The 144,179-nt window shown below is 25.7% G+C and overlaps 5 protein-coding genes across 5 annotated transcripts; 3 read left to right on the plus strand and 2 right to left on the minus strand.

Annotated features, from left to right (window-relative positions):
• Positions 1-32,897: 32,897 nt before the first annotated feature.
• LOC129618840 (UDP-glucosyltransferase 2) lies at positions 32,898-76,474 on the plus strand. The gene is made up of 7 exons (XM_055533893.1): positions 32,898-33,004; positions 68,778-68,915; positions 69,685-69,868; positions 74,768-75,064; positions 75,149-75,816; positions 75,875-75,997; positions 76,067-76,474. The coding sequence occupies exons 2-7, from the start codon at positions 68,779-68,781 to the stop codon at positions 76,200-76,202; spliced, it is 1,545 nt and encodes a 514-aa protein (XP_055389868.1). The 5' UTR covers positions 32,898-33,004; position 68,778; the 3' UTR covers positions 76,203-76,474.
• Positions 76,475-79,059: 2,585 nt separating this feature from the next.
• Positions 79,060-94,065, minus strand: LOC129605145 (sensory neuron membrane protein 1-like). Its single transcript, XM_055518695.1, has 8 exons — positions 93,919-94,065; positions 93,689-93,846; positions 92,681-92,828; positions 92,353-92,607; positions 91,669-91,968; positions 82,795-82,998; positions 81,069-81,244; positions 79,060-79,438 (listed from the first exon to the last, which is right to left on the minus strand). Exons 1-8 carry the CDS (start codon positions 94,057-94,059, stop codon positions 79,174-79,176), a joined length of 1,647 nt encoding a protein of 548 aa, XP_055374670.1. The 5' UTR covers positions 94,060-94,065; the 3' UTR covers positions 79,060-79,173.
• Positions 94,066-102,126: 8,061 nt separating this feature from the next.
• LOC129618943 (sensory neuron membrane protein 1-like) lies at positions 102,127-107,781 on the minus strand. Its single transcript, XM_055533979.1, has 9 exons — positions 107,773-107,781; positions 105,223-105,315; positions 104,915-105,072; positions 103,935-104,082; positions 103,461-103,718; positions 103,053-103,349; positions 102,732-102,938; positions 102,495-102,670; positions 102,127-102,424 (listed from the first exon to the last, which is right to left on the minus strand). The coding sequence occupies exons 1-9, from the start codon at positions 107,779-107,781 to the stop codon at positions 102,127-102,129; spliced, it is 1,644 nt and encodes a 547-aa protein (XP_055389954.1).
• Positions 107,782-124,206: 16,425 nt separating this feature from the next.
• On the plus strand, positions 124,207-125,025 carry LOC129618951 (uncharacterized). Its single transcript, XM_055533992.1, has 2 exons — positions 124,207-124,221; positions 124,300-125,025. The coding sequence occupies exons 1-2, from the start codon at positions 124,207-124,209 to the stop codon at positions 125,023-125,025; spliced, it is 741 nt and encodes a 246-aa protein (XP_055389967.1).
• A 3,001-nt stretch (positions 125,026-128,026) lies between these two features.
• Positions 128,027-128,965, plus strand: LOC129618960 (uncharacterized). The gene is made up of 2 exons (XM_055534003.1): positions 128,027-128,133; positions 128,461-128,965. Exons 1-2 carry the CDS (start codon positions 128,027-128,029, stop codon positions 128,963-128,965), a joined length of 612 nt encoding a protein of 203 aa, XP_055389978.1.
• Positions 128,966-144,179: the final 15,214 nt, after the last annotated feature.

The following is a 144,179-nucleotide window of genomic DNA, read 5'->3' on the forward strand; positions in this document are numbered from 1 at the left end:
CTCAACTAGAGTTTTGAAATATCTCATTGATGATCATCATAAATTATTTTGCGATGAATTTAAAAAAAGTTTGACCCCAAAACAACATTTTATGGTTCATTACCCTCGAATAATGAACACTTCAGGACCCTTAGTTCAATTTTGGAGTATGCGTTTCGAATCTAATCATAGAAAATTTACTGCAATCGCCAAATCTATTACTTCTCGTAGGGATGTATGTTTTTCTATGGCTAAAAGATATCTTCTGTCGGAATGTGTTCCTAATAAAAAATACTTCCAAACGAAAATTTTAAGGGGTAAGCAATATTTTCCTGATTCCTCAAAGTTAAAAGATATTTTGTCTGCTTATAATTTAGATTTTTTTGATTGCAAATTTTATAAATGGATATCCCTTGGTAACGATAATAACAAAATTAAAATCCATTCCGTTTTACATTTGCTTGAGAAAAATTCACTTCCAGAATTTGGTTTGGTATTAGAAATTTTTTCGACAGAAGATAAAAACTATATTGTAGTTGAAAATTTAAATATTGAATACTTCAGTGTTCATCAATATTGCCATGTTGTAAATAAAACAAATAACAAGCAACTTATTTTAGTTGATATAGATTACTTTTCCAAGGTTTTACAACTTATTCATTATAATAATGAACTCTACATTGTTTAAATTATTTTTTACTTTTTTTTTAAATTAATGAAATAAATAATAAAAATATGTGCACATAATTTAATGCATATGTGCATTTAATTTAAACTTACAAACTAAGTTTTTAAGAAATACATATGTTGTATTTAGATTATTTTTGCTTAATTTCTATAATCAATGTAATGATTTTTATAATTAAAAAAACTATTAAATTTCATATTATAATTAAGTAGTTTGAAAACTTTTTTATTTGTTCAATATAAAAATATTTACTTTTAAGAATAATAAATCATTTTATGTAATTAGGTCGTAAGTATTTAAAAATATGAAATAAATTTCTTTATTTTTAAAATCATATATATTTGATATTTTAATTTTAGCATATGTTCCTATATAAAACCAGAGAAATTTCCTATAATAATAAGAAAGATTACAGAATACTCATAGGAAAACTTCCTGACATTTAAGAATTTTTCTTTAATTTTTAGTAAATATAATTAATCAGCTAGGAAAAATTATTGCAATTGCACCAGTGATTCTTATGTTCATACTCAATTTTTCCTACTTTTTTCGGTTGGAAATGCAACCTGTCTAGGAATCATTACTATGTTTTTAATAAAATTTCTCATATTGATTTTCACCTTTTCTCATTTTTTTGATCAGTATTACTATATTTTTGGGGAAGTATTGCCACAATTAAGAGAATTTTTTCCTTTTAGTGTTCAGCTTTTCTTATTCTTTTCAGGTAACAATGCCATTTTTGTAGGAATCATTACTTTTGTTTTAGTAACATTTCTTATGTTAACATCAAATTTGTCTCATTTTAATCAGTCAATGTTACAAATTTTTTAAGAAACATTGCTACAATAAAGGGAACTTTTTCCATTTTAGTACTCAATTTTCCTAATTTTTTGCAACTAATAATCCCATTTTTTCAGGAACAATCGCTATTGTTTCAGTAATATTTCCTATTTTAACGTAAACCCGGTCTCATTCTTTTTAGTAAATTTCGCAAACGCTTTAGGAAACATTCGTATAATTAGGAGAAATTTTCTAGTTTAACACTAAGTTTTCCTAATTTTTTAGCTAGTTATCCATTTTTTTTTTGGAATTGTTGCTATTGTTGTAGTAATATTCCTCATGTTGGCATTAAAATTTTCTCATTTTTTTAAGAAAAGTTGTTATAATTATGGCAATCTTTCTTACATTGACACTGTGTTGCTCCTACTTGTGTTAGTAAATATTGTTCATTTTTTAACAAGCGTTACTTCAATCAAAACGATATGTCCCTATTTATTAGCCTATTTTCAAATTTTTTGGGCAATTTGTTGTATATTTTTTTAGAACTACTCTTGAATTTTTGTATCTAATTCCCATATTTTCAAAATTTTTAGTGTAAACTCATATAATTTTATGAAATATTCTTAAAAAAATTGTTCTTATCATCATTAGCATGAGAATTGTTATAAAAAAATATTAAGTGTTTGTTAAACAAACGGGTCTAAATTTCCAAAAAAAAATAGGAATAATTCTAAAAAATCTCCACTATACCGCTTATTCTCATAAAAATAGGACTAATGTTTCAAAAAACGGGCAATCGCTCCTATTTCTTTTTTCAGTGTAAGTTGGTCTGTAGCAGGTACTCTTGTGTATTGATTACGCAATTTGAGTACAGCAATTTTTTTCATTAACATATTCGCTGCAGTCTCATCGCTGAATGCGTATAATTGTTTACAAATTATGTGAATTGAATACTGAGTTTCAAAATAAATGTGAATAAATTGTCAGCTTTCTTCAGCTTTGAGTTTATTTATGATGATTTGCTCTAATAGTCAGAGTATATGAATTTCAAATAACACAAATTAATGCAGAGTATGACAATTCATTTAACATATAAATATTTCTTAAGTTTTATCTATAAAGCAAAAACATTTGATTTTATTTTAACTATTCCTTAGCACATTACAATTTTTCACATAATATTTAAAAGTCCAAGTGCACATAGGATTTAAGTTTTGTATTCATACGGCAAATTAATTTCTAATGATTTGACTACATTAAATTTTTTTATTGTTATAGAGAAACAATTATTTTAATTACAAAAATAAAAATAAAATTTTCTATTAGGGACTCTTTTCAATATTCTTATTTAAACGTTTTAATCCTTGATTAAAAAAAATACCAAAAATTTTTTTTAGAAATCAAAATAATTGAATGGAAAATTAAATTTTTACCTTAATTTACAAAAATAAACCTACAAACAAATTTGTGGCTAAATTGAATACCACTATAAAATTTTATATTAAATTTGTTTAAGGTAAAAAAACAATATTTTCTCACACTGTGTTTGTGACTCATGCCAAAAATTTCACTTTTTTCCCTCTATAATTTTAAAATAAAAAAAAATAAAAAACAAAATTAAAATTTGAATTTTCTATTAATTTCTCTATAATGTTTTTTACAAAAATACTTAAAATGTCGTCATCGCTCATATTTTAAAATTTTCCGCGTGTCACATTTGCGATACAACGAACTCATAATGCGATAACCACTTGCCGTATTCCCTTAGATATGCCGTTTACGTGATCATACAAATGGTTTGAAATTACAAAAAATAACTTTAAAGTAGTCAAGTGTAGGAGACTAAAATCATGAAATTTGCAATCAATCAAATTATTTCCTAAAACGTATTCTATAACATTACCCTAATTACGGTTTTATTCAGAGCAAATTTCAAGGTGGCAGCTATATTAGAAAAGTTGTAAAAATTTTCTACCTTGAGGGGTGCCATTTATTTAAACATTGAAAAAATTTGTTAAAATGGTTTATTTTTGTTTTCTTAACAAATATGTTCAAATTAAAATCTGTACAGTTTTTTTACAAATATGTAGTTCTATTGAATTGAAATTTCATACATTATTGTGTTTTAACAAAACCCCATATGGTTAAAGAATTTTAGCATAATTTCAAAATATTCAAAATGAAATTTTATTGTATTTATAAAGCTTCTTATGTTATTTAAATTTAAGATATTTTATAATATAATTTATTGTTGTTGTGTATACTATATAACAGTATTTAATAGCAGATTTAAGTATATTATAGCAGTATTACACTCAAAAAAAAATAATTGTAATTTTTACTAAGTATTTGGTAAAAAACGCTGTACAATCATTTTTTGGTAATATTTACAATTTTTTTGTCAAATTTACCAAATTTTTTCACAATTTTGGTTATATTAACAAAAAAATTTGGTAAAAAAGGTAAAAAAACATGGTAAAAATATAATTTACGATTAGCTTAGTAAATTATGCAAAAAAAATTGGTAAAAATAAAATTTTTTTTGGTAAATGAAACAAATTTCTTAGTATAAACAACAAAAATTATTGGTAACGTCCATACAAACGAATTTGTTAATTTCACAAAGTAATTTAGTAAAATATTACCATGTTTTTTTATTAGAGGAACAAAACTTTTGGTAAAATTTACAAATGAAATTGGTAGAAATTACTTACAAAATAATTTTTACCATATTTGCTTTTGTAAATTCCACTAATTTTATAAGTTTTACCATGTCTTTAAGTAGATTTTACAAAAGCTTGGTAAGTATTACAAAACAATTTCCTAATAACTTTGGGTAAAGTAACGGCTTGTTGTATCACGTCATTTCGTTGTTTGTTCTTCAAAGAGAAAGAAGTGTTTTACAACTTCATTATAAAAGTTTTAACTACAATAAAATTAAATAATTTTTAGTTATAATAAAATTAAAAAAAATTAAACAAAGTGAAATTAATTGCCTTATTTATTTACCAATAAGTCTACAAATAAAATTTGAGAAATTATAATAATGTGTGGCAACAAATAAATGTAAGGTTATTGTTTGAATATATTTGGTGATGGTATCAATTAAATATAATTTTAGGGACTGTATTTAACTTAAAAAAACACCGTGTTAATATTTGTGCTCAGATTTAGTTTAAAAATTTTAATGTGTTGTACGTAATCTAGAGTATTTAAAATGTTTGCAGTAGTGGACGAAGTCACAAAGCGAAATAGTAAAATGACATATAGCTTAGCCGCTAAAATTGCTAAAGAAATTCATGAAGTATTTCCTCTAAAACGTGAGGTTAGTAAAACTTTAAAATGCAATTAGATTTTTTATTTGATATTTTAATTTCCGCAGTCAACCTATTTTCATAAGACATTTTCATATAAAAGGACATCAACCAGGTGGAAAAATTTTTTATAAATTTTTTAATCAAAAAAGATCTTTACATAGTTTAGGACTTGAGAGGAACCCTGAAAATAATGAAATTTCCACAAAGAAATGCAATTTTTTAGGTAAAGTTAAAACAATTTACTTTAGTTTTTAAATTTAAGATTTTTGCAATGTACCTATGTTTTTTTTAATAGAAACGGATGGAGAAATCTCTGAATATTTAAAAATTTTAAAAGGTCCATCATTAACTCACACAGAGCTTGAAGAAATTTGGAAAAAAACTAGCAATTATAGGTTGACACAAATATCCGCCATGACCTCAACTAATGACATTTTGAAAGAATGGTTACAGTACAAAGATTCATTGGGATATAAACTGGTAAGGAATCATATATAACAATACTGATTATTTAATATTAGATACGTTATGTGATTGTATAATTTCTTATATTGCAGTTTGATATTGATTTTTTAAACTTATTTCCCAATGCAAAAAATGCACTGCAAGATATTTCAAGTTTTCATTTGAAAATGAGAGAAATATTCACAGAGAGAATAAAAGACGAAAATTCAAAGGAACTAATCGAAGTTCTGCAAAATTACGAAAACTTTTTTTGAAAGTAAGCTTTAATTACATTACATTAAATTTCAACTTTACTCTAATACAATAAATTACACCTTAAACCGTAGTATTCAAATTTTTTAAATTGATTAACAAAATATTTACAATATTTCTATTTAAGATGGTATAACTCCCACAACAATGTATTTACTGCATAATATTGTCAGACCCACTGGACATGTGACAACTGTGGATAAAGGAAAAAAAATTCGAGACTCACAATATGCCTTCGTAATTATAGGAAGAACAGCTCAAAATGTTGAAGATTTAATTCAAGAAAAAATTCAATCTCAAGATTCTATTCAACCTCTCCTGCTTGTTCAAGGTTGTATCTCTAATCCAGAGGCAATATTAGTTTACTTCGATGGAATAAGATACAAAATGTATTCCATAGCAAAAGCAGTAGATACATGTTTTAAAATTTTTTACATTTTTAATTTAAAATTTACAATTCAAGCCAATTTGTTTTGGAGGTTCGTCGCCAATTTTTTTATGGAATATGTAACAACACTAATCATTCATCAGTTAATATTCTAATTGATGAAATAAATCAAAGTAGTATTACTGAAAAATAATATTTTAGCATTGTGTAATATCTGCTATGATTTTTGTTAAAATTTTCTAAACTTTTTTTTTGTATAGTTTATTTAAAACGTTATTTTTTAAACACTAAAATGTTTCCTTTTGATATTAACTTTATATAATTAACATTAAAAAAAATTGAAGTGAATTAAATGTTTAAATAAAAATTTAAAATAGAAAAACAATTTATTAACAAGCTTTTTTTAAGTAATTTCAGATTCCATAAGTATCATCTCAGCTAATATTAAATGAATTGGTAAATGAAAAGAAAACTGAAATAAAAAGACGATTCTTACCATATCACTTTTACTTGTACGTTTGGTAGTAATTACAATTTCTACTTTTATTATTACTATGTATATTTGTGAAATTTACTAGTACCATTTCTTATTTTTACCAAAGCGTATTGGTAATAATTACCCTTCTCATTTGTTATTGTTACCATATATACTTGTAAAATTTACCAATGCCATTTTTAATTTTTACCAAAGTATATTGGTAATTATTACCATTTATTTTTGTCACTTTTACCATGAATGCTCGTCATTCCTACCATTTTTATTAGTATAAGTGTGAATTTTAAATTTTAAGACTTTTACCAAAATATTTGGTAAAAGATTTGTCGTTTTTACCAAATTTACTTGTTAGCACAAAAGTACCATGAAAAATAGTAGTTTATACTCAGTTTTTGGTAATTATTACGAAGTTTTTTTTTTGTGTGTATGTAATAAATTGGTATATCACAACATTAAACTTTACATTAATTATGTATTTTGTAATTTACGCTCGATTTCTTTATTGATTTTTCAATTTGACATGCATGAATTCTGATTAAATTTTAAATGACCAAATTTAATTTTAAAACTTTGGAATTTATTAGTTTTAACAAACAATGTATGAATGCAAAAGAGCACATAAATGCATCCTGTATGCCATAAATTTGTGTTATACTTAACGTACCTATATTTATCAATAGCTTGATCCACATATACCTATCGTATTTTATGTATAATTTTGTTAAGAAAATCATTTATATTTTCTCAATATTGCTTTAATACTCGTATTTCATTGTACTTTTTAATGACGATATTTTTTATTTATAATTTGAAATTAAATTTAAAATTTAACATTAACAATAAATGCATTTATTAAAGTGGAAAACACGAAAATAATATTAAGTACACCAAATTATCTTCAACAATACAAATAAATTTAAACATAAATAGTGTATAGTCCAAGTGCATTTATAATTCGACGATATTCACATTAAATGTAAGAACATAAGGTGTCACAATTTAGTAAATAAAATTGGAATAAAGACTAAAATAAAGGAAATGAAGTTAGAACTCATAAAAACTTTCCAATAAATAATGGTTTATGTTTAAAATAAAAATATGAACAAAAACATAAATGGAAAATTCAATAGGGTAGGTTGAATGACAAAGAAATTTTCTGCTTGATCGAGTTAATTAGGCAGTAAACAACAAAAAATTCGATTTTTCCACCAATTTATTTTTTTATAGTAAGATAATTTTTTAATAGGTAATATAAGGTAATTTTTCCTTATGAATCCAATATGAGCTATTTGAGATGCCGTCTATGTTTATGCTTGTGTTGTAATTATAGCCGTATGTTTTAATTTTTAGATATTTTTTGCTTTAGCTTTGGATGTGTAAATTATATACAAACATGTATACATACTTATATACATGTAGCTAAGGTTCCAAAAATAATTATAATTTAACAAAAGAATTTATAAAACAGACACGATTATTACTTTTCTACAATAACTTTTTGCTATTTGTTATTAAATATTAAAAATAATTATTTCTTTTTTAAAAAGGATTTATTTTCGTGTTTTCAAGGTTATTTTTTGTATATTGTTCAGTTTTTAAAACCAATTAAACTCTTAATTTTAACAAAAAAAAAAACAATTTTAAAATAAGGTATGAATATTTTAAAGCACTTTTTTTTAAAGCAGTAAATTTTGATTTGGTTGAAAATTTTGTGAACAGTTATAAAACTTTTTACCTTATAATTAGGTTATTTTCTATAATTTAACCCAAATATAAATTGATAATGTGTAGAGAGAAATGTAGACGGAAACAATTATTGTTCGAAAAATACTTACAAATATAGAAATTTAATTTTTAAAATAGCATAGAAGCCAAAGAATAAAACGGAGCATAACATTTCAGACGGAACGAACAGCTAAAATAGCGGGAGGCTCGATTCGATCTCGGCTATGTGATTTGAAGTCAATTTCAACTACCACACTATAATTTTTAGTACATTAATACATACATACGTTAAATGTAGTCATAAGTTCAATTCAGTTTTAATTACAATATTAAATTTTTAATTGTAATATTAAAAATCTGTATACCCACATATCAATATAAAAAAACCATAAGTATGTCAATACACAAAATGAGTGAAAGAAAGTTCTGGAATTTAATTTCATTAGAATAAGTTGTGAATAAATTTCTAAAACTAAATATTTATTTAAGAAACAAATTAAAAAATTATCAATAAAAAATCTAATGTACAGAAGATTATGAAAATGCCTTTTAAACACTTCCTTACCTCCGAATTCTTGAAAAAGTCCACCAAATAATTTTGGTAAGAACTTGAACTCAAATATCAAATTTCAAGAAAATCCATCCATTAGTTCCGTAGATATGGTAAGAAAAGTAAAATAAGCCCCCAGTAGGATTTCCGAGCTCTGATCTTTCCAAAATAGAATCTATAAAAATTTATAGATTCATTGCTTTAACATCCCGAATACAAATGATTAAAGATGCACAAAAATGTAAAATCAGCCCGCAAAGGTCCAGTTCCAAGGGTCTGATATATACCAAGAGTTGTTCAATCCGTGTCATAGCCGAAATAAATTCACATACAATATTTCATCAAAATCGGTTCAGCCGATCTTTATACGGACCGGCAGACCGACAGCTCTTTAAAAATAGTTTATTTACACTTTTCTACTATGGAGAAGTGCGTTCCCATCGAAAACTTGATATACAAAATTTGCCATCGATCACATAACGTCCTTTATTTAATGCAAAATTTTGCTGAGCGAAAAAACAACAACAAAATAAGTTTGCTGTCAAGTAGTAAATATTGACATTCAGATTTCATAATTAGAAAATTTAACAATTTTGAAATTGCTTGCTTGAATATTTATTTTATGCATCCTCATTTAATTACATTGAAGCGTTGTCAAATTCACCCAGTTCCCGAATTTTTGCCGTTGCCAAATTTTTAAGTGTATCTTTGCGTCCCAATTATGTCTATAGCACTAGCAGCTCCCCCACTTGATAATAGTTGAAATTAAGAAGCCATTTCCAAATGCTTGAAAATTTTAGATTTTCTAAATTTTTAATTTAGAATAATTTTGAATGAGACTAAACCTAACCGTACAAAGTTTTGCTTTGCAACTTAATGATCCTGGTTCGTTTCTGTTTTGAATGAAACAATTCATGATCAAATTTCAACCATTTTTTCGCTTTTTTAAAGCAAGTTTAAACAAGTGTCACTTATATTTTGAATTTAATTTTAGGGTTTTGGGGGGCATAACTTCTAGAGGGGTGGCAATTAAAGATTAAATTCTATTATTAAAGATTAACATCATACCAATCTACGTATTTTTTCCTATTTTTTGTTGTGTTCTCTCTTTTCGCCCCTGTATTTAGCACATTTAACACAGTGTCCGATGGGAAAAACTGAAGCGATACTAAAAGTATTGCATTTTTACCAAATTATCCGTATAAATTATCCGTATTCTTTTTTTATCACAAAATCTTAAGGTTTTTATTAAAAATATTTGTTTATAGAAATATGAAGAGGTTTGAGAATATTCAAATGTCACTCTTTTAGTCTAGCCGTTTTTAATTTGTATGCGATTCACCGTATCTATTTACATTTCAAATGTTCGCAATCAAACAAAAATCATATTTTACAGCCGTCGTGCAATTTCTTCCACATTCTTTAAAATTTTAACTTCATTTAAAAGATTATTTAAATGTCGGAGTTTTGTGTTCCAACTAAGAATTATTTACAATAACAAAAATGAAAAATTACTCACAAATTAAAATCGTCTTAAACTAAAATTAAATTTCATTTGAAATTATAATTTCATGATAATGTTGTCGCAACAATAAATAAATGTATAAACTTGTATGCATCGAGAGATTTGATACAGATTTATGCTGATTTACTTACGTACATAAATGTATACATTTCTATATAGAACATGTTTGAAATGTAATCATCTTTTACTCTTATTAATTATTAAATTCATTCTATCCTCTTATAATTTTAAAATCTACATACATTTGTACATCAGTATTGATTCTACAATGTTAAATTTTCTTGTATTTGAATGTATGTTGAGTTCTAATGCTAATTACTCAATAATGACACAGTAAAACCTCTAAAAGTCGAAAGCGGTCGAAATTATTAATTTTGCATTAGTTTATTCGAATTCACGCACGAAAAACACAAATTGAATTTTTTTTCACAAAAACAAATAATAAAAATATTGGCAACATCAATTTGATTTACTCACTTAAATTTTATTGGACTTTACATGGCAAATAATGCACCCATTTAATATGACCATTTTTGAAAAATAAAGATTTGAAAATTCAAATCACAAACCAATGAACGTAACTGATAAAAAATTTCATTATATTTCATAGAAATTATAAATTTAATTTTTTTAAGACTTTGATTCTTAATTATGTCAAGAAATTTTTGTCAATTTAGTAAGTCTGACCCAAAACCAATTTTTGAATTCCGTAAATACAGAGGTCAGGTATTAACTTTTATGTCACAAAAAAACCATAAAGGATTATGATCACTTTAAATTGATTCTACAAATTAATAGTTATCTTAAAACCAAAACTTATTTCAAAACCTTTCCTCTCGCGAATTAATAGCTCTCAAAGTTTGCAAAATGTTAGCTATCGCCCCTATTCATTCGACTAATATAAGAAAATCCCTCTTGACCAAAAGCATATCCTGATGCCATCACTATATTAATTTGATATGCAACGAAAAATGTAACAATAATTTTTTAGGGTACTGTACAACGCTTTTTCCAGTGTTTATAAGTATTTCAATTGTAATTGATCAACTTTCGCAGGCTTTACTGTATGCAAAAAATAAATAATTTAATTTTGCTTTTAAGTAATGCTTTAAATTTTATGAAATAAAAGCAAAAGTTTTTAATGATTTCATTCAATGCTTATGTCATGATATTTTCCCTTAAGATATGCAAATAAAATATGTGGTTATAAACAAATTTTGTATGGACAAATTGTGGAGAAAATCTGCACAATATTTAAAAAGTGCTGTAAATTTTTGATATAATATGTTATGTATATAAAAAATTATGCACAATACCATTATATAACTGTGTGTATGTCATAAATAAATAGCTTTGTTAACTTTTAAATTAACATTAAAATTATTAATTGCCCTTGAGTACAAAACATTTCAAAATTTATTTAACGTTAATGTCGAATATAATAGAAACGAGCGTTTTAAGGTAACACAAAATTATTTTTGTATGTGTGTATGTATATAAGGTAATGAAAATATTGTTTTATACCATTTCTTTTAATATTTTTTTTAATAAAAATAAGAACATGTAAAAATATAAAATAAATTTTTATAGTAGAGAATTATCAAACATATTAACCTAAATAAAAATTTCAATTTAACATTTACAATCGGTAAGAAGTTGAGAGAACCATTAACCCGTAAACCTACTGAAAAATTAATCTATGGTGATATGGAGACGGCATAATAAGGTTTTTTAATTGGTAAAGTTTTAGAAACTAATAATTAAGAGACTTAATTCAAGCAGATAACTTAAGTGTTTTGTTTAATAACCAGCTACAATTTTGCACTATTATGCGAAAAAATATAATTGATTCCAAATATAAATGAATTAAAAATATTCTATTTTGTTCAAGTAAAAAAAATATTAATGTAGCAAATTTTAACACTTCCATAGAAGCGATTAGAAACTTTTGCTAAACCGTAACCGTACATTCGTTTGCACATCAAAATTTATGTATTTAACAGTTCATAATTACAGAACATCTAAGAGAGTTAACAATTTCGAGATATAAAATATCTAGGAAACAGCACTACAATTATTCTGTACTTATGAGTTCTATGAAATTCTGTTATGATTTCTATCTTTAACCCTTAACTTATGTTGTTAAAAAATTTAAAAATTGGATTTTTTTAAGTTTTTATCAAATTTGAAATTATTAATTTTCGTAAAATTTGCCTACCCGGTCTTATGTTTCTCTAATTGTAAGGTTTTCTAAATTTTCATAAAAACCAAAAGCTAACGGTAATAATATTTTCCATCATAAAAATATAATTTATTATTCATCTTAACACTCTTAGTTAACTATCGAATTGGACGTAAATATTTACGCTTCTTTAAATTTGTTTTTTCTCTCATCCAAAATGTATGCAACAATTTTATATATTTGTACATTAATGAAAATAATTAAAACAAAATATTGCATACTTTTTCAAGGACTTTCATTTTTGTTCAAGGAAAAAATGGTGTCACGCTATAAACCATCGGTTTGATCACAATATATTAAAAATGAATGTCTTTATGAAAATCCATTCATTTGAAAATCAGAATGAGAAAATTTAAACTTTTCATTATAAAAACTTTTAAAAAACTTATGATAAAAGAATCTCGTATGTTGTATTTTTAAACTTAATTGTAAATTGACGAGTATTCTAAAAATATTTTTAATTGTGTTGGACAACTTCTCAATACGATGTATAAAAATATTATCAACTATTACATATTATGTATGAATGTATTTTTTATTTCTAGGGTCAATAATCATAGTTATATATGAGAAGATTCCACTTTGTATATAACAACTCAATTTTCTCTTTTCTGTAATCCGCTCAAACATTGCTAAAATAAATGAACAATATATTTTTATATTCGCGTGAAGAAAAAAAATAAATTAATTATTTGAACAAATATCATTTACAACTTTGATATTTTCTCATTTTTCATAATAATTTTTGAAGTCCTTGTTGCAAGCTCCATAAAAATCTATTTTAAATGGAATTTTTCTTTTTGCTGTTCGTTTTCTCTTCTATTTTTTTCATTTTTAATATCTTTTACTTATTAATTTTTTATTTTGTTGCATTTTATGGCAATGAACCCTTATATAAATAATTGTGTATTTAATAAATTGACTCAGCGAAACGTGTTTAAGGATAAAAAAAGGATATCAATTTGAATACTTGATATTCATTATAAGTAGATCGTAGAATATATAATAATAATTATTTTTGCGGGAACAAAGGATGCATGCTTTTTTTCAAATTAAAAATATCTTGATATTATGTAAAAAGTTTATTTTTAAACCAAAAAATTACGAATCCGACATTTTTTTAATTTTCTTTTTTTCTACAACACAGGATTAATGATTTTTTAAATACAGAAAATACAGCAGTTGCATTTTTTTGAATGCCGCAAAATAGTAAAATGTCAACCCGGATTATCACGATTCTAAAAAAAAAATTGAAAATGGATAAAATGAAAATTGAAAAATCAGAAACTATGATGAATTTCATGTCTGCATGATTTGATTTTGCCAACAGTTGTTTCTTATATATCTACATAGAAGACAAACAGGGTTCTACAAATTTATCGTTAGTTTATAATATTTCATTTATTTTTGAATGAATTGACATACATTCATACATAATCAATTAATGAGCTAACTAATTAAAGCAAACTACAAAATTTCTGAACAATTGATTCCCAGATTATATAGCTATTAGTTCTACGAAATAAATACCTTTTCTACAGATGTACACTAACATAATTTATACACTATTATACACTGGTACGAGTATAAGATTTTAGTAGCGGGATACCCATTAATATTTTCAAGTATTTTCTGAATGATGAAACCTAAACATGGCAAATAAAATATATTTATTATGAAATTCGTTTTTTAAAAATTTTAAAAGGTAAATTTGTCTGTTAATTGCTATTAATAGACCAATTCAAAATATTACAATACATTTTTGAAAATTTAGAACAATATCGATAGTTCTAGTTCAAACTAAGACGTCTAGGACGAGGAGGAGGCAAAAAGTTTCAATTGATAAAATTGCCTTTTCGACAGATTTTTTTAATATTACCGCCAGTCAGTCCATATTTAATCTGCATGATCATAATATTCTTTTTCTAAAAAATTCTTTTGAGAGATTGGGAAGTACTAATTTTTCTAACAAGTTACACATGTAGTTCTAAGGTAGAACTTTACTCTCAAAAACATGGCCCAAGACTTTTATGTTAGAAGGTAGTTTGACGTTTTTGTTTTGAAGTTTGTACTTTTTATTGATTCCTTACTTTTAAGAGTAAATTTTTAAAATTTGCTCTGTTTTGTGAACGTTTTAGAAACTTGCAGCTTAAAAGGCAAAAATTTTCTACGGAAAAAAGTTTCTAGTAAGGGTCTATTAACATATGAAGTTTCAGCTTTTTAATCTTCAAGTGTGTAGGGGGATGGACAAACTGACGGACAGACTTGCAGAGTGAAACTGAAGAGCACTTTTTTTCAAATTTTTTTTGGAAAGTGCTACTAAAAAAGTATTGTCTAGTTAAGTGAAAGTGTTACAGAATATTATAAAAATGCGTGTTAAATACTTCCTCCCAATTTTTAGGGCATTAGCAAGCATATATATAGCAAGTTAACATATCTAGAAAAATGTAAATTTGGCTCCTAGTAGATTTTCGCATTGTGCTGTCCGAATTCCCTGAAATGCTCGCCAGTTAGTTTCGGTAGCAACCAGAACTTAAATAGAAATTCCATCAATTCGTTCCGTAGATATGGTGAAAAATGTAAAATCGGCCAGCAGATCAGTTTTCAAGCACAGATCTCTCCAAAAAATTTATATGTTCATCGCTTTAATACGAAGAATGTAAATATTAAATAGCAATGAAATCTGTTGATTATTTTCTTCATAATGATCAAAAATGTAAAACAGGCACGCTAAAAAGTACAGTTCTCGAGGCTTAATATATCCCAAAAGTTTATCAATCCGAGCCATAGTCGAAATAAACTTACATATAAAATTTCATCAAAATCGGTTCAGCCGAATTTGAGATACACGCGTACACAAGCAGACAGACCACAGGATGACAAAAATAGCTTATTTATTAAATATTATTGAATTGTAGTAAAAGCTTTCAACCGTACTTTATTAAATAGCAAGTTTCACCAAATAGTAAGCAACCCATTTTTTGTTAATATTCTGGGGTTATTAAGCGAAATCGTTTTCGAACTAGCTTCGTAGATTAACGATGCGTGATTGTAATTCCGATGGGCTTCATAGTAATCCAGTGCTGTACTTAATTGCGTTTTGATTCAGAATGCTTTAAGAATACCCGCAGCTTATGAAAATGTTCTTTTTAGATATACATTTTAAAAGAGTACTTATTCAGTAATAGTTCAAATGAAAGGATGGGAAGCATATAAAAATATAGTAAAATGTTCGACTAAGATACACGAAGTTGCTGAAGTTCATAAATCAATGTGGAACATCATAAAAACTCCTTTATTAAAAGAAAATAAACGGTATAAAAGGAATAAATTTTAAATGAATAAATTAAACACATAACAACCAGAAAAATACTGGTAATTTTAACAAATATTTTATAGATTATGTGTTGTGTAACACAGAATAACACACAAAGTATAAGAACAATAGGTCTAACAATTCGTGACATTCCAATTCACAATTTAAGCTTCAAGTTTGAAAATATTTCAGTATCACAATTTAAAATAATCGAAAGAAATATAAATAGATACTTATGAATTAAAAGGGATCGATAAAAAACTGCCATTAAAAAGAGTCAATAGCACTGTCGTTAGAAAAAGTAAAATACATACATAAATCTAGCAAGTGAATTTAGACCAATAAATATGAAATCATTGGGATCCAAAATTCTAAAATGTACTCGTATTTTTTGTTACAGGTATTTTTGGTAAAGAATATATTGATATTAGGTTTTAGGCAGGTTCAGAGTTTTAAGGCTCAAGTAAACTTAGTAATAGCGAAAATCTGAAAAGTGGATAATAAAAAGTTAGTTATCGCTGTTTCCCCGTTTGTTTAAAACGAGTGTTTTATTCTATAGACCAAAAATTTCTGTCAAAAATACTAGAGAATAATGGGTTTAGCGGGTTAGAACTTTCAACTTAAATTGTTTGAGACGTATTTACATGAACAATGACAGAAAACTGAAATATAAAATGCGTGCTATGTGGAATTAAGTTGAAAGTTCATCAAGGCAGAGTCCTTCAAATTCATTTATTGTTTAAATACAATATTAATATGGAGAAAGAGCTTAAGGTCAGTCAAATATTATTGATTGCGGTTTGAATAATTCCGAAAAGGCAAAAGGAAATGAATAATAGTTATGGAGTTTGGAATTAACGTACGGATTATGAACATTGATCTCGACGGGTACAATAATTTAGTTCAATAGGTATTAGGATTTAGGAATTTAACGTAGATTTGAATGGATAGAATATCGAAATAATTAGAGCTCATATAAACATTAATTTCGTATTGCAAGAAATTTACAAAGAATGATTTTGGTTTTACAACCAACCAAAGTCTGTTGCTATTAAAATGTACTCGTATAATAAAATATTTAAAACACATTTTGCATATTACGTAACAGTTAGTGTATTTTTATCTAATGAGCAAGTTAATGTGCCACATACACTGCAAGACAAGTGCACCAAAATCATAACAATTGTGTATTACCGTGTCACACCAATATCTAAATAATTAAGAATTAATTATAGAACTAAGAAATGCTTAACTGTATTACACTGAACTACTGAATAATATATTTAACAAACTTTTTGAAAAGACATACTTGCTCTTTTAACTAAATAAATGAATAAAATAAAAGCGTGAAAAAAAATCATACAATTTCAATAAAATAAGGCATTATAATTTTGATTTTTTCTCTAATAAGGACATAAGATACTTAATCAAGTAACCAAGATTTGTATCATAGTTTAGGTTATAAGGGAACTTAGGTTATAAGGGAACTTAGTTATAAGGGAAGTTTTATATAAGGTTGTTAATGTTGTTTTGATTATTTTTTAATTGAATCACTAAAATTCATACATACATCCTTACATAGTTTCTTTGTTTGTATAAGGTACCTGAAGGATATTTTTTGTTGCTAATTAAAATTTAGTGGCTACATTTTTTTAAACAAGTAATAAAAGTAAAAATTGTTGACAAAAATAAAAAATTTGGTTTTTGTTGTTTCATTTTTCTTAATTATTTAAGTTTCTTTTTCCCTTAGTTTTTGCTCGATTTTTTTTTAATTGGATGTTCTTTATCTAACAAAATATTTGGAAACCATAAAAGGAAAAAATAAATAAATAATTATCTAAATAGAAATATTCTTCTTCTTTTAGATTTCCTCAAGCATACTTGTTTAATATAATGTTGAAAGGCTAATAATTAATAAATATTTTAGGTAGCTTTACAGTTGAATCTTCTTCTAAAAAAAACCTAAGGTTTAAAAATTTTGAATTTGAAAAAAAAAACAACAATTTCGCTTTAAAATAGGATAATGCTTTCCTAATCAGTCTGATAACATTTTGTCTCCGAATAAATCTAATAAACATAAACTACTAAATTATATTTTTTAAAACAATGCTTGTATTAAATTCACTAGAAAGTTGAAAATTAAAAAATGCACTGAAAAAACTCCTATAAAAGCGTCACCGTAGTCCGTACCAATGATCTATATGAATTGAAGGTCCTACTAAATTATAATGTATGCTCACTATCAAATCAAAATGTATTCATACATCAAACACTATCAAATGTTTTTATCACAAATCTGTAGCATGTCTGCAAAAACTTACATAAGATTTTAAGTTAATATTTATGTGTTAATAAGCATGGTAATAAATACATATATACAACACATAGCGTTAGGAACCCTAATATTTATATGTTGTATGAGGTATGATGACCCTATCGCTTGAACTAGCGCCTTATATTACAAAAGGAACTCAGTTCCGTTATGCATATAATTAAAATAAAAGAGTTAATAGCATAAAGCCTATAATGAAGAAATTCGGATCAAACCAATGTTTTATGAAGGAGCACTGTTCTCTTGAACAAGTGAAATTGCTTTTTCTAAAAAGCAACCGATTTACTAGCTATTTTAATTATTTTCGGCCTATTTGCTATTTTCTGGAGTAGAATTTAACGTAAGCTTGTTGCTTTTGCAAAATTTGGAAAATCTTGCAGTTTCGAAAATAAAAGCGACAAAAAATTTTACGCGTTTCATGAGGCAATGACTACAAAGAGGGGGAGGGAGTGAGAGGATATATTCTAATGAAATAAACTATTTAATAGTTCCTAAAAGACTCCTAAAACTAACGAACGATAACAAAAATTAAAAAAAAAAAACGGATTTTAGAGCATAGTTAATTTTAACCTCCATTTTGTTTGTACTAATATTTAACTCTGCTGTGCAATGGTATAGAAAAGCATATCGTCACCTTTTTACGTTATGCGAAATCTTTTTCTGGTTTTGATACTATAAATGGTCAAAAAATGTCATTACTTGAATAGGCTATAAATTCTAGAGGAGAAAAAAAATTTTAATAAAAATCTATTTCTGCATATATTTGAGCTTTCTTACTTCTATGATGTAGAAGTTTGGTAGGCAGACACACAAATCAACGATTTGTTAGGAATGACAAATGTGTTAGAATCACTTGTGAATGATTCTAAAAAATCTCAAAAACAAAAATAATAATATCGTCATTGAATTTTTATCTTTGAAATAAAACTAATAATTTAGGGTATAAGCTAAAGTGGAATGTAAAAATTATCCGTAGCGCGGAAAATTTGGTAAGTGATGTAGAGATCCATAATAAAAATGAAGCCGCAAAACGAATAATTCATTAAATAGACCTTTCTCTAAATTCACGCTGTATATATAGGGATTTTGTTTATAGAGATTTCACTGCCTACATTATAATGTATTTTAAAAAAAACTCTACATAAAACAAAATTTCGAAAAAAAATAGTTTCCTTTGACAAGAAATTTTTTATGACCAACGCTTAATCATTTTATTTCTAGTTAAACTAAATATAATATTGTATAATATAACTAGATTTTGTATAATATTGAATTAACAACATTTATTCATATAATAACAGAATTCTTTGGAAGGTAAACAATTTTTTCTCTTTTTGCGGTACAGTAATAATTAAAAAGCATAATGCGACTAAGGATGCAAAAATATAGTAAAAAATAATAAATACAAACATAAATCTTTTTTTAAATATGCACAGTTAGTAATAATTATTTCGAAAAATGTAAAACTTGGGATAGAATAGAGTAAATGTATGTTATTTGTTTTTCTTATGATAAACACATTTCTAAACGTGAAATATTTTTGTATCTACAAATTCAGTTTTAATTTCAAGAGAAATTCAAGTACTATTAATTTGACTACAATTAAATAAATGGGTTTTCTTATTCGTTAGGATTTTTATTTCCAATATTTGCCTAATTTAAGTAGGAGTTGCGGGTGCATAATATAATAATAATCATAATAGTTGAAAACATATTGAATTTATTGACTTAACCAAAACCAATTAATTATTAATCTGCCAATTTAATACTGTGGTTAATGTGGTTTCACTATTTAAGAAAACCTCTAAATCTTAGCCTAAACCTTCAAATAAATAAAACTCTTAATATATATTTTCTTAAGTTATATACTCTTGTTCGCGCCTTATTTCTGTTTAATTGTAGATTACAGAAAAGAAAAACCAATATTTTCGTTTTATTAGAAATATTTAAATGCCAATGTAATATTGATGTAATATTGATTATTAATCTATGTAATCCATAGTTCATATTAAAGTTTCCACTTTCAACACTAACTGCCTTACTCCCTCTTGATTCAAAACATAAAAAATCTTTTCGATTTTCTGCTTAACAAGATGTCCTTTGCATCCTATTTTTGGCAAGTTGAAGTAAAACGAAAATAGGCATAGTTGACCATGTCAACTTTGTGATACCCGAAAGAATGAATGATTTTGTAATAGCCGCGCTGAAGAAAGTTGTATTGTAACTGCCACACTGTTTCACACGATCTTGTTTTTTATATGTATGGTGCTATTTTGTACGTGTATGCCTGTTACAATATAAAGTTACACCATCACAAAGATTTTTACTGAGAATAATGACCTACGCTTATTTAAAATTTCAGCACTGTAATTTCAGTATAGTTTTTATTCCAATTTATTTTTTATATGACCAAATAATTTTCAAAACAGCTACCCGAACCACTGCTTTGATCACATCTAATTTAATAGGGTTACAGCATTTACTATAAATCATTTGTGTGAAGATGATAAGCTTAGCTCAATTGGTTTTTAAGTTATCGTTGGGACGAATTAAATCGACTCATAATTCGACGCTGATCAGAAACATATACTTATATTTACATTTCAAACCACTATTTCTTAGCCTTACAAACCATAAGGCAAATTTACTATACCCTGCGAATTTGCATTCGTACAGATATAACGGACAGTCGCATTCTAAATATTTTCAAATTGATTTAATATTCACTTAAAATACAAGTATAAATATAAAGAACTGCCATCAAAATACGAAGGAATTACTAAAAAGGTAATTTATAAAAAAGACTAACAGGTTCAAATATAAAAAGATTTATTGTTTGAGTATTGTAAGAAAGACTTTTTAATCCTTCATGTTAAGCAATATCACAAAAATAAAGTTGTTTCAAACCAATGGTTTGTAATGTAGTACTTCTTCCTTCAACAAATGAAAATACTGCTTTTAAAAACAATCTATGTACAAACTACATTATTAAAATCACTTTCATTCATATACCAAAAATTGCATACGTTTAGGATGAAGCAAAAAAAATTTACAAAGGCGTTAATGAAATGCTCGAATTTAAAAGTTAATTGCGTGAGTTACATTTTTTAATGGCATGACATTTACCGTTAGATTTTTGCATTTATAGAAATTTAGAAAATTCAGAAACATAAAGTGTCAAAAATTCAATTTTAACAAATTTTGTGAATCGATAACTTGAGAGAGAATGGTGGTGGAAAAAAATTTTCTTCTAACAAGATAAACAATTTATTAGTGTCCATAAGCTGATAAAATTTCAGACTCCTACAACTTGCGGTCTTAAAGAAAAACGATATTAAAAATTTGAAAAACAAAACGAATTTTAAATAACAGTAAATGGCCCTTAAATTTTTGAAAAATATGACATGCCGTGGTACAAAAAGCTCATCACTACTTTTCTGCGTTTACAAAATTCAAAAAATGTTTGTGGTTTCGTTAGAATAAATACTCAAAAAATGGCATATTTTAAGAATTTGAGCGATTATAACTTTTTAGAGGGGGAGGTAGGTAAAAATTTTCTTCCACGAAAATAAGTTTCTGGTAAAGATCTATGTAGGTATGAAATTTCAGCTTTTTATCTTCAATGGTGTAGAAGTTTTTTAAACATGTCCACAGATGAACGGACAGAGTAAAACTGTTAGGCAAAATTAAAGCTAAGCGTTTCATGAATACTGCCATATTTGTGCATATGGTTTAAGTTTTTTGAAAACGCTATGTAATTCTTTCTACCAAACTTGTTTATCTAAAATTTCATATTTTGAAACGCAATAATCAAAACGGAGTAATTTTCCGAGGTATAATAAAATAGTTGTTGAAGTTTTATGGTAACTATACACAAATGCCTACACAATTTTAGTCACTTTTTAAAAACATTTTCTTCTCGTGGTTTTCACACCCACATGGGATAGGGCTAGAGCATTACACAAATCCTTCACTTGATTGTACACAAAATAAATAATTAGCGAAACTTTAGTTATCTTATTTTAATTAATTTTCATAATCAAAATGAGGTATACGCTGCTGAGCATTTTATTCGTACTTTTATATGGACTTGTTTTTTTCAGACCATTATTTTTCAGCATCATTTTAGCGGAGTGTTAATTCTATGTAATACCATATATGAACATAGATCGTACAATTTTTGAAAACTTATTTATTACTTTTTTGTTACTTAATTTTTCGAATTTAAAACATTTAAATTTTGTATACTTTTTCTGCAAATTAAAGAAACTTAATGCAAATTAATAAAATTTTTATTTTAGTTCCGTAGAACAATACGAATTCAAAATTAAATTGTAATTTTAATTGAATAAGAACTAAAAGTATAAAATTTTTTATTTGAATAACATAATGCAATAATGCTAATAATATTCACCACACATACTTAAACCCACACACACATACATGTGAACATTAAATTTGTTGTTTTCCACGTAATTACAATAAAAGTCAATTGAAGGAATTTTTCTTTAATAAAAATGGAAAATTTCAATTTAAGTGACAAGTTTATTAAATAATTTTCATGGTTTTTGTTATGTTTTTTTTATATTCTTCTCTTCTAAAAGATTTATTATTTAATTTAAAATTTATTATTAATTGCATTTCTCAACAGTTTGAGTAGATGCAATGCATATACCTATACAAATATAATTAAATTATGTATGTACCAATGTGCACATGTGTATTTGACGTACGAGTTAATAAATATGCCAATATAAAGTTTAAAATTAAATAATAAATTATTAAACGAAACATTTTAAAAAACTATCCATTTTCGCAATAAATTTGTACAGGTGGCCTCTCAAAAAATCTATAAATTACAAAATAACTAATAGTTTTATCTTATTAAATATACATGCATTTACACGTACCCAAAATCATATGAAGACAAAGTATGCGATTATTTTACGAAACTTTACCTACATATACAGCGTAAAACTTTTTAACTTTTAAGTATAAAGACAAAATTTAAAATTATTTTTACGAATTTAACATTTTAGTTACTTTAGGAGGAAACTTTCCCTGTTGAGCAACACTGATTAATTAGGGTATAGTTCTCCAAAATTATAAAAAGTTTTGATTAAAAAATGTATCTAATTAAAGTCTTGGTTTTCTTCAATTTGTTCAATCATTTAAACCGAGGTGACAGGCTTGTCATAGTAAAATTCAATAACGTATAGCTTGTCCTACCTAGTAAAATTTAATGACGCAAGCAACAGGTCCACTCTACGATGTCATATACCACCCCTATGCCCCTCCCAGAAGCGAAGTAGGATAAAAAAGAAATTAAATGGAGAGCTTCTGAAACTTCAGATTTGAATTTTAAAAAGAATATCTTACGGGAATTACTTTGCAAATATTTGTTCAATTGCAATTGCTCCACATTATATTTTTATGCAAGTCTTGTCATCTCGAAGGGGAGATGAATATATAAAGAAATTGTGTTCTAAGGCAATAAAAAATTGGAATCGAGAAACTCTTAAAAAGCCAGTATTTGCTATTCATCCGTCAGAAAAAAAATCAATGATTGAGAAAACAGATTTAAGTACGCTGTTGATTAGAAGAGTTAATTCAACATTTTGAGTTTTAATATTTGCACTTAATACAGATCTAACATAATTTAATAAAACAAAGATGTTGTGTCAGTTTGGTCAACCCTTTTCTTTCACAACATCGTTGACGCAAAATTACAAATTATTAAACAAATTCGTTAAAAAGAGTATAAAAATTTTTCGGATTTATTCAAAGTTTTTAAAACTACTGTTATTTTAAAATCCAACAAAAATGAAGAAGTTAATAATGTTTTCGAAAAAATATTACCCTAAATTTTGAAAATTTTGATTGGAACTTTGTTCATTAAGCACAGCATCGTTCTTTCACAAAATAAAATTATAGATATTATGGGGTTTTAAAATTTGGTTGCTCGGTCTATGGCTTTTAGTGAAACATTCCTCTCCTTCATACACTCATTTTATACGACTTTTTGAAGGTAAATTACTGTTCCAATTATTTTAGTATTCAAGTTGTCATGATGTAAACACATTTTACAAATATTACTTCTATTTGAATGGTTTTTTGCGCAAACCATTGTAATTATAATAACATCAAATTTGAATTAATAAAATTTATTAATTTACAAAAAAATTTTCTGATTCATATTTTGTAAAAATCTAGAATGTAAATCCTTCATATACTCTTAAAAGCTTTAAATAATATTGTACACTTCTAACAAATAGAATCCCATGTAACTTAATATCTGGAAGTAAGAATAGAGCACAAATAAATCAAAAAATATTCTTAAAGAAAATCAAGATGTCACAGTAGCAATTCTCGTTTCAATTATAATGAATTTTTAACTTTAATGTTCATTTATTGTATACAACTATATCCTTAAAGCTTAACGGAAAATCATAATCCATTTTATTCTTTTTTTCTGTATTTTTGGTCTCAGGGAAAATAAAAGCAGTATAAATAAAATATTTTGTTACAGTTCCATTATGATTTGCAACTAAAAATGCAGTAAACATTTTAGTTTGTTTACCATTACAATTATGTATGTTCATGTATACATACTTATGTTATCTTTATAAAAATAAAAATTAATTATTTACAAATTTATTTATGAAGTGCAGCGAAAAATTGTCTATATAAATAATTGCATGAATAGGTAAACGGTAAAGTAAAGTCGTACTAAGCATAACAACTGTACGAATTTTTAAATAAGCAGTTTAATATTCTCTAGGTCAATTGAATTACAAAAGAGCGTGTATATAAGAATTCCAAAGGATATGTATATGTCAATATTTTCTAATTCAGTAGAAACTCATCTTAGGAAATGTATTGACTTTTTATTAAACCATGTTTTATATTACAGTGGTAGACCCGAATTAATTACTGTAGACCAAAAAAAAAGAATACTGAGACACAGCAAATAATTTCATTTTTAATTTAATTTGTTATTTTGTTCCAACTAATTCTTTTAACTTTTTACAGAAATGAATAGATTTGGTTTTTCTCTAATTCTTGTGAAGAATTGAGAAATTTTCCAGAAATTCATTATGCAAAACTTTATGTTTCGAGTATTCCAGTCGATACCAGAACTAGTAACTTTACCGTTACCACATTTTGAAGTACAAGTAAATTTTCCTCATTTTTGTCTACATAATGTCAACAACATTTTAAACATTTTGTTTTCTTCAACCAAAGTCTAAACTTAAATCTAGAAGAAAAAATCGATTTAAATCTTCATAATATGATTTGAATAATGATGAATTCGGTGTTTTCACAAAAATTTGATGATTCGACTTCCGAACTCAGACATTCCTAATTATAAATGTGCTAGAGGCTTAAATTATTTTCGCATATTTAACTTTCAAAACCGTACATAGCCCCTCCTTTTACAAGGTTCTAAAATTTAAAAAAAATTTTATATTACCAAATTGGAGGAATAGTTTTAATAGATTAATTGCTCAAACAAATTGTTCAAATTAAAAGCATACAAAAAAAATCTGATGTGATCAACACATAACTGAGGGCAATGTGTATTGTCTAGTTTAGCGAAAGTGTTACAGAAGATAATGAAATTACCCTTTAAATATTTTTTTCAAATTTTAAGTAACATGGTGCCATTTACAGTAAGGTTTTAGTTAACTTTATGATGCCATTTACTTATATTCCCAGAAAAATTCGTCAGTTACTTCCAGTAGGAAATAAGCTTAAATATTAAATTTCAGTCAATTCCGTCAATTTAGTTCCTTAGATATGCTAAAAAATGTAAATTCAACCCCTAGTTAGATTTCTCTGCCTCTGTGTTCGCAAAAATTTTACTATTTTAAATGAAAAAAGTAATAAAGAAATTTTGAAGAAAGAATAAAGAAAATTCGAACATAAGTCTTCGTAGAAGGTCTTAAATGTAAGTCGAATTAAATACATTATTAATTTAATAAACATAGCTGCGTAAGTTCAATTAATATCGGTTTTCTTATTCTAATAATAGAGAGTTTTTGCAATAACAAAAATCGTCTTACGTTTTCAATTCGATTCAATTTTATTTACAGTTTCCTGTTAAATTTGCTTTTTACAGCAATTTTCAGAAAAACCTCTACTAGAATTTTTTTTTCATCTTATAAGCAAAACAGGAGAAATTTAAAAATTTTACGACGTTAAACATTTTAGTGGTAGAAGAATTATGAACGTGATTTTTCAGCCTTTTTATGTTAAATTTATTGTAAAAACGCAAAAATTAAAAATATTTTAGAAATTATTCAATTATAATAATTATACTATACAAAAGGGTAATGTTGACAAAAATGATTTTCATAAGAATTTTTTTGAAATCAAAATAATCTAAAATGAATATTATTTTTAATAATATTATTTCTTATCCTTCTTCGAGATATTGATAAATTAATTTTAATTTAGTACGACAACATAGTTTCAGCTTTAAAACTCAAAATTTTTGACAGATTTTATTGAGAAGTGTGATGTGCTATGGAAATTTAATTTTTCGCATACGCATTAATTTTCGCCTATATTTTCGCAATAGACTAAATTTTTGAATTAAAAGAAAAATAATGATATGAACTAGAGTTTTAGTGGAGAGTGCTTTATTTTTGAAGGTTAATTAATAAATTTAAATTTAGCATAGAAGACTTTTTGATAGTAAATATGACATTCTAATATGCTATATGTAATCTATATTTTCTGACTTAATCTTAAAATTTGATTCTCACAAATTAACAGTAAATATTTAAAAATTTTAATTTAAAACTTACTAAGGGCTTCTTTTATTAAGCTTTCTATTTAATCCTTAGTCAAAAAAGTTAACAAATATTTTTATTACAGTTAATAAATTTCCCATAAAAAGCAACAGTGGGTGAAAATTTTTTTTTATTAAATTTTATTTTATAAAACAATTTTTATTAAAATTTATTATAATTCAATTTTTTTTCAAAAATTTTATTACCTAATTAACTTTCTAAAATTTTCTATATTATTGTAAAAAAATTTTCTAATAAAATTACACAACTGTTTGTATGTATGTTAAATATTATTTAATTCACCATTAACACCACCATTCACCATTAAGATTAAAAATATTTTATCTAATTTTCTCTTACTATATAAAAATAACACTTTCTGAGAGATTATTTTGAAATAATTACGTTTTTTCTACAAAATTAATTAATTATAATATTTTCTAATTTTTTTAATTATTTTCATTAATTAAATCGAAATAGAAGTATTTTAATTTGCAATTTTTCAAATATTTAACACTTAAAATTTAATATTTATTTTAAAATAATTTTTTAAATAAAATTTTAATTTTTTTTTTGTTTTGGACTATACAAGTATTTTATTAATGAATGCTCTCTTTTTATGTAATTAAATTTTTCTTTTTATCTCGTATGTTGAAGAGACAAGAAAAGCTGAGTAACGGGTTGTTTATCCATTAGCGGACTCGTTATAACTGATAAAATTTTGTTCAAAATTTCTATTTTTCTTCAGGATATCATCTGGTATTTATATCCTTTTAAAAGTCCCAAAACAACTTTTTTTTTTCAACTTTTATGTTTACTTACGTGTATACATATTTCTGTATAGAATAATAAAACTGAATAGTGGTGCCAAGTTCAAGCTATCATAGACAATGAAAAAGCTTTTTTAAAATAAAATTATTTTATTTATTTTTTTTTTAAATAACAAAAGGCTGTTGCACTCGGCATTTTTTCTAAAAAGCTCAAGAGACATAATAAATGAGTGAAACGTCATTGAAGAACGTGCAATTCTCTGTATATATTAATTTTATTTACATAAATTAAAGGATTTTTACCAGTTTTACTGATTGTCTGCTATTTACTGAAATTTTTACATCATTATGGTTTTAGCCTTGTTATTTAAAGCTTATTTACACTGTTTAGCCTCTTATGTATCTGTATTTAAAAAAATATTCAAGAAAATAGACAAACAATATTATCAACTAATTCATTTCACTAAAAAGGTATTTGTGAATTTTTGAAAATTTTAATAATTATTTATTGAAAACATCTACTCTCTGATTCTTATTCGGCGATTACTGTTACAGGATTAAGTTCAGCCAGTCAAAATTTCCGCACCTTAAAAAATTGGGAAGGTCTTTATTATTTGCAGTTACAACAGTTATCAGTTAAAATCGTGTTTGAAGATAAAGAAAAACAAATTTGAATAATTTTTACCACACTTCCAAAATTAGAAAAAAAAAATTATAATTTTATTCTGCCGGTCAGACATGTTGGCGTTTTTTTTTACAAAATTTTTACATAAGGAAGCTACAATTTAAATAAAGTTACGCTCCAAAATCCTTTCAAAATTAAAGATGAAATTTTTTTTTAATTAATTGTGTCGAAATCATGAATCATTTGGAATTTCACAAACATACGCATACTTTACTCAAAATGTTAATGTTGCGAAAATTCAGTGCAAATCAACCGTTATTTAAACTACTTCCTTTATGTTTTTTTCACAGTCTTTGTTTTATGTGACAAATTACAACCTCCCTCCCAAAGTGTTTAAAAATAGTCTCGAAATATTTCCTAAATAGTTTCTTTGTTAAAAATTAAGTAATTATATACGATTTAAATGGGCGTACTATTGCTATTTAGAACAAAATACTATTTAAAAAACTAAATAGCAAAAAGCTTTTGCTATTTAGTTTTCCTTCTTGCAGTATGCAATAAACTTGCAAAAATAATATCTGCCTCAAATTAATGTTACGGACCTTTGATAATTAATGTGAATATTGAAGAAGTGACGTAGAAATTGCGCTCTACATTATATATGATTTTAAAAGAAACTTTCTAAATTTGCACAGTGAGAGTAGTAATTCAATCATTTATGTATAAACACATGTATAAATAAACCCACAATATTTAAAGTGGTTATAAATTTTAAAACCATTATGTACTATTTTTCATAGACGAGAATATTTTTGGTTTTTGATAAATTGAAATGTTTTTGTTTTGTGGATGTATTTGTATAGTTCTTTATAATTATTTTAAAAGTTATATAAATAAATATTTTGGGAATATTTATTTTTAAGTTACATAATTTTTACTTAAAAAGGCCTTTAAAATGTGAACTTTTAGAGTACGTTTACATTCATATAACCACATAAGAGAATATTCATTCTAGAAGGACTTGTTGTACGTAAGTTCTTAATTCACTGTAAAAGCAATTCTTAAGACTTTTTGTATAAGATGGTTATTTTGAATAATGTTAAGTCAAAGTATTAAAGTGCAATCTTAGGACACTTTTGTTTAAATTTTTGAGTTATAATCAATACTTGTCCATTTAGTCAATGTATATTTAAGGGCAACATATGACTTTTCTCCAATTTACTGGAAAACTGAAACTTCTACTTTATAAATATCTAACAACTCATTTGTAAAAGCTTAAAGAGCTACACTGTCCAGTTGAATTGTGTTTAGTTCCCAATCATAAGCAACAATTTACAACAATAAATACAAAAACGATTAACAATAAATACAAAAAGTTGGTACATAAAATGCCGTATTAATATTATTGTTATAAGTTCTGAGAAGTTTTTAAATATTATGCCATTTTCCGTTTATAAATTTTTCTAGATTCTAATTAAGGCTATGAGAAAAAATCATAGCAAAAATTAGAAACAATTGAAATTTTAGCAGTTTCTCTTGACAAAAAAAAATAAAAATTCAATTTTCATTTTCTCATTTTGATAGTTTTTCCCGAATGATAATTTCCCCCTAAAATCCTTTAGCCACTTCTTAAATCCTTTTTTAAAAAAATTTAATTTTTAACAAACGGATATTTTATTTTTTTTTTATATTTTTTTAATAATAATAGCTCGAAAAATTTTAATCATAGTGTGTGTCCAACTAAAATATCATGTTACCGCATAAATCATGACTAAAACTGTATTATATAAGATTTCTGGTGCAGCTTTGTTAAAAATAAATCCTTTATGGTTTAAATTACTTTTATTTCAAATACCAATTTAATCCAAAAAAAACACAAAATGTATCAAATGTTTTTTGTTTTAATTTAATTAAAAGCTATACTGTTTCTTTTTACTTTAATTACGAGCTGTAAGTTTTCATATATTGTAAACCATGTGCTGACTGGATAAGTAAATCCTGATTAGAAAAGATTAGAATTTAAACTAGTGAAAATTTAAAAACAACGAAAATAATTTAACAAAAATATTTCGTTTAAAAATACAAATCTGATTGCAAAAATTTTAAAGCTAAAATCTTTTACTCTCATTGTCCTTGTTATTCCTACACTTTTACCCTTACAGTTATATAATACCCCTCTTTTTAGCGATTTTTCAGTTTTGTATCTGATATTTTTAATAATGAAATTCTGTTGAATTTTTTTAAATAGTCTTTGCGAAATTATTAAGAATAGAATTAAAAAAGCATTAAGAATAAAATTTTCCTTTAATCAGAAATTTTCCTTAAATATAATTTAATTCAAAGCTTGAAGTCATAAAAAATATAAAATGAAGGCAAAGCCAAACAGACTGAATGTTTATCTGCTGAACACAGTCCACACTTAAATTCAAATTTGTTAAACAAAATATCACATTATATAACATTAAAATTACTCTCATTATTTAATTTTACTTGTGAACTGAATTTTACGTTGTTAAATACTTGAATTATCCTAAATGTATGCCAAAAAAACTTTTCATATTGCTCAAAATTGTTTAAATTTAAACAATAAATAATAGCTAAATATTTTCTTTTGCGTTTTTTGTAAAAAGAAAATCATAAAGTATGACACAAATTTCTCGCATGATACATGAAAAATATCTCTTTTTTATTAGTATAGTGTTAAAATTGAAACTTTTGAATCATAAAATTATTTTTATTCCTTGAGATTAAAATGAGACCATGTTAATTATGAATATTAAGTTTTATTTTTTGGATTCAATACAATGACTTTAACTTGCATATATTTACAGAATTTTTAAAATTATGTAAGTTTAATTCTCTTATCATCTATTAAAATTTTGCGGCAGTCACGGAAATATTAAAAAAATTCAAAGACTGATTATTGAAATTAACTTTTTTGACAAATTCTTTTTGCCAATCTTAAATTGAGATCTATATAACTTGCATATACATACATACATTGTCTAACGAAAAATATTTTCTTTCACAAAATAAGATTTGGCCTGACCGTCTATCGCTATTTTACTTGACAAGAGTAACTATTATATATTTGTACAAAATTTATTCACTTTGTTTTGAAAGTGAAACGTTCAGTCAATATTTCGAGAAAAATTGAAAAATCCTATTGAAAAAATTGGAAAAATGAAATATCAATTAGAAAAACAGAGAATCTGATTCGAAAATGAATAAAAAGTGAGAAGAAAAAGCGAGATACGGGATTAGGCTGTAAATCAACCCACAGTGACGCTACATCAACAAACAAACATTCGTTGAATTTGGTAGCATTGTAATCTTAGTTGTTTATGTCTCAAGTTACAGATATCCGGTTGAAAATCAGAAAATATTTTGAATATCCATAAATAATGCAAATAACGTATATAAATATCCTTAATTAAATTCATTTTCGTTTTAATAATTAGAAAATGCTTAAAATATTTCAAATAAAAAAAAGTATTCAGCTCATTCAGCGATTTACCAATGTATCAATAAAGTTGTTTGTAGAAATCCACCAGTTTGCAAATGTTTATATTTTATGGGTTGCTGTTAAATAGTGATTCCATTATTATCTAAAAAAGTTCAATTTTAAGTATTTTTATAAATTTTACCAGAGAGCAGAAATTTATGATGTTCCTTGAATGTTTGAATATTTGAGATTTGAGTTTGAACGTTTAAATATCTTAGAGTTGGCCGACATATTTTAAATTAGAAGAATATTAGCTTCGATCAATTAACCACAAAAATTATATATTTTTTAGCAGCAAAAAGTTAACGTATAGTTCTATTTCATATGTACGTGTAGCTATAAAATAAAAAGTAAATATCAAAAGAGAAAAATAATAATAAAAAGAAACGAAAGCGAAGGGTAGTTGTTCACAACAAAAATTTAAAAACTGAAAGAAATGGTAAACCTGAAAAGAAGTTTTTATTTTCTTTTTCTTTTACCGCGATCATTGGGTCAGTTACAAACAGAAATGTTACTTTTTACTCACTCTCAAAATTTTAAAGTTCAGTTGTTATTGAGACGTTGATTAAATCGTTTGTTAAATAACAAACCGCAAATTTTTTATAAAAGTATTTTTTTTTCTGTTTGAAATTTATTTAATAACGAACTACTCAATTTTTCTGTTACTTAATTTTGTTTACAATTTTATTTTTTAATAAATTTTGCAACGGTATAATATTTAATGTAGAAGTATAACAGTTATAATGCATACTAAGAGAGAAGTTTTATAAAAATTTATTATAGTTTGCATGTTAGAAATTTTGTTTTGTATTTCATTAATTTTTATTACTATTCCCCTATTTTAAATTAATAAATTAAATTAAAATTTATTTTATATCACACAATAGTAGTTTAATAATAATTATAATCGTTATGAAAAAGAATAACTTTTATTTAATAATTAAGTTACGGTTTATAAATTGAAAAAAGAAAACTCGTATATCTATATAGTTTATGTATACTTATATATGTATGAATACGTGCATAATATATAAATATATAAATAAATAAAAAAAAGTAAAAGAAGTTTCACATATTAATTATTGAATTTGAATTTTAAAATACCTTTTCTTTTAAATAAAAATAAAAGCTATAAGTAAAAAAATTTCTATCTATGCTGATCATTACATAATTACACCGTTTATTAATAAAAAAAAATATTTTGGATTTCACCATCTTTATTTTAAGATTATTCCTTAGTTTATTATTGAGGTGAGTGAAATTTTTATATTTTATTGCAAAATTTTACATATTTTAATGAATTTATACAAAATAATTTTTCTCAAATTTATCAAATTAAACATACGACAATAATAAGTCTCTGAAACTGAAACCGAAATCAAAAAATTTAACGTACTTAAATGTTTTTCAAAGAAAAAATAAAAATTTTTAAATATGCGTTAAGTATTTCAATTCAAAAATCTAGTACATCTGGAATATTAAAATGCATTTTAACTAAGATAAGAAGTTCCTAAATTAGAGTCAAACTTCTGTCAATATACTTTAATAACAATCCACTTATTTATTGAAACTTCTTTGTCCTTTATAAATGCGACCAGTTTTTTTATTTTAACGCTGCATTTTGGTTTCCCTTTCCTATACAAAAGCAGAACGTTTGCAATTTTTTTTTTACCAAGTCGATTTTTTCTGTTATTTGAAAGTTTTGTTTAATTAGAAAAACTATACATGATAAAAAACAATGACAGTAAGTATGTCATTTGACACTGAATACCTTTATAAATTAAATGTTGGTCATTTGAAACTCCCCTGCTTCCCTAAACAATAATAGTTAAATGTACACTTATAATCTTAAGAATTTAGAATCCAAGCGCAAATATATAATTTGCACTTTCGAACATGTTGCCCTCTTAATCTCAATATCATGATTTCACGGTTTTTTTGTGTTTGGTTCTGAGAAAGTGTGATTACTCTTTTGATCTTTTATTTTCGTGTACTCCAAAGCCCATACTTATAATGTTTAATTACATGAATGTTAACTTCCAAATTCTATCTTGTTGTGCATAACTGTGAATACAGTTTACTTTTGAGATTTTTTCAAAATAATATTTTCTTCATCAATACCGAGTGATTCAGCAAAGAGCACAACAACATATATCATCGTTTAGACCAGAGGCTCCCAAACTTTTTCCCCTCCCAGACCCCCGTGTCGTGTTTTTGAATTTTTGATAGACTCCCTTAATACTTATTTAATTAAATTCATATTTTTTTGTAGACCTCTAGCAGGTCTTCATGGACCTCTGGGGGTCTATATAGACCACTTTGGGAATCACTGGTTTAGGCCATCCAATAAAATTTTAGTTTAGAACTATTTGTCAAATTTCAACGGCTTTCGAGATATAAGGATTTTGGAGAATTTTCACGAAATTTTCACTTGCCCAAAAAAACAGTTTATTTGACACCTTAACAAATAGTTTTGAAACCTTTTCAAAAACTGTTTGTTTTAAGCATCTTTCTGTTTAAAAAAATAAATTATAAGCAAAAAAAACTTAGGCTCGTTAAGATATACATATCTGGGAAATCTTGGAGATTTGAGAAATAATTCTAAAAAAAAATTACTAAATGATAGTATATGTTTAGGCACTTATTATTGAATCATCCTGTATCCCGTGACATCGTAAATGTCTCAAAAAAAAACTTATACCCGATACAATGTTAAACGGCAACAATTTGTCTTTCTATCACTAATGCAATGTAAACAAAAAGCTTACATTATACATTTTGTTTTGATACATTTCGAATCAGATTGATAACACCAACATTTTTCTCTCATACGTCAAGTTTGAAATTTTAACACTAATGCAAAAATTTGAAAAATATTATCTATTTGTTATATTTTTCTTGTTTTGATTTTTTATTGCTTACAAATTTTTAGTCATTTAATTTTTTTTTTTCAAAAATTCAAATAAAGTATTTTACATACGACACTTTGGAACTTTATTTCCAAGTGAAATAAATACGTTCCAGAAATTGAAAACTGCATAAAAAACTTACCACAAAAGACGTGTTGAATGCGTCGCGAATACATTTCACAACAAACTTTGGTTTTGCAGCAGTGTCGAAACTTTCTGTTAATAGCTTTCGCTTTACGTTTATGAGACATTGTGTTTAGAATGTCTTTAAGGCATTTACAAAGTCAAGGATAATATTGTACTTATTACTGAATCAACGTAAAGAAATTTAGGAGAGTTTGCCGTTCCGGAAATATAAGGTGCCGAAAATCAAAATGTTACCAATTTCATAGAGCTTAAATATTTAACAATATCTAAGGACTGGTAAAATTTTAGAGTTCTACAACTTACGGTGTAACATAAAAACGATATTAAAATTTCGAAAAAGGCGGGTTTGAGATAATGGTTGATATCCACATCTATTTTGTTTTTAAAAGGTTTGACTGTTTCGCGATAGAAGGAACAAATTACTACTTTTCTGCACTTACGAAATTTAATAAATGTGGTTTTGATACACAACATATTGTATTAAAAATGAAACGCTCGGAACTTTCGGGGTCTTGACTTTAAGACTTATTTGCATGATAATAATCACTTCGTTTTCATTTTGCTACAAAAGTACTAAAAATTAAATTAGGCGTTTGAATAAATCTTGATTTATTTGTTTGAAAGATACGCGAATTTTACAATATTCTTTATAAAAATGACGTTGTTTATTTACAAACAAATAAGTAAATTAAAATAAATTTTTGAAGATGGCCGGTGTATTAGAAGAGCTATCACCAGAAATCATTTAAAAATTATTTATTCACTTCGAAAAAATAGAAAAGAATATTTTTAAACGAGATATTCTTTAATATGTCAATAATTATTTTAGGTAAATAAATATTCATAAGAAAAGGTAATTATATATTTTAAAACAATCACAAAATGATATTTGCAGATATAATAAATTACCATAACAATTTCACAAATAATTAATAAATACAAAGGTGACAGCTTATATAAATTAGTATGCATAGTACGTAACTATAATATACTAATATAAATAGGTTATATAAGCTTTCAAAGAATACGTACAGCACTATGCAAACCGAGACTAGTTTGCTAAATAATATAAATATTTTACTTTTTCAATTGACTTAAGAACTTGCCAAAAATTTTTAGTTATATTTCTTTATGGGGAAAGCTATCTATCCTATTTATTGTAAGTAGTTTGCACGAATAACGTAAAGTGCAGTCATTCGATATAAAACTTTTAATGAATTACTTAATGCGTATCACCAAAATTATTATTAAAAATAAAAATGCAAAGTTTTGAAAATTGAACATTTAGAAAATCGCAAGAATATCATCATCACTTATTTAACCGATTGAAATTGTTTTTAAAATAAACTTGTTTTCTGTGACTAAATTGTGATTTCTATAAGTTTACTTTGTAATAATTTTTATTTGTCTGTAACACAAACCGTTAATAATTATGTATTCATATTTATGTCAATGTTTACACACATTTGCGAATGCGATAAAAGTAAATAATACAAGTTATATGCAAGCATTGTGCTTTATTACTTAAGTGCTATTTGAAAATTACAATTAATTATTTTTGATTTCCTTAACAAAAAAAATTACATTATAGTGTTAAATTTGTACATTGGAACTATCAGATGCTTAAAAAAATTCAAAAACAAAATAACCCAAGAAATGCGGCAATTCTTTAATGTCTGATTTTCAGATAATGAAATCACCATTATTTTACTAAATTTTTCAAAGCATAAAAATTCTGTTTTTTATTTCTATAACAATTAATTAGTTCTTTTTCATACCATGTAATTTTTAAATTAATATAAGTATATATGCATGAATATACAGCAAAACCTCTTACATTTGATTATTTTCACTATTTTTTGCGCTTATTACAAGCATTGTTTCACAAAATACCTACGTTCACTCTCTTTTCCCCCACTATCAAGCTTTTCCCCGTTACCATTACAACACAATCGTGTGTGCATTTAAAGCACTCATTAAAAGTCACATAAGCTGCATATTAACCTCTGTCCATTTTTTTTTAACAAAAAACAAAATTTAAAAACAAAAATATTTCAAATCAGTGTGTAAAAATATTATACACACACACATATGTATATCAAAAAATATTCAATATAATTTCTTGACTAAAATAATTTGATACTTCATGGAGGAATACTTGCATGTAAGTTATATTCACAAGTGCGTGTTATTGTACGAGGCATAATCAAAATGAATTTATAATATATTTCGGAATATAAACATAAAGTTTTTATGGTTTTAATTGATAGCTTAACCAAAATAAAACAACATTCTACAATAATATCCGTGACAATAATAGTCGCTGTCAAAATAACCAAATAAAATAAAAAGACAAAAATACTTAAAATCATACTAAATTAATTACTAATAATTATTTAATTACTGAAACAGTAAATCACAATTTTTCTCATAATCGAAAGCACGAACGAGACAAATATTAATATAAATTTTTAATATATAAACAATACCGAACAAATTCTTGATCTTTGCTTAATATTGGGACTAACAATACTAAATTGTTTTGACTAACAATTGGAAACGTAAAATTTTTATTTTTTGCAATAATAGAAGATTACAACGTCAAATACATGAGTAATAAAATACAATCTACGGTTTGATTGATTTACATTTGCATTCGTTATTTCAGTTAAACCAACTTTACTAATTTTTTTCCTTTTTGCTTAATGTATTATCTTACGTTATTATATTTAATGTAAATTCTTCTTGCAGTATTACGGAACAACGAGATCTTGAGACCAACATCAAACCTACATTTATCACATATGCATAATTAGTTGTTGCTGTAATTATACCCGTACGAACGTATGTTCGTGTCATACAACTTCAAAATTTATTTGGCTTTATCTCAGAAACTATAAAAGCTGTGGTATTGAAATTTCATACAAGCAAGTATATTAGTAGGACCGATGTGCTTGATAAAATTCGTTAAAATTTCTTGGCTCTTTCTGGTAGCTGCCACGCAACTTGAATAGTAGTTTTACACACACAGTATTTTGAAAAATACAGTACTGAAATTTTGCATAAATTAATATGGTAATACGACAACTTAAAGTCATAGTCTGTCCCATAGTCAGTTATGGCATATTTATTCGCACATAGGATAACAAATTTGTACGGGTATCACAGAGCTGACAAGGTCAACTCTATTTTTTCTCGTTTTTTTTTATTTCTTTGTCGTAATTTAAATCATGTTCTATACTATTAAATACGATAAAAGTAAGAAGAATTTTTTAAAATATCTGAGAGAAGCATATCGCAATACTTATACCTATATTTTGACAAATTCCACTAGTGTGAACGCACCTTAAACTTTAAAGCGTTTAACCTAACAAACACTTTGGCAGGTTGTCTTTTAATTTCCATAACAATTGCAAAAACTTTACTTTCACAATTTTTATGTGAGCATCGTGCACCTAAAAAAAATTCATTTATTCAATTTACCTTGTATGCTCATATAACAATGTAGGTGCATATTTATATGAATATGCCTAAAAAGCACGTATATACATACGTATACAAAAGGCTATACAAAATATATGAATACTTAAGATTGAAAAGTATTTTTTAAAATAGTGAAAGTAAAAAAGACTTTTTTACTTTTTTTAACATTTTTTTTTGTTCTCTATGGTTTTATTTTGTTACTGACGTTTTTTTCTTTTTATTTTCATAACTTTGCACATTCAAAATTTTAAATTCAATATTAAATAATGTATGTAAGTTTATGCATATTCGACAACGACATCTGTTATCAAAAATACACAATCATATAAAAATCTATGCGCAAATACATAACACATGAAGCTACGTAATATTGTATTACCTAAGTTGTACCGTCGTAGACGTAGCCAGTCATTCTCAGTATTGCTATTGTAAAAAAAAATTTTTTTTGAGCGGGAAAAGTTAAACCGTAAGGAAATAAACAAGAAATAAAGACAAAAAAGAAAAATCATTGCACTTTGCAAGTGCAACAGTAACAATAAAATATCATTGGGAGCAGCGGATGAGAATGGATTTATTATTATGTACATATGTATATGTATGTACTTATACATAAAATTTAGTAAATAAACCAGAAACATTAACAGTGGATCTTGATATAATTGATTAGTTAGAGTATTCCATAACCGTTTTATAATATTATTTTAACAACTCAGTATGAAGGTGGTATGAGAAATAAAAGTGGTATTATTTTGTTATTTTTCTTATTTCGGATTAGGATTTTCTTTTCTGTCAGGTACAAGTATTTGTTGTTTTCTTTTAAATATTGTGCTTTCGGTATTTTTAATGAGTCATCATCATCAACAGTTATTTGTATTATGTTTACGATAAAAATATACATACATATATGTATATGAACACACACATAAAAAGCTAGCTTGAATACAATATGAATATTGTGCATTAATGGTGCCTATTTGGAAATTTATTTATGCACATTAACATATTTTAGCAAAACTTTTAAAAGCAAAATTAATTTGAATAATATCGTTAATTAAGAATAATAAGATATTATGATCAAAAAGCAAAATATTAGCTAAAATCTTTGATTACGCTTAAAAATGTGATTAAAATATTTAGACGTTTTATCATCTTTACAGACGTTTCGTTCTTTTACGAGACAAAAATTAAATTCCCACATAGTAAATTTATTATTTTTAACAATTTGAACATACAAATTATTTTTCATTTATAATGCTCATTTTCCAACAATCAAAGAAATTAAAAATAACAAAATTATACCATTTCATAACGTAGAATAAAGGAACGGATCGATAACTCGGATATTTTAAAAAAATTAGTTTAAGTCAAATGTTAAATAACTTGATTTAAAAGTAATTGAATTAAAATTTTCAAAATAACTGATTTAAATCGTTTTTATTTGTCATAAAGAAAAACTAAAACATCAAATACCTATAGCAAAAGTAAGAAATGATAAAATGTAGATGAGTTAAAATTTTTGGCAAGAAGAAATACAGCCAACGGAAGAAGTTTTCATTATATATAATAATAGCTTAATTGATTTAAAATTATTAAGAATCTAACGTAGTGTAATTAGAATTTTCTCTGGATGGAACTAAAATGAGATATTACAGTAATAGATCTTTGAATCAAATGTGGCAAAACTATGCTACATTAGTGTAAAGTTCCAATAAGTAAATATAAAGCTTCTATTCTGGTTGCTAGATGTTACCTGAATTATAACGTTCTCTAACTTTTTTCAAAATTGTATTTCTCTACTTGAACGTATAGGTACTTTTTATGTTGAAAGTATAGATTGTTTGTTTTGTTGATGGAGATTAGAATCGCTTTCCTAATGAAATACTCTGTTTAACTTGTAATGAAAGGTGGTTTGCGATTATATAATACTCAAATCCCCCTTATATATAAATATATCCAACAAATCTCTGCATTTATTGAATTGTTTGTTGCAGATTCTAAGTAAATTTTAAGTTTTCATTTCAAGAAGAAATTAGATTTAGAGAGAAATTTTTAATTTAAAAGAAATTTTTAATTTGATTGTTTTTTATAATAGCAATTACATCGTCCATATTACTAAACAAACTTTTTAAACAAATTTGACTGTTGATAGAAGAAACTCCAAGAATTTAATACACAAGTACGTGTTATGCAAAAAGCACTACAATGGATTTCCCATAGCTATAAGTTATAACTCTTTGTTTAACGTATCATATTCCTTAGCTTAAAAAACATTAACAAAGTTACGCATTCCGAATTATATGAAATGCGTTCTTGAGACACGGATTTCCGAAGAAAAGTAAACTGAACATTCTGGACGATTTTTATAAAAATTTGACATAACTCTGGTTTTAGTCTTTTTGTGATAAATAATGGAGTAGAAAATTAATAGAAGGCTGCAAATTTTAAGGAGAACGGAAACAAAGAACAAAGAAAAAGGTCAGAAAATCAAAATTTTAATCCCGAAATGTAAATAGGAAATTTGTTTTTTCTAAAAATCCAGTGTCATTGTTAAAAAAAAAGTTTTTACCTTTTGTTTATTCTTGTTATTATTTTTTTAATTGTACAACATTGGGGGCGTATAAAACAAATATTCAAATTTTACGCACATTAATCGTCATAGAAAATAAAAATGAGATTAAATTAAATTAAATAATAATAGATTACTGATTAACCACTACTGACTTGTAATAGAGGAAAATATGAACAATAATTGTAGTATACTTATTGCAAAATACATTCTTATATAATAGCACCTTTCTTTAATAGAACCATTTGAATAAAAATTAAGTAACCATAAAAGTTCACTGTAAGTAATGTTTCTTCAAGATTATTTCTAATTAAAAAAATATCAGGATAATATCAAGGTGAAAAGTATGTATGTATATAATATATGAAAAGTATATATGTATATATATATGAAAGTGTACTTGTAATTAAAAGTTTAAATAACATCAATTTAATTATTGATTGAAAATAACTTCAACATAGCTCTTTACTCTTCTTACGTATTTCTCTTTAAAAGAAAGTAAATCATCTGGCAAAATTTAAAAATAATGTGGGAATTTTATTATCTGTTTGTATTATGTAGTCAAATTAGTTTTATGTAGAAATTTAATGCCAATTTAAAATTAAATTAAAACTATGAGTTACTCTAGATATACCCAACATTTTTTTAATATAACATTAAACTTGTACGCCTTAGAAAAGTTCATTCATAGAAGTTAACTTCGATAAGAAATCGTCATTCATTAATCACTATATATAATTATAAGCAAAGTCTTTGTAATTGAAATTCTACCTGGTTTATGTCTGCCATTCATGAAAGAAAGCATTTGATTAGTAAGGCAAACACTTATTGTATTCATAGTAAGACCATTTAAGAAAATAAAATCAATATTATTTTAACTAAATACATAATATTATGTAACATTCTTGGCTGCATTATTAAAAAAATCCATAAACCTTTACGACCTTCAGTATCACATTATCACATACCGTACACATACAATGTTCTGATTTTGTTAATTGAAAAATAATTTTTGGTTTTATACTTTCTAATTGTTAAATTTTTCTTCGTCCTGATATTTACAAGATAATTAAAAATAAATTTTCTCAAAACTCTTTGTAAAATATATTAATAATGTTTGTGTGTGATAATCGTATGTATATATATCATAATTTAATATTAATATAGTAATATACTCGTATGTATTAAGGTGTATATTAAATATTGTGTAACATTTTTTTTACACTTATTAGGTATTTGTTATGGATTATTTGGTTTAAGGTTTATTACATAAATTTTCAATTAAAAAATGTTACAATACTATTTTTGCTTAATTTTCTTTACGTTTCTTTGTTTAAAAACTATTAAATTTTTTACTGAACAAAAAGTTAAAATTACTATAAAATGTTGAGAACTTTTTAATAATGAAAGATGAAAGAAAATTTAAAAATTTTCGTATAAATTTAATGATTTTTTACGAGTACATACATATATACAAGTTAGCAAATTTAAATAAATAAGCAAATTTCATCTTCAAAACTGATATTTTTAAATAGTAAATTAGTAAAAGCGAAAGAAGTTTTGGATTAAAGTCGCTGCATAAAATTTGCAAACATACTGACCGGGGTAGGAGATGGTTGGGTAGTTTAGAAATTGTAGTTGCAGAAAGTGTAGTATTCTTTGAAAACGATTTTCAAACACCGAATCAAACCTCCACCAGAAGAAACGAAATCGAACTTTTTTCTAGATACATTTATACTGGAACACTACTTACGACCTTTCCAAGAATTTGAAGTAATAGCTTAAGTGGTATTTTCAAAAGGACATATTCATGAAGGGCTGCTTGTTGAACATGTTATGTGCTTTTTGCATCAGATTTTTTCAGTAAATTGATTCGCTTTCAAATTCCCGAAATTTTCAGCACATTTTATATAATTAATTTTACTTTAAATTAATTTGATTTTGCCTTAAATATTTAGAAATATTTTCAAGATCTTTGAAATATTTTCAAGATATTTAAAAATAAGCTAGTTAAACTAATCCCAAACTTAAACTAATGACCTCGAATTATGCGTTTGTAAAATAAACTTTTATTTTCATTAATGTTTGCACTGACAATTTACTTAATGTTTGTAAAGTCTATTAAATTAAAATAAGGTCATAAAAAAATAAGAATTTTATCAAGGAACATATGAATCTAAGTATGCATACTATATATTATAAAACAAAATATAGGATCTTGTATTGCTGAGCAATTCATAATTAACATATGAAAACAAAAACACAATTAATTTTAAGGATGCTTACAATATAAATAATTTTTTTCAGTGGCATTTTGATATGTTAAAAATTTGACAATAATTCTTTATATGTAGAAAACTAATACTTTTTAGTTTCATATTTGAATGTGACCAAAATTTAATTATTATCTATCATTTTATTATAAATGTTATGCATAATCATTCTTATTATTCGCAATCTGTTATCATTATGTATCATCTTGCGAATATAATTACAGAATAGTTATGAAATTTGAATCCATAAAATTGTATAATTTGTTAATCAACTTCACAACAATATTCTACAGTATTTTTCTATACCGAATAACCTTAAAGATGTCCTCAAGTAAAACAATTATAGAATTTTTGCTAAATTATGAAAATAATTAACTGATGTTTAGATAGTAGTCAAATGTAAATTTGGCAGGTAGCACAATGTAATAAATAATCCATGCTCATGGCACTGAATTATAAATTTTTGAAGAAAAACATTCAAAATCTTTCAAAACCGTCAGAACTTAAATCGCAGTTTTGTTATTTACTTAATTTCTTGAAAATATATTAAAAATTCTTGGCACGTAATTTCTGAAGTTATTTTTATGCTAAAATTTTTATCTAATTTTAAGATGCTCATTTTCATCTTTTAAATATTTTTCACCTTTTTGTAATTATATTTTTAATGTGATATAACAACGTGAATATACTATCAACAACAAATCAAATCACATATATATACAAACATCAATTACTGTGAATAGTAAAAACTGCAAATTTTTTTCCAAAAATCGACATAATATTTTTAAATATTTTTTTAGAAAAGAAAATCGATTTTGAGAAAAGCACATTTTATATAAATTATTACAATTTAAGTTATGCAAAATTATTTATCTGTTTGAAACTGATATATTAATTTATGTATGGACCCTGTATATTATAATTATATTGTATAATAAAGCATCAAATTAAAGAAATTTTCAAATATTAACGTAGCAAGGAACAGTTCGCAGAAGATGCTCGAAAAAAGCTAAGGTGAAATTAGTAATTGGAAGTAGTTTAGTTTATCTTCAGACAACAGAAAAATTCTTCTCACAAAGATTAATTAGCAAAACTTGCTTTTTTAGCTCTGAGAAATTGTTTAAAACAAACCAACTAACTGAAACAGACTCCAAATTTAATATCTAACAGACTCCAATCAAATTTTTATGAAAATATTCCAATATCCAACTTTTAAACAATACTTAGCTGGAAGCCCTATCAATTTGGCTTTATATGTTTTCCAATTTTATTGGTGAATAGTTTTCAACTCTAGTAAACTAATATTTGTTAAATTTTGATAAACCGTAAATCTTCATTTTTCAGTGTCTTTATTTTGAATTAGCAAACCAAATTAAATCGATCTGATATTGAAAACTATAATGAATCATACCGAAAACTTGACACGAGAACTCCTACTGACTGATTTTTTACATAATTGAACTGATCGATTCTTTAATAATTATAACATAATTGACAGAAAGACTATGGAGACGTTAATTGAAGCAAAAAAATTGACACGCCGTAAATTATTACTCAATAGAAATGAACTACACAATAATTAAAGAAAATTGTACTCTAATAATATTATTGTACTTTAATAATTTTAACATTTACATAATTATATACTTACATGCTCACATACATATACATAAACTATTCAATAAAATTTTGAAAAGAAAAACGATAATAAAGTTACATAAAAAACGATATTACATAATTAAATCAAAGCGTATGTCATGCTGTTTTTCCACCGATTGAAAACAAAAACAAAAAAACTAAAGCCGAACAAAACATTTTGCTTAAACTCATCATTAATGTAGGTTTCTGTCTTTTAACAAGATTTTTTGAATCTTTATATACATACATATATACATTACTAGGCTATTGTGAAAGTAAGATTTGTATTTTTACCGACTGTATTCTGTACGTTAAGAAAGGTTATGTGATGGCACCAAAATTCGCATATCAAGTTTTCAAACTGAAAAAGCATTTTGCTAGAGAAACTTAAACAAACTTTTTTTGAGAGATGTCAATCAGTTTGTTCACTCCTGTATTTCATGTTTACTCGACTAGACTAATTTTTACGAACTCTCTATCTCTCTCTCGTACGACTCTCTATCTGAGTTTGCTTTGCTTGAGGAAGCGACAATTGCATTAACCTTAAGGATTTCAGATTTCTACAATTTTTCGGGAACATCAGTACTCGAGAACAAAACCCTATGTAAGTGGCTATGAAACTAATTAACAATGGTTTTATTATTAAAACGTTCGCGGACGTGGTAACTACATAGTTAATATAATTACTCGTAGATCCCTACTAAAAGGCAAATTTACATTTTTTAAACACATTAACAAAGTCTACCTACTACATATGCTTCTTGGAACTTGTAGTAAATGTTTTAATACAAAAACATTTGATACGCCTTGTCCGTTTATTAATTTTGGAAGTTTTACGTACAATGATCTTGTCTGGTTGCAATTGTTTGAATGTATAGAAGCAATACACTTTAAAATATTAATTCTTTCAAAGATTAGGAAGGTACTCAAAATTATAATAAAACATTTTTAAAAATATATTAAAGTTTTATTACAATTTTGAGTACTTTTGAGTACTTTAAAAGAGCTGAAAATTAATTCTTTGTTTGGTTTTTAAATGAACTTATTACTCATTCTTAGCAGTTGTTACCCTTAAACAATATGTCGCATATTTCGGTAGCTCTCATTTATATATATATAAGAATTTAAAAATTTTTTGTCAAAAAATGTAAGTCGCCATTTAGGCTGGGCACTAAAGGAAATTTTTATAATTTAATAAAACACTTTAACAATGCAGTCGGTTATGTGCTGCTCACATCAAAAATTTTCTTACTAAAATTCATGAACCATTTGAGGGTTTGTAAATTTTAGTAGGAAAATTTATTTGTTTGTTTGTCACTACATTAATTCGACAATATGATAACTCGAGGTGTAAAAAACTAAATTTTTTTGTAAACAAAAAATGATACAATACAAAATATATACATCATGAAATCCATAATTTTCGTAACAATATTATTACAATTTCTATGCTAATTACAGGTAGTTGTTAACAAAAAATTCACTTTTGACAAAAATTTCTATGCCCTGTAATATAATGTATGTAGACATGTATAAAAAAATGTTTAGTTGTTTATTTAAAAAGATTTGTTTTAGTTTAGTGGTTACAATTAATCATTCATCTACAAAAGACATAATTAAACGATAATTTTATTAGTAAAATTAATATGAAATAATTCCTAATGAATTTCCCACACTTCAAAAGTAGTATGGAAATGGTGGGTCGGTAAATTTTAAAATCTCTTAACATTTGTGTAAATTTGCATTAGCATTAAAGGTAAAAAAAATTGAAATTAGTTTAAAGATTCAATATTAAAGGGTTAATTATAATTTATTAAGAAAGTAAAATATAATACATACTTACCAATCGCATGACATTTATGTTGAAAGTTACTGCAAATTTCTTCTTCCTTTGCCTCTTTATTTAATAATAGCTTAAATTAAATATTACATTATGTTATATACTTACATAAATGTAAGTGTATGCATTTTTGAGTGCCACGACTCATATAACAAATAGTGCGAGCACTTTTAGAAAAGTTTAAGTCTTAGAATTTTTAATATTATATGGGGTAGCATGGGATGGGTTGCGATAAAATCTATTAAATGACTTCTTTGGAGGGTGCGGAAACGTGTGCGAGAAAGTAATCGAGCCAAAAAATGTAAAAATTTATAAATTCAGCATTTGATTTGGTTTTAAAAACTCTTCGTTGGGAGATGTGAATGTACGGAAATAAAGTCTAAAAGAATTCGGAGCAAGAATATATATAAAAAATTTTCAAATTCGGCGTTTCAACATAATTTAGAACGATTATTATTTAAGACAGTGTTATATATAACCTACACGCACGTATCTGGGATATATACAATACAAGTACACACCACTACAGTTATTTGTACATTTATTTTTCTCTCATTACAAATTCTGTGGTAAGAAGGAAAAATTTCCCAATTTAACATATGTAAGTTTTCAGAATGGTTTCCAAAAAATTATTTGAATAATATTATATCTTTTACAACCGTTTTGTTTACTTTGGTTCACTATAATAAATGATTTTCAAAATTTGTCTAAATTGAACCGAATTTCAATTAAAACATACAACAGAATTTTTTGGCAAAAGCATAATGAGAACGCAGAATATTGTCTAAAACAGTTTATAGTTAGGGGTCTTAGTAAGAAGGTATATATTTTTAGTGTAAGATGTATACGATGGCTTAAGTTAAGCTAACGAAAACTGCACAAATTTGAGAATCACTACTAAGTTGAAAAATACTACTTGTTCCTTAAGCCAGATGGCTACGTTCTTATACAATATCTAACAAAATTTTTGCATACACCTGATACAAAAAAACACACTTTTATTTCTACGTGTTTGTGCATTTCATTTTTCTGTATTTGAAGAGCGACAAAAATTTGTTTTATGCAGTTTTACATGAGCTATTTGATTTATGTAGCTATGTATAGAACAAGCAAACCATAATAGTAAAAATAATTTTCGTCATAGACTGGTAATAATTTCATAATAATCTCAAAGAAACCTGATTGAGATTTGGTTTTTCTTTCGGTATGTATGGAGAGAAAAAATAAACACTTTTAATTAGCCATGAGTTAATACTGAAAACGATGTACGATATAAATATAAAGGTACACCATAGTAAAATTTAATAGAAACTACATGTGCACACATTTATACATACGTTTATGTGTAAATACTACTTACACGTTTATGTGAAAATTTTATAGACAATCAGTAAGCGTTTTAAAAGTTTTCACATAAAAAGTTCACGGCAAATATTAAAATTGCATTATTAATCCATAATAACTAGGATTTGTTTAAAAATATATACGCAGTAGTTTGATACACATACAAATAGCCTATAAAATGTTCTATTACATATATCACTTCATCATTTAAAATTAAAACGAAAATGGTAAATTATCTAGGTATGCTTTAAGGTTTAAAATCAGTATGCTTTTGAATAAAGTTTATTTTTGAAAACTTTGTTTTTGAATTGCTCATTTGCTGTAACAGTTAAATAGGGCTGTTTTAAAAATGTCATATGGTTTCTGCAAAGTTGACACTGACATAACATGACTCTAATCATTGAACTTTTGAAATTAATCACACTTGCATAAAGTCAATCGAAATTAATCAATAAAGTCAATTCAAATGTGTACTCGTTGTGCGGTCCAAAACAAACCTCTACAAAAATCACGTGAATTAATATTTTCATATATCTATAAAGAAAGAATCAAAACTTATTCGGTTTCATTTGCATCAAATTAGATATTTTTACTTGAATTTTATTTCTCTTCCAGTTCGCACATTTTCTTAATAACTTTTTTAAAGATGCATAAATAACACAATAACAGCTGCAATTTTTACGTATTTGACATTTTTTAAAAGGCTGCCAATATCAATTACATAATTAAAATTATGGTGTTTGTCTAACTTGCAGGGTAAACTTTTAAAAATGATGACAAATATCACATGCACATTTAAGAAACCTAATATTCTTAATAATCAAGTATGTTCTTAATAAACACATAATTATCTTGAGAATAACCATATAATTATCTTGAAAACTTTTTGACAATAAACGATTAGACTAGGAGTTAAGCTTTGTCAATCGTTTCCAATTGAATAAAATAAAATTAAAATTATTTTACAACAAAAGAAAGAAAAAAATCTGATGTGGTCAGCACATAACCGACCGAAATATGTATTGTCTAGTTAAGTGAAAATGTTACACATGCATCTGAAATACTCCTTTCCAATTTTTATGGTATTAGATATTATAGTTAATATACTTACCTTGAAAAATGTAAATTTTGGCTCTTAGTAGAGTTTTGCTTTGTGCTACCCGAATTCCCTAAGCTGCTCGCCAGTTAGTTCGGTAACAAACAAGACCTCAAATATCAAATTTCAAGAAATTCCATCAATCAGTTCTGTAGATATGGTAAAAAATATAAAATCGACCCTCAGATCAGTTTCCGAGCCTTAATCTTTCTAAGAAATTTACGTGTTCATTAAATTTCTATGAAATCGGTTGGTTATTTCTTTTTATATACTCAAAAATGTATATTTGGCCCGTAGTAAACGCCAAGTTGCTGACGTCTGACTTCTTCCAAAAGTTAGGAGTTTTCGCGTGCGGCTTACATATGAAATTTCAAAAATGGTCAAAAATGGCTCGCTAAAAGTTCCAGTTCCCGTCACATAACCTACCTATTGTATACACAATGCGGTCGGTAAAAAGTTTCAAATACACGAATTAACGTGTCTTTCTTGGAGGTAGATGATTCAATTCACAATTTCAATAACTTTAAATACTTACTATTTGAAATAAATGTTTATCTTTCAAATAGTATATTTGTATTCGCTTTAACTTTAATATTTTATAAAATTACGAAAAATTCTGGGAAATATTGTTAATAATAACAATACACTCTGTACTGTACATACCTACAAGCATTAAATTATAATTGCGGAACTTCCATTAATATTTTAATACCATTAATGCCGTTCTGTTTTCTTTTGCTTTATAGTGTCTTTCTTTTTCTGCTCATTTAACTTACTTAATTAAATGTATGAGTTCAATGAATGCTTCATTTTTTTAATGAAAAGTATAGTTTCTAATAACTCAAATCAGTTCAAAACAATGCTATATAAAGATTGGATTTCGCTTTCATAATTTTAAATATTAAAAGCAATTATTAACCATTTAAATTATGATAAAATAATAATATAATATCAAAGTTCCAAGCATTTAAGCATAACGTACATAAGGAAATTATTCAAAACTTAAAATTATTGGATAATTGAATTTTAAGAGAAAAGGTCTATAGAAGTAATACGTATATAGAAGTTATTTCTGTTCTTTTGTATTTTTATATGGTACTTAAATTTTTTAATAATAGCCTTTATAAAAATAAATAATTCAATAAATCGGAACACTAATTTATAAATTCCGTTATGTGTAAATATGCGAATTGCAGTCAATATAATATGTACATATGTATGTAAATAATTCGATAATTTTGCTTGAATATTTTTTGCAAATATAAAAATCAATTTAATTAAAATTGGACTAAATGGTCAAATAATATGAAATTCATTTCATATAATCACTATGCAAATAATGGTAATGGGTAACGTAAATTTTAAAAATAAAAAATATTCAACTTTACTTGAATTTTTATAGGCATAAATATTGTATGAATAAATGCAAATTGTTTCCAAAAAGATTGCAAGAAATTTTTTCACAAAGTCACGTATTTCGACCACTTATATTTTAATGTTGACAAAAGAAATCATCATATACATACCTACCTATTGTATTTTTATGGTTGTGTTTTGTTTAAAATCAAAAAAGAAACTATGTGAATGGAAATTGAAAATTTTTGAATTAGATTCATAAATTTTTAATTAATTAATTAATAAAAAATCTGATGTGGTCAGCACATTGTGTATTGTCTAGTTAAGTGAAAGTGTTACGCAATATTATAAAAATGAATTTTAAATACTCCTTTCCAATTTTTAGGGCATTAGTAAGCTTATAGTTAACATACCTAGAAATTTGGCTCTTAGTAGAATTTTGCTTTGTGCTACCCGAATTCCATGAAATGCTCGACAGTTAGTTTCGGTAATAACCGGAACTCAAATATCAAATTTCAAGATATTCCATCAATTCCCTTCGCAGATGTGGTGAAAAATGTAAAATCAGCCCGCACGTCAGTTTTCGAGCCCTGATCTTTCCAAAAAATTTTTATGTTAATTGTTTTAGTACGAAGAGTTTAAATAATAAATTTCAATGAAATCGGTTGATTATTTCTCTTTATAAAATATATATTTGGCCAGTAGTAAACGTCTAGTTGCTGACGCCTGATTTCTTTCAAAGGTTTCGCGGACGGTCGCTTGAAGCTTATATATGAAATTTAAAGTAAATAGCTTGAATATTTTCTTGAAAATCGTCAAAAATGTAAAACAGGCCCGCTAAAAAATGCAGTTCCCGAGGCCTGATATATCCCAAAAGATGATCAATCCGTGCCATGATCGAAATAAACTTGCATATAAAATTTCCTCAAAATCGGTGCAGCCGGACTTGAGATACACGCGTGCAAACACAGACCGACAGGCCGAGAGGTTGCTAAAAATAGTTTATTTACACTTCTCTACTATGGAGAAGTGCATTCCCACCGAAAACTCGATATACAAAATTTGTTGCCATCACATAACCTACCTATTGTATAAACAATACGGTCAGTAAAAAAGGCACATAATCTTATCGTGCGTTTTTTTAATTTTTAGTTCTCATTAATGTAGAATATGAAGAACAAAATATCATTACGTGCAACTAAGCCATTAAATAGTTTAATCCATTCCAACTTTAACAACTTACCAATATCATACAAAAATAAGATAAAAAGTAGAAAAAGTTTCAGAATTTACTTTTAATTTGGCTCTTAACTACTCTTGAATTCCTTCTACAACAAAAACCTTCAACATCAATACTTTTGCTAAAATTTTGTTTTATTTTGAAACGGTTTTCCTTTACTGAAAAAGATGAGCTTATTTATAAGAAAAACAAAGCAATTTTCTGCGTCAGCTCTGATATTGTGTTTGTACAAAATGTTTTTTTTAAAGCCATATGAAAACCGATATGATTTTGAAGATAATAGAACGTTGTTAAAACCTAAAAAAACTGGAGTTTGAACTTGCAACCATAACAAACAAATTTGATAGTAACTCTTGCAGCAGCAACAAAATTTGGTGAGAAGTAGCTTCAAAAAGTATTTAATTATTGCTTATGCATAATGAAACGTTGTGGCCTTTATAGTTTCCTATATAAGCGAAATTGTTTTTGATATAGACATAAAAAATTTATAGATATCTGAAAATATGCAGCTATACGTATAATTTTTTATGATACAAGAAATAGCTTGATTAACCTTGGTATGGAGTTTGTAACTACTTGAAGGAGTCATCTGCGGTATGGACATATATATATATTCTTGCTCAGAGTAAAATTCTGCGTCGATTTAGACATGTCCGTTCGTTCGTCCATCCGATCGCACGATAACTCAAAAACAAATAATGCAATCGAGACCAAACTTTCAAGTTTTTTCTTTTGTACCAAGAACAAACCCTATTGTTATTGAACTAATTCGGACAACGGGTTCGGGTAGCTGCCATACAACTCAAAGAGTTTATTTTAAATATTTCAAAAACTAATAAAGCTATAAATATAAAATTGTGTATACATGCGTCCAATTATATTCTACACATGCTCTAAAAATTATAATGGAATAGCTGCACCGGTTCGGGTGGCTGCCATACAACTCCAACAGCAAATTTTTTATATTCGGCAAAATAATAAAGTCAGATTCATGAAACTTGGCAGTCATGTGCCCAATTATAGATCAAATATATTTCTGAAGTTTTAGAGGAATTGCTTGACAGGTTCGGGTACCTGCCATACAACTCCAGAAGCTACACGGAAAAAAAAAATTGGAGTGAGTCCCCAATTTTCGATAGTTCTACTACCTCATTTTTGGGAAATTTTGGCATAGTGACCAAAATTGGCACTGACTGCAACTGTTTTTTTTGGAATGATTACCTCACAATTCCATAAAAAATATGCTAAATTTCCTTTTAATTTAGGAATTTCTTCAATTTTTTTTTGAATAATTTCTAGTTAAATATGGAATAGCAGTCATAGATATTGGAAATAAATCCTATTCTTGTTTTGTGCTACATTCCAAAACTTTGGCAATCACTACTAACAATATTAGAACTCAATGCATAATAAACTTTGTAAGGAATACAATTTAAATTAAGTAACTGTTACCATAGTTTTTTTGTAGACAGTGCACAATAATTTAAGCAGCAAGTATCCAATAAAAAAGGGAATTGCTTCATTTTTTATGGTAATAAACACTATTTTATATAGGTGTTATTACTAATACTACTGAACACTTGTTCTCTTTACCAAGTGTAGCTATTACTATAAAACATTGTAAAAGTTCCTCAATTTTTTAAGTAATATATGCCTGTGAACAAACGGAATCAGTCCATTTCTATTTTGTAGCAGATGCCTTGTTTTGCTTGGAGGCATTTTCTAAAATATGGGAATATCTTCCTTACATTTTGAGATATCGTCTCATGATTTATAAGGAAATTTTTATTAAAAAGTGCATTCCCCACTAAGTGTTCCCTGCCAAATATTATGTTAAATGTACTACATTAACATGTTACTTCTTCCTTTTTTAATAGTCTAAACTTAACTTTATATTTACAAAAAAAAGTATATCAAGAATTTATATTTCTATATATTGTAATTAGAAAATCTTTTTCTTTAATAATTAAAAACTAATTATTTAAATTTTAATAAAAAACAAATTTATTGTCTCTTAATTTATTTAAATGAATTAAAATAAAAAAACAAGGATTGAGTATAAAGTTATAACATAACAATTACGATGAAATTATCTAAGTTTTAAAATTTAAAAAAAAATTTGACAAATACTATATTATAACAAAAATTTTGAATCAATAATTTAACTTAACATAACTATAAATTTTGCAACACAAAAATTCATTCATACTTATTTAAAAAATTTAAAAAATTTTAGTGTTTTTCTTCTTCTTGAAATCCGATAAACGCTGGACCTTTTGCCATATACGGATTTAATTTCACAAATTCCTTGCTGAATGAAGTTCCAAACTGGCTCAGAATTTTGAAAATACTTAAAACACGAAACGATTTAAAATTGTTTCTTTTTCATTTAAAGTTGAAGAAAATTCATAATATAAACCTTAAACCTTGTGAATTTGTCCTTAAAAGAAAAAAAAAGAAAATGAAAATGTTTATTTATTTAGTACAGGTTTATTTGAAACGTTTTTAAAATATGTCCTAAAGCAGGTCAAATACGATACTGCATAATATATCAAGAATTTGCATTATTTTGAAAACTCAAAAATTTAAACAACGTCGAAAAAAAATTAACTAAGTAAAAAATTTTAGTTTTTTAAACGTTAAAAGCTAAAAAATGTATGGCTATAAGTAAAAAAATTTCAAACTTACCAAAATTTTCACCAATGCATATGATTAAAAGCTGAATTTTTTTATTTTTCAATAAATAAGCATATATCTAATTACATTAATTTTTATTAAAATTTTAATTATTTATTTACTAAAATTTTTATTATTTAATTAAAGCATAAGTGTTATATAAAATTACAAACCTTTAATTTTTTTCACTTTAAAAAAAAACACAGCACAAAAATTTTATAACACTACTTTACTCGATCAAGTGCACTGATAAACTAACATTTTCTCTCAATTTTTTTTGCGCGTCTTAAAACAATTGGATATTTGCGTTGACAGGTGCCATTATTTTAGGAAACGTTTTGGCTTTTTTTAGCAACACTCCAAAAAATGTGGTAATGCGTACCATGTTATGCGCGTCACTGTTGTTTTCTCAATATTTTGGGAAAGAATACCAATATTTTTGGTTGGTAGCACGAAAATTCAATGGATTAAAGCTAGTACATTTTGTAATGTACACTAAGCTGTGTAGCAAAAATATTGCCGTATGGTTTAAAGTCAAATATGTAAGAATAAAATAACTAAGATGTTCATTTTATTTATATTGCTTGTTCAGGTTTCATTAATTAAATTGAAGTTAATTCCCTCTTCAAAGACATTGTAAATAAACTTAACTTGCTAAGTGGATACATAAACTTTGTAATATGATATAACATAATGTGACAAAATTATGTTATTCTGTGAAATTGTAATATTTTTGGAGGTAAAGCAAAGCGGTTTGATATTGTTTTATTTTACGAATTTCAATTTCAATTAACTTGGGATACTCAGAAACTGAGGGTAATTTTTTACCTTTTTTTGACATATTCTTTCATATTTTGCCACATATTGCAAATAAATGAAGCATCTTTGATATTCTATATAAATTTTTATCCCGTTTATATGGCAGCTTCAAGCCTATTCGAAGCCTATTTTATGTTTATATAAACGTTCCTCGATTTGAAGCCAGCTTCGCTCAAGTTTATCAAAAACTTTGCTTACTTGACTTGAAATATTAATAATAACTTGAAATATAATACCTAAAAGTCAAGTTCAAACTGCCATATAAGCGATATAATTCTTAATTCATTTTATTGTTAAAATGTGTGCCTTTTATTAAAAGTATAAAAATCTGCTGTGTTATGCTTAAAAATGACGAAATATAACGTCAAAAAATTACTTCAAAAGTCTATGAAGACTTTTCGACTTCAAAAATAATAAAGATGTATATTCTTTTCACTTACAATATATATAAGTGTTTTGAATTGAATATAAAGCCTACAAAAGATTTCAAATAAAGTGGAAGCTATCATATTTTTCAATATTTTTACGATATTGAAATTCTTTTCAATAATGCAAAATGTTTCAAAAACAAACAAATTTAAACTTTCTTGCGAACTAAGTGTGCAAAAGAATTATTAATTTTTTTTGTTTCTAAATATTTGAATTCTTATTTCTGCATTTTTATTTTTTATCGTCCATATGTTTTCATTATTTTGATCTTTGTCATAAAACCTGTACGAGCTGTTTTCTATTATTTTGATATTTTTTCAAAAAATCACAGGTATGATTCTCGTAATAATTGCATTACTCATTTCATTTTTACTATGGAAAAAAAAAGCTATAATTAGTACCTGCTCCTAAAGTTTAAATAGCGAGTGCCAAAATATGTTTGAAATGTGATTAAAAACATAAGAACAAATACAAAAATGAGAAAGTTTTAGCGACTCAAAAAATTTAGTGTTCATTCCAAATGAAATTAATATTACTTTCTAAAATAAAACGTATTTTCTAAAAAAAATTATTATTCACAACAAATTAAAATAGTATTATATCCAAAACAATTTTTGGATTTGTTACTGATGAAAAAACATGTGTTTTTGGTACATTATCCCAAAGTCTTTAGAGTTGAGTGCGTAAAATAATGGGCTTTGTCGCAACAAAAAATTGTAACTGATTCCAAAAAAAAATTGTAATAACACCACAAGCAGAGCGAAAGATTTCCCAAAAATATTGGAAACCAGTCCCACAGCAAAAAAGAAATAATGCTGAAATAATAGTACTGAAAACCGTCATGCAAGTTTACTTTTGTTTTAGGAACATGTGTTTAAAGCTATGGCAGTGAGTGCAAAAATTGGAAATCTATGATATTTTTTTAAGATTCGTTTTAAAAAAAATTTGTAATCGTTCCTAAATTTTGAATCCTATATTTTTTTGGAATATTTCCCGACCACTTTTTTTTCTGTGTAATTTTAAATATTTGGAAAAATAATAAAGTCAGATTCATAAAAATTGGCAGTCGTGTGTCCAATTATAGGTCAGACATATTTCTAAAGTTTTGGTGGGATTGCTTGACAGGTTCGAGTAGCTCCTATTCAAGTCTAAAAGCTTATTCTTAATATTTGAAAAAATAATAAAATCAGATTCATGAAACTTGGCAATTGTGTGTCCGATTATAGATCAGATATATTTGTGAAGTTTTGATGGAATTGCTTGACAGGTTCAGGTACTTGCATTCAATTCCAAAAGCTAATTTTAAATATTTGGAAAAATTATAAAGTCAGATTCATGAAACTTGGCAGTCGAATGTCCAATTATAGGTCAGACATGTCCGTGAAGTTTCTATAGAATGATTTCACACTAACGAAAGGTGCGTAGTGTAATTCAAACGGTTTATACCGACTGAAACATTTTTACTTGTTTATATTTGCCTTTGGTCTGGATTTGTCAAAAACTTGTGTTTTCACGACTTTAAAAATTATAATTTAAAGCAATACTATACAAGTACATATTAAATTCTAGTCAAATTTTGTTCTCGAAACATAATATATATACAAATTTATCCAATTGTTGTGCAAATTTAATTTTTCTATCTCAAAGGATGTTGAAATCCTGTAAAAGGACAGATAAACCGAGAAAAACGAATAGGCACATTTCTTTTATTTTACTTAAATTTTTTAAGAATAAGTATGTCAAAAATGTTAATACTTAAGTATGTTAATTAGGATTTCTTCGGAACCATCAATTAAAAGTTGTACGAATTTATCAAAATCGTAAAAAATGAAATTTCAATATAATGTTTGATGCATTGTGTCTATTTTTGTTTTTAACAAATTGTATTATTTTACATTTGAGAACTTGTATTTAGGTTATTCTTAGTTTAGTAAGAAAATTTGTTGCTTTAATTTATTTTAGTTTAAAAATTTCTACTTATTTAACATTAACTATTATGTGTAGATCGATCCATTTTGAAAATATTAAATAAAACATATGCATCGAAATAATTTCGAACACACGATTTGACAGATATTTGAGTGTTACACAACGTGGCACACAGAACATCGAATAAACTCTGAACATAAGACATCGTCAAATTTTTTTTTGTTAACATTTCAGAAGATGATAGAGTATGTCTAATGCGTTGTAGGTGCAATTCAGACGATACCTATATTTTCTTTAAAATAAATGATGACAGTAATACAAAATATTAGAACAAATACGAAACTATTTGCAAGGAAATTTCCATTTCCTAGTTTGTATTATCTTCAGTGACTGACGAAAAAATCAAAATTTCTGTAAAATATAATGGTTTTAATACCACATTGTCACATACGTATGTTTATTAAGGAGATCTATTAATCCAATGCTTTAAAAAAAATGGTGCAAGCCTTTTGTCTGATTTGAACAGTTAATAAGGCAATTTAAAGTATTAAGGTATATTACTTTGCATGATCAAATATCTTCATTTCCATCTTTTTACTTTTACTTATTTAAAAATTTTTTATAAGAATCACAAGTTAATATGTACATTTAAATAAATATTGAAATAATTATTAAAATAAGTCGAACACGGTTATTTTCTCCCTTATACGCATTGAATTTTTTGCCCACATGTAATTATTCCAATCAAATAAAAAATTCTACCCAAAATGGTGAAGAATATAAGCGCGTTAAACAGTACATGAGATCTACGCTATAAATTACACATTTTTCGACTATTGAGTTTAAATAAATCCTTTAAAAGCAAAATAGATGTTTAATAGATATGATTAGGTCACTAAATATGATGCATACTAAGTACAGTATAAGATACTCGATTATATTTATTTATCTAGGGGAAATTTACCGAAAAAAACAGGATTATTGATTAAATTAACTGAATACATGTGCATCTATTATTAAAAATCACATTTTCTTATTAAATTTTAAGTATTTATTAAAAAAAGCAAAGCACACACGCAAATATTTAATTAAAATATTCAGCTAAATTTTGTAATAAAACTTTATAAGGTAAAATTTATTGTAATATTTTTTTATTTTTCCAATTTACATGCAAGTACTAATACGCACTAAAATAAAATTCAATTTACGTAAAACATATTAAGTAATTTTAAATTAACTTAGTTACTTGGCTTCGCTATTACTTTTTACTGGGTTTCTCGAATTTATGCAATTACTTTAATTACACATTATACATTATGTGGTATAAGTAACTGGTCGAATCGATTAACACCACTAAATACAAAACAAAAATTGTTATAAAGTAGGTACTTTTTTTAATTTTTTTTTTATATTTTCATTTTATGAAATTTACCTAATAAATTAAATATTAATTAACTTGACTTTTAATTAAAGTTTGATCGTAAGCAAACATAAATTGAGTGTTACCACAAATATAGAATACTTAATATGAAAAGGTATTTAGAACATTAAATATTGAAATTCAAATATTATTCTTTAGCTACATGCAAACAAACTCGAATTTTATGTAATAATATAATTTGTAAATAATTTAATTAACAAATATTATTTCATAATAATGTTTACAAAATTTAAAAGTTATTAATTATAAATTTAAATAATTAGTAATTGTCAATAAAAATTCCATTGATTTCAATTTAAGTTTTAAGTTTATATTTCCTTCGGTAATGGAATGTATATAGTGTAGTTTTAATAGGATTTGCTTAATTTTAGCAAATATAAGCTGTCTTAAATATAATCTGTGGCATTAGATAATAATCAAAAATATTTTCAAATTTCAAAACCCCGAAATAAAATTTTAATAACAATAAATTAAATTTATTTAATCGATTCTCCTAAATAACATAAACTTTTTAAATTTGTTCAAACTTCAGCATTCATTTTAAAAAAAGTTACAATAAACAAATTAGTAACAGAGAGTGTTTCCTTACATGCTATATTATTATTATTATCAATAAAAAAATGAATTCCATAACTTTATATACAATTACTTTATATGTCCATAACAAATCCTTGAAAGAAAATGTTTTCATTGGTTCTTGAAATGCGACTAACAAACTATTTCTTTAATCTGAATTTATTTTTTCTTAGTTCTGTAGTTTATTTATTAATTTGTCGTTATTATAAATGTTTTAAAAATTGTCAGTTAATAATAAACGTTACACTTCATATCCCAAAATTTTTATTTCTCGTTATGAGAATAACAATATTTAAATTGTCAACAATATTACATATGTCATATGTATTGGAAAAAATCGGATTCAATTAACTTTACAACGCAATTAATTTTCTTTCGCATTATTCATAATTTTTCAAATTACACAAAATTTGATATGGAAATAAATTTAAATGACATTTAAATGAGTTTCACTCAAATATAACAATACTATTACGAGTATTACAAAGTTGAAATATTCTTTTAAGTATGTGGCATTCAGTTAAGATTTTTAAATTAACAATGCGTTTGTTACAAGTGTCGTGCATCGCAATTAAACTAAAATTTAGAAAAAAAACAAAAACTTTATTTTGTATTGTATAAAACAATCTTATATGAATGCTACTTTTAAATTAGTTATAGAAAATTGTCAAATTTAATTCAGCTTTCATTTACAGTTCTTTCGACTTGTTATAAGTGCTACACAAATGTAGGTAATGCATATTTGAATGCAATATAATGAAAAATATGCGTTTAACCAAAGACATTATAATTGTATTTTTAATGTCTTTGGTTTAACTTACATAAAGTCCAGTTCATTGTCATTATTTTATTTATAGGTAACGGGTTTGATCTTCTAAAGTTAACTTAATTACACCAAACTAAATTTTAACTAATCTTGTCGCAATGACTGAATTTATTTCCCTTAATCGGAAATACCAACAAAAATTATAAGTTTGAAATATACTTGGCTATAATTTTTAATGCGGTGCAATTTATTTAAAATTGAACTCTGCTTGGCAACTTGCAAGTAAAGTTTTCCATTACGGGCGTTAAAACTCGCTGAATTAACCATCATAACAAATCAAAAAATAAACATAAATTTCAATATATTCAAATAAGAATATTGAATTTTTTTTGTTTTTGTAAAATATTATTGTTTAATACGACGTTCACACTCATTTTACTTTCAGTTTCACTAGTCAGGTGTTACCAAATATGTAAAAAAAAATTGATACCATTGTTCATCTACAAGCATTAATTTTTAAAACACCATGCTTACACACACATATATTTTGAAATATATTGTTTGTGTACCTATCCTACAGGCATATATAAAGAAATTTTAAACGTTTTACAAAAAAATGTTTCTACTAATGCCAAAATAAAAGAAGAAGGTAAAAATTGAATGCTGTAATAACCATTTTTTTTCCATTTTTTGTTTCATCGACAATATTTTTTAAATAAAAATTCCGCATACAAATTAGTGTCAACATTGGTAAAAAAAAAGAAAAAGTAAAAGTTATGTATTTTAACTATCATTTGACGTTCATTTTATTTTCTTTTGTTACTTACATTAACATTTTGTTGTTTCTTTTCTATTGTTACTCAGGCCTTTTTTCTTTTTCATTACCTATTCCAACTTTTATTCGTTATGCCGTATATTTACCAAGCCTTGATTTAATTTTATCTTACGATTTGAAAACTAATTCATAATTTTTTAATATTATATTATTTTTGGCTTTGTTTCTTCCAATTTTAATACGAATCTTACACATGGAAACATTTAATATGCGAGAAAATATTCATGTTTTTGTGGTTCATACATAAGATAAAAATTTTCTACTTTGCATATAGAGAACATTAACTATATAACACGCAATTTCATATATGTAAGTTATTTAAAATGATTTTTTAAAGCACATAAAACGGGAGTGTACAGAGTTGGTAGTGCTAACTCTGTGATACCTGTACGAGTAAATGATTTTAAGGCTTGTATTGCCACAGTGTTTCATATAGGACTTCTTGGTTTTTATACATGTAAAGTGACACAATAGCACTACTATTTTAAAGATTTTTATCGAAAAATATGGCAAATTCACCTATTTTTACAATTTTCGTTTCAGTACTGTGGTTTCAACAGTTTCTAAACTTTTAACCCAAAAAGTAATCTAAACATCTTTCAACTTTTGAGACCAAATAACTTTTGAATTTATAAACTTAAAATTATAGTGAGAAAAACATCCTTAAAAAATGGAAATGTCTGTTCCTAAATTGTTCTTAGGCCCAAGTTCTAGGTGAAGTGTATTAAGATAGAAAATCTACACTATCTAAATAGAATAGTTTCTATTGATATTGTGTTAGATAATATGAATAGAAAATATTACTTCTCAATATTTCACCACTAGAAGTATTAAAAAAAGCTTTTAATGAAAACGAACTTATAACACTTAAAATTAAAACAAATAAGATATTGATTCGGGTCCCAGTTTGTGAAGCAAAGTTTCTTTTAATTTTTTTGCCAAGACTCGTTCTTCTCCATCTGCTAGAAACATGTAACGCTAAGAAATAACGGTCTGAGATATAGACTCAAGTGTATGTTTTTGATCAGCATCGAATTCTGAGTCGATTTAGCTTTGTCTATCCGTCCCAACAATTAATAAACTAATTGAGCTAAGTTCACAAAATTTTCACAAATTATTTATTATAGTAAATAAATATACAGAACTCTATTTAAATTTGATATGATCGGGGTACTGGTTCGGGTAGCTGCCATACTACTTCAAAATTTATTTGACTATATCTTAGAAACTATGAAAGCTTTGGTGTTGAAATTGCACACAAGTGAATATATTAGTAGGGCCAATGTGTTTGATTAAAGTTGTTGAAATTGCTTAGCTTCTTCTGGTAGCCGCCATACTACGCCAGTTATTTGGCTATATATCAAAAACTATAAAAACTGTGATATTGAAATTTCACACAAGCAAATATATAAGTAGGGTTAATATGTTTCATAAAATTCGTTCAAATCGATTTCACTTCTCTCGTAGCTGTCATGCAACTTCAATAGCAGTTTCGCCATATCTTAGAAAATATTGAAAACACAGTACTAAAATTTTGCATAAATTAATATGGTAATATGGCAACTAAGGTGATAGTTCCATAGTCAGGGATATTTATTCGCACAATGACATATTTGTTGGTATACATAGGATAACAAATTCGTATGGGTATTACAGAGTTGACACTGTCAACTCTATTTTTTCTCGTTTAAATATCTAATTTTAAATCAGTTACGCTATACTGTAAATTGTTAAATTAGGCATTTATTTTATTTTAGAAAACGTGTACTTCCTTGTTGTTCTCGTAAATTTTCTACAAGAAAATGAAAACAATAAATTTGCGGTAGAAAATGAAAATATAAACAAGTAAAAACGTTTCAGTCGGTATAAACCGATTGAATTATACCCTGCACCTTTCGTTATTGTGTAGCAATTACTCGAACCTGTGAGATCATTCTATAGAAACTTCACGGACATGTCTGACCTATAATTGGACATCCGACTGCCAAGTTTCATCAATCTGACCTTATAATTTTTCAAAATATTTAAAATTAGCTTTTGGAGTTGTATGGTAAGTACCTAAACCTGTCAAGCAATTCCATCAAAACTTCACAAATATATCTGATCTATAATCGGACACACAACTGCCAAGTTTCATGAATCTGACTTTATTATTTTTCCAAATATTAAGAATAAGCTTTTAGACTTGTATGGGATCTACTCGAACCTGTTAAGCAATTCCACCACAACTTCAGAAATATATTTGACCCATAATTGGACACGTGACTGCCAAGTTTCATGAATCTGACTTTATTATTTTTCCAAATATTAAGAATAAGCTTTTTGACTTGTATGGGAGCTACTCGAACCAGTCAAGCAATCGCACCAAAACTTTACAAATATGTCTGACCCATAATTGGACACACTACTGCCAAATCTCATGAATTTCACTTTATTATTTTTCCAAATATTTAAAATAAGCTTTTAGGGTTGTATGGCATGTACCCGAACCTGTCAAGCAATTTCACTAAAACTTCGCAAATATATCTGATCTACAATCGGACATCCAACTGCCAAGTTTCATGAATCTGACTTTATTATTTTTCCAAATATTTAAAATTAGCTTCTGGAGTTGTATGGCAGGTACCCGAACCTGTCAAGCAATTCCTCCAAAACTTCGGAAATATATTTGACCTATAATTGGACACATGACTGCCAAGTTTCATGAATCTGACTTTATTATTTTGCCGAATATAAAAAATTTGCTGTTGGAGTTGTATGGCAGCCACCCGAACCGGTGCAGCTATCCCATCATAATTTTTAGAGCATGTGTAGAATATATTCGGACACATGTATACAAAATTTTATATTTATAGCTTTATTAGTTTTTGAAATATTTAAAATAAACTCTTGGAGTTGTATGGCAGCTACCCGAACCCGTTGTCCGACTTAGTCCAATAACAATAGGGTTCGTCCTTGGCACAAAAGAAAAAACTTGTGAAAGTTTGGTGTCGATTGCATTATTCGTTTTTGAGTTATCGTGCGATCGGACGGACGGACGGACGGACGGACGGACGGACGGACGGACGGACGGACGGACGGACGGACATGTCTTAATCGACGCAGAATTTTACGCTGAGCAAGAATATATATATATGTCCATACCGCAGATGACTCCTTCAAGTAGTTACAAACTCCATACCAAAGTTAATATACCCTTCACGAAGTGCAGGGTATAAAAAATTTCATTGAAGAAACGCAACCAGAAGTAATTTCAATATAATTCTTTTTAAGGTTCCAATATTTTCACACCGCTTTTTAACAATATTTTGCAATAAATTATAACATTAACACCATTTTTCTTTACAATTTTTGAAAACTGTAACAATGCACACCTATTAAACTGAATTGCAGTTATTGTTACACTTCAAATTAACCTTAAAAGAAAGGAAATTAAAATTGTTTAACAATGATAAAATGTAATAATCCATTTTGATTGGTTAATACCTTGATTATTTTACAGTATTTTATTTTCTTAGCATGTTGTTTTTTTGTATTATTTTATTGTAAATTATAATTTTTCACTTCATGCTTCTAAAATTAAAATAAATTTAAACAATATGAAATTTTTTGTAATTTTATTTACTTATGTATAACAAAAATATTTTTAATTTGCATTAAAGACAAAATATGACTCTTGTATTAAAAATTTAGAAACAAATTTAGTTTTAAATTAAAACTTATCATAGGAGTAAAATACACTTGACTTTTGTATTTAATCTTACGTGTTGGTTTAGTAGAAAAGAAAAGGAATAACTGAGGGCTAGTAAAGAACTATACTATTACGGGCCATTTTAGGGTTTTCGTTCATTGCTTCAGGCCACACAATAAAAAAAACTTAAACCTCTGAATTATATTCAAATTTTGATTTTCAATATCAGCATAACAAAATATGAAACATAAAAATAATACAATCATACAAAAAAATAAAAAATCATTTTTTTAAAGAAATTTAGCAAAGTTTTTCTGTTACGAGTACTAAATCTTCGAAATTTGGTTGAATTTAATTCGCAGTTGTAATTTTCAATATTTTTAATATGGAATGAACATGTTGATCTATCAATCTTGATCTTTCAGCCGTTTTATTATTTTTTAATATCGAAAACTACAGTTCATAGAAATATGTGCTTCCGAACATGATCAAAACACGCTTAATTGATTTATAGGTAAATAATTATAAAATTTAGTAATTTCCGCTTTTCTTAAAAAAATTTTTATTGTAATATCGCACAGCATTTCTATTTCAATTGTAAATTTGCATCAAGTGTTTCAATATCAATAGAAAATGGAAAAGTACCTATGTATATACCTAATTAAATTCATTTTGATATCACTATTAAAATCTAAAAATCTTCTTTCGAATTCGGTTTTTAATAATTTATTCTAATTATAATATTCGGAAAATCTCTTATTTACTTAAACTGGTTAAAATAAATAAGTATTTGATTTATAATACAGTCGTTTACAACTTCTCGAAATTATGTATTTTTCGCATATGCATAAGTTTGATTTTTGGCTGTGTGGAAAACTCCCGCAGAACTTTCACTTTGACTTCAAAACTTTCTTACTGATCTAAATCAATATTTGTAACAAAATTATAAGAATTGAATTTCACAATTTCAAAAAATGGTAACGAGCCACAGGATGAACAGCTGCGCTCCGGATGCGAATCGCGGGCTACATGTTTGACATTCCTGATGTTGACAAATTTATCTGTAACAATTTAAATTTATAAACGAAATTATGTAGTTACTAATAAAAAACTTTGAGCATGTTATAAGATGCTACCAATATACCACCTTTTGCATTCTACGAAGCAATCTTTCGTTGCAACATTTGTTCATTAAAAATCATTAAGAATAAGAAATTTAAATTCAAATACCAATAAATTATCAAAAAAATGTTAATATCAAAATTAAACTCACGTTAAAAGAGCGGAACATCAAACATAATCAGAATACCCTTACATAACAATACAGAATTTTTGTTTATATAACATACCTACATACATAAATTTTTATTACCACCAACATTAGTAACAGAAAGAAAAAAAATTCAAGTTGAAGGTCAAAAAATTTTCACTATAATTTTTTTAACACCATCACAATATTATAAAATCGTTTACACAACACGGTATGCATAACACAACTGTATTTCAAAATAAATATTTCCAACAATGCAGGTACTTTCTTTTGCTTACCAAAACAGAAAAGCAAAAACCATAGCGGTAAATTTAGTTTAACTACTTCCTTACGCTTTACCCTTTAAATATTTTTAAATTATTATAGCTACTGTTTACTTCTATACATTATTGTAAATATTTTTCTTAATTCTTTACTAAACTAGCCTTATATCGTTATTATACGCCATCTCTTTACAATCACGCGCTTACAAACGAATGCAATGCAAATATTCAATACACTTATTTAAGCATGAACATAGTAATCAAAGCTCAAGACGGTGAACATGTATATGTATGTATGTATATCAAAATACCTAGATGGAAACCAGTAAATTTGAGTCGTCAATATTTTAAAATAGTAAATTCCAATAATTATTGTTAGTCATGTTATACTAAATGAAAGTTCAATATTTTTTCCCGGTTTCCTAGTACATACATATATACATAAATACATATGTAACAAAAATGAGAAAGAGAAAAGTTAAAGATTAAAACAGAAAAACGAAAAGCGAAAGGCACATAAACCACTGTTTTTAAGGTTTTTTTCCGCGCATTGTTGCGATTGAATTTTAATGTAGTTACAGAAATAATGAAGAAAATTATGTTAATTCCATCCAAACAAACTTTCCGCAGACAATACTATGAGAAAACATTTTTAGAATGGTAGTAGTATGCCAGAGTATAGAGTTACGATGAAAGTCAAAACTTCTGTAACTCTTTGTATTACCGCGATTTAAGACAACAATTTCCAGAGCATGCTATACATGAATACATCTCAACATAATGATATTTCAAATTATATCTAAGTGCTTAATAAGAAATATTCAATTTGAGCAATGTACATACTTTTTGAAATAATATACGTATTATAATATGTATATTATAAATTTTACTGGATGCATTTTGCTGATCAGGTATTAAGAATGGATTCATAAAATGTTTATACAAGGTGTTTTTGAATTAAGCAATATTTACAAGTATATACAAATATATATATAGGTATATATATATGAAGAACTGTGTAGCACGTAAAATAGTAATAAAAAATTTTTCTCTTTTCCTCTCTCTCACTGTGTAAGGAACATGTTATATAATATGGCTAAACATGTAAAGTAATCAATTTTATTGTTCACTTACATTTTCTCCTCAGTTATACAAAAAATTTGTATGTCATGATATAAAAGCTTTATGTCATGATATAAAAAAATTTCATTGAATTCTCTTTAAATGAGAAATGCAATAATTTTTGTGAATAGTAAAAATACTTTTTCTCTTTGCAAGTACATTTTAAAACAAAAAAATCTGTGTATGTGTGTTATCATTACTTATGACATATTTACAAAATTTTTTGCAGAAACTTGTAGAAAAATTAGAAGGATAGAGTTTCTTTATATTTGAAATAAGTTTATGGAAGCTATTTTTACAATCTTATGTAATTCTTAAATTAATTAGATTAAAATTTTTTGTTTTTTTAAACTCAACTAGTACTCAACTAGTTTAACCTTCAATACGATTTTGACTCTGTCACATGTTTAAATTTTTTTTAAATAATTTGTTTTAGGTTCGATTAAAAAACAATAACTAAAAACTTTAAACTTCCTATTTAAAGTCAAAAGGAATCGAAAGAGTTTTGTGAATAAAGTAGCACTTTTCCTTGAACAAGTTAAAATACTTTTAAAACAAGTCATTTCAAAGACTTTAGAAAAGTCAATTACATTGAAAACTTTGAAGGAGAAAGAGCTGGAAAAACTAACTTTTATTCTAACTAAATAAACCTGTTAAAATCATTGACTTCTACAACGTGCACCCTACGAAATGATTTGAAAAAATTAGGTTTTAAGAAAATCCTAATTGCAAAAGGGATTTTGTCATTATGATGTTTGGTTATGCTTTTGCGCGATCCAAGAAACAAACCACTATTTTGTATTTACAAAACTCAAAAAATGTTTATGCAAAACTTGTAAAAGATTGAAGCTAAGATAAAAATTACAAGTTTTGTAAAATAACGCACGATAGATGGACGGGACAGAGTAAAATATTGTCACTATCATAGCACTTAATTTTTTTAATATCGTTGGAAAAATGCTTAAAAATAGGAGAACAATATGAGTGTTCAACCCCGTAATCTATTAAACTTGATATTAATCGTATAACACTATTGTGTAACTTTTTACTTGCAAATTAAAACATATATATGGGTAAGAAACTTAATGAAACATCTTACTTTAGAAAAGTCAATTACACTAAAATGAACAGTATTGAAAAATAATAATTTTCAATTACATAATTCTTGAGGCAATATTTAAAAAGAAAAATAACTAAAATAAAAAATTTCAACATTGTGACAAAATGCAACAATTACTCATTATAACATTATTAAACATTTTCTTTTTTACAAATTATGACAATTAAAATTTTATTATCATATTTTTTATTTTAGGATGAAATTTTTTACTACATTATTATTAATCACCCATATTGGGATGTCATTAACCGCTGAAATATTAATGGTTACTATGGGTGGTACAAAATCACATAAAATTCCATTTTGGGAATTGTCAAGGGGTCTTATTAATAGGTAAGTGTAATATTAATATTTTTTTTATCATTATTATAAACAGCATTTTTATTAAACCTTTTCGTGCATAATTTAGCAGAAATTTATATTTTGATTTAAATAACGAGGCATTTCAGTAAAATTATGCAATTAAGCAAAGTAAATTTTGTGTTTAAATGGTTTTCTCGGTACATATACATTTAACTGAGCTATTATTATTTTGTTATTTCAACAAACTTGCATAACCAGGATTAATGACATTTTACCCAAAGTCTTAAAACTTTATGTGCTCGTGCAGGTACAATAGATTGCTTTAAATGAACAGTGAGAAATTGTTTATCTATTTAATGTATTATGTAATGAAACGAAATATTTTTCTTGAAAATAAAATCGAATTTCAGGACCCAGATCATATTAAAGTTTTAAACAATTTTTTGATTCTCTTTTTTAGATCTTACAATGAGGTAAACCGAGCATAAATATTAATATACGAAAATATATAGATATCTGAATTATTTCAATTTATAAAATTAATTTTGTAATTAACGGTATAAATATTAACTAATTAATTACAAAATCAATTTTCACTTTTATTTTAATTAAATTTTTGACGTAGTGTAGCAAAGCGAAAAATTAAAATAGATTCGTTAGATTCCATACATCAGAAAATATAATAGATTTCATGGAAAATCCCATTATTTAAGAAAATTTATACACATTGAAAAAATTTCTTAAAATTTTTATGTTTATTTAAAACTAATTTTTTATTTTTATTTTTATATTAAAACAGGGGTCATAATATAACATTTTTAAATGGCTTCACACCCGATTTCAGTTTAAACGGATTACATGAAATAACACCATCAGGTCTAGTCGATTACATACATAATTATACAAATTGGGATTTGCTCGGTGCTAGAATGGCTGGTAAAATGCCAGTGTCAGCATGGGATGTACTTAGATATCCTTTCCAAGTAAGTTTAGCTTTACAAATCCCAATGAATAGAACTACAAACATAAATAATTAAATACGTTAAGGAAAACTGTGGTAGAAATTTTTCTATTTGAAATATGCTAGAGTGATACGAACCGAAATCTTAATAGTCTTCAATTCGTTTAAACTTAAGAGGATTTTTTTCTATGAACTTATTGTTTTTAAAGCAAATACATAATTCTTTGAATTCATAGCCTTATAGTTCTAAGTTTTTGAAAAAACTATGTTCAGGACACTGACAGTTTGTAAATTTTAGTAGTAAACACAATGTTAAAATTAATTTAAAAATAATTTTTCTGCAATAACAAAATATAAGTAAATGTCAAAATAGACCCTTCAAATACCTTATCTCAAACAATTCTTTTTTTCTTAAATTTCCTGAACAGTTATTCTTATAGATGGCATGGCAACTTGAATGTTTTTAAATGTTTGCTGTTTATATGTGTAGATATCGTTAAATACTGAATTTTACTAAAACCAATTTTTTTTTAACTCTTATTTTTTTATTATTATGGGGTCCCCTATTTAACTTAACCCTACCAAACCTCTGTAAAAGCAAAAACGAACTAGTATTTGCCCTTTTTCCAAAAAATATATCCTTAAAAAGATGGTAACAATATGATTTTTTATTGAGATAACCAATTTTCATGGCAAGACCTTATTCTGTATAGAAACAAGTTCAAATTTAAACAAAAAACCAAACCATGGATTTACATTTTTTATGTTAAATGTTACAGTAACAAGTAAAAACGTTTCAGTCGATCTGAACCTTAAAGAATTCCCCTGCACTTTGACTAGTTTTTAAAATGTTTAGAATTAGTTTACATTGTTGTATGGCAATTATTCTAGCCATTCCAGAAAAATTTCAGGAATATGTCTAATCTTAGCTTTTGGAGTTGCATGACAACTGCCCGAATCAGCGCAGCCATTCCTTGAAAATTTTTTAAGCTCATGTAATATGTAATTGGACACATGTATACAAAATTTCATATTTATACCTTTATTAGTTGTTTAAAATATTTAAAATAATCTCATTAAGTTGTATGGTAGCTTCCGAACCCGTTGTCTGAATTGGTCCAATTATATTAGGGCCCGTCCTTGGGGCAAAAAAAACTTATGAAAGTTGGGTGGCATTTGCTTAATTTGTTTTTAAGTTATCGTGCGACTAATAGGACGGACGGACATGTCTAAAACAACGGAGATGCCCCGTATAAAAACGTTTATAGATTATCCACTAAAAATAATTACATTAACCATAAAACCATTATTCAAGAACTAGCAAACTACATTTAATTACATTTGCATATTTCGGTACTTTGCATATTCTTATGTTCGATCAAAATAACTGATTTAAACATAAAAATTTAAAACCAAAATGAATTCTAAAACATGTTAATTTGAAAATATTTTTAACATAATTTTAAAATAATTCCATTTTAAATTAGTTTAAGTAAAAAAAATTTGGTCATACATGCACTTTTTACATGATATTGGTGCTTTTAACGCGGTAGTTTCAAATATAAACAAAGAGTTCTTTGACCGACCCTGACTTCATAATTTAAAATACTAAAGAAATCAACTTTACATGTAAAGCAATTTTATGCACGAACTAAACCGTAAAACTAAAACTGATTTTCAATAACTATTTACAATTTTGATTCAACTGAACTTTACATACCTTATTATGAATACACGTAGCTATATTTGGTCATAATATAATGTATATGTATATACAAATAAAATATATGGTGTCTGTATGTGATCATGAGTGCTTACGATCTACATTATTCTATTTGTGTAAAAATTATGGACAAAAAAGCAACGAAAATCTTGAAATTAAAACTTGACTTTTGCTCTAAATATTATTTTTCTAAGTAATATTCAATGTTAACTAGTAAACATGTACAGATTTACATACATAGGAATATACATATATATACTCAGTGTACAAGAACTGTTCTAAAAAATTCCATCTGAAATCTATAAGCAATTTTTTTATGCTGAGTTGTATAGGTACTTTTATTATGATTTTGCGATCAATTTAAACGCACCGCATAAAATTAGTAATCTCAAAAATTAAAACAAGTTATAAAGGTAAAAAAAGTTCTTACACTACCTTGAAGTTTACTAGCAAATGAGCAAATATAAAAATGCTATAATTAATATTAAAGTATAAATACTAAAATTAATATGCATATGAAATTCTACATTAATTTTTTGTATGATAATTACGCAAATAATTAATTTGAGTATATTTTGTTGACCTACCAAATAACGTTAATGTTTTCAAATGTTTTATATTATTCCACATTACAGAGCAGAAATTAAAGTTGTATGTTTATGCACATGCAGGGTGATGTAGCAATCAATAATTTAATCAGTAATTTTTTTTTCATATCATGTTGAACAAAACTCAAGATCATCTTGAAGAAAGCTGAGACAAAACTCTAATTTAGATTCCAATTCTTTCCGAATAAGTACATTTCCAATGATTCCACACCAAATATTTCTCTTGCGACTTTTTTAATTAATAGTTCCCAACATTGCATGCTGGTTTGTGTTTGATCAAATACACGAGTTGTGGAAATTTAAAATTCCGGCCTTTTTAAATGTTGCTCATCGGTATATACAATATGTTTTTTAATAAGGATAGGTCATTTCGAACCATTTTCCGCGTAATCTCGCAGAATCTCTTTCTAACTCTTAAATCATGACTTTTTAAATTTTGCACTAGTTGATTTTGCACAATATTCTTCAAACGTTTGTTTGGGGGATGCAAACTCATATTTATTCTATATGTATACTAATTTCCTACTAAGGTGTAGAAATACATCATCTTCCTTGTCTATTCCAAGTAAATTTATGTCGTTCGTTCAATTACCTATGTATAAATGTTTATAAATGTGCGGTAATATGGCAAGTTTCTCTTTCGCCTTAAATTTTCCAAGCTAAAGAAGATTTTTTATTGTGCTTCACCATGTACTAAGTGTATATTTGCATATTCTTCAAAACATTATCCCTGCTTTGATGTTATTTAATTTGAAGAATACAAGTTTTTTAATTAATCAGTGGTCATCAAGTAAAATCATTTTAAGCAAAAAAATTAGTTGCATCTGTCAACAATGAAATCATAAAAATATAACTGTAATTACTAAGTGTTTGATTTTGATAACCATTGACAATTATTTTATATGATTATTTACAGTAAAACCTCTTTTATTCAAATTCTTAACAGATTCTAATCAACGATTGAATATGAATTTTACTCAAACTGTCAATTCAATAAAACGATAAAACAAAGTATTAATTTTATCAAAATAAAAGTACATAAAACATTAATAATATTTTTACTAGATGCTTGCTATAATTAAGAATAATATAAACAAAAAATTACAAAAATTGAAATTTTCAATAAAATTTTTAAAATTTTGTTATATAAATGGCTCTCTTAGATTATTTCCCGAATTTGAAGTGATATTTTCAAGTTTAGCAGCTAAAATTCATAAATTAGCAGCTTGGGACATGCGCTAAAATTCCATAAAATTTTATGGCGTATAATTTTTAGGCAAAAATAAAATGATAATACGAAAAAAATTAATTTTTTAAAATTTATAATGTAAATCCTAGAGTACACAAAACATAAATTGTATCAATATTTCAAACCCCTCATAAGATCTTTTAAAAGCTTTTTGTTTGAATCTCTTATCGGCTCTACAACGGGAGTTATAAACTAAAATACGTGAACAATTAGAAATTTGGTCAAAATTCATTAAAATACTCGTACCTGCCAAAATCGTTGAGATCCAATGTATCCTAAAATATCAAAAATTTACAGTAGGCGGTTGAATTTATTAACTTTTGATAACGCTGATTCCCTTAAACTTTTTGAGTAATTATTCTTTCAAATGGTAAATCCAAGGACCAATAAATTTATCATCTATATAATTCATATAAATATCAGTAAAATTTATTTTTTTTTATTAGAATTGTTTTATTTTTATTGGAATAAAATTTCTTTCTCTCTTCCTCTACTCCTAAGTTTATTTACTATTAAATTTTGACAAATAATGTTACATTTCGGCAATCTTTTTCTTCAGTGCTTTAAGTTTTGTGTAACTTCTATAAAAACAAGAGGGAAGTAGTTTTCTCATTGAAGAATGTACAAAAATATAAAAAAATATTTTTAGAAATTTAGTGGTAAGATTTCTCCTGAATAGTCTATCCTTTCTATTCTCTCTTTTTGGAATGAACAAACGAAAACAGTTAATAGTCATGTGAAAACTTGAACTTGAAATTTAACACTCTATATTTTGTCATTTGAATACTGAATTTAAGCTTAAATATTAATGTGGTTCCATTTTTGGTTTAGTTCTGATATTTGCGATATTGCGCTCAATAATTTCAAATTTGAAGAAAGTCAGTTAGTGTTTAAGTATTTTTGTCAAAAAATCAAAAGTGATTTTCAACGCGCTTTATTAAATACTATGTATAAATTATCCGGATTACATGTTGTAGAACTATCAATATATCACGTTAGTTCCCCAACACTAGTACAAACAACAGTTAACAAAGACGACACGGTAATTTTATTACAAATTCAATTTTTCTCAAAATGACTATCAGTCATTTTTTAATTCACTTTATGGTTAAGAACATTTCGATGGAGTTTTCTAATGTAGAGCTTTCTAATGTAGTTCACTTACGGAATATTCTTTATTGAAGAACACATTTTTATTTTGAGTTTAATTTATTCGAAATAAGTATAACAAAAATGTAAACGTGAAAATTAAAAACATAAACGAGGAAAAGATAATATTTTTTTTAAAAACATTGAGTAATCAAAATATAAATTAAACATAATTATTCATTTTCGTTTCAGTCATGTGAAGCAATGTTAGAAGATGAAGAAACCAAAGAACTCCTATATCGTACATTTGATTTAGCAATATTAGATGGAGCATTCCCAGAATGCGCTCTTGGATTAGTTTATAAACTTAAAATACCATTTATGTTTATTAATACAGTTGCGTTTTATACTGGTGCGTTATCAGTAGCTGGCAATCCAACACCATTTTCAATAACACCAGCATTTTATGCACCAATTTCAGATAATATGAATTTTCTCGAAAGGATATCAAATGCAGGCATGATAATGTTTGCATATTTTATGCATAAGGTCTGAAAATACTTTATTTGTTGTTGAAATTATTACTATTTTTTAATAAACTATTAAATTTTGTTTAACTTATTTAATATTCAGTTTGTTGCAATGCCGCCAGTTCATATGATATTAAAACAAAATCTCGGAATGGATGTACCACATCCATATGAAATTGGAAAAAATGTTAGTTTTATATTACAAAATGGTCATTTTTCTGTAACATATCCAAGACCATTTCTACCAAATGTGGCTGAAGTTGCATGTATTCATTGTAAACCAGCGAAACCCTTACCAAAAGATTTAGAAGATTTTGTAAATAGTTCAGGTGACACTGGTTTTATATATATTTCAATGGGTTCATCAGTAAAAGCAGCAAATATGCCAGAAAAATTAAGAAAATTATTAGTAAAGACATTTGCCCGATTACCATACCATGTTTTATGGAAATGGGAAAGTAGTATAACAAGTATGCATGATTTACCAACAAATATAAAATTAAGAAGATGGCTTCCACAACAGGATATATTGGGACATAAAAAGCTACGTGCCTTCATAACACATGGTGGACTTTTAAGTATGTTTGAAAGTGTTTATCATGGTGTACCAATAGTTTCGATACCAGTTTTTTGCGACCATGATGCAAATGCATTTAAAGCTGAATTAGATGGATACGCTCTTGTGTTAAAACTAGAACAATTAACTAGTGATCAATTATATAGGGCTATTAATCGTATAATCCATGATCCGAAATATAAAGAAAATGCAAAGTAAACTTTTTAGTACTTGTCAAAAGTTTCTTATAAGAAAGTTTTTATTTCCTTGTAGGATACGGCAGAAAATGTTATTAGATCAAAGAACAACACCGCTTGAAACTGCAGTTTATTGGACTGAATATGTTTTGAGACATAAAGGAGCATATCATTTGCAATCACCTGGAAGAAATTTAAAGTAAAATTGAAATTTTGTTAAAATTTGCTGATTGTTATATTTTAAATGTTTTCCTTTGTTTTCTTTTAGTTGGATTCAATATTATTTAGTTGACATCGTTTTAACATTAGTGGCAGCCGTTATTTTATTGATTTTTATTTTAAAACGTTTATTAAAACAATTAGATTTTATTAGATTTCAAGGTACAAAACAAAAGAAACTGTGATTGATCTATTAACCTGAAGAAACAAAAAAAAAACAACTCAGTGATTTTTTTTAATCAGTCTAAAATTATAGTTGTAAATTTAATTTTAAAAATTCAATTCAATCTAATTTAACTACAAACAAAATATTTTAGAGATCACCTTTTTATAGAATAATTAAAATTAATGAGAAGTGTTATTTACTCTTAATTGAACATTTGAAGTTCAACATCACCTTTAATTCGTTTCCTTTTAATCTTTGAATTCAACAAGCTAACTAAACAGAAGGAATATACTCGGAATCGTTTTATATAAAATACTGTTGAAACGAGTCAATCCACTATAAATTCAACGTTTTTACTTTTCCAAAAGCAATTAATTTTTTTAAAAATTCCTTAAATAATTTAAATTACCTTAAATTGTTGATATTATACCTAATTAAGTTGAATATTTTAGTAAGATAAAGAGGATTTATTTACATAGAAAAATTTGAGAACAAACGCGATACTTTTAGTTTATTAATTAAAATAAAATTTTCTGGAAAAACACCTATACGTAATCATTTCTTATCAAAAAGCAGTAGATCATTCAAATTATTACCATGTTATTCTTCAAATATCGATTAACAAAATTCAATTCATTCACATTTTAGTCAAAACTGTTCCATCATTTAAAAACGCTACCATATATAAAGAGGATTTAAAAATATTTTTATTAAATAAAATTTTCAAAATTAAGATGTTTTTATTAAATGTAATTTTATAAAGCAAAATGTATCTACCTACATAAATTGCAGAAATCGGAAACATGCTAAATTTCTTTCATTTTATTTTTTTGTAAAACTTTAGTTTTAATTTGTACCTGTTAAAATTTTTAATATTTATACAAGAAAAAAAAATAAAAATCAAACAAAAAGTTTAAAATAAAACCAAATTATTAATTTAATTATAAATTTTTTAAAAGTTTTGAATTTAATTTTGCCACTGATAAATAAGCATTCCATGCTACGATATAATACACCATTGTATAGAAAATCGAAATGTGTAAAACTTTTCAGGTTCACGTTAGTAGAAGGCATCGAAATTTAATGGGTTCGGCAATTCATTGATGTTAATGAAATTTGACCAAAGATTGACTTCATATAATTTTCGTAATGACGTCTGTTATTAGGAAGCAATGAACAAAAATGGGGTCCTTAAAAAAAAAAAGTTCTGAAAAATGCTATTTAACTGGTTGAAGGTACGACCTACAAGGTATTTTGTATCCTAATTAAATTTAGCAATTCACAATCGTTATAAGTTGCGGAAAGCTAGATTTTTAATTCTTAGAAAAGATGTATAGTAGTACTACATTTCTTAGAAAAGTAATATTTCTATGAAGTATTTCTTTGAAAAGTAATTGCTCTCACTTTAGTTATTCAATTCAATTAAATGTATAATTATTGATTAAATGTATACAATACTCGTATACATTTAATCCAATAGATTATAAATGGCCTTTGCTCTACCTATAGAAAAATATCTAGTATCACAAAAGGGAAGTTGATTAGTACGGCCACCTATCAAATTTGAGAAGTTATTTTGGTTGCTACCGACTGCATATATTTACCGACTGCATTGCCTACAATAAGGGAGGTTATTTGATCACACCAAATTTCGCATAATGAGTTTTCGGTGGAAGAGCTCATCTTTATTGTAAGGAAGTCTAAATTAACTATTTTTAGCAAGATGTCGGTCTGTCGCGATCTGTGTGTGCACGCGTGTATGTCAAGTTCAGCTGAACCAATTTTGATGACATTTTATATATGAGTTTATTTTGGCTGTATTGCGGATTGATCAACTTTTGAACATTTCAAGGGCCTTTTTACGAGCCGATTTTTTTTATTTTTGCGCACATAAAAAGAAATAATTAAGTAATTTTTTTCAAATTAAATATATAAATTTAGGGTATTAAAACAACAAATTTAAAAAAATTTTTGAATTATCAGGGTTTGGAAACTGATTTTAACATATAATTTTGTACTATATTTGAGAACCTAGTTGTAGAAATTTTTTAAAATTTAACAACTAAATTCTTTTTGCTATCGGAAGTGAAAGATCAACTTTTCATGAAATTTGAGCCAAAACTATATCTTCCTGCGAACGCTAACTAAAAGCTCAGTAACGTCCTTAAAATCTGAAGAAAATGTTCAAAGAGCATTATTATAATTTTATGCAATATTTTCACAAAACTTGACCTAGCGAACGGTTATGTGCTGAACACATCGCATTCTTCTATATTTATATTTAATTTAAAAGCGTCTGTCGTAAAACAATGGAATACTTAATCAGTATATGTTTTCCTTAAAAAATTACTTGACTTTTTTTTCCTGTTTCAAAAGCCTTTTTATATGCATTATTTATATTAAATATAAAAATATTTTTCATTGTTTTAACTCATAAAATAATGAATCAAAGTTAAATACTCGTATTAAATACTTTTTGATTCTAAATAGATTTTAAAATACTTACATTTTGATTTTTCTTTCAGAAAATTTTGTAGTATTTAATTTAATATTAATTTTTTAAGTAAGGAAATTGTAATTCAATACACGAATCTTCAATTTATATTTAATGTCAACTTCCATTGTATGTCTATGACATATGCTGTTACATTAACTCGTAAAAATTATATTAACTCTCGAAGACCGGTATTAATTAAGAGCGGCAGAGAGTTAAACTAGTAAATTATAATTCAACTGACCAACTCTTTATTACGAAACACATTACAATTTATTTACATCAAATTTTTTTTATTAACAAAATAATTATCAATAATCATTTTTGAACTGTATTTTTGAATTATTTCATTTGATTATGCAACATATACGAAAATTTAAAATACAAACATTTCATTTAAAATTTTAAATAATGAAAAGAAAATATATTATGTACCTAATAACTAATAAGTTATAATAATTATTGTAATCAGAAATTTAATTAATATTCTTCTTATTTAATATTTTACTGAATTATTCATTGTACTATCATTTGATTTTTGTCTTTCCAAAATATTTTTGGTCCCACCATTACTCTCTGATGCCACAGTATCGTTAAGTTTATTCACATTAAGATTAATTTTAAAATTATCTCCGACTTTTTTCTGACTTTGAACTTCCTTTATTTTTGGTTTAAGTGAATTAAAATACATGCACATTAAAAAACCAACACCTCCAAAAAATGTAAAAGTCCATTTTAGAGAATTATTAATTTCAATTGTCCTTGTATTTTGAAAAAGCAAAAACGATAACATAAAACAAATTATTACTAAATTAATAAATAAATAAAATAATAAATTAGTAAAATGAATAAATCGCACTTATATAATAATACAAATGAATTATTTGAGTTAAAAATATGCAATAATATTTTGTAATACTCAAAAATGGCCATATTTTTAATTACATTTTATTAATAATACAAAATAAAGTAATAATCTTTTAAAAATTTATAGTTTTCGTCTTAAAAACGACAAATTGTTTTAAAAAATGGACAGAATTTTATTGCTATGTTAAACTGAACAATTCTAAATAAAGCGAATAAAAGGTTGAAATTCATATTACAAGTACGAGTATTTCATTTTTACCATATTGGTTTTGAATACAATTTTATTTTTTTAATGAGTACTCGTAGTGTATAAATTACATATTTTTGTGCAAGCTTCATAAGAATAGTATAAATTACACACATTTCATTTGGAATTCTCATCTTATTTTCACCTTATATGAGTTTTTAACAATTGAAATAAATTTTCCTAAATCATTCCAAACTTATATGAAAATTAAATAGTTTTATAAATTTAATTTCTTTATCACGTGGCACATTGAAATTGTTTGGTGTCATATTTATACCCTTATTAGGATCGGCGAAGCAAATAGCTGGGCGAATCGAATGACAAAAATGTCATAAAAAATTATAATCGGCGAATGTTATCATTCGCCAGATCCAAAATGTTACTACCGCAAGACATCAGAAAACCTACTGAAAATAATAAGGTTAACACCAAACATATGTACATGGCTTTTGTGTTTTTGCAAAAAGAATTGGCTTCTGCTATTTAGTAACGTCGGATTTATTGTCCATTAATTTATTTAAATAATTTTTTAACATTTAAATGCTCGAGTTGTTTTTGGTTCGTTCTTTTCACGCTTAAATTAATATTAAATAATCAATATTTTTTACAATAATTTGTAGAAATTTATGAACTTACTTTACAGATAGTTTAGATTTTTTCATTATATCACTATAAATGCTATAATATCCAATAAAAAAAACTCATGTATTATTTTGATTTTTTATCCGCCAAACTTGTCACAGAAAATTTTCATTCGACAGAATTGAATGCTCGTTTGTCTAAAATTAAGGCAAATTCGCTAATTTAATGCCAAAAATTTGTATTCGCCAAGAGTTTCATTCGCTTCGCCGATCATAATAAGGGCCTTAATATACATTTTCTAAAAATAATGTAAGTAACTATAGCCCAGTTTAATGAACTCTTATCTAAATTTTTTTATTTCAATTAAAACTTTTCGATTATTTCAAAATTGTAAGTTAAATTGAGAAGAAAGAATAAAAAAACTAAAATTTCTTATATAATAAAAAATGCTATAAATGCTATGTATTTCATATAAGATAATCTGTTAACAAATTAAATCTCGTTATATACGAAAATCAAATAAGTATATAGAACTGATATAAGAATGTTAATATTTTGCAATTTTTATATTTTCATAAAAGCAATAAAGTTTACCATTTTCTAAATCAAAATACATAGATAATACAAAGTTCCTTTGAAAATTCCTTTGAACCCAAGAATTGATTTTGATTTCATAATTAATCTGGAATACTTACAAAAATAATTTCTTAAACATATCTGCATACGTTTTATTTAATTCTGCACTCTCTTCAACCCAGAAGAATGGTAATATCATTTTTCTAATATTTTTCATTGATTCGATTTCTTCAACAGATTCAACATCTAAATTGAATTGTAAACGTTTTGCTGCAGACAATGGTGTACCTGTCATCTAAATAATATTATGTTTATTTTATAAAAAAAGAATAAAAAAATTAATTTCGTATTTTAAATTATGAAATAAAATAAACTATTGTAATCATTAACAGAAACTTATTGCACAACAGTAATAAAAATTCAAAATATTTTTTATTATAATTTTTAAATCCTACTGAAACTTCAAGGAGAAATGCAAAATAGTAATTTAATAAATTTGGGTCAAACCAATGGTTTGTAATTTAGCACTTTTCCGTTCAACAAATGAAAATTCTAAGAACAATCTAGCTATGTAGTGTATTATAAAAATATGTTTTGTTCGGATAGGAATATATTTTAAAAATTGCATACGTTTAGGATGAGCGTTGTTTAATACATTGCAAAAACCGAAAAAAAATTGAAAGAGGCGTTAATATAATGCTCGAATTTAAGGGCTAATTGCGTGAATTAAGAAAAATAATTATATTTTTTAAAGGGATGGCATTTACAGTTAGCTTTCTGCATTTATGGAAATTCGGAAAAGTTTAAAGTTTCGGAAATATAAGCTACCAAAAATTCGAATTTTACAAATTTCGAAAGGCGATAACTTTAGAGAGGATGAAGGTGGAAAAAATGGTCTTCTAACGAAATGAACTATTTATTAGTGTTTAAAAGCTGCTAAATTTTCAGGCTTCTAAACCTTAACGTCTGGAAGAAAAACGATATCAAAAATTTGGAAAAAGGTTTTAGATAACGATAAATTTTAACGGCTATTTTGTTTTCATAAAGTTCAAGTATGGTATGTCGTGGCAGAAAAAGCAAACCACTATTTTTCTATCATCAAGAGTGTAAAAGTTTTGTAAACATATCCAGGAACGGAAGGACGGACGGACATAATGAAACAAATAAGTACTTTTTTTCAAAATTTTTTTTTGAAAATGTTTATTTGGAATCGACATTCTGGTTCTCTAAAGAAAAACTATTCCATTTTTTCGCATTTCTGGAAATTTTAGGGTTGCTAAAAGCTATGACTTGATTGAAAACGGAATGAGTTTCTCACAAAAATATATTACGTCGCTCCAATCTTTATTCAGTCAATATTTGCAGGAAATCAATAGCTTAGGGATAAAATTAAAAAGATTGTAGAGACGATAGGTTCATTTTTCAATACTGAGCTGCTTTAAATAGATCAACAGAAAAGCGAACGTATTGACCGACACAAATAAGCACATTTTTGCCAAAGTGTGTCGGAAATGACCTAAAAAATTTCATATATTTACTTAATGCACATTATTTATATTTATGAAAGCTGAAATTTATGTTATTTTTAATATTTTTTTTCAAGAAATTTTGAACTTTTTTCAAGAAACAAATTTGAGAGCGATACTAATCCATTACAATTTTTACTTAACAATTTCTACTGAGTTATTTAATTATTTAATATATTTTGTTTATAAATTAAACTAAATTCGTTATCCTATAATCAACAAATAAACAAAATTATATAATTTATAAATAATTGCATAATGTATATGTACACTTTTATTTATTATGTACATATTTACAATATTCAAGTGAAATTCTTACTATTTCATATTCCAAATAAATTTTATGGTCTTTTTCATTTGGTTTTAATCCAGTGACTTCATCAAATAATTTTGGTTCAGCAAGATACAAATGTGGTAATGAAATAACTAATGGGCCACCAACACATTTACTTAATGCCATAGTTCCTTTAGGTGGACATCCATCTGGTGGATTAGTACAGTAACAATGTTTCTCTGGTTCGTTCTGAAATACACGAAGAAAATATTAAAGAAAAACTTAAATTTAACAAATTAAAAGGTCGTCTTTAAATGGGAATTGCACAGTTAATTACACAGATAATTAACAAAAAATTGATTAATATAATTTCATTAACGCTTGTGTCAAGGAGTTCCTCTTGCTGAATGTAGCGTTATTCAGTAAAGAAATAGTCAAAAATGTTTAAAATTTTCATTTGAAACTAGGTCAATTCTACACGGTTTCCTAGATACAGGGATTTAGAAAAAATCTTGAGGGAGTTTTTACTTACTCATATTATCTGATCTAAAAATAATTTAGACTTCAAATAAAGTTTCTTGAATGAACTCATTTTTTATAATACTATTTGGAAACTTTATGCAAACAGACTAATTAAATGAAGTCAATGCTTATATAGAGCATATGCAGAAGTTATTTCAAAATCGTTCTTATGAACTTATCAGACGGATTAATTCGATACATCATTATTAAGATTGTTTACGAATTAAGGTAATGGAGCCACTTAAAACTATAAATTTATATTGAAAGTGATATTCAAATTACTGTTCAAATTAATGTTAATGAAATGAAATTAAGGTCTACAATCTATTTTCATATAATTTATTCCTAATTAAATTAAAAAAAAAGATATTTTCATTAAATTCTGTTTTATTTTCGTTATTCTCTGGTATAATAATGTTTAACAATAAATAAATTCACAATAAAAAACTTTAACATTTAGTTTAAAAAATATTTAGTTAAAAATATTGTTTAATATTTTATTTAATTCCTCAATAACAATTAAAAAATGAATTAAATGTTTGAGAAATTTCATAGATATTTTCATTACATATAATTGGAAAGAACTTCAATTATTAAATTAATTTAATAAAGAAGAATTTTCAAAAATATCCTGGAAAAATCTTTTGAACCGAAGGAAAGAATACAATATTTTCAATTTATTTATTGAACTTGATTCATTTGTAATTTAATTCTCAAGGATCCAATTATTAATTATACCCAAAATTATCAAAAACAAATAGTAATTTTATAGGTTAGTAAAAAGCAGCTATTATTAACACAGCATCAATTGTAATTTAAAAATTCTTCAAAAACTAGTAATCCCTTTTAATTTTTTTTCTCCTTTCTGTAATATTACACTAAACTATATCCCTATTTCTGTTGCTATTACGTAACATTTAAATTTGAATACAACATTAAAAGTTAAATAAAACTTTGGTTAATATTTTTTTTGTCAGTTTAAAACCCCTTCATTTCATCTTAAAGTTAAATTCCACAATCTTCAATAAATAAGTACAATAAATTCCGAATTAGTACAAGCTTTGCAATAATTATTTAATAAATTCGGCTATAAATGTTCATATGTTAATCAATTTAAAAATGGATTCTTCTATATGAATAATCTTTTGTTGCTGGACCAGTAACTCTTGATGTTGTACTGATTGCAATATGATCATGATGTCTTGGATAACCGACAATTGGACTTAATCTTGATGTTGTATAATTATGTTTTGGTATCGGATATAATGGTGTCCATTCATAACGGCGTGGTAAATTTTCTGATTGATATGGTGTTATTCTTGGTATGCATTGCGAATTAGCATAAAATTCATATCGTTTTGTGATTGGATCAGTTCTTGGAATTAATGGTAATTTAATTGGTGATATCGGCCGCTTATGTAATTCTTTTTTTAATCTTTCCTCCATTAAATCAACGTGCCGTTCATGTGCATCCATTGGTGTATGTTTACCAGTTTGTCTTTCTAAACTGGTACCACGTTTCGCTTTCTGTACATTTAAGCATCTTGAAACAAATTGTTGATCTTCAAGCCGAGCTTTTCTTAAATTGTTTTCAGATTCAGCTAATAATGCTTCAGCGATAGCATTAGCTGATGCACCACGTATTGCTGTCTTTAATTCTGGTGTTATTTCGGGTTCTTTATTTAAATCTAAACGTCTTTTGTAACGTAATAGACGTTCACGTTCTAAACGATTTAATTGTTCGTCAACATCTTCATCACTTTCACAGTAATGTTCTGAATGGGTACCGGGTGCCGTTGTATGTGACACTAATTTTAAATTTAATGGTGAATCAAACCTTCTTCTTGGTGTTGTTATCATTGGTGATGTACGCATTTGATTTTGTCGACTTAAACGTATAAATTCAGCTCTAGCTGATGCTGAACGTGATAAACAATCCATATCGGCACCTTCATATGATGGACTCAGACGTGATGATTTGAAAGCAAAATTTGTTAATGGAGGTGTTATTGCTCTATATATTTTTGGGTCAAAATAATCCGTTACAGGTAAATAATTTGTCGTTGGACTTGTATATCGATTTCGTTCGATATCTGGTGAAACACGTAAATATCGATTACGATTATGTGCCATACTTTAAATTAATTTATTTTAATATCCTTTTAAAATAAAATTTTACTTAATTTTTAATGAAATTTTACTAATTTGAATTAATTTTAATTAAATTTTCATTATATAATTTTAAAATATTATTGAATTTTTTTTTTTAAATAAAATAATTTTTAAATTCGATTCCGTTTATTGTTGTTGATCCTTCAAATTGCACTTATAGACTAAAAACAAAATTCAAAAATCACTTTTGGGTTAAAAAGAAAAATGCAATTTAAATTTTAATATAGAAAAAAGAAATTCTTTTTTTAATTTTTTTTCACACTTTTCACTTCGTATTACTTAGAATTTGTATTTAAGTATAATGGAACCAATGGTAACCTTGTATTACAGATAAAACACATAGTATTTATTTTTATCTTGCTATTGTGTATGTTTTTTTTTCGTTTTTTATATACGTATGTTAAGCTAATTAGAAAAAAATGCAATTTCAAATATATTGTGCATTAAGAAAAAAACAAACAAATGCGAACTATATGACAATATGTACGAGTACATATAATTTAAACATTTTTTGGTGCCAGAACAGAAAAACAATGTACCACATACATAACTATTCGAACGCAGCGACAAAATATTATCAGCAAATTCATTGCATTTAACAAAATAAGAATAACAGCAACAGCAATGTATTCAATCAAATTAAAATTTGTGATTGCGTTTGTGCACGCAGATCGTAATCATACGTAAGTATACGCACATACGCATATACACGGGCATGTATGTGTAGCATGTTAAAAGCATTCCGAATGAAATTTAGTTAATGTTGTTTCTGGCTTGCAATTTCTATTGTTTGTTGTTGTTTTGTTCTTTGCTTACTTATTAGCTTTATTATCTAAGTATTGTTTTCAGTATTTTGTGAAAAAAATAAGAAAAATGTTGATTTAAAACAACAAAATTTTTCTATTTCAGAAATAGAATTTTTTTTAAGACAAATACTATGTCAGATTTAAAAAAAAATTATTTAGAATGAAATTAAACTGAATTTTTACAGACCTACATACATACAGCTTTACATATTATATATTATTTAATTATGTATGAAATTTATGCTCTGTATTACAAATTTGCTACCTAACAAATTTGCAAATTAAAAAGACACAAAATTTAAAAATTTAAATAATTTATGTTATAGTAAAAATCTAAATTATTCTATCCAAGGATAGTTACAATTCAGTTTAGTATGCATAGATGGTATATATAGGTATAAAAATCAGACAATATATATACGTAATAATATATGTATAAAAAAAAGTGCATACATTGTACATAAAGGGTACGTGTATATACGAGTACATATACACAAAATGCTGTTACAGAAAGTGTGCGCTAAAATACCATTATTTTAAGTTAAGCACATTTCCTGTAAATTTTATATACTAATTCTAAACAGAAATGGAACATTGAAAAATGAAGGAAATGAAGATACCATTTAGAGATTTGGCTGTGCACCACAAAACTAAAAAATTTAAGTTCTTTTAATCATAATTATTTTTGACAGAACCAACCAACCGTAATAATTTAAGTTCCAATTTAACAACAAATTTTACTTTTCTCAAGCTATTAATGTTACATAAAATGCAATCCCATTAATATTATAGTCAATAACATTAATATTGATTTTAAAAAATTTCGATTTTCAACAATCTAATAAGGTCCATTATCACATAATTATGGACCCACAAAATGAGATTATTGAAATGAAGTCATATGAGGTTATGGACTCACAAAAAATTAAATGTAAAACTCCAGCAAGGCCGAAATAAATGGCACATGACAAAATATATTGATAAGTCGATGGATTGATTATTCAAATTAGAATAAAAACCAATAACACACATCCAATTAACAATGTGTACCTTGCCAAATCAATTTTTAATTTTGTTTGGAAAGTTACGCATAAATAGTGCATATTTTTAAAAATTTTTCTTTTTCTATTACCCAAACACCTTACGATTCTCATTATAAAATAATTAAATTTTTGAAAGAGAACAGGAAGATTTGCCTTTTAAATTAATTATATTTAAATTTTATAAATATACCTATATATGTATGTATGTAAAGTATTTTGAGTTTAATTTTTGATTACCGCATACTACAACAATTAACGCCAGTTCAATGTTAATTCAACTTGACATTTACTATTTATTTTCTTTTTATTTTTGGTAATTAAATATTTTATAAAAATGATTTCCTAATTTTTTTTTAATTTTTGTTTTTGAATGAACCTACAGTACATATTTTGAAAAAAAAGTGTTACAAAACAAATTAAATTAAATAATTAATTAATACATTTTTCGTTGATTAATTTTGTGAGAAAATTTGTATAATCAAGATTAAGGTAAACATAGAATTCCGAATACAAATGTAAACAAATTCGTCAAGAAGAAAATCGGTATTGAGGCAAGACTGATTAGTTTACCATGTTTGCGGGTAAAATTATTAAAGGCCATTTAAAACAACCATTATGCCGAAATAATTTAAAGAAAACATTCCTGTTTCAACTAGCAAACTAAGAATATGTTATAATAAGCATATAATTACTATAGTTTGTCTTGTAGTTCTCATCTTAAATTTCTTTTTATTTAACTTTGTCCACCCTCTCTTATTAGTCATATTTTTATATCTTCTTAAAAATTGTTATTATTTGCTATATTCTAGTCACATGCATTTTAAATATTTTGAATGTAATCAATAGTTTCATAACAGTTTAAATTTTATTTCTTTTGGACTAAATTTTGCATTAAAATCAATTTGTAGCTGCGCATCTAACCTTTTCTTAACCTTTTAAAGATGCAAGCGTTTAAAAATAAAAATTAAACAGAACAATGACTACTGCCAATATGCGAAAAAAAAATCATTTCTCTACGTAAAATTATTTTGAATTCATTTTCAATTTACACAACAAAAAAAATTATTTTTTTTTTTTTTATTTTCCCAATATTGTATTTCCTTTATAGAAATATTGGAAGAAAATTTAGTAATATATGCGTATGTATAATATGTACATGAGATTCTCTATTTTAAAATTTTCAGTCAATATACCTAAAATAATAAATAAAATCAAAAATGACCTGAATTTGATTTTGATGTTCTTAATTTTATTTAAAACTCGAATTTTCTATTGAGGCTATCCTGATTTTCAAAATGCTAATCCGAAAAGCTATATCAAAAACTTATGAGAAATATATAATTGGAGTATTTACTACATAAAGAAAAGCAAAAAGGCTTAACAACCCTTGTTTTGAATATTTGTGTTTGTCAATTGCTTAATCGAAAATTTACACAAATATGTCATTTGTGATAATAAAAAAAAAATCTAATGTAGCCAGCACATAACCGACCGCAATGTGTGTCTCCTAGTTTAGTGAAAGTATTACAGACGATTATGAAAATCCTTTTTGCACACTTCCATTCAATTTTAAGTAAGCAAGCAAGCTTTTAACTAACATACTTAGAAAAGTATAAATTTGTCTTTTAGTAGAATTGCGCTTTATGTCACCAAATTCCATAAAAAGTTCATCAGTTAGTTTCGGTAACAACAAGAACTCAATATTAAATTTCAAGAAATTCCGTAGATATGATAAAAAAATGTAGAATCGGCCCCGGTTGGGTTTCCGAAGCCTGATCTCTTCAAAAAATTTACAGATTTATTGCTTAAACACCCTGAATTTAAATATTAAATTTTAAGGAAATTGGTTGATTATTTTTCTTTACTGTAAAGTTGGCCTGCACAATTATCCATTTCTCGAAGTCTGGTATGTTCCAAAAATTGATCAATCCGTGTCATACCCGAAATTTCATGAAAATCGGTTCAGCCAAACTTTTCTCTAAAAGTAGTTTATTTAATCTTCTCTACTATGGAAAAGTTTGGTCCCAAGGAAACATCCAAAATTTAATCCATCACATAACCTAACTTATTATATATGGCTGCGGTAGCCCGGGGATACTCCCAGCCCACTGGGTTCCCTTGAAAAACTACTACAACTACTACATTTATTGTATATAATGCAGTCGGTAAAAAGCAAATTAAAAAATACGTAGAATTTAAAATTTTTAAATCAATTAAATGTAATTTTACTATCTTCATTAAATTAACCAATCCATATTATTATTCCTTTTATTATGGGTAACTAATTTATATTATGGATGTTTGATTTAAAAATAAGCGTGAGGCGACATAAGCTGTGTATTAGAACTTAGTGCCGAAATAATAACGTACATACGTTGAGTAAAAATAACGTGTATAGCCAATTTAGAAATTTTATATATTGGACGTATTTTATTGAATTTCAGACTTTAATAAAACAAATAAGTTCCAGATCTACATATATACGAACGTTCTAATAAAATATTCCCTAAAATTAGAAGAAAAAACAAAACTTGTGTCAGTGCAACCACGTGTTTTACTAAATTTAAAAAAATAATTGAAATAATTAAAAGGTATTTACACATTAATCACCTGTTTTTAAAATAAATAGTTCTTAAATTAGCTTTTCATTTAAAATCACACAATAATAACATTTATATACATAAACTATTGAATCGAAAGCAGATGAAACTTACTTAGAAATCACTTATTTACTTAGAAATCAATTGAAATATTTGACGAATGTTTCATAATTCCTTTAGTTACCAGCAGTTCCCAAAAAATTTTATTACTGTAAAGTAATACATGCATATATTCTATTTATTCATATTTATTTCCCAAAACAAAAATAAAAGTTTCTGATTGTAAATTTGTAAATAATTTTAGTTAATTTAACTTTTTAGTTATTTTAATTTTTTTAATTGCTAACAACCAATTACTTCAAAAAAACTTACTGTTTCCAATATATTGTATCTCTAATTATGTATGCTAAAATCATCTAACATTACAATTGAATCAATTTTTATAAAATTATATTCATTTTAAAAACCAGGATTAAAATTAAATAAGACTGAGCAATTCGCCGAATTTAGAAAATTGCTTTCTCGTATTCTTAATAGTAATGGTGATTTTTAAACCCGTACGAACGTATGTCCGTACAGGAATAACGAATGAACGTTTTAGTATACCCTAAGTTAAATATAATGGTCTGAGATATAGACATGTAGAAGGTATGTTTTCGATCAGCGTCAAATTCTAAGTCGATTCAAACGTGTCTGTCCGTCTGTCCTTTACTTTGCCTGTTCGTCCGTCCGTCCCAATAATAACTCAAAAAATAATTGAGCTAGCTTATAAAGTTATTAAAGCTATATTTTAAAAATTGAAGAAGCTATGGTATTGAAATTTCGCATAAACAAATACATAACTAGAGCCAATTTCTTCGATAAAAGTCGTTGAAATTGCTTGGCTCCTTCTGGTTGGTGGTCTGGCTCCGTACTACTTTAAAAGCTATTTGGCTATATCTTAAAAACTGTTTCAACATGTACAGTACTGAAATTTTACAAAAACAAATTTAGTAGAATTGCAGCTATATTCGTTAAATATGAGCGCTTGTGGTAACTGCCATTCATAACTTCAAAATTTATTTGGCCATATAACAAAAATTATGCAGCGTATTGTTTCGAAACAAATTATTTATTGAAAATTTTGTGGCTACCATTTTCAGTAAAACTCATTTAGATTGTATGGGTTTATATGGTACAACATACTAATAAATAGGCGCTAGACGCAGAAAGCAAGAGGTTTTATAAAACTTTCGAGAAAATTCGAGATTGTGTAAGACACTTTTCCTTTATGTTTAAATTTTTATGAAAATCGGTTTATTGCATAAATAGAAGTTTTATATGTTTATCTTTCGTATGTATAAACTCGTTTTTCAAAAAACGACTCCATTTAGGAGATAGCTTGTCTTTAAAAAATGTTATGTCACACTTACTTTGCTTGTTTAAATTACTTTGCTTTCAAAGAAGGTTAATTTACGAGAAACTTCAAAAATTTCTCAAATTATTTGTATGTTAAAGTGTAAAAATTGCTTATCCCCGCCCTCGTCACCAATATGTTATTACAATATCGCATACTTAAGAATCACTGATATATACTTTTTAAAATATGTATTTAAAAAATCGCTGGCTCATTTAATATTAAATACGAGTACTATTTTAGGTTTAAAAGTCAATTTACTTTCAAAAAATGAGTAATTTGTTTGTTTGAAATAAATTTCTAATTAAAGAAATGAAATTAATTAAATAAAAATCAACAACAAAAAGTTTAAATATAAAACACACAAATGATTAACTTACTTTGAGATCACCAAAATCTATTGTATACCTTAACGTCTTTATACCCATAAATGAACTGGGACGTTCATAATAAGCTCCTAGCGATATACATAGATCTGCAGCAAATGCCCATAGACCATCTTCTTTTTTTAAAAATGGTGGAAATATTGTCGAGTCCGTTCCTTTATATTTATTGCATTCACCACCTTCACCCCAAGTTACTAATTCTTCTTCATCATCAAATAATAATAGACGACCAACATCTAATGATCTCTTTTTACCACGATAAACTGTAAATTTTCCAGCATCTGTTCCATTAGCCTTTTAGGATAATTAAAAAAAAAAATTTAAATTATAAATTTTTCTTAAGTGACTCATTCTTACAAACACTGAGCGAGGTGTTGAATTTTTCTGAAGATCTAAACAGAAAATTCAACATATTTTTTTTTTGAAAATAATTTAGCGAAAGAATTAATAAATGTAGACTTCAGTTGACTACGTGGAGTACGTATAATATTTATGCTAATGAAATAACATTTTCGAACAAAATTTTATGTTATTGAAAAATTCTCGAGCTTCACTTATTTACGTAAAATTTAAATATAAAAATTATTCTAAATTTAATTTTGCTATACACATAAATACATACATATGTATACGTACCAATTAAAAAATAATTAAATATTAAAATCTTGTCATACTTACTCCACCCATTAACGAGAAAACATAATGTGTTTCATTATATTTAACGCCGCCTTTTACTTCACCAGTTGCAAATTGTGTACATACTGCCTTTACTGCAAAAACTTCAGAGCTACAGTCAACAGGTATACCATTAAAAAAAAGATCCATAAATGGTGCTGTATAAAATGGCTTTTCAACTGGAAACATTGTATTTATAGCTTCAGAAACTAATGGCATCATTGGTGCTTGATCACGTTTAACAGCAACTGACAATGGCTATTCGATTTGCGAAAAGAAAATACGATGCAAACAAAAATTTAAGATTGAATTGAGTTGGTCTGCTATTTACCATTACTAGAGGATGTGGAATTGTTATTACTTCTTTCCCTGTTAACGGACATGATTTATCAGGCCGAAAAATGAAAGTGTTTCTCATATGATATGTAACAGTATCTTTTTCTTCATCATCTTCTAGATCATATTTCTCTTTCCATTCGCTACAAAGAAACAAGTTCGAAACTTAATCAGTTTTGTTCTACGGATATTCTAAAGGCAAAATAGAACAAGTTTCTTTTCTTTTAATATTAATATTTCATTTTTTTCAATAAATTCAAATTATTTTCTTAAATACATAAAATAAATTTAAGAATTTCATTTCATTTTAACAAAGCTTACTAAAATAATTGACTTTTATATTTGGCTTTGACATAGCATTCTCATTTGGAAAATTTTTTTATATCAATTAAAATATTTTAAAATTTTCGATTTGTATTTCAGAATAAAAATTAACATTTTTTTTAATAACACCAAATATTTACTAGAATTAACTACTTCAAGTAATAATTGCAATTTTTAATTCTAAAAATATGCAACGGTTAAAATGTACAAGTTGGTACGGAGGAAAAAATTTATTAATATTTTTTCCTAAGTACAAAGTGTTGCACACAATCAAGTGTTCAATTACTCGATTGCCTATTGTTTCACTGAATTAATTTATGATTTTTTTTTTAATTAGACTAAAATCCTTTTTGTTTCAATGGGAAGGGCTTTACTTTTTGCAATTTTGACCCATTTTTAAGTTAATAACCTTTTTTAAAAAATTGTACACCCTCACTAGTTACTTCAGAACTTCTTTTTCAAAATATTTTTCAATTAATTTCTTGAATTTCAAAAGCTATATAAGTAAAACTTAATGAAAAGAATAAGAAGCTGAATATTTTGAGTTAAAAAAAAAGGAATTTCTGCACATTTAATGCTCATTTTACAATTCTTTTCCAATATATATACAAACATATAAAGTACTATGCAAATATTTTATACAATAAGTTTATAATCTAGTATCAAGTTTTATATTTACTCGAAAAAGAAAGGTCCAACTTCTTGTACATGCGGTCTACCACCATTTGTTACTTCATCTGGATTTGTTATATTAAAAACATAAACTTTAAAATCGACTGGAAACGGAACTTTTTCCCAAAGTTTTCTTGTTTCTGATTTCGGTGTTAAAACGACTTTCTATAAAAATAATAATATTTTATTACTAAATTCTAGTAAATTTATATATTTTGAAAATAATATTATTCTTACATTTTGTATTGCTCTTTTCAGAAAAAATGGAAAAGCAAGCCAATTTACCAAAATTCCAAATATTAATAAAATTAAGAAAAATATCGCTAATTTCTTAAAATTTATTTTTAAATTTGTTATTTGTTCAACTATTTCATTCATTTTCAATTTTTATTATTCACTAAATCATATACTCTTTTATAATTTAAGAAATTTTTTTTTGTTTTAAATAACTAAAACTGTAATTAAAAAATACAAAAATCAATTTTTATTAATAAAAAATACAAAATTGTAGCTCTATTCTTTTAAACAGCTACATATTCCTAACTTAATAAATTTCCAATACAAAAATTAAAAACTACATTTAGAAATTATTTTCCTTCAAAAATGTTCTTGATTCTTTATCATATTGTGGCATGTTACCGATGAGATAAATATCTAATTTTTTAATAAATATAATAATCAATTCTAATTTTCTAATCAATTTCAATTAGAGTCTATAAGATCACTTTAACTGATGAAAACTAAAAAATGTACACGCAACATAATCTAAACATATAAGAACACTTACGGTAAAACCAACATTTTATATAACAAAAAATATCATATAAAACTTGAATTTTATTATAATCAAAAATATAGATTCAAAGTTGCTTTTCATATCTAATTAATAATCTGAAAGAATTCAAGAGTTTGCATATCCATATTCATATCCTCTCCTACATGTTCAACATTATATAATGTGGATTTGAGTGTAGCGGAATAACATTTCTACATAAAAATTTACTGAAAATGTTAATTACAATTTCTGACTTCAAAATTTTAGTAATACTTTATCAAAATTCAATTTATCAGTAATAAAAATGCATTAGTTTACCAATTACTCGATATAATAGAGTCAACCTCTGGGTCATGACGAATGTATAGCTGTGAAAATTTGCTTCTCTCAAAAAAATAATGATGAAAACACTTGCCAAGCATTCTAAGAACTCAAATTGTTTTTGTGTTCAGTGACCCATTAGAAGTTCAAGTGTGTAGTGTACTATGATATTTGCAAATAATGTAAAACATAAAAAATAAAATTTATAATTCAATGTCACTCCGAAATGTCATGACGAGTAAACTCCTCTCGTTTTCATGGAACTTTGTTCAGTGCGAAAATAAGTGTGCTGCTGTTTAGTCAGTTCTGCCAAGCATACCATTTTCATTGTACTTGTACCATTTTTTAAACTTTTGTGCAATAAAAAATTATGACTTGTCATAGTGCGCTAAATGTTTAATCACTTTTTATTAAAATGTACCGTTTCTTAATGGAGATTAAAAATTTTTGGCTGTTGATATTTTTCCCAAAAAATATACAAATAATAAAGCAAAAAACACTATTAAGACAGAATGGCATCTTACCACAGAATGGATCGATGGAATTGTATATTTTACTATATCTTGGCCAACGGGTAAAACAGTTATTTTATTATCATGAATACCAAGATTTTGCGAAAACTCCGTAACTTGTTGGCATTGATTTGTTGAAATTTTAGGAATAAGTAGGATCTTTAAATAAAATGCTTTAAAGGCTATACAATATGACTTTTTCACCGAAATTTTGTTAATTGAAACCTTTTTTCGTGGAACTTTTGTATCTTTAAAAATATGGTCCACGCAAAAACATAACTTTAAAATGATTTTTAAGATTTAATTGTATTGAAGTCAAAGAATTCTGTTTCAAATCAATTTTTGAATTCAATTTTTGTTATTGAAATCGGAAATTTTTCAAATTTGAGAAATAATATTAGCCGATGAAGCAAATGTCAGCTATATACATACTTGACCAAAAATAGACTATTTGATTTCAGATTTATTTTCAAATCTTAACTAAAATTGTTATTGATATTTTATTAAATAAAGCACAATTATATTGGCTGCTAATCGAAAAATTTACCCCTAAGTATTTTCATTATTTAACATTTAAAAAATTTGAAAAACTTTTATTTTTCATGTTTAACATTTTTATAACTCATAAGCACACTTTGTTTCATCTTTTTCTTCTCTTTTTCCTTCACAAGTTTTCGAAAGGAACTTGTATTCATATTCTCCACTTATTTGATTTCGACACACGGCTACGTGATTACATATAATTATCAGAATCAAGGATGGAAAATATTAACAATATTCCAATAATATCATTATTCTTTCATTAATAATTTATTCATTAATAAATTTTCATTCAATAAAAAAATTACGATGATGAAAGATAATAATAATTACACTCAAAAATTCTCTTGAATCTTATAAAATGAAACCAATTTCTTTGCTACCCTCGTAAATATCTTATAATTATTTTCTAAATTATTTTTTTATTTATCGAGTGTTCTTGAAAATTGTGCTAAAGTTAAGGTTAATGACAATACAGAATATTATAAAAAAATTTCCCAAAACCAATCAAATAAATTTGCTCGCATTATAAAGAACAAAAATTTTAGTTTTCGAGTGTTATTCATTAAAAAAATGTTCTAGACTCTAGAGCAACCAAAATTTTTGAAACTTTATACGCATATATATAATAAAAGTAAAATACAATGGAATTTGTTCTTATGTATTGTAAAGTTAAAATGTGTAGTTATATGTATAACAAAGGAGAAAATATAGTTTTATAAAACATATTTTCTTTATTTTATCCGATGTTACACCCAATATTCGTATACCCCAGAATTCATTCGTATATAGCGTATAACAAGGCACTCATGTTCCTGAAACCGGGCGTATTATAAAAATCGGATTATGTGAAGTTCATTCTTAGTGCAAATAGATTATTCTAGCCCTTTTCTTTCGAAAAAAAATTTTTTTGTTACTTTCTCTGGCTTTCTTTAAACTATACTCATAAAAATAACCCTGTTGCAGTTAACTAGAAATGTTACAATCGTATATGTATCTGATTTATTAACTTATTTTAAAATTTGAAGCTGTGAATAAAATTAACAATGTTTTTGAAAAAAATTTAAATATATTTGAAACTTAGCATACCCAATACGACTAAAAAAGTAAATGGTTTTTTTTTATTTTTATTCTTACTGAAATTAATTCTTTTCTGGCACAGAAACCAATTTGCCATTAAGGAGTTAACCTTATTCTTCAATTTTGAAAAATTATTGAACTTCTTCACATACAAACAAATAAGAAATATTCAACGTAATAACTTGTAACTTGACTTATTCTCCTCAATTGAGACCTTGATAACTATGCTGAGTTATTTGAAGATTAGGTTGAACTGAAAAGCATCTTTTTTGAATGAGATGATAAAATAGAATCTTATGTAAATTTTATATACGTGTAAAGTTTTCTTCTATTTATTTGAAAATATCCAAATTTAGAAAATTCGTCGTGGATCAATTATAAGAGAAGAAGAAACAGAAAATGAAAGTAACTTCGAACATTCGTCTGGACATATTCTATTACATGGCATCGAGAATATTATCCAACTGTATACCCAAATTGCTTCATAAATTTTCTTGCGGCTCATGGAGTTTTTAATTTTTTTATTTTTGGTTCATTATTCAGTTTATGTTGGCCAGGTTCTCAAAACTAATTGAGATATACATACATTAGTAAACTTTTAACAGAATATATCAGCACAGATGAAACTCTATAAAGATACCAATATTTCAGACTACTTTTATACTACGTTATGTATAACTAAAATTTTTAACAATAAATTTTAAGTAAATGTAATAAATTGCTGCAGTTTTCGTTTCAATCGAACACAAACTAAATTAATTAATAAGAATTTTCTTATTTTTAAATAATATGTAAAGAATTTTCTGATTGGATCCGAATTTACTGAATTTAATAACTGCCTGAAATTATGCTTGGTAGTTTCTAACTATTGATAAAATTGGCATTCACTAATTTATTTTAACATAAATGAAATTCCATGAAAGTAATGTTTAAGTTAGATTATTAATTAAGCTTAAAATAAAATGAAAAAAAAGTTTGCATTGCAAAATAAAGTTCTTATTTTGGATTTGTGACTCCGAAGTAATTAATCTTTTAATTTCTGGAAAACTACTGGTTACAATTAAACTATACTTTGTAATAAGATCAATCTTTTTTTCATTGTTTGCAGAATTTTTAAACTTATTGTATAGCAGATTGTTGCACAGTCTCCCTCTAAAAATCAACAGATTAAATTAATCAAAATTGAAAAAGAATATTACGATTATAAGAAAAATTTTAATCTTTCGAATGCCTAATTGTTCAAATCTTTGTAACAATTTACAACAGTTTATACTTAAGTTTAAAGTTTTTGTATTGCCACTATTAATTTACTCAAAATATGTAAGAGTGCCACTTTCACGATGTCAGTTAACTTAGTACTAAATTATATTTCTTAATTAAACACCGAAAACTATTACTTTTAACTTGAAATCTAAATCCTAAAATTATTTATAAAAAAAACAAAACAGAAATTCTTAATTAATTTTAAAAACAATTTTTTTTACATTTCATACACTCTTCTTAATATTTCATTTAGAACACCCACTAATAATATTTTGAAATTACAAAATTCCATATATAAAATCCACTTATTTCGGTATTAACACTATATTTATTTCACGTACACTCCGTGATATTTCAAAATCAACTAAATCTTTTTCAATCTAAACGTCGATTTAAATAGATTTAATATATGAAAAAGTATCTTCTACTCATTATATAATATGTACAATAATAAATTTTATTATTTTCCTTCTAATTATTAATTTTAAATATTATAATAGCCCGCCATATACTTTTGGTTAACATTAAAAATATTCTGCATTCACAGAGTTTAAAAAATAAATTTGACTGTCTGCCTAACAAGATTTTAATCTACATACATATATAAAACTGTTGCACAAAGTTTTAACTGCTTTTTTATAAATATTGTAGTATAATATCAAATAATAAAAATGCCGGAGCTATGAATCATCATTTGAAATCGATGGTCCACACTGTTTGTTTGCTTCAGTTTGGATCGTAGTTAAACAAGTTGAAAACACGATTAAAACTCAATAAAACAAGTTCGAGTTGGGATTAAGTTCATAAGATTATGTGATCATTTTGCCAAATCTGATTCTAATGTAAACCAGTAAATTTAAGAGGCAGTAATTTCAGGAAAAGCAAGATTAACAATTTAAAGTCAAAGTTTTTTTAAAAATTTTAAAGAATTTAAACTAAAACGAGGTTTGTAAAATTCAAATTGATATTTTAATTTAGCAATTTCACTTTTGCTTAGCCTAGAAAATATTTATTAATAAGTTTTTAATCTTAACAAAATATAATTTCGACTTCAACTTTTAAGGGATATTTTTGCAAATATTAAATTTGATTAATTTAAAATTTCCAGAATTAAACAAAATTTTCCTAAATACTAAATTTGGCTGAGGAAATTCTGCTTTGCTTTCAAAAGTAATTTAAGCTTTTGTTCGTTTTAAGCTTAAAGCGCTTACATTTACGAAAATATTATGAACTTTGAAAAATACTCATGATTACTGCGTATAATTAAAAATATGACATGCAAACCTAATGTACCCAAAAAAAAATCGAAAACAACTTATGAAAGCGTACTAGCCAGTTCTAGTTTTATTTAAATGTGTCCAATTTGATTTTTAATATTCAATCGCATAGAATAAAATTTTCAGTTCATTCTTCTTCATTTCTCATGCATAATTTTTGTATTCAATCATTTTAACTTTTTATGCTAGATTTTATTTCGTCAAGAATGGAGAACAAAACATTCTAACTTACTGTATAAATTTTTGAATTTTAAAATGTAAAAAACTCTAAATATAAAGTTACTTATTTAAAAACTTAAGGCGTTTACCTAAATTTAAACTAGATTATATTATAGCTATTAGAGTCGTATTGCTGAACAAGTCAAGTTGACATGAGAACAAGTCAAATTGATTGCATTTTTAAGGATGTCTTTTTTTGCTTCTACTATAGCATAAAGAAAAATATGAAAACCGAATAAAAATTTAAGATGGAATATATACAAACATAAATTTTAATTCTAACTTATTTTGAACGGAAAACAAAATTATTAAATAGTCATGACATTGGGTATAAAAGTTTTATATTATATTTCCTTTTCAACAGGTGCAGCTATGCTTTCTTTCACAAGAATTAATACACACAATTGTTTTTTTTTTTTTTTTTTTTGCATTGACCTACAATATAAACTTGATACTTTAAGCAATTACTAAGGAAGTATTTATGGGAAATAAGAGGAGGAGTAAGAATATTGTATGCACATTTTTTTTTTAACTTAATCATTGATGATAGGTTTTCATTTTATAATATTATACAATAATTGAAAAAAAAAAAAATATTATAAACGTATAATTTTACGCACTTTAAATACACGAAATATTTTATGTGTGTGTATACAATTAATTCAATATTATGTTTTAAGTTTTATTATAATAATATAGAAAATGTTAAACATCAATTATTTAACTTGTATCCAGTAATGAACACGTATAACGGAACACATACACATACATTTACACATCTATATTATTAAAAAAAAATTCCCAATAATTTTTTAAGTTTCCCATTAATAATTACTTAAATATTTTAACAAAGTTTATTATTTATTTTTATGAATATTTAAGACGTATATACTTATACATATACATATGTATGTATATACATGCAGTAGAACTTCTACATGCAGTAGATTTTTTAAATTCGAACTTAAAATTTAAAGCACAGCACGAATAATCAATAGATTAATAAATTCTTTTGAATAATAACATTGTTGAATGTTTTTAATACTTCTCCCAAATGTATGCAATTCTGTTATGCATAAAATTAAAAAAATTTTCTATCACAACAATTTTACAATAGCATAAAGTTTTCTTGTTCGATGTAGCAAATTAATAGTTTTGATGATGATTGGAAAACAATTTTTTTTATGTACATATCATGTTTGGAAACTATTATAATGGCGGTAAGTCCTTACAAATTAAAAGAACAGTGTAAATTATAAAAATAATTTAAATAAATTTTATAGTGTTCCGAAATGTTTTCAATTCAACTTAAAACTTTCTAAACAAAAATTTCTCATTTTAATAAAAAATAAATAAAACAGTTTAGAAAATTTGATATTTTATTTTTTTTATTTTATTTGAATAAAATAATTAACATAAAACAAAGAATGTACTGATTAAATTGTGCACTTACGTTAATTACAAATTTAACCCCGAATATTATTTTTTTCTCATTATTATAATCATATTTTGATCTTATTAAACATTGAAATAAATTACATTGTAATTATGTTTTTACATATTTTTTTTTCTGGTAATATTATTCTACTAATTTATTAGTTTTTTCATAAATATAAGCGAATAATCGAATATTTTGTAGTTTATAGCATTTATACATTTAAAATAATCTTTATTGTTCATTAACATCGAATATTTTTAGAGAATTACCGAAAAAATGGATTGAAAAATTATTAACGAAGGATAAAATTTTAAAGTAACAAATAAAATTTTATTAAATAGGAATAGTAATATTTTGCTTTTTACCACTCTGGTCTGTGCTTCGAGAAAATTAATTAATAAAATTAAAAATGAATAAAATTGCTTAAATAAATAATGCAATGCAGTTAAATTTAAAGTTTATGTGTTCATAAGTCTAAATTTATGATATGCGATTTATTATAATAATTTGGATTATAAGACTTATTACACATTCATTTTTACAAAAGATCTGCAGTAAATTATTTCTGATTTCTTCTATATTGTTGTGGCGTAAAAAACCACGTTTTGAAAAATTTATTACTTAGCATATATTTGCACTTCACCATCTATATATAACTTAAATATATTATTGCACTAAATTAAATTTCATTTATTATTATCTTATTATAAAATTTAATGACTTACGTACATGTTTACTTGAAGCAAGTGTACAACAATAATTATCTGCATTTTATGTTTTTTAATTAAGAAAATTTGTTAATCATAAGAAATCATAAGCGTGAATAAGACAAGGTCAATTTCGAGTCAATTCATTTATGAAAGTTATAGAAAATATGAATGAAGTTTACATAAGTTTGTTGTCCTTTTGTATTCCAATACTGAGAACAATAAAATTTCTATGTCAAGCTTATACTACTAAGCTATGATATCATAAATTTACACATATACAATTAAAATTTTATACACTACATATTTAGTTTTAATATCGTTGATTGCCATCTTCAGTATCGAAACTCAAATTTGCATTAAGATGATTATTTTCATTTTTTGTATTATTTTTTTCACTATTGCTGCTGACATGATTATCAGTTTTTTCAGTTAATGCCGGTGATACTGTGTTTTTGCTAACATTATTCTTATCATTTTGTGTTACTGTAGTATTCGTTATTTTGACAGATCCTGAATTTATTTGAGTATGCATATATAAAGCACCAGCGCATCCCAATGATCCAATTATAATTGATAACCACCTAGTAACTTGGTTAAAAGTTTTACCACTAAAACAAAATTTTAAAAATTAAATTCAAAGTATAAATAAAAAATGGTCACATAAAATTTCTTCCTCACATAAAAATTGGACGAACCATATTCACATAAGTTTTATTAACTGCAACTCCTTCCTCAACCCAAAATAACGGCATCACCATTTTTCTTACATTTGCTAATGGTTCTACTTCTTTAACTGGTTCTTGATCTAAATTAAACTGAATTCGTTTTACTGCTTTAAATGGCATTCCAGATACCTTTATAAATTTAATAAATCTTTTATTATTTTTGCAAGTTCAACAATTATATAGCAAATACCCTTTCCAAATCAACAATATTTAAATGTTTTTCATCCTTTGGAGAAAGTCCTTCTACATTCTCGAAAAGATGGTCATCTCCATTTAAAAAGTGTGGCATGGATGCTATTAATGGAGCATTTTCGAGGCATGGTGCCAAATTCATTGTACCTTTAAGTGGGCATATATCAGGTGGTTCCTCACAAAAGCAATGATTTTCTGGTTCATTCTAGAATAAATTTTATATTAAAAATAAAAATAACATCCTGTCAAATTTTCATGATATTAAAAAACATTTTTTATTAATTACTATGAAATACGTTATTTCGATATACAAACATACCTTTACATCTCCCAAATCTAATGTATATCTTGATGCTGGTAAACCCGCATATTTAGATTTTCCTTTATAAACAGCACCAAGAGAACGACACAAATCTGGTGTTACACCCCACACACCTTGTTCTGGTGTCATAAATGGTGGAAATACTGTTGTATCAGTACCGTGAAATCTATTACAATGCTCTCCATCCCATGCATCAAATTCTGTTTCATCATTAAATTTAATAACTTTTCCCAATTTATGAATATTTTTTATACCGCGACAAACAGTAAACCGGCCAGCACTTGAATGATTTAACTGAACAAAATCATAAAAATATTATAATGTTGGCATCATTATAATGAAAAGAACATTTTAACTTAATACAATACAATTATAAAGTATTAAAAAGTGTTAAAATTAACTTACAAATGATAAGAATGAAAATAGAAATGTAGTTTTATCATATGGCACAATATTTTTAGCAACACCACCATGTAAAGCACTACAAATTGCTTTTGCATTAAAACTATCAGTAGCACAGTCAATTGGAATACCACGAAAAAATAAATCCATAAATTTTCCAGTATAAGTTGCATTGAAGTTGTCGTAAAATAATTCTTTCAAACCTTCAGCCACTAAAGCTATCATTGGAGGCCTTGTTTTTTTCACATAAAGAGCAATCATCTTAAATTAGAAGCGTTAGTAAAATATTTTGAACATTTTATTAACAAATTACATGAAGATATGCAATAAAACTAATAAGAAATAGTAGCATGTTTTCAGGAGCAATAATGTATTTAAAATTTTTTATTGTAATAATTTTTTATAGGATTGTTTTTACTATTACTTATAAATACAAGAATGCAATAAATAAGACATTAAAAAAGACATTATTTATACTTCTACTAAAGGATGTGCCATTGTAATCATTTCTTCCCCCGTCAATCCATTTGACAAATCCGGCCTGAATATCCATGTATTCCTCATATCAAATGTAATAGTGTCTTCCACTTCATCATCTTCTTGATTAATTTTATCTTTCCATTCACTAAAAATGAAATTTTGTTAAAAAGCAACAATAAATGTATGAGAAAATCGTGGTGAAATTAGAAAGGATAAGCAAATTACTGAACTGATAAAAATTTGAACTGATAGAAATTTCTTAAATTAAACTACTATACCTTTAATAAAACTTTAATACTCGTAACTACATAATGTATATATTTATTTAATTATATAATAATTTCAATAATTTTGATTTCCTATATGGTTGTTTTCAAAATTATTGTTTCGACCTCAAAATAACTAAAAATTTTTAACGGCGACAACAAAGAAATTTTTTAAAAATTTTGTAAATATACCTCAGTCCCGTTTTTGAGTAATTGTGAGAACTATAATATGAACTAATATTTTCTTAGTTTTCTTGGTATATTCTTTGGAAATGTCGTTTCATGATTGTAAAATTTTGAAAGCATTCTTGCCTAAATATAAAACAAAAAAGGGTCTTACACGCAGGACTTATTTAACAAATTATGATGAGGACATTGGAGGAGGCAATCAGCATATTGGAGGAGACAATCAGCAATATCTTAAAGAGGACTTCAAAACTAATTAGGGAATGTCCTATTTTTGCTAAAATAAAATTGATTAATTTTATTTTCTTTTCGAACGAAAACCGCGAATTCAATTGGATACAGGTCCATAGCTACTACCCTATTCAAGCGAAGTTGCCTATATAATCTACATATATGAATCACACACTGTTATTTTCAGCGTTGCAAATTCCAAATAAAATTTTCCCAATTTGTTCATCTTTGATGACAATTAAATGAAATATGCATTTCTAATAAAATAATGAACAACATACATGTAAAACTTACTCAAAATAATATGGTCCAATTTCCTGAAGTTTAGGTTTACCACCATTTGAAAACTCTTCTGGATTTGTAATATTAAATACATAAATATGAAAATGTAGTGGAAATGGTATTGCATTATAAATATCGCGAGCCTCATTGCCAGGTTTCAAACGTGTTTGCTAAATATATGTTAATAAACCAAAATTTATAAAACATAATTTTGACATTAAGTATTGAAAAAATAATTATTCAAATATAAAATTCAGTTTTTCCCTTCGTATGTAGGTATAAATTCTTTTCTTTTAAATTATATTCATCAAAATACTTACAAATCGTATCAATAAATTTATAACCTGTGGTATTATAAAAAATCCGAAAATAATTCCATATGCAAAAGCAACTCCACATATAATAGCAATTTTCTTATAATTTAAATTTTTAAAATTCATTTTTATAATTTTCATAACACACTCCTATTGACCTGTAGTCCATATATAATAAAATTACACTACTGTTAATTCAATTTTTCCAATTTCTCAAATAAAATTTGCAATAATTTTCAATTGGATGCTTCACAATTTTGTTCAATAAGTACAATTCAATTAATTGTAAAGCTTTCCAACTTATTAATTAATAACAATGTTAACTTATTCAATAAAAATTTACTTATAATATCACATATAATTAAATATCTTATTATATATATAGAAAGCAGAAATTATTTTTCTTGAGTTGATTAATTTTCACATCATAAAACATGCAATTTAATTGAAAAATTTGCAATTTTAATAAATTTACAAAATGTAAGAAAAGTAAATATTTAATTATTGATTTTGGAACGTCCATTTAATTAAAGATTTTATTCAATTTCTTACTGATAATTAAATATTTTAATTAACACTTTAAATTTAAAAAAACCTAAATACAATTGAAGTTTAGTTTTTTTATGACTCGAAATTTTTCCATGATTTTTTTAAAGTCAAAACATTTGCAATCTGTTTTACATTTTATTTCAAAAAAATAATCAAAAATCATCCAGAAAGGGGATTGCGGATTTAATGGACACAATTCTTAAGATTAAACACTATATTAATTTGATTTAATTTTCAACAAAAAGAATACTTTCTTATTAAGTTGAAATTTTATTACTGACGTTCTGTTCGTCTACACGTCTGCTTGTCTATTTGTCGGTGTATTTCAGTTTGACTAAACTTTCGATTGATTGCCTTTACGAGTATGCCACGTCTCTAAATTTTTATTATACGACCCAATTTTTTTGTTTTAAATTTTTAACAAAATAACCAACAGATTGTCATTGAATTTTATATTTCAACGTCGGGTGTTAAAATAGTTAATTAAAAATATTTTTCGGAACATCTCGTTCCAAAAACCATAAATCACTATAATCGAGTGCTACATATTTAAATGCACATATTATGTACACATACGGAAATAATCGACGAAGTTCCTTGAAATTTAATAAATAATAGTTATGTGTATATATTTAATTTGACAATCAGGTTAACTAGCAATTTATTCAGAACAATTGAACTTTTTAATTGAATAGACCGAAAATAAGTCTACTAAAAACCAAATTTACGTTCTGGAGGTGTAAATTAACTTGGAACTATCAATATATACATAGCTTTTATGTTCCAATATTCAATAATGTATTGAATAAAAAAAAAACATAATTTATTTCAAATACTTAGAGACAATATTTTACTTGCTAATCTCACGAACGCGTTTAATGTAAGAACATACTGATTTCATCGTCCACATTGTATTCAATAACTAACATTCAACTTTTGATATAAATTTATCTTATTAAAAAAAATTACACCATCTGTAGTAACTTTTTAAAGGAGCTATTAAAGTTCTCTTTGACTGAGTGGTTTAAATTATATTTAATGTTATTTACTATAAACCACAAACTATTTAACCAGTAACACTTATATGTGCTATATATACACACAAATACTATTTTATATTCGAATTTAAAAGATTACAATACCTAAAATTTAAATTTATTCACAGATCCAAATATCATAATATCTAAGAATTAAATTCTCGCATGATACTAAGCAGTTATTCATATAGTTAGGGCCATGACAGGTTTATTGGGTTATATATTTATACTTTCTAATTCCATATAAAAAAAATCTGATGTGGTCAGCACATAACCGACCGCATTGTGTATTGTCTAGTTAAATAAAAGTGTTACAGAATATTATAAAAATGTCTGTTAAATACTTCTTTCCAATTTTTAGGACATTAGTAAGCTTATAGTTAACATACTTAGAAAAATGTAAATTTGGCTCTTAGTAGAGTTTCGCTTTGTGCTACCCGAATTCCCTGAAATGCTCGCCAGTTAGTTTCGGTAACAACCAGAACTCAAATATCAAATTTCAAGAAATTCCATTAATTTGTTCTGTGGATATGGTGAAAACTGTAAAATCGACCCGCAAATCAGTTCTCGAGCCCTGATCTTTCCAAAAAAGTTATATGTTCATTGCTTTAATATGAGGAATTCATATATTAAATTTCAATGAAATCGGTTGATTATTTCTCTTTATATGCACAAAAATGTATATTTGGCCCGTAGTAAATGTCTAGTTGCCGATGCCTGATTTCTTCCAAAACATACGAATTTTTGCGGACGGTCGAGTTGAGCTTATATATAAAATTTCAAGTAAATCGGTCGAATATTTTCTTCAAAATGTTCAAAAATGTTTGTATAATTTAAAAAATAAACTCTAACTTCTGCAAATAAAGTTTCTATTGGCGAAAATTTACAAATAAAAATTTTCAATTGGTAAACAAAAGTTTAATTTTGCTCACAATCAGAGAAGTTGTTCAAAAAAATTAACAAAAATTACTTTATCCATTATGTGAATGAAAACTATCTTATTTTTTAACTCAGTTAGGTTATTATTTTGCGCTTGATATAAATTTAAAGGTATGCAGTAAAATAATGTTTAAAAAAAATATTTAATTTATCTAATGATGTTTTATAATATTTGAAAATCAATCATGTCAATATTCCAATTAATCTCTAAAAATTTTAAAAATATCATTTTCAATTAACATAATACAAATAATTTGTTTAATACTATGTGACTACACATGAAAAACTTTAAACGCAAAGTGTTTCTTATTTTTATAATATGGAAAACTATAGCAAGTCCACACTTTACTTATCGGATCGATTCTTTACAATATTTTTATACCCGTACGAACGTATGTTCGATGGGTATACTACTTTTGCTTTACCGTTTGTAACACTAAGAAATAACGGTCCTAGATAGAGACTCAAGTGTATGTTTTTTGATCAGCGTCGAATTCTGAGTTGATTTAGCATTGTCTGTCCGTCCGTGCGTCCGTTCGTCCCAACGATAACTCAAAAACCAATAGAGCTAAGTTCACCAAATTTTAACAAATGAATTTATTGTAGTAAGTGTCAGAACCCTATTTAAATTGGACATGATCTGGTAGCTGCCATACAACTTCAATAGTAGTTTGGCACACACAGGATTTTCTACTGAAATTTTGCATAAATTAATATGGTAATACGGCAACTTAAAGTCATAGTCTGTCCCATAGTCAGTTATGGCATCTTTATTTGCACATAGGATAACAAATTCGTACGGGTATCAAAGAGTTGACATGGTCAACTCTATTTTTTTCGTTTAATTTATGGTTGACATTATTTCAACGCAATATAATTAGAAATATAATTCAGTAATCCATCGCGTGGAGTCACCTCGAAATACAAGAATTCAATATAAACGTCACATGTTTTTAGCACATTTCCAAAAAATTTTTGAAAAAAAGTGCTTATTAGTTTCACTCTGTCTGTCCGCCCGTCCATCCCTCCGTGGACACTTTTTTGTTTACAAAACTTTTGAAGATAGAAAGCTGAAATTTAATACGTACATAGATCTTTACGAGAAACTTATTTCCGTAGAACAAAATTTTTACCTATCTCCCCCCTCTAGAAGTTATACAGCCCAAAATTCCTAAAAATGGCCTTTTTTAAATATTTGTTTCAATGAAGCCATAAGCATTTTTGAAATTTTGCAAACGTGGAAAGGCACCGGCTTGCTTCCTCTAGCGCAGTATACTATAGATAGACTTTAGAAAAACAAAATGGCCGTTCAAATTTACGGTTATCTAAAGTCCTTTTTTTCCACATTTTTGATGTCGTTTTTCTTCCAGCCCCCGGCCTTAGAAGCTTGAAATTTGAGAGGCTTTTAGACATTAACAAATTGTTCATTTCGTTAGAAGAAAATTTTTTTCCATCTCCACCCCCTCTCAAGTTATCGCCACTTAAAATTTGTAAAATTTGAATTTTTCACGCTTTATATTTGTGAAACCGCAAGCTTTTTTAAATTGACATGACATTAAAAATTATAATTATTTTTCTTAACTCACACAATTAAACCTTAAAATCGAGCATTATGTTAACCCGTCTTTATATTAATTTTTGCTTTATTTCAAAGACTGCATAAATCGTTCATCCTAAATATATGCAATCCTAAAAGTGGTGTTGTATATGAATGAAAATAATTTTAATACTGTGATAGTTAAACATACACTGCATTTAAAAGAATAATTTTCACTTGTTGAAGGGAAAAGTGCTACAAAACAAACCATTGGTTTGACCCAACTTTATTTATTTATTAAAAAACCCACATTTCCAGTTTTAATTTCTCTTATATAAAATTTAGCTATACATTTCGGTTTGAGTCATTTCTCCTAAAATCGTAAAATTTACGACTAACCATCGTACGGCCCAAAAAATTATTTTAAATAAACGATAACTAATTGAAAAAATTAAAAATTTTTTGCAAAAAAAATTCGTTAATGTTTGTGTTCTGAATTTTTGTAAATAATTAAAGGATGATTAATTTTTAAGTATAATTCCAAGAAAAAATACCTAAAGTGGTCACAAACCATTTTGAAGACCATATTTATGCTTTGTAAATGAAATAGCTCATAACATTTGTGCTCAAAGTGGAAACAATTTTTATCTTTATGCAACATAAGTACATATTTTAACCCCTCTTATAGTAAAGCGCGCTAAAACTATTTCAATTATGCGGATAAAATAAATCTAAAAGGAATTTTATATTATAGCAACTTTGTTTATAATCAAATTTGATATGTGAATGTTGTAATAAAGGTATAATAACTCCTTTGACGATAGCCCTTTCTCGTTTCCCAAAATAAAATGTAGTTGAATAACAAATGTTTTGATATACACTAGTTTATCGGCATTCAAATTGACAAATAAGAAACAAATTAAATAATAAACATTTTGAATTTGACTAAAAAATATATAAGAAATTATTGTAGCCCATTCAGAAATTTATTTTTATTCTAACAAGATAACCGCTTAAAAGTAAAACTAATTCCAAAACAGTATATTTATGAAACTGTTTTCAATTTTATTCAAATTAAAAAGCGCTAGGAAATAAATTTATGTCAAAATTAGATATAAAGTATGGTTCTCGTGATTACGAGTATAGTTTGCGTCGATTTGTGTTGGATATTATAAAATATATACTCCTTTTCAAAATTTTAACATTATCTCAGTATATTCTGCACTTCATATATACATATGTATATACTCGTAATATATCTTATATGTGTGGTTTCGTTTGTTCTAGCCTGTTAAATTTTTTTTTTAAATTATTTCAGAAAATTATTATTATTTAATTTAAATGTACCCAAAATTTTTTCAGTAATTGATTAAGTATTAAACATTTTTTTTTAAATTTCACAATTTTTAATCTGAAAAATTATACTTTTCACTAAATAATGATCACTTTTGTAACTTATGTAAAAAATTTTAATGATAAAACTTAAAAACCCTAAACAATTGATTTGAAGCAATTGATTAAATTAAATTTTATAAAATAATAAAAAAATGCTCTTCATATCGGAAAAGTTTTTCATTTGTGAGCTTTATTAATTTTTAATAATCTTATTCAAGAAAAACACAAACTTTCTTTTATTATGTAAATTTAATCCGACTTGCACTTATGATGCCATAATCTTCTTTTATATGAAACAGATTGATTTTCTTTTTATTAAAACAATAGGAAAAAACTCATCTCTTTTATTATAAAGTTTTCCCTTTTCCTTTTTTTTTTTAATTTTATTCAATATATGCACTTCTATTCACTCTTGTAGTCCATTAAAGCGTTTTGAAGGTTTTATTAAAACTAGTAGTAAAGGCAACTTTTATTTTATATTTTATTTGAAAATAACTTGAGAATTTAATTGCAAAAAATTAATATTCTTTTTATTCATGTAAACGTCATGTATGTCTATGTATTTATAACTATATATCAATACGAATTAAATACATATAATTAAAAATAATAATTCTAAATATGAAGGAATAAATACTCTTACATATTATAAAGAATCTTATGGAATATTTTAATTGGAAAATTAATAAATAATAAAAAAGATTTAATTACGACGACACTTTAAACCCATAATATCATAAGGTATACATTTTTATTTTAAATAACAATATTACAATTGTAAGATTTTGTAATAATTTAAGCTATCATTCATATACATTATAATACGCTATTATTCGCCAATCACCACAATGCAAGCTCTATGTTGGGATTTATTAAGCGCTGGTCAAGGGAGTTTAAGGAACACTACAATTTAAAGTCCCTATATTTCTCTCTGGTTCGTCCCAATCTTGAGTACGCCTAACAAGTTTGGTCACCTTTTTACAATATTCATATTTGAATATTGTAAAAAGGTAATTGAGTCGGTTCAGAAGATTTTTTTGCGATTTGCGCTTCGTCACCTTCCTTGGGAGGATCCTATTTTTCTTCCTCCTTATGAGCACAGGCTCAAATTGATTGACTTATCCACTTTAAGTGAAAGACATGACGCCGCGGACGCCGGATATTCATTTTTCAACTTATGAAATCTGATTTTATCTCTCCCGATATTTTCAATAAGATCGCCATCAATTCTAATATTAGGTCTCGTTCTCCTGAGTTTTTTGTAGTTCCGTTTCATAGAACTTTATTATTCCCATTAATTATGGGAAAAACGAACTGTCAGTAGAATGTTGAACCTGTGTAACAAATTCAAGAACATACTTGATTTCAATTTAACTAAGGACTCTGTAAGAAACACTTATTTTCTTGTAGATAATTCATCCTTTTTCTAGACGATTCTAACTTAATTAATAATAATACATGTATTGTAATGTTAGAATATCTATAATCCTTTGTATTGGATTTAATATAGATTTTAGTTTTCTGTAAGTAGAAATATGTAAATTGATATATATATTATATTGTAATATGTTTGACCTAAGCGTGTAAATAAAAATAAAATGAAATAAATAAAGGTATAAAGAAAATATTCGGGTTACATAAGCATCGTCAGCAATAGATTGCGAACTACACGATTATGGTACGCTTACAATGGCAATAAATTATTCTTAAAAAATATCTTAAAAAATATTGTCATTTTGACTATTTTGAATTAAATTAAAATTCACCAATTTTTAATATGGGTTAATCTATAAATGATTGGCTATTTTTTTAACATCATTCTCTCTAAAATACTACCATAATAATTATTCATTAGAATTATTTTAATAAGAACCGATTGAAAATATTAAATAATCCGTTTACCAGTCTGTATAATTGATTAAATAATATGTGCATTCTTAATAAAGTGAGAAATTGTACGCACTTCTCGCGCCAATGATATATTCTTAAAATAGCCTATGTCTATAAAATAATATTTTAGATCTTCGAGAATTCAATTCTAATTAAAAATTTATTTATAATTTTTTTTTTTAATATTTTCAATCTTGTATAATTAAAATTTATATTTTTTGATTAAGTCAAATCTAATATTATTCTTGTCATAATTTCAAAAGGGATTGTGTTGAAAAATATCATCTAGCTCTTCCGTTTTATTTTCTTCGAATCGAAACCTCTCTGCGTCACATACTGTGAATTTCATGAGAAGAAAACATCAACTAATATGCACTCAACGGAAATAATTCTAAATTAAATTCAAAACAAAAGTGTTGTTCAAAATTCAGAAACAGTTGTCCTATACTCAATTCATTTACCTTCTTCTAAGTATGTTTTAATTGTATTCGAAACGAAATGAAAACTATTTATTTTGTTCTCTTTCTTGAGTCTTCATAATTAAATATCATTTCTAAATGAATTTTTAAGAGCATTATTTCATTATTTTTTCTATTTTAAGACAGAATTTTGTTTTTGCTACACATATGTACATATACATAAATTCTATTAATTTTTAAATACATACTAAATAATTTTTCCGATGCCTATATAATCCTTTCTTTATTATATACATATATTTCTTTTTTCGTTTTAAACTGTCATATTCAAAATCAAGGTGCAATATTAAAATATTTAAGTAATTCAAGATAATAATATTTTTTAAGGAAATACAAATTCATATACATATTTATAAATATTTACGCAATAAATAAGAGAGCTTTTGTACCTTGACAGGAATTTCAATGTCATGGTTTACCATATGTAGGAAAAGAAATGTTGAATTTCATTAGTGGACATTCTTTTCATAAAAACATGACAATTTAACAATTTAAAAAAAAAAACTGCAATTCAATTGTTTTTTTAAAAAGTTGAAAAAAAAACACGCACATTTATAATATGAACATAAACACAAGTAAATATGGTAGATATTTAAGCTGAGTCATCAAAACAATCTTAAAAAATTTTAAAACTCTTTGATTTTTTATAATATTGTCCCATACAAAAAAAACTAATCATTATAATGAAAAATAAAAAAAAAACCATTATATCTAGGTATACTGGATTTTTTGTAACATCACTCTACTATACGGCTAGAAAAACTGAGAGTTAATTAATTTATATCATGATCAAAAAGAAAAACACGAGCCATCAACATCCTCAATTAATTTAATGAAAAATTACTTTATAACCGCAAGCATACAAAATTTTAGACAAATCTGTAACATAGAAATTTATTATTTTATTTGATTTTTTAAATCTTCTTGCAATTATTTAAAATTATAAAATTTTATAAGACTGTTAACAAGTTTCTTATAATAAAATTTATAGTAGTATTTTACAATGTTTCAGTATCAACACTTCAAAAGGAATGCAGTAATTTAAAATTTCGTAAAATATTAATTTGAAGTTTTAACTAAAAAAATATTTCATTATAATTAGAGAATGATTTTAACATAAATATGTTAAGCTATAAAAGGGAGCTCAACTCACCGGTTTAGTTCAATTCTGTACAATTCTTAAGTTTCACTTGTTTGCTCCTACCACATATACGAAATTCTGGATTCACGAAGTTCATAAATAGGAAAACTATGAAGGCTTTAATCTCTCTATTTAAATCTTCTTAAGTATTTATTTTTTAAGGCAATTAATTCACAATTTTATTTTTATCAACCCAAAATAATAAATATATAAGAAAACTTTTCTTTGCCATATAGGCAAATTCAAAAAAAAAAAAACTTTCTAATTAAATAAAAAAAATTTTAATTCATAGTTATTACCAAATCAAATTAATGACATTTAAATAAATAAATTTGTAATTTTTTTCATTTTTAACATTTTGTCATTTTATAAAAAAATTATCTTATATTAAATGCAAGTTTAAAATTAAAACTTTATTCAAATTTTTGTCCAATACATACATGCATATTTACATCCTGAATACATATGTACATATGTATGTATATCCTTCAAGGCTGGAGGAAAAGATTTACCATTTCTTGACAATTGTATAAGGAACTGACTAAAATTTTGATATTGCGACAACAGATGATTTACAAATTTTGCGACTAAGAAAAAATTTTGTCATTAAATTACAAATTTTTTTATTGTGTGTGCACGCGTGTATCTCAAGTTTGGCTGAACCAATTAGGACGAAATTTTATATGTAAGTTTATTTCGACTATGGCACGGATTGATCAAATTTTGCCTAGGGAACTGCACTTTTTAGCCTTTGGACTTGTTTTATATTTTTGATCAATATGAAAAAAATATTCAACAAATTTACTTGAAATTTGACGAGGGCTGTCCAGAATTAAGTAGCCTAACCAAGAAAACACAAAAATTTTGAAAAAAAATAAGCCTGGCAGAAAGCCCTATCTTTTTAAGGATTAACTGTCACACTTTTATTTTTTTTTTTTTCTTTTCAGATTACCGACTATTAATAGTGAAGCTTTTCAGTAAATTTTTAATATGGATAAAATTGGTCATCGTTATGTCATTCAATATTTTTATTTGAAAGATCTTAGTCCAGCCGGTAGTTTAAACAAACCAAGAAAAATAAACAATAAATGTTAATAAGTTTAAAAACTTATATATAGAAAAAATTACGGTAAGCTAGTCACCTACCTAGTTTAAAAAAACTCTATGACGCCGCAATGAAATTGGCGTATGACTACCTCTGATGTCATACAGTAGTCCTATGCTCCTCCTAGTAGTGAAAAAAGGGAGAAAAATAATATTGTAAAAGAAAAAGCTGAAAGTTTAATTCCAGGCATTAATTTTATAACTGATCCTGTATTCTGCATGATAGAGTTACAAAAAGTGATTTGTTATACCCCGCGTGGAATGTTTGTTGCATATTGTGCATTGCTTTAAAAGCGAAGGAAAGGCGGGTGAGGGCGAACTTTTGGAAACTGCTTAGGGTATTGAACAACGGATTTGCGTACGCATAATAACAAATTATTAAACCTCTTTTCGCTGGAATTTTGCATAATGTATGAACAATTCCTTCTATGTTTTAACAAATTAAAAAGCGTAAAGATCACAGATTCACAAGCGTAAAGAAATTTTTAAAAATTTCTTCTGCTCTATTAAACAACTATTCAAAGGCAATAATCATATAGTTTCTTTTAAAGTATTTGAAATTTCTACAAGGACAAATTATGAAAGTTTTTGATTTTTCATTTAATAATTTTAATGATAAAAACCACTTTTTTATATGTACAAAAACCTTCACTCGTGAAGGAATTTTAAAATATTTTCCAATGAATTTTTGTACCACCAATTCAATATTTCCTTATTTTTTTATGATTCGATAAACTCAATATTTTTTTTTTATCTTCAATAATAAATTATTCAAACATGAATTTTTAAATTACAAAAAAAGCATTAAATAAATATTAAATAAAATATTATAAAATTTTTCTATAATTTTAAATTTTATTTAATTTTATTAAATTATGACTAGCATTTACTTTCACAAAATTCAAAAGAACGCTTTTATTTTCTAAAAATTGAAAGTATTGAATCATTCCTTAGCAATAAGTAAAAATAATTATACTTTGAAAAGATCGTATACAAAAGACACATACGGTGCATGTGTACAATAATACAAATATGCATATAGTTTTTTTATAACTTACCTGAAAACATTAAACTAAATATTAAAAAAATACAGTGCTGAGTAACGCATAGGCCACGACACTTATGCACAGTAATTTTAAATTTTAATTCGATACCTAACCAAATTTCTGAATGACTTCATTGAGAGCTAATAACTATAGTGCCAACATACTTGCATGTAACCCTATCCTCTTTTAGTCGAGGAGTCTACAAACACTAAAAATTAAGTTACATATTAAATTACTTTTATTGATTTCAGATAACCTAGTCTAAGAAGAAGTTCTTGAGGGTCAACGTATGAGAGCGGTAAGTAATATATAGAATATGAAACAAGATCACATCATCTGTAGTACTATTGAAAATTTTATTTAAATTCTAACTATAATAAAACTTTATTTAAATGCGGAAATAAAATAAAGTAAAACTTTATCATTTATTTTCAAACTATACCTTTCAACTTTTTCTACTTTAAAATTTCTAATACTTTGATCTAGCTTGAAGCTGCAAGAATTGGCCACGTATTCATTGTGCTGTATTTTTAGTAATTCTACAACGAGTTGTTAATCTAGTAAACTTGATTTAAAATTTTTATAAATATTTTGAATTTAATCAATACCTTTAACAACTAATAAATAAGCGGATCTGAAACTAAAATCAGTGAGTTATTGACTTTTTCGTTTTAAATACCTCTGTCTTATTCTTTTTAAAACACCGCGTAATTTTTCACAACTTTTACATTATTTTTAATAAAATTAATTATAGAAAAAATTATTTAATAACATGAAATTTTAACAAAATTTAACGAGAAATAATCACATATAATAACAAATTATAAATAAAAATAATTAAAACCACAATGAAAACCTAAAAAGAGATAACCTAAAAGCAAATTTAATTATAAAATTAACATTTTACACACTTGTATGCTATATATATATATACATTATATACCTTCGAAAAAAAATTACCGGAACAGAGTAAAAAAAATTTCCTATAATATTTTTAATTTCCATTTCATTCATTATGCACACAAATAAGTTTAAATAAATTCTACAAGTCATTGAAATCATCACTGAAATTATTAATCCTGATGATAGCATCTATGGAATATACCAGTAAACTATACTATTGCTATCGCCGCTATAATAACATTAGCATTATAACAAACGCATTTCGTGAAAAATTCCAGAAGGAGAAATATCTATAAAACCATTGTAATTTTAAATAATGCCCATCAGTATAATTTATACCAAGTAAGAAACGCACTTCGCAATTTAGAATTCAACAAAAATAAACTTATTTTCTAAAATAATAAATGTGTAAAATTGTAATTAATTAGTGCACTAACTACATTTAATAATATATAAGAAATTAAAATTATATTTTTATATTTTAACAAGATAATGAGCTCAATTGTGGTTAGTATGAAAAATATTTCAAAATTGTGTTAAAATATTATTAATAAACTAAAATTAATTTTATTTAGCTCCAATTCGTTATTCTAACATTATTATGTTTGACGATCCATGCATCGCCATCCTCAGTAATTGAAACAACAAGAAAAAAACGAAGTTTATTTGGTGGATTTGGATTTCCTCCTGCACCAGGACCATTTTTTGGATTTCCTCCACCATTTTTCCCGCCGGCACCATTTTTACCTGGCCCGTTTCCTGGACCGTTTCCTGGACCATTTGGAGGGCCATTTGGTGCGCCATTTGGTGCACCGTTTGGTGCACCATTTGGTTATCCACTAGCAGCACCACCCTTTATATGCCCTGCTCCATATCCTTATCCTCCACCACCACCACCACCAGTATATCATCCAACAACAGATACTAGTCAAAGCACTCAATCTAATGGTATATTACAAACATTATTTGGTAAATCAATGTCAGCACCTGTTCATCCACATCCAGTACCACCACCTCCACCACCACCGCCACCATCTTGTATACCATTACCATATCCTGTACCATTGCCAGTCCCATTGCCAGTAAAAGTAAATACTTTATGTTTTAATATTTTTGAAAAATGAATAATTTTTTTAAAAATTTTTTAAAAGGTTCCTGTCACAGTTGAGAAACCAGTACATATCATTAAGACAATTACAGTACCTTATGAAGATCATCATCATCATCATCATGTTCAACATAATGAGCCAGACAATGATATTGATCATGAAGTAGAACTGGAGCCTACATGGAATCTACATGGAATTCATTAGTGTTACATACGAGTATAAGCAAATATATTTATTTTTATTTCATTGATTAATTTATTTTTGAAAATTACATTGAAATTTGTTTTCATAAATAATTCCAAAATATTATTATATATTGGATTTTAATTTTAATATTATATTTATTGCATTAGTAGAAAATAAATTAAGTACAATTTAATTAAGAATCCGCTAAGTTTCATAAAAATACTAGTATCTTATTGCTTTAGTTGTAAATTTTGCAAGTGTTTATAATTTAGAATATTCTTAATTATTTTTAGTATAAATTACATTTTTTTACAGTTAACAATTAAAATTTATATTTATTATTGTGAATAGCAAAGCCAATATCAAATAAGTTTTTATTTTATTTCTAATAAAACTTTCTTGATTTGAAAAACTTTTATTTTAAAAGATCTTGAAAATCGCATTCAAGGTTATACTGTCTATACAGTAGTTAAAATTCAAAAGTGTCACGGCTTTAAAAAGTGAAAAAAAAGGGAAAATTAAAAACTTATTCTATTATGTAAATTTTTATTTATTTATATAAAAAATAATAATTTAATAAAGAAACTCTGTTCGGCTTCACCTCCTTATAAATTTTATTTGTTTTGAAATATGAGAGCCCTTGGTATATTTACGTTAGAACCGTTGATTAAATAGAATACCCAGAAAATTAGTTCAGTGTTTATCAGTTTGAATAGAATTAATTATAATCAACTGCAGGAAAAATAACGAAGGATATGAAGTGAAAATTTCAGTTTTCGTGGCATTGTAGGTATTGTAGGTATTTACTTAAGCCAAATTCACTGATTTTCTACAAAATTGAAATAAATATCTTTGTACATTGATTTTAAAATAATTAAAATCTTCATATTATTTATTAATTCTTTCAAATTAAAATGCAGGTTTTAAAGTTATTAAATCTTAACTGGCCACCATTTAAATTAAACAGGTAAACATTTTTGACTACGGGAATCTTTTATTTATTTAATTGCTATACTACGACTTTGTCGCGTCTGTTTGAAATTACAATCAAGTAGTTTCAGTATAATTGAAAAACATTTATACATCGGCTGTCCGTACATTATAAAAATAATTATGTAACAAGATGGCGTATACATATTTGTGATTTTTACCAATAATATTTTATTAGCTAAAATATTTGCCTAAGACCAGATTACTTATGTGAAGCAAAATATAAAAATGTATAACATGTTTAGTTTTTGAAAGTAGAAAATTCATAGGGTGAAAATATGAATATAAAATTTTACTTAGCATTATAAAAGTTTCAACGTCATTATAAATAAATCTAATTTTTCAATTGGTATACGCTTAAATAATTTTAATAAGGAAAAAAATGCTCTACAAACAGATGTTTTTTTCTTTTATATGTATATTCTGTGAATTTATCAACTGTTTCCAATTTATTAATTTTGTATCGCCTTATAATAGACCTTAGAATTATAATGATTTGCATACATATAGAAAACAGTGCGCTTTTTATAATATAGTAATATGTATCTGAATTTATAATGTAGTATGTATGTACTCGTATATACAGAACAATAACAGCAATATATACATACACGTAAGATACACGTATTCGTTTCAACTTTTCTTATTTGCAATATTATTTGCTGGTATCACCGCAAATTTATTCCTTATATAATCGTTACATAAGCGAGCGTATATTTTTTAATTATAATAATTTTCAATAAATCTTTGATGTATATATGTGTATGCACACTATCATTATAATCATAAATTGATTGATTGATTTATTTGCAAAAAAAAATGAATTTCTAAAGAGGAAAACGCTGCCTGCAGAAAATTTTGCATATTAATTTACACGCATACCTGACAGGAGTGTGCTTTTATCACATTTCTAAAAAAGATGAAATAAAATGAGTTTCACTCAGTTCGTACCTCCTAATTCCTGATTGCAAAGCTTTCATATTCTTTACGATAAAAAAATAAACTCTAGGTTCTGTAAATGTAGTATGATATGAACTTGCTATAAAATAGACATTACTAAACATTTCAATGAGGAAATGGAAAATAATTTCAACTTCGTTTCTTTTTTTAATTTTTAAAATTTTGAATAGACATACTTAATTTAGGCAGTAACCTGTGTGGAAAGAAAAAATTTTTTTATTATAATTTTTTATTATTATTACAAATAGTGGACAAGTTGTTAATCAAAAGGAAGTGTTTTATCATGGTTTTATCTAGATGAAATACGAACCTATTGTCCCTATTTTTTCTATTTTTTTTGTTTTCATATAAAGCATCATTCTCTTTATGAATGAACCGATAACGAATACAGGTAGTTCTAAATGATTCTCTAGATTATTGTCAAATATCCCCAGACCTTTTTGGCTAAAATCAAATATAGTCAAATAAATTCATACAGAATATCGTGGAAAAGATAATGAAGTACTTTCCAAATTTTGTTCGTGAACTTTTTCAAAAATCAGAATTTTAGGGCTCTAAGTCGCAAGAACGACTTAAATTAACTTAAAAAAATATAACTATGCATACCATTTAAAAAGATAATGATAAAGTCTAAAATTTTTGTTCAGAACCATTTTTGAAGCCTTAAAATCTAAAGAAAATGATAAAAAAAATTCATCAAATAAAGTCAATTGACACGAACAAAATTATGTATAAGGAAAACTTTACAAAATTTTATTTACAAACCAGTTTAACTACTTCCCAAGTCTCGACCGCTGCTCAGCAAGGACTCATATTTCTTATTTAAACTTAACTTGTTTAAATTTTTTCATTTCAGTGAAACTATAAAGTGCATAAAATTTTTATATCAGAGGTATTTTCTTACCTAAAGTTAACAATAATTATGTTGATTAGCATAGTGCTGAGATTTCCATTGTATTTAAAACAAATAACAGTGTTCAATGATGGTTCAAAATAGGCTTTAATATAAGCTAAAATTTCCTCATTAATTCTTAAAACCAAGCATGAGTGCTAGTCTTATTAAAATTGCGCACATCGATTCAATTTATCGTTTTTGACTTTACATTGCACAACTGGACCTAACAAAATAATATAACAAAAAAATTAAATTAAAACAGAATCAAAACAATACTACGAACACAGAACCTTAATAATAGGCTGCATATTTTCTTCTACGCAATCTTTAGAATGCATTCTATATAAAAGTCGTAGTTTATTTTAGGAAACGTTATATTATTTTCACTTAGTGTCCATTTTTCAAACAGAAAAGACGATATTTATTACGTTATGATTATTATTATACGACAACTATTTTCCAACATGTTTTTATTTAAAAGCTACGGAGGCTCTACTCTACTCTATATAAATAAAGATTAGAGATAACTAGCATAATAAGCTCGCTTATTAAATTTATCGAATAAATAGCTTAGTTTTATTTTCATCTTAACAGACATGGAAGAATAATTTTAGACCTCCGAATTTCAATTACATCAGACGTTTTCATAAAACACAGTAATTTGTATTTAATTTTTTGCTTTTATATTTAGCATTGTTCCTTACCTTTGCAAAAATTTAAATTTAAAGCAAGTCTTTAATCCCACAATTTGGACTCAAAGTGCATTAATATATCCTTTCCCTTGCAGCGGAATATTTATTCATTTCTATTCTTAGAATTGCAAATTATGAACACAATTTTAAGTAATTTTATAAGTTTTAATAAAGAAAATATGAAACATAACAATAACACTACGTTCAATATATCTGTAGATAAGAGGATTTTTATCACGAACAGGAAACAGTTGTTATGTTACCAATGGTACAGTTCAAGAATATAAATTATTTGTTAATCATTACCTCATATTTCTTTGTCCGCAACGTTATTTTCTGTTTAGTATAAACAAATAATTAATACTTATACAATGTTGTAATTTTAATAAGAAAAAATTTTAATATACAAATATTACTTTTCGCTTTCCATTTTTCTTAACTTCCAACTCACATCCATTTAACACCCCCTCAGTAAATACAATTTTACGTTTATATAACTATTATTCTCTAGGAAACTTTCCTCGCAGTTTTTATAACTTTTCAGGAACTAATATATATGTACGTAAATTCATTCCATTTATTGTGTAACATTCAAAAAGCGTTAATTTATAAATTATTTAAACTTCCATATTGACTTATAAAATAATCAATAATAATTACTCTATTAGGAATAGCTGATATTGTTCGATCATATAATTACTCCTTAAGAAATAAATACATTCGTATACTTTTTTAACCAAATTTAATATTCATGAGTTAAAATGGAAAATAAAAACTTTATTCCCTATAATGAATGAAATTTTATATTTAATTACAGAATCATGTTACGCATTTACACCTAACTCACAAATTTATGGTATAAATTTTTTATTTAATGACTACTATTTACAATTTATCGACAATATACTTAACATTTGTTCAACGTTTTTACCTTAAAGTGAAATTGTTTTGTCCAAGAAAATATTTTACACTTCTGTGTAATGTACGAGTGCATTGAAAAATTTATAATCAATATTTTTAAGGCTTAAATAATTGTTTAATCATGTTAAATTATTAAAATAAAATGCAACTTAATTCAAAAATACCGAAACATTCTCGCAAAATTTCATAAACATCATAGGATACTTTCAAATATTCATTAAAGATTTTGTGTTATAAAAGTAAATCATGTAAAAGTTAAATTGATCTCATATCGCCTAATAAGTGCTAAATTATGAATAACTCTTTCTCAACTTAACGTATGCAATTAGGAAGCATTAAACCTTATATGTTTGTATTATCTGAGATGCTACTTGAGAAATTGATGCAACAATTCATTTTGCATATCTTTATTCAAATTTTAACACATTCAGTTTGTGCATTTATACATGTGTAGAATGTTTATACTTTTAAACATTAGTTTTGGAAATTAGAACAAAAACCGAAATAACAATTAATATAGAATGTGATGAAATAAAACTTAATTTTGCTCCTTCTGATGATCTTTCGCTTAACTCTGAAATTAAATAAACTTTCATTTAGTTTTTTTTTTATACTTCAGATTTTATGAAAGCTTGTATTAAAAGCAAATATATTTTATTTACCGTATGGTTGACGGAAACTATGCTAACGTTTTGTTCATATCTTCATTTCTTTAAACATGTTATAAAAAATTTTCATATTTTCATACATCTAAACTTTAAATAACGCAAATATGATATACAGATATACATACATTATAACATAGTCTTGCGTCTATACCACAATGTATTAGATTCACCTGCATTAACGCGAAGGTACTTAAATAAATTGCTAATCATGATAACTAAAACTATATCAAGTACCATTTTTGGATGGTGTCAAAACTCGTCCGTTGAAGCATGGTGATTGTTTAACGATTTACATATTTGGTGAACTTGTGTCACTCTTTTGAGCGTGAAGGAAAACAAATTGTATATTAAAGAAAATTTTGAAATGAAAAACATTGGAAAAGAGGAAATTATAATATTTTTTATCTACTTTATTTAAAAATATTTATAAACTTTGACTTTATTCAATTTTGTATATAAAGTCGGGTAATGGATCATTTTTTGTATTATTTGTCAGCGAAATATCGATCAAATGTGAATTAAAATAAAAAAATATTATTAAAGTGTATAATGAAGATATTAATTGTAAGTAATTAAAATTTTATAACGGACATTATCGTTTTTTTGATAATAAAACAAAAATTTAATATATTTTTATTGCAGTTCCTTTTGATATTGTGCACTACTAATGCCTACATATATAAATATCCAAAATATTTTAACCGAAATAAAAGAAGTTATTTTGATGGCGGATTACTCGATTTAAATACATTAGCGGTTGGAAATGGTCCTGGTATAAAAATTAGTTTAGAAGATTTAAAAAGTCTTTTGGCAATACCACCATCGCCGGTACCAGCTCCAGCACCGCCAGCTCCACCTCCAGCACCTCCAGCACCACCACCACCTCCGCCCCCACCACCTCCACCGCCACCACCACCTCCACCACCACCACCACCACCACCTCCACCACCAAAACCAGCTCCACCACCGGCACCAGCTGGACCCACTACAATACAGTTACCAGCATTTATTCCAATTAATTTATCAGCAATGTATTCAATTGCTGCACCTCCAGCGGCGCCTCCACCGGAACCACCGGCACCGGAGCCCGAACCAGAAACACCAGCACCAGAACCGGAACCTCCAGCTCCGGAACCACCCGCACCTCCGGCTCCACCAGCTCCTGCTCCAGAACCTGCTCCAGCACCAGCTGCTGCACCTGCACCAGCACCTGCACCTGAAATTATTAGAAATATAATAACAACTTTCGAAGTTAGAAAACCAATTCCAATTCAGTTACCTGCTCCAAAACCAATAATACTATCAAGACCACCAGTTTCCACATTCTATACAATAAGAGGACCAATATATAAAGGTGGATGGCGATGAAAGAAAATTCATAACATTGATTATATGGTAATAAATAGAATAATTTTTAAATAACCCAAAAAAAAATATATAAAATAGCAAGTCAATCTATTATCTAATAGTTACTAAATATTATATAGAATAATTAATGTCAGTTAAATTGAATATTAATAATTATTCTATAATTTTTCCTTTTTTAATAAATTAATCATAATTCATAAATAGACCTATTGTAAAAATCGAAGATTTAATCAAATAAAATTATATTTTTAATTAATGAAAAGTAACGTCACTAATTAAAATCGAATATTGAAAACATAAAATGTGAAATTATCAAATACTGTAAGTATATTGACTTCATTATGCAATTTTTTACCAAGCTGTGCTATTGGTAATCTAATTTTTACCCATATACATACATATGTAAATTTCCAAAAGTTGAAAAATAGCAGAAATGGGTAATTTTATTGAAACTTCATTAACATTTTTTATCATACCATCATAAGAGAAAAATTAAATCTTGTTTTGATCTAGAGCTTTACAATATCAAAATAAAATTTTCACTACATTTTATTATTGTTATGGTGTTAATTACCTTATTTAAATAAAATTATTTGTGCAAATTTGTATAAATAAATTAAAAACCAGTATAGAGAAGCTCAAACTTAGGTTCTGTTATATAAAATTGTTATTTAACATTTCAAACCTCAGCTATTTATTGCATATGCATTTATTTTTCATTCTTGCACTCTATTTCTTCATACTTTTAGAAAAACTACTAAATTTTTAAAATCTTTAAAAAATATAAGTATAGCACATGAGTTATAAAAAGTAATTTGCACTTAAATTTCAATTTGAATTTTTATAAAGATCAAAAACCAAAACGCCTTAAATCGAACACGAGTTGAGGCTATATGTTTAAGATATTTCTATTCCTTTATTTTCAAAATTACTTTTAGTAGTTTTACTCCTTTATTTATATACGATACAATTTACAATAAAAAATCAATAAACTTTTCATTAATCATAGTAATAATGTAATTATTTGCAATTAATAATATATTATTTGCAAAATTATTGCACAGCACTGGAAATTACAGAAAACAAGTTATTACAAGGACTTTTTAGTGACGTTTATCATCATAACATGTGCACATTTAATTATGTCGAACGCAATATTTTAAAAGAGAATTTCATATCTCACAATATGATAAAAGCTGTACGCTTAGATTAATTTAATAAAATTGCGCTAGGGGGATTTCATTATTTTATTCTGCACAATTTTGATCCAATGTTTTATTTGATAAATTTTTGTTTAAATTTTTCAATTTTTGCTTTTTATTTTTATATTTCAAATTTAAATTTTCAATAAAATGAAATTAATAATAAACATCGAAAATTGAATGAACGATTAATAATTTGAAATTTAATTGAAAAAGTTCACTAGCAATTCACTAGCAGTTTTAATAATGAAACAAAAAATGATTTTTAAATGTTCTCTATCATTAATATAGAAAAATTTATAATATGGAACCAATATTTTCGAAAATTATTTTGCTCTTTTGCAAATAAATTAAAGATATTTCTTTGTTTTTGTCATTGATTTTTAATGAAAATCAATGACAAAAACAAAGTTCATTTAAATTTAAAAGTTTTAAGTGCTCAAATTCATCCCTTTTAAAAAACTTTTTAAAGAATAATTTTCGCGGAAAAGATGTGAAAAATTACACAGAAATAAAAAAAGACTTGGTTTAAAATTACTTATGTACATATACAAATTTGCAGTGTCAAAATGTACGTTATTGGTTATATGGCAAAACCACGTAACTGCATCTTTTATAATAAAAGTTCCGTATAGTTTTCTCATGAGAACGACCATATAATACGGGTAAGTATGCTTAAAAACGCATTTATACAATTTTAAATTTAGATTCCAGTTTTAAATTAAATATTATTGTGCTTACTTCACAAACAATTTAAACTATTTGATCTTTAATAAAAAATATTGAAAATTGTTTAATATAATTCAAATCTTAATTTAATAGAAAAAGTTTAAATAGAAAATTACTAATTGATTGATAATTGTGTGAAGCTGAATCATTGTGCATAAAAAATTCATTTTGATAAGATATTTTTTAAAAAAATTTTTAAACAAACAGTGTAATTAGAATAATAATGTTGCAGTCGCAAAATATACTTATTCCCGATCAATGATAATTCCCGATTTATGATCATACCATAGTGTAAGATATTTGTACTTAACTACGAGCAGTGTACATTATGAGAGCGAGCAGTGTACAGTAAACTACATGAGGCTCTTCATTCAAATACAAAAACGAATTCCGATATGATTTCCATAATTTGTAATTATAATTTTTGTATATATATATAATATTAAAAACTCTTCAATGTAAATTTTTAATACTACAATCTTACATTTTTAAAATCAAATTGTGTTAAAAAGAAATCAATTTTTTGTTTAACATTTTAGTTTTTGAAGTCAATCATAAAATTATTATGTGAATTTATTAATATCGGAATTATGTTTTAGATATAGAAGAAAAAACCATAACTCAAAATTTTATTTAATTCAAAATTTTAATGAAAATCAATGACAAAACCTAACATACAAACAAGACCATAGAGAAACAGGCGAAAAAAAAAACTCGTCCAACATAAATACTATCACTTCTCATTCAACAATTTCTTTAAGACTGTACACAAATATTTCCTGAATAAAATCGATCAACGTTTTACAATCATGCATTTATCTATATAATAGTGGAAATTATAATCAAAAACAATAGTTACCTAATGAAAATGGACATGAAAAATTATAATTGGTTCATCTACTTCTTTTTTACATTTGTACATATTACATATTTACTCTTACATGTTACATATTACATACATATTATAAACTATTTATGGACATTTCAGTTTTATTATTGTCATCTGTTCATTTAAAAGAAAATTCCAATCTTTTAAAGTACAATGATTTTATAGTATCCCGGAAAATTAGATGGTGATAGATATTACATCATGTTTAAACATAAAAGATGTAATACTGATCCATATATTTACAGTTCAAATTGTTTACTTGCAAGAAGAGGGCACTTTAATTTCAAAGTATAAAAGTGAATTGAGTTCGTCAAATTATTTCATTCGTAAAAATATGATTTAATCAAATTTTACAATTATTTTTTGCAAATTTATTTTTACGCTTTAAATAAAAAAAAAAAAGCATTTAAAGGATTTTTAAAATTTCTAATATAAAGAAGAGTTGCAAAAAGAAGGAACATGAAAAAGTTATTGGTATAAAAGTTTAAAGAAAAACATCAATATAGCAAAAGGGTTAAAATTCAAAATTATTTTAATATAATTTCAGAGCATTTTTTTAATAATGTTAACGATTGAATTTTCATTTTCAAAATATGCTGAACGAGAAAAACGTAGTTATTTAGGAGCTGATCATTATGGTTATGGTGGTTTAGAAGGTTTAGGAGCATTATCTGCATATAAATTACAACAGCTGCCAGCTATAAGTATACAAGAAATAGCAGCACCAGCACCAGTACCAGCAGCACCAGCACCTCCTCCACCTCCACCACCGCCCCCAGCACCTCCAGCTGGACCACAACCTGGCCAAACAGCGACAACAACTTTACAAGCATTCGTACCAATTCAATTAAGTGCTATGTATGCAATTCCAGGACCTCCAGCTGCAGCTCCTGCACCACCACCCGCCCCACCTGCAGCACCTCCAGCACCACAAATTATTCGACAAATTGTTACTGTTGAAGTACCAAAACCAGTGCCATATCCAGTTGTTAAACCAGTTGCTGTACCAATAAGAATTCCTGTACCGAAACCAGTTATTGTTCCGGTAGCAAAGCCGGTTGCTGTCGCACCAGCCTATATTGAATCACCACATCCATTATTATCCCACAAATTCTGGTAGTAACAGTTTGTTTCTGGCAACCCTTTTTTAGCTATAGCTTGAATTCGTTTACAGCTTTATCTCTTAATATTACAATATAAATTTTCCAGCATTCTTAGGACTACAAATATTATATAATTATATAAAATAGTTACACATAAATTGAATTACACATAATATAAAACAAAAATGCAGTGGAATTTATATAATAAGTATCCCATATAACGCATTTCTCTGTTCAGCGAATATTTTGTTTCACAGTCGCACTGTTTATATATCGTCGTAAGTCGCAAATTATTGTTATATAGTAATTCTACTACATCTTATAATATGAGTATATACTTAGATAAATTTTTTTATTTACTAACAATTTTTGTGTTACAAGAAACATAAGCTTATCGTCAACAAAAAATATATAATATTAAGAATAAAGAAAGAAACTGTACATTTTATTGCAATGTTTACTTTATTGTTTGTTGTAATTCCTTTCCAGGATCTCTGTTGTAATACGATTTGGATTCATCTTTATACCCTTAGATATAGACTCAAGTGTATGTTTTTGATCAGTGTCGAATTCTGAGTTGATTTAGCTTTGTCTGTCCGTCCGTCCGTCCGTCTCAGCAATAACTCAAAAACTAATTGAGCTAAGTTCGCCAAATTTTCACAAATGATTGTAGTAAGTGCCAGAACCCTATTTAAATTGGACATGGTCAGGATACCGGTTCGGGTAGCTGGCATACAAGTTCAAAATTTATTTGGCTATATCTCAGAAACTATAAAAGCTGTGCTATTAAAATTTCACACAAACAAATATATTAGTAGGGCCAATGTATCTGGTAAAAGTCGTTAAAATTAATTGACCCCTTCTGGCTATATCTTTTGTTTGGCTATATCTGAAAAACTATAAAAGCTATGGTATTGAAGTTTCACACAAGCAAATATATTACATTTTTTCTCGTTTTATTGTATAATTATTTTAATTCGTATTATAGATAACAGTAAACATGCAAATAAGTATCTTTAAAATAAACAATAAAATTTATTCAAAATGAAATGGAAAAATGTTGTCAATTTAATAACTTTGCTATAATAAGTGACTTTATTTTAAAGTGATATTTTTATATGAAATACTATGTTATATTGTAACATAAGTTTCTGAATGACCCTGTATATGCATATTTATTAATTATTTTTGAAATGCTAACCACCTTGATCAATAGCACGAACTTTTATCGTCTGTAGTTCCCAAATTCCCTTTCATTTTAAATTTATCACTTGGCAAATATATAGCAATGTGGAACACTACTGGTATGATTTCAATGGACTCTAAAACTTTTGTTCAAACCATAGCTTTCCAAAACTGAAAATACCTCAAAATAGGCTTTAGGAAAAATTATTTAAAAGAAAAAAATTTTTATTTGCTCAAAAATGTTTATTCAACAGCTATTCTTCCGAAATAGTGATGTAAAATTGTTAATGTATAAAAAGAAAACCAGTTTTTATTCGGAAGGAACACTAAAAATTCAATTCCAAATAAAAAGGAGTTTAATAGATCAAAAATTTTTACACATATAATTTTATGCGGTGCACCAGCGTAAAATCCTGCATTGATTAAAATTGAGCGTTTACAATTCTAGAAATTTTAATGAAATCGCTACACGGGTTCATGAAGCTGCCATATAGTCTTAAAATCTGATATTAAATTATTAAAAAAATAATAAATTTAGCTTAGTGAAATTTGACAGTTGTGTGTCCAATCATAATCCAGATATGTATGTGTAACCCAGATATGTGGTTCGTGGCCATACAACTATGAAAGCCAAAATTCTAAATATTTCAAAAACAAGTTTTTGCTCAGATTGTCAAGCTGCATGTTATAATTCAAATATATAGAGTGATTCAGAAAATTATACAGCAAGATATACCATTGGTTAGAAAATCGAAAATAAGTAAAACTTTTGATACGGACTGGCTGCCAAGTCTCAATGATTTCCGAGTTCCAGAGATTTTAACAAATTTTCACAAAATTTCTATACTTATCCAAGCTTTTTTGATTATAACTTTTATTTTAAAAAAGATAGGAATTTCAAGCAAACAGTTTCTGAAAGGCCTACTAAAGGTCTTAATACACGTGTTATTTGAATTTATATTTTATGTACTTTCGGAATGCTACCGCATTCGAAAGTACATATTCTTTTATCAAAAATTTTATAAATTTCTCAAAAGAAACACCAAATTTTGCTATAAAATTCACCTAATTCGGCAAAAATTTATGTGTATGTTGAAATTATTTGCTCACCAATTTAAGTTTGTGTAGAAATTTGTTTAAAATTTTTAATCGCATTAAATTATTTATTAATTATTTATTAACTTGAAAAAAATAATACCATATCATTTACAAACTCCATTTTGTACAACAAAATTAAATTTTCCTTTTTAAAAAAATTTTTTAAAAAGGAAAATTTAATGTCAAAATGAAAAAATAAAATAAATGTCAAAATTTATATGACATGTCTTTAAAAATTCGCTCCAGCAGGATAATTTTAATAACTTCAGATGCCAAATGGTGTCTAGATTCCGAAAATATTTTTTTCAAATTTTTAAATTGCACCCAATCTGAGAAAAATGCATTTAAAAATTTCAAACCATATAGGTACCATTTCTTATAAAAATTGGCAAAAATTAAAAACCTATCAATTTTCTTTACCAAGAAAAGTTTCGAAAAAATTTTTTGAATACTAGATTTTTTTTGTTTTTCCTAATACAAAATTCTAGTTTTTCTTTTCAAAAATTTCAAATTTTTTAAAAACAATTTTTGTTTTTCAAATTAAAAGTTTGTATAAAATTTCGTTTCAATTTTATTATTCAATAAAAGCATTAAAATTCTGACTTTTTATCAAAATAACGGCTCTTCAAAATGTAAACTGTTTTTGCGAGTGACTATTGCCACCAAAAATTAATGATAGTTGGTAATTACAACGCTTAAAATCCTTGCCTTTAAGGGCCCTTAAAATTTTTACATAGAAATGGTTTTAGTGCTAAATTTTCTGTACAATAAAAATTTTTTTAATGTTTGAGGACTTAAATTAAAACTTAAGCAGCTGGGAAAAATTATATAAAAAAAATTTCTTACGAAATTATCTAATTAGAAAAAACTGAAAAAATAAAACAAGGGAAAAATTTGATTTTCCCTAAAGTTCGAATGCTTAGTATTCCAAAGGTACATTAAATACAAAATCAAGCAACATGTCTACTTTAAGCCGTTTAGTAGGCCTTTCAGAAACTGTTTGTTTGAGGTTCCTATCTTTTTCAGAATGAAAGTTATAATCAAAAAAGCTTCGATAAGTAGAAATTTCGTGAAAATTCGTTAAAATCCCTTTATCTCGGAAGCCCTTGAGATTTCGCACCTAGTCTGGAACAAAAATTTTACCCATTTTCGACCCTCTAACCAATGGTATATGTTATTGTATACCTTGCTGAATCACCCTGTATATATATATTTTTTTTAACAATTATATTATTTAAAACGAAAATTACTTTCCTGCTTTTTAAACTTTGAGGTTGCTTTAAATAAAATGATAAAGCTATTCCATATAAGATTAAAAAAGACAACCAATTTTATTTTAATTTTGACTTTGAAGTTTTAATTAATTTTACATGTTACTTAAGTGTGGAAATTTAAGCAAATTTTTGTCTTCTTAATTCAACTTTTTAGCGAATCAACGTCCTCTTGCTTCCATATTTTTTATTATTTCTTCTATGAGTTTTCGCAATTATTTTCACATTAATACAACAATATTATAAAGCTCTCTTACAAATAAAAATTTGTAAAATAAATGTTAAAATGGAAAACAAAGAAAGCTTGTCTAGCTAGCTAGTTATTATATTTCTCATATTAAAATTGCATAAATTCGGGATAAAATAGTTTTTAACATTTTCCTACTTTTAACTTTTTATGTGAACTTGATTGTTTTACTTAACTATTAACAATTTTTTAATTTTTTGTAACGATTATAAATTCAAGTCAATAGGAAAATTCAAGTTTTTATTTCTATAATAAAAAAGTTTTTTTTTTTGGGAAGAAAAGTTATGAAAAAATTAAATTTCGATACTAATTAAACATATGTAATAATAAGGTTCAAAACTATAAATTACAATTGTTGACAAAATATCTTTCTCAGTTAATTAAATAAAATTTAATGAAAAACTCTAAATTTTTGTGAAACTGATTCATTATTATGAATGACAATAATTTTATTATTTGAAAATGGTGCAGCCAGTTTATATAATGATACTTCTAACACATGCTCGATTTAGCTTTAAAATCTTGAATTCAACACGAATTCTTACCCGATTTCTGCCCATTTTGTTGATGCATTTAAAATTTTCTTTATAAGAAACTACTATTCAAGGCTACATGAAAAATTGGAAGGACTATATTAGTGTTGGAATTCAAACAAAATATTAAATTTTTGATTAGACGCAACAGTTGCCTGTTTAAGAGATTTATTAAACATTGTACACGATTTTATTACTTGAAATAATTTTCCTTCTTTTAAATTGCTTATGTTACCACAACTGTTGGCTCCGAATCGCGATAATCGCTTCATACTTTGTGACAAACGGCATGAACAGAAGACAAGCTTTTTTCTATATTATTCTAAAAAAATATATTGTATTGAATTGGAAACAAAAAAAATTAAAAAATGTTAAATATTTTTTATACCCGTACACACGTAAGTTCGAAGGGTATACTAAATTTGCCTTATTATTCGTAACACTAAGAAATAATGGTCTGATATAATATATACTCAAGTATATGTTTTTGATCAGCATCGAATTCTGAGTTGATTTAACCATGTCAATCGGTCCGCCCTCCGACTGTTCCAACATTTACTCAAAAACTAATTAAACTAAGTTTACCAAATTTCCGCAAATGATTTATTATAATAAATACCAAACTTTATTTAAATTGATCGAGATCCTGGTTCGGATAGCTGCACAACATTTTCAAAATTTATTTAACTATATCTCAGAAATTATAGAAGACTATGGTATTTAATATTTGCACAAACGATTTTATTATTAAGGCTATTGTGTTTGATAAAAGTCATTGAAATTTGCTTTTTCTGGTTGCTTGAAAAATTATTTGGCTATATAATAAAAACTGTTGAACCTACAGTAATGAAATTGGGCAAAAACAAATATTTCTCGACTACTTGTGGTAGTTTTTATGTAAACTAGAAAGGTGAAATTTTGAACAAAACGAGTTTAGTGATGTGACCATCATTTTCACTGAAACTGTTTTAGATTTTATTACGATATGATAACTACCATATATGTATGCTGGTTATCATGTATATATGTATAAAATAGCACTAGACATATAAAAAGTAAAGGATTGTATGAAACTGTATGTCAATCATCTCCGACATTTAAAATAATTTATTCATACGGGTATCACAGAGTTGACATGATCAACTACTATATCTTTTCTCGTCGTTTATATTACTTTTTTAACTTTGACATTATACAGAAATGTAAAAGACTACATATTGAATGAATGCAATTTTTATTTACCTAATATTTTTAATTTTTTAATTAAATTATTAAAATGAAAAATCAAACTAAATTTGTAGCAATAATGATTTTGTAAAATGATACGAAAATATTTTTCAAAGTAATCAATCAATCGAACCATTATGCATGTTTTTTATTCTTATTTAAATTATTATGGTTGTACCAATGAAAAGATATTATGAATGTGGGTATGTATGTACCTATATATTTTATTAAACAAGTAAAATTTAAATTTACATTATTGTATTAATCTACTTTTATTCATTCATTCATTCATTCATATAGTGTAAATAATCTTAATTTCATGTTAAACATTATTTTTAATACAATCTATACCATTTACTTAATACTTTTTTAAGAAAATGTTGAAAATTTGAACTTAATATCAGGACCATGGAATATTTAAGATAATTTTGATAATATTAAGAATAAGTTCAATTAAAATAATCTGTTTTTAATTTTTTTAATACTAGTGCATGCATTTAATATATTATAAATACTTAATTGCAGTTTGTTCTTGAAAAATTTTAATAAAATTAAATTACGTATTTGAATTGAATCTCGTTTTGATAACGAATAAATTTATAGCAATTGAATATTTGACTAATTCAAAAGTGGAAACAAAACGTTATAACACTGATATTGAATTTATGGAAATAAAGTGTGAAGCATACAGCAAGAAATTTACTAATATAGTATTTTAACCAAAATTTTGTAATTAATATCCGCTTCTTCAATTGGACAAATATAAGGAAGTAGATTAGGTTTTCCAAATATATAGGTTTTTCTAATAATAACTTTAATATTGAGCAAATAGCCTACAAGGACGTTTATCCAATATCAATTACATCGTTCAAATATAGTTATTCAGTTTAATTTTAACGTGTTATTTTCCAAAATTAAAGAAACATTCGTATAGACGTTTAATGTAACAGATGATTTATATATTGTACATACGTTCATATACATAACGTTCATATTCATAATTTATTACCCAAAATATTTAAAATTGGATTTTCTAAAAATAAACAAATGAAAAACTACAAAACTAGCTTTAAGCACTTTTTCAAAAAAAAAATTAAAAAAAAAAGTGCTTGTTAGTTTCACTCTATCACCCGTTCGTCCATCAAGCCGTCCATCCGTCTGCCTAGTTCTTACCAGCTCTTAGAATATTGATGTCTAATTTATTTCGTTAAAGAAAAAAAATTTTCCCACCTCCATTCAATCTCAAGTTATAGCCTCTCAAAATGGTGAAAATTGATTCTTCTTGCATTATATTTCTGAAACCATAAGCTTTTTTGAATTTCTACAAAAGCAAAAAACTATTTATCTTAACTCACTTACTAAAACATCGAAATCGACCAATATGTTAAAGCTTCTTCCAACATTTTGTTTTATAGAAAATCGATTTTTACTTGTTTAAAAAATGTATAACTTTCCAACCCATTGATTTGATCCAAATTTATGAAATATAACAAACAATTACATATGTTTTAATATACAAAGTGTTCGCGTTCGATTTTATTTTCAAAATCTGTTTTCGTTTTTTTCTCCGTTTCTATATCTCGAAAATTATGGCTCAAATCAAAATAATTGTAAGACCAAAAATAAAGAACTATCAATCGCCTGTAAAACAAGCTTCTAATGATAACTCTGTGTTGTATGGTTCCAAAGTTATAAGTATTTATTAAAATGCAGAAAAAATCCAATACCTTTTTCTTCAACAGACTGTAGCTAGAAAACGAGTATATCTGCGCCCAACCCCCCTCCCACCATACAATTTCTTGCTAGAAATTGATTAAAGAACCTTGAAATTATTTGTCAACTTATGCGCAACACCCTGCATATCATAATAATTGATACGTGCTATACAAAAGCAAAATAATTAAATGTAAGTAAATATACTTCTTTTGACATTTGTTTTTCTTTACATCTTAATTTAATTCTCAAATTTATTATCAATCGAATCTTTTCATCAATACTTACCTTACACCATAAATAGTAATTTATTACATGAGTATTTTCACATTGTAAATTTTAAATCGATTCATTCGATAATATCTTTTTTAAATAGACTTACTCGTATTACTCACGCCACTTGAGAAGCAAATTTAAAATACACTTATATACACGTAAACATATTCACACCAAATACCAAATATACCAATTTGTTAAAAGATTAAGTTTTTCAGTTGTTTTTCGTAATATCAGCAACTAATTTATTAGAAAAAATTTTAACTTATTATTTCGATATTTATATAAAATGAAATTTTCGTATTCGTACTAGCCAATATTAACAATCTACATAGATATACATATATATATATATGTATTTATACATTGAAAGGTTAATTTTTCAGATTTTTTGCAAATACATACATATGTACGTATCATATAACTTTAACTATTCAGAATGCTTGTTACAAACAGTCGGTACTAGTTAAAGTGTGCGGAATTTTATTTGCTTATATCACAAAATTTTGCTGAATAGTTATTAAGAAACTAGGTTGAACTATTGGAAAAGTGGTTGAGTTACTGAATTTGAATTATTTAATAAATAAAATAAAAACATTCGTTTTTCTTTCACCTATGTAATTTGGAGAATGGCTGTGGAGAAAATCAGCGATATTGAATATGTGTACTATCTTGATATCGAATATCGATAAAAAAACACATACTCAAAATTTAATATGTCAGTTTGCTGTTGCGATCATTTAAATTAATTAAGTTTACATTTTGTATAAACTTTAAACTTCTTGTCTTTAAATGGTGTTTCAAAAGAATTGTAGTTTAAATAATAAACTAGAAAAGTTTCATTCTTACAATTTGAAACCCAATGTTAGAAATTCAAATTTCAATTCCACATCAAAGCTGCTATCTTGTCGGCTTTTGCGAATATTTGTACATTGCAAAATTTGCAGTAAAAAAAAGTGTTCAAAATTCATTCTTTTGGATTAAATAAATATAGAAATTTTTTTTTCAGTGTACGAAAACTATATTTTACCGTGGTCTAAAATTTCTACAGATTCAAAATATTATAAAAAACTTTCATTTTTGGATTTCCCAATACCGAAAATTGCCAGAGAATTTTTCTTCAATTTTCATATTATTTTTTTATTTTGTTCAATCAAATTTTTAACTCAATCTTCTTTATACTTTTCTTCTTCTTTAACATTAACCTTCAGATGTGTCGCATTTAATAGCAAATTTCTCTAACAACTTAAACACTAAAAGTGCTCTAAAAGAAGATAATCTCGATAATTTAATCTCAAAATTTCTCATATTAATTTATATTTTTTCCAATGATGTTTTTAGCAGTTTTCCAAAAATTTAAAAAAAAAAGTGCTTATTAGTTTTACTCTGTCCGTACGTCCGTTCGTCCGTCCGTTGACATTTTTTAGTTTACAAAACTTTTACACCCTTAAAGATAGAAAGCTGAAATTTAATATGCGCATAAATTTTTACTAGAAACTTATTTCCGTAGAACAAAATTTTTACCTATCTCACCCCCCCCAAAAGTTATAAAAACCCTAAAAATGGCCCTTTTTAAATATTTGTTGCAATGAAACCATAAGCATTTTTCAAATTTTGCAAACACAGAAAGGCAGTGGCTTGCTTCTCCTATAGTGGCATACTATAGTTAAACTTTAAAAAAACAAAATATCCGTTCAAATTTACCGTTTAAAATCCATCTTTTCCAAATTTTTGATGTCATTTTTCTCCTAGACCCCAAGTTGTAGGAGCTTGAAATTTTAGCAACTTTTATATACTAATAAATAGTTTATTTCGTTAGAAGAAAAATTTTTTCTATCTCCACCCCCTCTCAGCTTATCATCTCTTGAAATTTGTAAAATTTGAATTTTTAACGTTTTATATATAGGAAAATTTATTTTGAAAATTTTTTATCGTTTTATGAATTGTCTGTATTATAAAAAGAATCTTTCTATTATAACATAAAAAGAAGAATGTTAAAACAATTTTTTTTTTAAAGAAAAATAAAGAAATCTTTATCGTAGGAGCGCATGTAACTAAATATTTTTTCACTTTTTATCACTGTATTATAAATTTAGTATAATATTTTTATATTACATTAAAAATAAGTACAAAATATAAGAACTATAAGTACCTACATAAGTAAAATTTTGATTACATTTTAAATTTCAAACTGAAAAAAACATTTTCAAAATACTCAAACAAATGGGTTAAATCAATATTAAAATAATATTTTATTGACCGCATTACGCAAGGAGATTATGTGGTATTACCAAAATTCAGATGTCGAGTTTTCAATGGGAACGCCCTTCTTCATAATAGAGAAGCCTAAATAAGCTATTTTTAGAAAAATGTCGGTGTGTCGTTCTGTCTATCTGTGTGTGCAAACAAATTAATCAACTTTTATGATATGTCATAATATTCTGTAGCACTTCCACTAAACTACACAATAACTATTGCAGTCGGTTATGTGTTGACCAGATCAGATGTTTTTCTTATCTGCTTCAATCACAAAAGTGTTGAATTAATCGTGTTTTAATAATGTTACAAATAGCATAATAGAAAAACGATTAATTTATGAATTACTTTAATGGTAACTATTTAATAAACAGATTAAAAAGAACCGCTATATTACGAGTAAAGTAAAATAACAAGTTATAACGATTATTACATCACTTATTTATTTTGTTAGAGACAAAATCGAGCGCTGTTTTTAAAATTTTTTTCTATTTCCGTTAATTTATTATATTACGATGTGTACCGTACAATTTTAATTCAATTTTGAATTATCTACTATCGTGTAAAATTTACAGTATGGTACAGAAATATAAAAATTAATGCCATCAGAGAATAAATGAACAAATTTTTTAGTAAAAAATTCAGATAGCTAGGAATGACTTATAAAAATGATCGTGCTTGATGGTGTCGAGAATTTAATTTTTATCTCTATTTAGTAAAGGGGCACAAGCTAGTTTGAATTCCACAAGAAAATAATGGGCCAAATTTACAGTCTAATTTTAAATTTAATTCAAATTTTAGTTTTTTTATTTAAATTTAAAATAAGGTTTGTTGGTCTCTAGTATAAAGTCTGGAAAATTTTCAGAATATGTATAAAATTTGAAATAAAATATTTAGCAAAACATATACATATCTTTATGTATTCAAGTTATAATACTACAACAGAAATAGCAACATAATGTAAACATGAAAACTTCTGGAACATTTTCGGTATTTTACAAATAAAATCATAATCTAATACGGAAATGCTAGGGAAATTAAAATAAATTCCCAAGTTGATTGAACATTTTCCAATCTACATATATTTTTTAAAATTGAATGAATTTAAAACTCTTTTGATTATTTAGTAAAATCGTTTTAAAATAATAACAAACTCTTTACTCTAAAGTTACGGATTTAATAGCCGGTTGCTCCACAGTTGCTGTGCAAAATTTCTTATATCAAATTTTAGAAATATTTCAGGCCACCCAGGAGAAGTTTTTTACAGAATTGCCACATATTCAGTTATAAATGAAATTGAAAAGCGTTCCTTTCTTATCTCACTTTGTGGTTAGACAAGTTAACAATTATATAACAGCGACTCTTTAAGAAGGAAACACATTTATTTATGTATGTAGCTAATTTAGGTTTTTTATAATCAAAATTTTTTATGAAATTACTGCTAAATTCAAATTTATACATAAATCCATACATTGACTATATGTAGAACTAATAGCATACGATGCACCAGTAACATACGAGTCGCATGCAATATCACATAATCAAAATATTTTTTAAAATCCACTTTTAGACTGAAATGGAATCTATGGGATAGTAGTTATATCTCTTCATTAAAAGAGTACTGCAAAGACTATTATCAACTTAGTAGATGATTGTTGAATTGCCAAAATCCATAGACCGACATATTGTGTATGATATAATTATTTTAGTGTCTCCTGAATATTTAAGAAATAATGAGTTACGTGGTATAGCTTGCAACACGACAATACGCAATTTAAATTTTATATTCAAATAATTTTAAAAATTTTTGCATTGGCATTTTTATCATGCATTAAAAATTTTATTCGCCATATAAAAATGCCGGTATATTTTTAATTTATTTGAAATCAAAAAATGTTCATATGAATTATAACTAGATATACACTTAAGAGTATGTACTTACGTAAATTTATTTACTTCCAAAAATATAATATAAACATTCGATTAAATAGAGCAACCTTATATGTAAGAATTAGAAATAATTTTAAAAACTTGATAAATAATTTTTACTTGACCGAAATTTTATTGCTATGAATCTAAATTCCGTTTTAAATAACTCAAATAAACGAAGTGAAATCACTATGTTTGTCGCATTTTTTTCCCCAAAAATTCGTACCAATAGTTTGAATAATTTTTTAAGAACAGCAAGCAATAAAACTATAACTAAGTTACTTTTTCATAAAAATTTGAAAAAATATGAATTTTATATTTACGAAAACAAAATCGGAATCTCTATTTTGGCAGATATTTCGTCTGTCTTTTAAAGATAGTACAATTTTTTTGTTATCATAAAATTCAATATTAACATTTTAATAATTTATTTAAATACAAATTTTACCATGTAGTTATAAATCAAATTTTTAATAAAAAATAATAAAAACAAAAGTATGCAAATCAATTTATAATTACATTGAATCAAAAATTTTGTTTCTAAAACAGAAAGTTTTTCAGTAACATTCTAATTACACCGGTTTCACCGGTTATAATATGTTCTAAATAATTAATTAATAATTAATATCAATTATATTTTACATGCTATAACGCACCTCAAATATAATATTATCACAGTATTAAGAAATTTTTCAAAATAGATTAGATGAAAATTTTCTTAAATATAAAATTTAAAAATCATTTTACTACATTATGGGAAAATGTTTGCTATCAATATTTGTTTTATATTTACACTAGATATTCAATTTTATTATAAATATATTTGATTTCTCCAACTTCATCTTACATTCCATGCCTACCTAAATAAGCGATCATAAATATTAAAAAAAAATTTAAAGGAAAAATTTAAAATTTCTAAGTGTCAAACAGCACGCAAAAACTTCACCTAAGTTTTTTTTGTTTACGCAATCTACAAATTTTGAAAATTCTAAATAACATTGTTTATGAAATCGTATCCCAAGACTTTTCGTCTTCCAATTCACTGCAAAATAAGAAAATTTAAACAAAATTTGAAGACTCAAAGAAAACTTACTTTAATAACTCTTCAATATGTGAATCTACCATTTTGAAATTTAATTTTTTTTTTAATTTTAAATTTAAAAATAAAAGAAATTTTCATGAGGTAGCGTCAAAATTTATACTAGAGGTCTGCTCTCGGAAACCACCAAATTAAATTAATTAAATATCTTTTAAATAATTTTTTAAATAAGTAGATGTCAAGGTGGTTGAGTCCAAAAAAACCATTCTTTAATTCAAAATGGTGCAGGCCTGCTATATATGTATCAATGTTATATTATTAAATGTCTTCATACTGCACATCTTGAATACTCTCGTATAAATTTAAAAATTTATAATATTATGGTATTAAATTATGGGTGCAATACCAATATTTTCATTGAATATTTATGATTTTATAATAATAACAGTTTATCAAATTATATCGAGCGCAAATAAATCTCTTACATATTATATGCAAAATAGTTTAATCTACCTTAAACTAGATTAATTAAAGTTATTGCCACCGTTAAATTGAATAATTTATTCAAAATTTTGTTTAAAATAAACAAAAAATTAAAAATATAATAAAATTAACCAAAACATATCATAAAATTACAATTTATCTTTAATATTAAAATTTACTCTTTATGTATGTACATATATTATAAAATAAAAATTTTATTAACACCAATGTTATAAATTAAAATGTCATTAAGTTTACAAATAAAATTACTACGAATATGTAAAACAGCGAAAAAAAAATTAAAATGACCTATAATTAAATTTAATTATATGTATAATTTAAAATTAAATTACTTAATTGAAAAAACGCCTAAATATAATTTAATACAACTATTATGTTTTTTTTTATTCAAATACATAGTGTTAACGATATTATGTTTTAAGATGACAATAATGTAAAAACGCAAGTTAGATAATTATAATTGAAATGATTTTGATATAACCATTTAAAATTTAAGCATACTTAAGCGATTAGAACTAAATACAAACATCGAACAAATATCATTATGCAAAGATATCCAATACAATGTATAATTTAAGAGCCCACCTCACTCATTCCCAGGAACAAATAATTTCAAAAGTCAGTCAAAAGAAAAAAATTTAGTTCTACCCAATTAATATTTTTGTGCTTTATTAAAACTAATCAGAACTTAACAATTTAACAATTTGTTGTTTAGAAGCAAAATAGTCCCAAAAATTTGGAAAAAAAAATTTAATACTATTCTAAAAGAGAAGAAGAAAACAGATGCGTAAAGTCAAGGTAACTCACGGGAATGGGATTTAGCATCTCTTCTCCATGAAAGATAGGAAAATATTTTATTTATATTATAAGTAATTAAACAAAAATTAAGTATTTATTTTTAGAAGGTTGACTTAATTGAATTAAGAAAATTTGTACAATTAAACAGTGATAAAAACATTTTTATCATGGAAGTATCATGTATTTTAATTAATTTTGGCGCATTACACACTATCCACTCTGCACCCGCTTAATAAATTCCTGCCAGAAATTCATTTCAATTATAATTATATTATTAAAACTAAGCACATTATACAACATCATTATCCATTATGTTGAATTACAAATTTATTGCAAAGAAATTGACAGCTTGACTAACTTAAGTTTTTTGTTGAAATTTTTTAAGTTTTTTTTAAATGAAGTGTGCCCAGAAAATTATATTTTTTGGATAAAATATAAATATAGTAGTCTTAGAAATATTTTAGGGAAGGATAAGTTTAAATATAGCTTGAGGTTATTTTCTGTCCATAAATTTATTAAATATTTTACAAAAGTGTAAATTTACATGAATTTTTTTTTTGATTTTCCAAAAATTTATATGGTTAAAATGTAATTTACAACATGTTTTAAAACTTATAAACTGTTAAATTAAAATAACTTATTGATATGTCTAAAGGCTATACACGTAATTTAATGAAAAAAGTAATTTAGTTTTAAAAATCACTAAATGACAGCCATATTATAGTTTTATTAACAAGTTATAATTAATTTTTTAAACTTCTAACATTGCTTTGTACTACGAATATTTCTGATAAGCATTACAAATTTGCAGATTCGTTTTAGTTATTAATTAGAAAGTTGTTGTTTTATAAAACGAAGTTTCTATTTTGAGACAAAATTTTAAAGACAAATTATAACTAGCCAAAACTAATATTGTTTTAAATCGTTGAAATATAAAAAAAGGGTTTTTTGTTTGCATAATTTTTCTGTTTTTCTATATAAGTACCCCATCTCTACAATTTATAATTAAATATTAAGGTGTGTGTTTATCATTTATACACTACTGTTCTTACCCCATTGAAAAACATATTATTTCGAAGGCTATTTATATTCCAGGTAATGCGTAATTGTCAATTATATAGAGAAGGCGTTAATCTTTGTAATAAAACTGGAGCA

Source organism: Condylostylus longicornis, unplaced genomic scaffold (genome assembly GCF_029603195.1).
Source record: "Condylostylus longicornis isolate FDR11 unplaced genomic scaffold, ASM2960319v2 ptg000001l, whole genome shotgun sequence".
Classification (NCBI taxonomy): domain Eukaryota; kingdom Metazoa; phylum Arthropoda; class Insecta; order Diptera; family Dolichopodidae; genus Condylostylus; species Condylostylus longicornis.

What these genes read in the sequence shown, in the direction of transcription:
- LOC129618840 (XM_055533893.1), top strand. Translation starts at nt 68,779, where the DNA reads ATGAAATTTTTTACTACATTATTATTAATCACCCATATTGGGATGTCA. An exon ending in TCAAGGGGTCTTATTAATAG is followed by an intron (nt 68,916 to 69,684) that starts GTAAGTGTAATA and finishes ATATTAAAACAG; the next exon opens with GGGTCATAATATAACATTTT. An exon ending in TCACCTGGAAGAAATTTAAA is followed by an intron (nt 75,998 to 76,066) that starts GTAAAATTGAAA and finishes GTTTTCTTTTAG; the next exon opens with TTGGATTCAATATTATTTAG.
- LOC129605145 (XM_055518695.1), bottom strand. Translation starts at nt 94,059, where the DNA reads ATGAATGAAATAGTTGAACAAATAACAAATTTAAAAATAAATTTTAAG. An exon ending in TTCCACATCCTCTAGTAATG is followed by an intron (nt 92,608 to 92,680) that starts GTAAATAGCAGA and finishes CAAATCGAATAG; the next exon opens with CCATTGTCAGTTGCTGTTAA. An exon ending in TTTTCTCGTTAATGGGTGGA is followed by an intron (nt 91,969 to 92,352) that starts GTAAGTATGACA and finishes TTATCCTAAAAG; the next exon opens with GCTAATGGAACAGATGCTGG.
- LOC129618943 (XM_055533979.1), bottom strand. An exon ending in TATTTTCATTCTTATCATTT is followed by an intron (nt 103,350 to 103,460) that starts GTAAGTTAATTT and finishes GATTTTGTTCAG; the next exon opens with TTAAATCATTCAAGTGCTGG. An exon ending in TAGATTTGGGAGATGTAAAG is followed by an intron (nt 102,939 to 103,052) that starts GTATGTTTGTAT and finishes AATTTATTCTAG; the next exon opens with AATGAACCAGAAAATCATTG.
- LOC129618960 (XM_055534003.1), top strand. Translation starts at nt 128,027, where the DNA reads ATGGTGATAGATATTACATCATGTTTAAACATAAAAGATGTAATACTG. An exon ending in GAGGGCACTTTAATTTCAAA is followed by an intron (nt 128,134 to 128,460) that starts GTATAAAAGTGA and finishes AGAAAAACGTAG; the next exon opens with TTATTTAGGAGCTGATCATT.